The 144,179-nt window shown below is 39.8% G+C and overlaps 6 protein-coding genes across 6 annotated transcripts; 4 read left to right on the forward strand and 2 right to left on the reverse strand.

Moving 5' to 3' along the window:
- Positions 1–23,122: 23,122 nt before the first annotated feature.
- On the reverse strand, positions 23,123–50,865 carry ccdc85al (coiled-coil domain containing 85A, like). Its single transcript, XM_058082104.2, has 4 exons — positions 50,169–50,865; positions 48,281–49,355; positions 30,735–30,792; positions 23,123–26,053 (listed from the first exon to the last, which is right to left on the reverse strand). Exons 1-4 carry the CDS (start codon positions 50,412–50,414, stop codon positions 26,035–26,037), a joined length of 1,398 nt encoding a protein of 465 aa, XP_057938087.2. The 5' UTR covers positions 50,415–50,865; the 3' UTR covers positions 23,123–26,034.
- Positions 50,866–51,914: 1,049 nt separating this feature from the next.
- sec23b (SEC23 homolog B, coat complex II component) lies at positions 51,915–66,837 on the forward strand. The gene is made up of 19 exons (XM_058063892.2): positions 51,915–52,084; positions 53,447–53,674; positions 54,331–54,388; positions 54,852–54,938; positions 55,040–55,276; positions 55,397–55,479; positions 55,577–55,721; positions 56,853–57,011; positions 57,139–57,254; positions 57,727–57,850; positions 57,961–58,041; positions 58,115–58,204; positions 58,906–59,012; positions 60,842–60,995; positions 61,725–61,802; positions 62,343–62,504; positions 62,615–62,701; positions 62,885–63,106; positions 63,633–66,837. The coding sequence occupies exons 2-19, from the start codon at positions 53,454–53,456 to the stop codon at positions 63,720–63,722; spliced, it is 2,301 nt and encodes a 766-aa protein (XP_057919875.1). The 5' UTR covers positions 51,915–52,084; positions 53,447–53,453; the 3' UTR covers positions 63,723–66,837.
- A 1,441-nt stretch (positions 66,838–68,278) lies between these two features.
- Positions 68,279–75,889, forward strand: LOC131110787 (germ cell-specific gene 1-like protein). The gene is made up of 5 exons (XM_058064011.2): positions 68,279–68,834; positions 71,259–71,306; positions 72,772–72,924; positions 74,456–74,567; positions 75,153–75,889. Exons 1-5 carry the CDS (start codon positions 68,546–68,548, stop codon positions 75,445–75,447), a joined length of 897 nt encoding a protein of 298 aa, XP_057919994.1. The 5' UTR covers positions 68,279–68,545; the 3' UTR covers positions 75,448–75,889.
- Positions 75,890–78,240: 2,351 nt separating this feature from the next.
- On the reverse strand, positions 78,241–92,784 carry tmc5 (transmembrane channel like 5). Its single transcript, XM_058063687.2, has 21 exons — positions 92,695–92,784; positions 92,242–92,367; positions 90,865–91,094; positions 90,718–90,795; positions 89,941–90,054; positions 89,458–89,560; positions 89,039–89,120; positions 88,705–88,965; positions 87,375–87,517; positions 87,145–87,289; positions 86,180–86,332; positions 85,104–85,270; positions 84,905–84,980; positions 84,723–84,820; positions 84,013–84,108; positions 82,504–82,579; positions 81,735–81,868; positions 80,703–80,876; positions 79,261–79,339; positions 79,093–79,185; positions 78,241–79,017 (listed from the first exon to the last, which is right to left on the reverse strand). The coding sequence occupies exons 2-21, from the start codon at positions 92,316–92,318 to the stop codon at positions 78,469–78,471; spliced, it is 2,928 nt and encodes a 975-aa protein (XP_057919670.2). The 5' UTR covers positions 92,319–92,367; positions 92,695–92,784; the 3' UTR covers positions 78,241–78,468.
- A 1,367-nt stretch (positions 92,785–94,151) lies between these two features.
- On the forward strand, positions 94,152–101,275 carry tmc7 (transmembrane channel like 7). Its single transcript, XM_058064000.2, has 16 exons — positions 94,152–94,486; positions 95,658–95,919; positions 96,006–96,154; positions 96,582–96,737; positions 96,860–96,945; positions 97,525–97,670; positions 97,750–97,897; positions 97,986–98,168; positions 98,243–98,388; positions 98,879–98,993; positions 99,080–99,177; positions 99,293–99,476; positions 99,602–99,732; positions 99,878–100,033; positions 100,111–100,189; positions 100,439–101,275. Exons 1-16 carry the CDS (start codon positions 94,471–94,473, stop codon positions 100,631–100,633), a joined length of 2,250 nt encoding a protein of 749 aa, XP_057919983.2. The 5' UTR covers positions 94,152–94,470; the 3' UTR covers positions 100,634–101,275.
- A 74-nt stretch (positions 101,276–101,349) lies between these two features.
- Positions 101,350–115,636, forward strand: nomo (nodal modulator). Its single transcript, XM_058063561.2, has 31 exons — positions 101,350–101,586; positions 101,960–102,049; positions 102,125–102,170; positions 102,746–102,846; positions 103,055–103,161; positions 103,253–103,325; positions 104,173–104,325; positions 104,428–104,565; positions 104,634–104,723; positions 104,816–104,921; positions 105,015–105,165; positions 105,666–105,843; positions 105,995–106,136; positions 106,249–106,380; positions 106,611–106,747; positions 106,818–106,905; positions 107,076–107,139; positions 107,217–107,312; positions 107,678–107,899; positions 108,046–108,128; positions 108,249–108,408; positions 109,193–109,319; positions 110,101–110,214; positions 110,681–110,808; positions 110,882–111,023; positions 111,109–111,192; positions 112,210–112,320; positions 112,426–112,527; positions 113,967–114,086; positions 114,170–114,262; positions 114,339–115,636. Exons 1-31 carry the CDS (start codon positions 101,392–101,394, stop codon positions 114,468–114,470), a joined length of 3,705 nt encoding a protein of 1,234 aa, XP_057919544.2. The 5' UTR covers positions 101,350–101,391; the 3' UTR covers positions 114,471–115,636.
- Positions 115,637–144,179: the final 28,543 nt, after the last annotated feature.

Consider the following 144,179-nt stretch of genomic DNA (forward strand, 5'->3'; position numbering starts at 1 on the left):
GGCAGTTAGAGATGAGTCATGGTGAGTGGGACATTTGAAGCATCCTGTGTCACTTGTCATCTCCTCGCTCTCATCCAGGAAGACACAGCAGGTCGCTCACTGATGCTGTGTGTGAACTGAGCAGTAATAGAACACAGGATACATTGGTGTAATATACTGTAACTATACTAAGGAAATCTTCTCCTACCCAAGTGATTTTCAACCACTAGTGTACCTTGAGAAACCGTCAGGTGTGCCGTGAGGAATTATCCAATATCACTTTTTATAATTAACATTTATTAATCATCATTTGCAAATTTTATGTCAATAGCCATTATGTCAATAGTATACATGGACCCAAATATTCCAATTCACTTTGGTTTATTTGCTCAATCAGAAAGAATTGAACAGGGATGGAATATCTCTGTGCATTAGCGCCATCTGTGAAACAGAATCTAAACCACGGGTCTCAAACATGCAGCCCGCGGGCCAAATGTGGCCCGCAGGACACTAGTTTGAGGCCCCCGCCTTGATATGAAAGTTTAATGTTAGTGCGGCCCGCGCAAGTTTGATATGGATGCTGTATGGTATCATGTACCCAGAAAAAATTATTACGTTTGATTAATGTTCATGTTAAAGGTTAAATAACTGTTAATAGTTATCCTCCCTATGTGTGTGGAAGTGGTAAGTTTTTGGCTATTTAAGTTTAAAGGAAATAACTTGAAGGCTACCGTTTAGGTGGCTAGCTCTCTAGTTTGCGAGTTAGCATGTGTCTCAAGACCCTGCAGTTGCGCAATATTGTGTAAATAAAAAGAGTATAAATGTGACTATAGTCGTGTTTTGTCATGTCTACAGGGCTCTAATAATGCTTTGTTCATTTTAATCTGAAAAAAATCATTTGTCTACCCACCAACTATATGTGGTTTCTTAAGTTTTATTATTTGCCGTTTTATTATTATTATTATTATATTTATTTATTACTGATTGATTGATTTTCTTTATTCTTGATTTGTTTATTTATTTTTCATCTTATTTTGTGTAGAAAAATAAAAAGTAAGATATTTGAGAACAGTGGAATGTTTTATCAGAGCTTTTATTGTAGAAAATTGGAACCAAGCAAAGTTTATAAAATTTTTTTGTTTTTAATAAATGCGTTTTTTTGGGGTTTTTTTTGGAAAACCTGATGCTGCTTACTCTCACCCAGACCTGAGTTCCAGTGGCCCCCAAGTAAATTGAGTTTGAGACCCCTGATCTAAACCCTTCTATACTTTATTTACAAGTGCAGTTTTATTAAAAAAGAAAATATATATCTATATAAAACATGTCCTGAGTTTAAAAAGATTGAATTTGATCTTTTTTCTGTTTAAATTTATCCCGGGTGCGTTCTTTCAGCGCATGCTCAGTTATGACGTAACACGCAGATCCAGACGTTCTTCACTTTTAAAAATGGAGGCCAGCAATCGGCACTGGACTAAGCAAAGTTTGTTTTTGATTCAAACTAAATTTCAAGACTGGACAGACGAAAAACTGGCAATACGGAGTTATTCCAACAAGTGAAAGAATAACTCGGTGAAGCCGGTATCACGTGATGTTGATTTTTACGTTTTACTGGGCATGCCCTATTGACTATTCTGTTTGATTTTCACGGCGCATGTAGACAAGAGATTGGAATATTCCTTTCTATGGATACCATTGTTTCCCGAAAGGTCATTGGGAAAGAGAAAAAGTGGTGATGTAAAAACATGGCTACTGTGGAGTGTCTGTGGTGTAAAGACTGGCAGAGCAATGTAATATTGGTCCGTGTGGCAACACCTACCTTGTTCCTCCGATAGACTTATTGATGCACGTGTGAGGTCGTGGTGACATTTTGGAACATTTTTGGTTAGTTGTGTCCCCACAAGATTTTTACATTGTAAAAAAACGTGCCGTGGCTCAAAAAAGGTTGAAAAACACTATCCTACCCTAACGGCTATTGCTGGCTTATACTGGACATCAGGAACTGATCTCTGCCCCCGTGTCTTGGAGAAAGTTGCTTCCGCCCACTCACTAAACAACTTTCCTTCTGTAAGTTATTGCATACAACTCCCTCCAGTCATGACAATATTGACTCATCACCTGCATAAGCGTGTTTGTGTGGACGTGTTTTATAGCTCTCTAAATTGCCTGCGGTGAGGAAAATGGTTGTTTCCTTATTAAGTTGTGTGTGTCATCTAACCGGTCATATTATCAGTGGGTGTAATCAAATTTTGACAAGAGGAGAGAATAACAAAGAAAAGAAAGAGTCGAGTGGTTAGCACACAGGCCACACAGCAAGGAGACCCGGGTTTGATTCCCTGCACAGGCATCTCTCCGTGTGTGCGTGGGTTTTGATTGAGTGAACTACTCGATACTTCAGCAAAACGTGGCGAATAACGTTGCTTATGAGTTACCTTTTCCACTTCAGTATGTCTCTCAAGTGTGCCAAGGAAAAGGAAAGCCAGCTCAGAGAGAGTCGGCAAGCCCACCAATATTGGACGCTTTTTTGGTCTTAAAAGCTCAACTGTCGCAGCCGTCATTAAGGATAAAGATTATTAAAGGCTGGAGTGATCGTGGATTACAAGAAGGTCTGAGAAGGTCTGAGAGGAGAAGACGAGGTTATCCTTCCAGAGTAGTCTGCGACACTATTTTGAGAAGGTAGAAAGTCCTGCAAGACAACACCAGGGATGAAAATTCAGTTCCCTGTTTGTTATTTATGCTTCTCTTTACAGATACTCTGAAACTCCTGAAGATTTTGAGGCTGTTACTTGGCAACTTCATGTTTTAGCTCCTTCCACAGTATTTTTAATGGGGTTAAGGTCACTCCAGAATCTAAATGTGCTTCTTCTTGAGTCACTTCTTTCTTGCCTTTGCTGCTGTATATCATCCATTATGGCAGGGGTCTCAAACATGTGGCCCGTGGGCCAAATGTGGCCCGCAGGACACTAGTTTGAGGCCCCCGCCTTGATATGAAAGTTTAATGTTAGTGCGGCCCGCGCAAGTTTGATATGGATGCTGTATGGTATCATGTACCCAGAAAAAATTATTATGCTTGATTAATGTTCATGTTAAAGGTTAAATAACTGTTAATAGTTATCCTCCCTATCCGTGTGGAAGTGGTAGTTTTTGGCTATTTAAGTTGAAAAGAAATAACTTGAAGGCTACCGTTTAGGTCGCTAGCTCTCTAGTTTGCGAGTTAGCATGTGTCTCAAGACCCTGCAGTTGCGCAATATGTTGTAAATAAAAAGAGTATAAATGTGACTATAGTCGTGTTTTGTCATGTCTACAGGGCTCTAATAATGCTTTGTTCATTTTAATCTGAAAAAAATCATTTTTCTACCCACCAACTATATGTGGTTTCTTAAGTTTTTATTATTTGCCGTTTTATTATTATTATTATATTTATTTATTTTCTTTATTCTTGATTTGTTTATTTATTTTCATCTTATTTTGTGCAGAAAAATTAAAATGAAGATATTTGAGAACAGTGGAATGTTTTATCAGAGCTTTTATTGTAGAAAATCGGAACCAAAGCACTGAAAAAGTTTGTATATTTTTCTGTTTTTAATAAATTATTTATTTATTATTTATTTATTATTATTATTATTTATTTATTTCCACTATTGTTGGAAATAAACTGTATAGGCAAGTGCAGAATTACAGTATAGTGTAGGTCTGTCTGGTGACCTGTAACGCTTGTTACAGGTAAGTCTGTCTGCATGTGTGTGTGTGTGTGTGTGTGTGTGTGTGTGTGTGTTTGTGTGTGTTTGTGTGCGGAATGGCAGCTCTCTGAAAGGCAGCTGAATAACAGCACACAGGGGAAATCACCGTCAGAGTGCAGGAGATCTGCGTCTGCCCTGACCCCAGAGGGTCACCGGTTCAATTAGCAAGGCTGCCTGATCGTTAGGCGGATGGCTATACTGTTTGGTTTATATTTGTTTTTACTGGAGGGGATATGAATATCAACATGTGAGAATAGTCGCTGTGTGGTTTCAAATGCCGCATCAGTCTCAAGTGTGTACTCATGATGAAACAAACGCAACGTCAACACCACAGCTCAGAATAATGAGCATATACTGTTAAGAACCTACTTGTGAATTAAGGTACCATCGTTTCTGGTGTATAAGCCATTACTACAAACAAAAAAAAACATAGTGTTCATAGTGAGCAACAACAAGCACCCAGCACCCACCGCGACCCTTGTAAGGAAAAAGCGGTAGAAAATGAATGAATGAATTCACTAAACACCATGAATTCAATATAGATGATCCACAAAGAACCAGGGACCCTCATCATACCCTCGGTCATAGCACTACACAACCTTCACGGTCGAACCCAACCACCCGTCTCCAACTGTCTAATGCACACGTCCAACCCCCAACACCCCAGGACCATCCTCACAATGCAATGGACTTATCTTTTGGCAAAATAATGTGTGTCAATGAAGGGCATGCAGAACAGGAAGGAGAGGTTTGATGCAATCTTTTAAGTATTTGGTATTATATTCCGTAACATATGCTTAAGAAGCATTTGCTTACATTTAGTCATTTAAACTTACGTACCATTTTTTTAATATATTTTTTTATAAATGACACCATCCCAAGATGGACAGCAGGTTGTTTATCCTGTCCAGTTAAATATAATCCTTAACTGGACAGGTGTGTCTTTGGAATTCCATCATTCCTGCACATGTATCGACCCTAGCTGGAGACACACCTTTTCTCTTGAGTCTAATAAAGCGTCTCGGGTATTTTTCATGTGCTTACTGGGAAATATGTTTGATTTTATGGACTTCATTTTGACCTCCCTTTGAAAGCACCGATACGTCATCCGAGTATATCATCCTGACAGCTTATTGGCCATTATGGTGGTGGCGAAAGACACAATAGTCAAGCCACTTAGAATTCATCTAGAGGGAAATGCTCATAAGAGGTTAAGAAAAGTCATCTCTACGATTCCATTTTCTGCGTATTAATCATGTTAAGAAGATTACGTAAGTGGAATTATCCATCAAAGAACGTCACTAGAGTAATTTGGACTTCTTTTCCTGGATGAAGCAGCATCCTGTGTATTCTCTCAAACAAAGGCGACTGTACATACGTACAATTCCAGGCGGTAAAAAACATCTACAATGTAACATCTGACATAGTGAAGGGTGGTAGAGTCTATACCAGGGGTGGACAAACTTTTTGACTCGCGGGGGGGGGCAGACTATATATTTTACACATAACAGTCCACCTGGTATTATTGTATCTGTAAAATTGTCATGCAATCTGCTATTATTATTTATTATTTTATATTTATATTTAAATATTTAAAAAATAATAAAATATTATAATAATTACAATAAAATTAAAATAATAATTATGATATTATTATTATTATGTAAAATATGCAAATATAACAATAATATATAATTAATATAATAATTAGCATTAATATAATAATTGTAAAAACCATAATAGTTCTAATAATAATTATAATAATCTAATAATCTAATAATAATAATAATTATTATTATTATTATGTGCTTGTGTCCCTTTTTTCAGGAGCACTTTGTAAACAACAGACGGGCGGGCCGTATTCAAACACTTGGCGGGCCGGATGTGGTCCCCGGGCCGTAGTTTGCCCACCCCTGGTCTATACCTACTCATAGTACAGGTACCAAAACATTCATAAAGTAAGTATTAAGATAAGATAAGATATGCCTTTATTCGGCCCTCAGTGGGGAAATTTGCATCGCCCAGCAGCAAGAGTACACAATCAGTTAAGCAGTACAAAATACACAATATAGAAAAATAAACAATATAAACAACCCAAGTATTAACAAAATCAACAGTTTTACCCAGAGTTATATACAAATACAGTATGCAGATAAAATGAAACGAGATGAGATATATGACCGGTCTATACACTGAGATCTTGCTAGTGAGTTAATATGAGTTAATATGATTATAGAAATACTTCACATAGAACTTAATATATTGCATTTAGAGCCTTAATATTGCACGTGGATTTTGATCAGATATTGCACAGTGAATGGAGTCTGGAGTAACTATACTGAATGTAAAAAAACTAAATTAGCTGGAGCCTATCCCAGCTGTCTTTTGGGCGAGAGGCGGGGCACATAAAGACAAACAACCATTCACACTCACATTCATACCTATGGACAATTAACCTAGCATGTTTTTGGAATGTGGGAGGAAACCGGAGTTCCCGGAGAAAACCGGGTGAACACGCAAGCTCCACACAGAGATGGCCAAGGGTGGAATTGAACCCACAGACCAGAGGTCTGTGTGCTAACCACTCGACCGCCGTGCCGCTACTACTGGACATTAGTATTTTCTAATTCCTAGATAAATACAGTATATGATTAAGAAAGATTTTAGTTTAATGTATGCACAAAAGTGGTGTATTAGAAAGTATTAGTATTAGAAACATAATGCAATACAGAAAATGTAATTGCAGTATTTCAAATAATAGCGAATTGGTGACTCCAAATTGCCCATAGGTATGAATGTGAGTGTGAATGGTTGTTTGTCTATATGTGCCCTGTGATTGTTTGGCGACCAGTCCAGTGTGTACCCCGCCTTTCGCCCGAATATAGCTGGGATAGGCTCCAGCATGCCATGCATAGAAAATGGATGTATTATATATAAATTCTGATGTGGCCCATATTCCTCAATACTGCTGCTCTATCAAACGGAACAGAAGAGCAAAGTGGGGAGACAGTTGGAATCAACAGGCGGATCCTGCCGTTTCTCTGATGTCATCACTGATCCCCGACAGCGTGAAGCAGCATGCGTTGTCGACGGGGTGCTGATTGTTGTGGCATTTTTCCTCTAACTTCCTCCTCTACCTCCACCCCCTTTTGTGCCGTGCCCACACCAACTCTCCTCCTTGTTTGCGTCTCATGTGTCGGAGTTTGATAACCGAAAACAGAAGTAGGCTTTACTTTTCATAGACATGTCCACTTTTTGGGAACTACGTACAAAAGGCTCTTCAGAAAAAAAACTTATGAAATACAATTATTTATTGCTTCATTCAAATGTAATTGCTTTATAATGATTGGCATCTTAATGTGCTATTACAGACAAAATTAAAAACACATAAAGAAAGATGGCGTATCCGTAAACAACATTAGTTATTCTCGCTGATCTGCTTTCATTCTTGTTTTCCACTTGACTCTCAACCACCCCCCCCCGCCCCGCTTTTTCATATGAAATGCATTGCTTTTGAATCTTTAATTCTCATTAAAGTGTCCAAAGCCTGCATAATGAAAAGCAAATTTAAGAGTAGCATCAATTATCTCTCCAGACGTCTCATCAGAGATTCTGGCCACAGTTTCACTGCTGCTGTGTTCTTACCTCCAATGAGGCACTGCCAGGTTCCTTTCCACTAACACGGGAAAAAGTGCTTTGTCATACAGATAAAAATGGCACAGTTATACTCTCTCCCTTACATACTTTGTATACCTTTTGGTTTGTATTAATAACACAGACTAGACAGAAACTACTGTAATTTCCGGTGATTAAGACACATTAGTGTTTAAGTCGGATTCACTAAATTTAGAGAGAAAAAAATATTTACACAAATATAAACCGTGCCGGATTATAATGTCCACGACATAAAATCCGCGTCTACTCTGGCTCCCTCTGGTGGACAGACACAGCTGAATGAATTAGTTTTGAAATGTTTTGAATGTAATGATTTCGTAGGACGGAAGAAGCATTTTGGATAGAAGCTAAAAAAAAAATAGTTGCTGTTTTAAATTTTAAGCTCGTGTTGGTACGACTATTACTACTATATTTCTTAGCTACCTTTCCGGGTGTTAAGATGCTGTGTGATGAATTTAGTGTTGTTTGGTAAGATGACCTCCTACCATTTCCAATTGGTTGACAAACTACTATTTCCTCACTGACTCATGAGCGGCACAGTATGTAAACGGTTCGTAGTAGTACTGAAGTAAAGTACATGTCACGAGATTATAGATCATAGCCATAAATTTGGGTGTTAAGTTGCTGGGTATCCACGCTTCCACGTCTGTGAGTGATTAGGTAAGGTGTCATGTTAGTCCGCTACACAAATATAGTTTTTGGTGTTAGCTGCTACAATGACAATATTGCTGTAGCATGGCTAATATACAAGTCAGTTACGTAAATGAGTTTGGAGTTTTTTTTTGGTGAGGGCCTTAGCGTCAAAATAGGTATTTCCCATGATGTCCGTTGTTAGCTAGCTCACACTAACTCATTTTCTTGCAATTTGGTTGACAAACTACTATTTCCTCACTGACTCATGAGCGGCACAGTATGTAAACGGTTCGCAAGTACATGTCACAAGATTATAGATCATAGCCATAAATTTGGGTGTTAAGTTGCTGTGTGATGAGTTTAGTGTTGTTGGTAATATGACACCGTGAGTAAGACTGTTTTTGAGTATGGACCAAATGTCTTGTACAGCTGAACCCCACGGCATGGTCATTTTAGACAAGCCGATATAGCACTGAATTTATTTGTCTCCTTACTGGAGCTGATACCTGATAGTGCCAGGCGGCGGGGGGGGCCTGACACAACACAAACACATAAACCACACATAGTGTTTGTCATACCCAATCGCGAGGATCTCCAGGAGCAAATAGGGTACAACCTAATTCAATTAGGTTATTGAATTGAGGGGAAAACAAATGGAAAGTGCATATGTATCAGCACTTTCAACATCATGACAAGGCTCACTTTTTTGTCATAAAAATTTGACAAAGTGATGTCAGCAGCTCTCTCGCCTTCAGCCATTACTTTACATCTTTGAGCCAGTTCCTCCTGGATGGCTAGAGAGGCAAACAAGGCCACGCAGACACACCTCCAGACCAGTTTTGTTGAATATGCAAGACTTTGCGGCTGGGGCTCCATTTGCAAAAGGTTCACCCTTGTGGCCCAAAAACATTGAAAGCGACATATGGAACAGATTTGTTAGTGATATAGTGATACAGTAAAGTCTCGTTATATCGATATCAGTTAAAACGAATTACTACTTATTACGATACTATTTTCATTTCCCGGAAAATTTCTAGTCTTTTATGATATAATTAGCTCCGTTAGTACGATACACGGTTATTATGATAATCCGGTTACTAGGATGCCCTTTTCATCTCCCGCCAGCCAATTTGGTCTGCTTATATCGATACAAAGTTTGACGCAGGATCGGATATATGGATAGTCCGGTTATATCGGTATTTTTTCCGACTCCCGAGAATATCCATATAGCGAGACTTTACTGTATGTTATGTATTCGTTTCCTTGTATTTTACAAATTAGTCCTGTCCCTGTGGAACCTCAGTTAGCATCCGTCCTGTTTAGCATTTTTTTTTGGGTTAACATAAAAAATATCTAATAAATTCATAAACTGTTCAACTGTGTTCTTAATGTATTTATTATCACAAAAACATGAAAACACAAAACAATTGTAAAGACATATATAGTAACTGATAAATGAAAAGGATACCTGAACATTTACTGGCAAAGATACGACGTAGCAGCGTTATCAACACCTTCCTCTTCAACACCACCTTTATTTCTTGAATTCAATCGTGTTTCTCACCTTCTTTATGAACACGCTGGCGCTTACAACTTTCCTTGGCGCCATTGTGGGTTATTCAGGTGAGAAACACGATGGAAATTAAGAAATAACTGTCTTTGGGAGCAGTCGCGTTAAGAAACACATTTTTAGTGAAGGTAAAAGTAAGCTTTAAATGTTCATTTATTGTTTTCAGTCATCATTTATATTGATTTATATGCGTGTCTAATTGCTTTATGCAAACTATAATTGTAAAAATACAAAAATGAAATTTACACCCATTAAAGTTTGAGTTTCTGGAACAAAATGTTCCACTGTATACAAATATAAGATCTGGAACTCCATGTAATATCTCACCTCATAGTGTCATAGAGTGATTGTGAGGAAGGTGAGGAGGAGCTTGTTAATGATGTCAAGGGAGCTGTGACCATGAAAACTGTCGGTAACACACTTTGCCATAATGCAGTAGATTGAAATCATGCAGTTCCATGCCAGTCTGAAATGTGCAAATACAGTAAAGTCTCGTTATATTGATATTCTCGGGAGTCGGAAAAAATATCGATATAACCAGACTATCCATATATCCGATCCTGCGCCGAACTGCATTAAAAGTGGGCAATAATGCAGCTTAAATCAATCTTTGCTTAAGGATTTCAATACCAAAAAAGAACACGGCGAACGGCTGCTTCCAGTCAACTTTATTTTTCACACTTCCACCACCAGAGCGCAGCACACACACCGATTCCCGCACTTCCTGGTTCACAGGTCATGCTCAACCCGCCCCACATAGCTGGCCAAACACATGCCTGCAACAGAAAAACCAACGAACGCCAGCATGTACATATGAAAAACAGTGATTATTGCAAGCGATAAAAAGATATCTGAATACAACACAATTAAATACATGTATTTGTACGCTTGTGTCTTCGTTGGAATAGGTGTGTATGCTATGTCAGTTGGTTCTTCTGTTGCGTGAAAGTGTGAAAAATAAAGTTGACTGGAAGCAGCCGTTCGCCGTGTTCTTTTTTGGTATTGAAATCCTTAAGCAAAGATTGATTTAAGCTGCTTTTGTATCGATATAAGCAGACCAAATTGGCTGGCGGGAGATGAAAAGGGCATCGTAGTAACCGGATTATCATAATAACCGGGTATCGTACTAACGGAACTAATTATATCATAAAAGACTAGAAATTTGCCGGGAAATGAAAATAGTATCATAATAAGTAGTAATTCGTTATAACCGATATCGATATAATGAAGACTTTACTGTAAACGCCTGAACGATTCAGACAACATGAGGTGGCCTGATGCCACCAAAGTTGAGCTCTTTTTCTTATCAACTCCACTTGCAATGTGATGGAACGTTCTTCTTAACATCTATTTCTGCTAAGGGTGCAGGAAAATCATTTTCTTCTTCACCCATCCTCGAGTCAAGGTAATTGATGAGGTAAAAGGTAGTTTCGGCAAGTGACAAATCATATCTGAGGAACAATGCAACAAAGCCACTATACTGATTGTATTCTTTACTCTTATTTAAGCCATGAGAATATGATAGATGTTGGACAAATTATACATTTTCAAGCGAAATCAGGTGAGTAGGGATGTTCTTCTCTACCAAGACCTGTCAGATGTGCAGGGCTCTGTGAGCAGGCGTGTTGTCATGGTAAAACCACAACTTTCGCATCGTCTCGCTCACTGAACGGAACAAACAATCTCTTTGAAGACGTACTGGTTGATTGTCTGGCCCTACATGTGGCAAGACGATGCTCCACACATGAAAGAATATGATCCAACAACAGTCCAGTCCTTTATCTGACACATCACAAATAGGCTTGTTAGGGCGTACAATGGAACTAAGTAATCAAACTAAGAGCGTACATCCGTTTTTACAGACATTTCAGCGCACTAAACTGCTCTACTAAATGATATTGTTTCATGTATACATTGATTTATTTTCTTTATCTATGTCATTATGGATCTAGTGTGATTTCATGTAAAACTGTGTTGAAATATTTATCTATGACTCTAACAACTAATTCAATAAAGCCTTTGTGTTTTTTTCATTTTAATATGAAATGGAAGCACAAAAGCATGTGTTTTCCTTATCAGAAACGCCACTCCGATAAGCCGAGGAGGAAAACAGCCAAGCTCTTACATCACAATAAAAGTGACAGTGATATACTGCAACACGGCAGTGAATGAATGTGGAGCTTTTGAAAAATAATGAGCATATGAGAGCAGGGATGGTCAAAGATATTATCAAGGGTCAGTGAGTAAGCATTTGCTGTGAGCATGCAAGGGAAACACGAGGAACTTGGAATAACGTGGCATGCTATGGCATGCGGCAGTGGAATTCTCATGCGGTGTAATGAAGTGTTCATGTATTCAAGCTGCAGAAAGAAAAGCACGGCCCGCCTGTTGTTTGAATAGACAATAAACAGGACGGATATCACAAGATGATTGACAAGTAGAACAATTATAGGGACTTTTAGATGTATTGTTTTAAAGCAATAAGGAAAGACTACTGTAACTATAGGAACTGTGACTAGGTTATTCTGCTTGACTTTTGAAAAAAAAATCTCCTACATCCGACCCTTCATCTGTCTCTCTCACACCAACGACCCTCATGTCCTCCTTCACTACATCCATAAACCTCCTCTTTGGTTTTACTCTGCGCCTCCTACCTAACAGCATCCTTCTACCAAAATATTTACTATCTTTCCTCTGGCCTCTCTGACTTTATCTCCAAGGCCCCTAACATGTAATGTCCCTTCCTGATCATATCCATCCTGGTCACTCCCAATGAGAACCTCAGCATCCTCATCTCGGCTACCTCCAGTTCTGCTTCCTGTCTTTTGCTCAGTGGCACAGTCTCTAGACCAGGGGTCTCAAACTCAATTTACTTGGGGGCCACTGGAGCCAGGATCTGGGTGAGACTGGGCCACATCAGGTTTTCAAAAAATAAAATAAAATAAAATAAAACGCATTTATTAAAAACAGAAAAATATACAAACTTTTTCAGTGCTTTGGTTCTGATTTTCTACAATAAAAGCGCTGTAATTTTTATTTTTCTGCACAAAATAAGATGAAAAATTAATAAACAAATCAAGAATAAAGAAAATCAATCAATCAGTAATAAATAAATATAATAATAATAATAATAATAAAACAGCAAATAATAAAAACTTAAGAAACCACATATAGTTGGTGGGTAGACAAATTATTTTTTTCAGATTAAAATGAACAAAGCATTATTAGAGCCCTGTAGACATGACAAAACACGACTATAGTCACATTTATACTCTTTTTATTTACAACATATTGCGCAACTGCAGGGTCTTGAGACACATGCTAACTCGCAAACTAGAGAGCTAGCGACCTATACGATAGCCTCCAAGCTATTTCCTTTAAACTTAAATAGCCAAAAACTTACCACTTCCACACGGATAGGGAGGATAACTATTAACAGTTATTTAACCTTTAACATGAACATTAACCAAACGTAATAATTTTTTCTGGGTACATGATACCATACAGCATCCATATCAAACTAACATTAAACTTTCATATCAAGGCGGGGGCCTCAAACTAGTGTCCTGCAGGCCACATGTGTGTTTGAGACCCCTGCTGTAGACCAAACAACATGGCTGGTCTCACCATAATTTTGTATACCTTTCCTTTCATTTTGGCTGAAACTCTTCTATCACACATCACGTCTGACACTTTTCTCCTATAAGTAAACAGTTATGCGAGAAACTCAACGAATGTGCCGCTCTTTATTTGAAGTTTCAACGCAAACATCCGCTCAATGCAAGTACAAATGCTCTTACTGTAACCAGTTTGGTGAGATCTTGCAAAGGTTCTTCCTCACCTCATTGATGTGGTAGGCTAAGCTCGAGATGCTTAGGTAGTAAGTAAACTGTCAGGTGCTGGCAGAGTGTTTTGAAATGTAAATTTCGCATTGATTGAAGCGACAACTCTCCCATGCTCCGCCATGATCACGGCTCCTCTCGGCTCCTCGCGCCTTATTATATATAAGACGTATGAAGGACAATTAATAAAAGAAAAGGAGACAGTGTAAGCAAAAAAAAAAAAAAAAAAAACTAAAATCCATACACATGCAGAGAACACACTCCGCTGGGGGAATTTGAGTGTAAGGATGGAGCATCTGCTTGTGCCCACAGGGCCTCCCAGCTAGTGCAAGCAAACACACGCACACACAAAAGCACTCGGAACCGAACTACTGCTGATTCTAATGAGGCTGAGGCCAGCTGGGCAGGAGTACGCTTGTTCCAGTCTGTTTCCGGCTGTCAGGTTGTCGTCCCTAAGCGCTTCACATGTCAGCATCCTGGCTGTTTTACACATCACAATGTGTCCTCCTCGTGCTTGTTGGCTCCTCCAGTGTCACAGATGGACTCCAAAGGAAAATGAATATTAGGATTGCTTACGTGTTGTGTTGTGTTGTGTACTACGTACAAAGCTTCTTAAAGATGAAACGTATTAACAGTGTCGCAGAGTGTTAACAATGTTGGAATGACAGCTAATTACAGAAAATCTGAAAACATTTGACAGCTTATTACTGATTGGATTTAGGAAACCATGACAGGATATAGAAATAAAAATGATTGTCGAGCTGAGCTTAGAACTAACCGTGTTTCCATGCAAAGGTGTTAAAAATGGTAGGTATTCATTACATTTTAGAGCAGATTCAGCTATGGATTAAGTGGGACTTTTTCTCAGCTTTTTCATTCCCTCACAAAAAAATTTCAAGTTGGAGGACGTCATTTTGTAATCCCTATATTCTGACGCTAATGTCTGCCATTGATTATTTAGTAATAAGGTATTAAAGCAGGGGTCTCAAACTCAGTTTACCTGGGGGCCACCGGAGCTAGGTTCATCAGGTTTAAAAAAAAAAAAACCAAAACGCATTTATTAAAAACTGAAAAAAAAAATCAATAAAAAAAACTATCTTCAATGCTTTTGCTTCTGCTATACCCTACACTTTTTCAGTACTTTGGTTCCGGTTTTCCACACCAAAATATCTGATAAAACATTCCACTGTTCTCAAATATCTTCATTTTTATTTTTCTATACACAAAATAAGATTAAAAAAACAAAACAAATTAAGAATAAAGACAATAAGTCAATCAATCAGTAATAAATAAGCAAAATAATAATAAAACAGCAAATAAGAAAAACGTAAGAAACCACATACAGTTGGTGGAGAAATTATTTTTTTCATATTCAAATGTACAGTATTAACAGTTATTTAACCTTTAACATGAACATTAATGAAACTTAATAATTTGACCCAATTAGCAAGTTAGCATCGTACTCAGTTCCATCTAGGAGCAGCGTGGTAACTTTAACAACATGTTTTAATGAGATGCTTTATCTTGACGTGTATTTTCCCTTTTATTCCAAATCATTTCCTGCATTTATTTGTACCCAGCGTCATTAGCCTTTAGCTTCATTGCTAATCCAAAGCAAAACAGGGGGCGGGGTAACAGGGTAGGGTAGCAATATGGGCGGGGCAAAATCATGTTAATTGTGTCCGGTGTGCACATAGCTTTAAGCTGTCATTTCAACATTAAACGGGCCGCATTTGGCCCGCGAGACGCTAGTTTGAGACCCCTGTATTAAAGGTATTGAATTTATAAGCCATCACGTAATAATCTGTGTATCATATTGACTGTCCTGTTTTTTTTTTTTTTATCAAAATATGGACACCGTAAGAACGAGCTCAGTCAGGATTTGAGGAAGTGGTTAGCATGTAAGCCACACAGTCAGGAGATCAAGAAGAGTTCGATTCCCAGCTTGGGCATCTCTGTGTGATGTTTGCATGTTTTCTCTGGGTACTCCGGGTTTCCTCACACATTCCCAAAACATGCATGTTAGGTTAATTGGTTGTTTGTCGTTGCGATTGACTGGTGACCAGTACCCCACCTCTCGCTCGAAGTCAGCTGGGATAGACTCCAGCATATCCCTGCAACCCTAGTGAAGATAAGGTGAATAGAAAATGGATGGAAGGATCTTACTCTCAGCTATAAGCATAATTATAGTAATTTTTATTTACCTTGAACACACGTTATCGAGTGGTTAGCATGTAGGCCACATAGTTTGGAGATCGGGAAGACCTGGGTTCTCTGTGTGGAGTTTCCATGTTCTCCCGCAAAACATGCTAGGTTAATTGGCGACTCTAAATTGTCCATAGGTATGAATGTGAGTGAATGATTTTTTTTTGTCTATATGTGCCCTGTGATTGGCTGGCGAGCCAAATGAGTATAAGAGGCATAGAAGATGGCTGGATGTTTGATTTACCTTCTTTGTCACATAATAATAATAAAACCAGTGGAAACGGGGGATGTAGAATGTCAGAGCAGTAAAGAAAAGAATGGGATGAAGCCATTAAAAATATCCGCAAGGAATCATCTCATTCTTTATTTCAAGCCTGTAGCTAAACTAATATCTTGGAAGCATCCAAGGTGGCCCCTTCATTTCACCACCTCATTTTCCGGGCGCTCGCTTTGGTGTGCACCACCAGGGTGATTGAAGCAGAGGTGAAATGGCACTTTACCTGAAAATTCTATGGAGTCACATTGCAATGCACTGCCTTTTAGGTGACTCATTTCATACAAATCAGTAGTCAATTTTTGTTGAATATTTATTTTTATTTTTCCGTGTGTGTGTGTGTGTCAGTTGTCTGAGATGAATTCGCTTTTCGACAGAGATGGATTGAAAGTCATAATGGTGAATATGAGAAATTCTCATTTTTCTATGATGATGTGTTTGTCATCCTCCCTGGATTATGCAGGCAATTAAGCAAGTAATCAGAAGCACTCCTCCAAAGGGTTTGATCCTTAATCACAGAATCCAAATATGCACTCGCTGTCTTTGTGGCACCAGGTGCTGTGCGTGCAGCCATTACGAGCCATTACGAGCGCAGCGCATACCTTCCAGCAGTGCAGTCAGTGAAGAGATGTATTTTCTTGTAGCTCCACATCCAGCTGAGGCTCTCTGCATGCTTTGCATGCTTTGTCCTGATGAGGACAATTTTATTTTATTTTTATTCTTGCTCATCATCCGTAATCCTTATTTGAGACATGAACAAAATGCATTGACAGAGCCAGCTCATTACTGCACGTATGGGACGTGCTTTCATCAGAAAACGTCTCCAAAAATCTTCCAAATCTATTTACATATAATGTGACGTGTATATTAACCAAGCTACAGCGACAGTTATTATTATTAATATTATTAACATTGTTACACAGATCTAACTACTGGGGACCGGCTAGTAGCTAGCCGGCTAGTAGCTGGTGTGGTATAGCTAAATGTCAGTAAGCCAGTAATGTAGTTCGATCGGTGTAACAATGTTAATAATAATACTACAATAATACTATATCATATAATATAGTATAATAATATAATAATACTACATTGTTATTATTATTATTATTATTATTATTAACATTGTTACACCGATCAAACTACATTACTGGCGTACTGACATTTAGCCATACCCCACCAGCTACTAGCCGGCTAGCTACTAGCCGGTATCCAGTAATGTATTTAGATAGATGTAACGATACTACAATAATACTATATCATATAATATAGTATAATAATATAATAATACTAAATTTTTATTATTATTAACATTGTTACACTGATCTAAGTACATTTCTGGAGACCGGCTAGTAGCTAGCCGGCTAGTAGCTGGTGTGGTATAGCTAAATGTCAGTACGCCAGTAATGTAGTTCAATCGGTGTAACAACGTTAATAATAACAATAATACGATAAAACTACATCATATAATACAGCATAATCATATAATAATACTACATTGTTATTATTATTATTATTATGAACATTATTACACCGATCTAACTACATTACTGGAGTTAGTAGCTAGTAGCTAGCCGGCTAGTAGCTGGCGTGGTATGGCTAAATGTCAGTACGCCAGTAAGTTCGATCGATGTAACAATGTTAATAATAATAATACTACAATAATACTATATCATATAATATAGTATAATAATATAATAATACTACATTGTTATTGTTATTGTTATTGTTACACCGATCTAACTACTGATTGGCTAGTAGCTAGCCGGCTAGTAGCTACTAATAAAGTCTCAATACGTCTGTAATGTAGTTTGATCGGTGTAACAATGTTAATAATAATAATAATAACACTAGATTAATACTTTATAATATCATATAATAATACTATAATAGTCACTACCTTCACCACACAAGGTCGTCACTATTATGTTCTGTTTCTGCAACTTTGCTGTGTGAAATCAATGCTTTGAGCAATGAAGTTTGGGCCAAAATACTGCAAGTATTACACGTTATCATAAATATACCTTACTGCATGGTCACAGCATGTATATAAAACAATAAAACCTGCTTGGAGGTGTTTTTATAGCAGGCTTTGTAGGCGGCAAGGGTGTCTCCCATTACATACACTACTGAACTGTCACTTTGTATCTGTTTGTATATCTTTAAAACACACAGAAAAGAGAGAGACTTGTGTTAATGTCTCATATCAAGATTTTGAATTATAGCAAAATTCCAAAAAAGTACAAAAGGTAATGTAATCTTATTACCCCAAACACCGAAACTTGGGTAGAAATGATACAGAAAAACAAAACTAAGAAAAACAAATAGATCACAAAGTAGCACCAAGGGAAGTGTTCAGCATCTCATCCTCGGGCCTGCCTCAACGAATCAGTCCTTAGTCCGAGTTCACTTCCGACCGCAGCGATTGGCAGCCTGCTAACACCGCTGCCATTGCATATCAGCTCATACAGGACTTAACGTCTCACTTCAACATTCCTGCCTGTGAACACCCACACACGCAACTAAAAAAAAAATCTAATGAAAAAGATGTGGTAAAGAAAAAAAAAACAGTCAGGGTTGAAAGCACGCAGAACTGAAATACCACAAGCAGAAAGATATACACTGCAGATAAACATGTATAAACATAAAAGTCTTAAAATCTTTAAGAATGTTAGCTGGAATCTTGGGTCGGTAAGCTTTTTCGATCTGCAAGCATCAAATTATTTGATTTAAATTATTCCCAATTTTCTTGTTTATGTGTGGTCATTTGTGTAAGGTTGGGTTATCGGAATAAAGAATAATGTAAAGCTTTTTGCACATTTAATTTATCCCGCATATGATTGTTGGTTTTAAAAACTGTCCAAAAAAAACATAACCCTGCCCTTCCCTTGGGTTCTCCAACTTGGATGATTTTTTCCTGTTTTTTGCCCTTTGTTGTTTGTGTAGTCTACCATGTAGTATGTATTAAATCAGGTAGTATTTTTTATTTTTAATTTTTTTTACCTGATTATTAAAAATCCTTTTATTTATTTATTTATTTATTTATTTATTTATTTATTTATTTATTTATTTATTTATTTATTTATTTATTTAATATTATTTTATTATTAAAAATTATAAATCCTTTTTTATTATTATCAATCTACAAAGCAGACTGCGATCTAAATTTGAGCATTCATAAATTTGAACAGAATTGTCAGAATATATTCATAACGGGAAACTTGATGCACACACATCAAGTGTACAGTAAATAGCGTACACTGTAGCTAGCCATTTAAAAAATAGATATTGATAAACGGTGTGATGGCATTGACAAATTATTATAATTCTATAATGTTTAGAGGGCTGTAAAAGTGTTAAAAAAAACATATTTAGAAGGCCGTAAACAGGTTTTCTATGCTCTCATTACAAAAATATTCTATGTATAAATACGTAAGTGTAACCCACTAACCACTGTAATTATGTAAATAAATATGTCAATGTGATTTTTCCCATAGTGTCCTTGCAAGGAAGTGGGGATACTTGGCTTTAATAAGTCCTCCATTCCGACCAAGATATGCAAAGAATGGTAATGACGGATCGTTTATCTCTGTAGGCTATTAGCTTTAGTGTGTGAAGTCATTACCCAATGTAATTAACTCCTGTTTTACTAAGATGAGAAACTTGTAGCGTTGATGTGATTTTCCCGCTTGTGACTGTGACCTACATAGGATTTAAACTTGTTTGCCGATGCTGTGAAGGGGCCTCCGTTGGTAAAGGGAACATCAATAATCTGTTTTGTTCTGTTAGGTCAGAAAGGTACATGCAAAGGTACGTATACAGTCGTCCCTCGCTACAGGGCGGTCTGTACATTGCTCGTATTTTCTCAAAGCATTCATTCATTTTTCATGAATGATTATGTTGTGGTTTACTATGGCAAAAAAACATGAAAAGACAAGTAATACATAGTATTTTGGTCACTGGGCATCAGTAATGTTATATTGCTGAGACATGACATCACATTAGACATTATGGACATTATGTCCAACCATGATAGTTTTCCTCCCTTGCTGTGTGGAAGTGGTAAATTTTTGTCGGAGTGTCCCCCACTCCGTTTTAAACGCTATCTTGAGTTTAGAATAAATACATTGGAGAGGCTAACTAGTAGCTCGATAGCTTGTTATGCTAACGGAAACCCTCTTTTACGTCTCTGTAGTGATCCTGTGTGTAATCAAAGAATAATAGGAGTGTAAAGGTGACTATAGTGGTGATAGTTCATGTATTTGGAAAGTCATAAACAATTTCACATGCTCTAATAGTGAAAATATTCAGTTTTTTAAGATTGAATCCTACTTTGCAGAAATTCACCTATCGCGGTTGGGTCAGGAACCAATTTATCATGATAAACGAGGGAGGACCGTACCTTATATTGTGTTATATTTGGTTTACTTTAATTTTCTTTAACTTCTAGTTCTTCTAGTCTATTTTACTTTGCATGTCCTTATAGTGGCTGCACAGTGAACAAGTGGTTAGCGCACAGGCCTCACAGCTTGGAGACCCGAGTTCAATTCCACCCTGTGGAGTTTGCACGTTTTTCCGGGTACTCCAGTTTCCTCCCACATTCCAAAAACATGCTAGGTTAATTGGCGATGTCCATAGGTATGAATGTGAGTGTGAATGGTTGTTTGTCTATATGTGCCCTGTGATTGGCTGGCGACCAGTTTCGGGTGTACCCCGCTTCTCGCCTGAATTCTCGCCTGAAGACAGCTGGGATAGGCTCCAGCGTGCCCCCTCATTAGGATAAGCGGTAGAAAATGAATGAATGAATGTCCTTCTAGTTTTTATGTTGCACCACAACAAACCAAAGCGACCAAAATAGAAAACTTATGCAAACCTTATGGATTCATTTATCAAAATTAGTGTAACTAATTAGAAAGGTACCCAAAGACCATAAATTCAGAGGAGACAATAACATAAATCCAGAAGTCTACCGTGCTTTTCTGTCGTGAGTCCAGCAAGACTGTGATTACATTATAGACGTCTCCACAAGGAGATTATGCTAACTTTTTAATTTTAACTCAATTACTGAGTTTTAGGGCCATTTGCGCTGACACTAAAAGGAAGTCATACGGGGTGAAAAATGCTGGCACGGTTTCAAATGCTCAACTTTAGTGCGTAATAAAGGTAGGAAGTAAATGTCCACACACCCATGTTCCCCCACTTGAATGCATTTATCACATTGACAAAGTATTGGCTCTGGCTTGATGAAAAAATGGTCAGATTTTCCGTAATTAACCTTTAGCCACTCTATTTTCTACCATAGTAACGCAAGTAGTACAGCCATTCCGTGTCCTGGCTGCTCAGTCCAATACGTTTAATATAATTTAACTGAGCAATACGTTGTCAACGATAATAAACACTATATGCTAGGACTACGTTAAAAAGCAATAGCATTTCAGTATGTGGAATCAAACCAATTCAAGAAACAATACAAGCAGTTGATGTTTGCAATACAAGAATGAAGAGTCTTGAACCAGTCATGATGTGCTATATATATATCACTATATTGACACTTACTATGGTACCCATTATGGCATTGGATGCTCATATCACCTTGTACTTCGGTATGTGCGACTTGCGAATTATGCGTGATGATGGTCCCAACTAAAAAGTCAACATAAACTAGATGATGTCAGCGTGTGAATTCGGAAAAGCTGAAAAGCTTTGATCGAAATTGAGAATGAACACAGGAGCCATCGGAAAGCTGAAGCTGGACTAAAATGCTGTGGAAAAACGCTAAAGTAGTTTGAGCTCCAATCAGAAATCGAACCAACCAACCAAACATCTCTGGGTGTGGATGCAAGCACTATCCAGCTTTCACTAATTTCTAAGTCCAAGTTCACCGTCTTCACAGTTCCACCATTATTACCATTAAATATTGTAGCTGATAGGTGGCAGTGATTCATTTACAGTGACTACCATTTAAAGTGGTTTGGTACCACTGGACACAATCTTAATTAAAAAAAATATATATATATAGGAAAGCAGGAAGTGAACAAATGTAACAGTTACTGATTGTAAAAGTACCAGATGGAGGGGTAGGATTTAAACATTTTGGACATATGGAACTGGGAACTGATTATGGGATGCAATCAATTGTAATCTGATGCATGTTCAAGCGAAATTAAAGCATTACCATAATAAGCGAATCATCAAATCTACAATTTAATGATGAAGTTTGGTAAGGTTTTATGATGGTGATGGTTTGACCCCGGAAAGGATTTGTCATTGCATTTTCTATGGAAAAAATAGACATAAAAAGAACAAATGAGGGTTCAATATTACAAATTCTTCCATTACATTCATGTCATATCCATAGTGGTTGAATTCACAGGTACAAGGTATAGATAGTAGTCGTATAGTATTTGTTCAATGAGGTTTTCTTGCTTTAAAGATGAGTCGGGCCTGTCGATGACATGACATGCTTCCAAGTGCATACATTATTGCGACACGCCCGTTTGTTTATTATTTGCCTCACTCACGTCCTGTCGTTGTTGCAGCCGACAGATTTGGGTCGGTGTTAAGGATTTAACCTCACAGTGGCTGGGTATGCAGATGGGGAGGATTGACCTCCTGTGACCTTGGAGAAGTGCCCTCTTTGGAGGGCGACAGCCACCTCGGGATGTGGGATGTGCTGCAATGCACCAGAGTGGATCGGGGGGGCGATCCAGCGTGCTCACACCCAAACACACAGCCTGCTGCTCAGTTGCACACTTTTTTAACACACTTGCTTAAATCTCATCGAGAAAAATACACGATGTTAGTTATGCAGAGGGTGCATCTATATGCTATTACTGTATGGTGAATGATACATGCATATGCAAAATAGCTAACGCCAGTGATGTGCTGTCAGGGGATGCAGGTGAGGCAGAGCCTCTTCAAGTGAAATATTAATTGACCTGTATTCATTGGACAATTAAATCTATGAGTTCAATCATTGTTAATATTTTCCACAGTAAAATCGATGAATTAGCTGATTTTTTGATCCTGAGGTTGAGTTGGATGACAGCGCCTGCCAGTTTGAATAGTATACACTGTGACTTTCTACAGTTGACATCATTATTATTGCCAATTGGACAACAAAATACCTATAACTGTCATACAGGAGAAACTGAATCCTGAAGGGGTCATGTGTGCTTGAAAGTGCTTGTCACTGCCATCCTTCCATAGAGAAAAAAGTGTTGTTGTTGTTACAGCAGCAGTTTCGGCTAGTAGAAAGTCAACTGCATGAAAGATATTTTTATGCCGTGCTGAATTTGACTCGCAAGAAATATACCAGAAATACCCAAGCTCACCTTGAGGTGATCAGACTTTCACAGCCAAGTATGAGAACTTTTCCTGGAGAAGAAAAAGCTTCATAAACTGAAAAAAACACATATGTTTTCCAGTTAATAATAATAAAAAAAATAGACAAACAATAAAATACACACAAATGTCATACACAGAGGCGTCACCAGTCATGTAACTCGCTACCCATCACTGGTTTTCAGTCACGTTAATATGATATGACAGTGATCACATAGCAAACGTGCGAATGAAATTGACATTTAATAACACTCCAACGTACATTGTAGTCACCAATGCAAGTTATTTACTTCATTAAATTGTCAAAATTCTATTTTCTGGCTAGAGCCTCACATTCAGGTCGAGGTCCGCAAATAGTGCACCTCGCAGCTGGATGCGGACTTATCCAGGGCAACTGCAATTTACATGTTTAATAATCATTTCTTTTCTGTTGTTGACATCTATCTTCACAGCATTAAGATTACTGCTATCACTCCATTCCATCAGCCACTCCATTCCCAAGATACCCTGGCCTGGAATCCCATGGAGTCACAACGTCTAATTAAACAGCAGCTGAGCACAAAGAGATATTTTCTAAGCCAAATGAGTAAACTGGAATCACTTTAAGAAAACCCATCAAACCAATTCAGCTGTAGTTTGCTTTCACGGGACTGAAAATCACTTTGATTTGATTTTTTTAATGGCTTTATTTCTTGCTGCTACGTACTGTAGTCTGTAATCTGAAACTATAATCTTAAAAAAAAACCCCAAAAATTATTATTATCATTATTATTATTATTATGTTAGCATCATTGTGCGTATTGTGAGGTCTTTTAAACCTGCAATAAAAGCCTGTTGCTTGGCGCTTGTCTCAGCAAGCAATTACTGACCCCTAGTGACCAGTTTATAATACTACAGTCACAACTGAATCGTCCTCTTAACGGCTTATAATTGAATTTTTGTTTGTTTAGCCAATCCTTTATGATTGAAAATGCTTAATTTACACAAAAATATATACAATTTCCGTAAATTACCGTATTTTCTGGACTATTAGTTGCTCCGGAGTATAAATCGCAGGCTGCTAACGAGGACGTTTTGTGATTAAAAATACAATAAGAACACAGTTGGACTCACATGTTGTACAAATAAAGCGACAATATTGTATGCCAACGAGAAAATACACACAAAACCGAGGCAAAATGTTGTCGTAAATTTTCATATGCTAACCGAGGTTCCGCTGTACTGGAATAAACTGGCTTCTTCTCAAATGAACCAGATTTTAAAATAACTCCTAGTACTTCCCAACGGAGTAAATAAATGCATTATTTAGTATTACCATTTTGTATTGGATTGCATTTGAGTTTATTAGTATCTGAGCATCTGCGATCCCAGGACACAGATGTCGAGGTACAGTTGTTTGGACAGGATGTAATGGAAGGTGATCACCGCACAAGAAGGGGAACTTGCTGTTCCAGTTCAATGATTTAACAGGAAATCCTGTCCGATTGGACCCTATTGTTGCCCATCTGGCAGGATGAGACAGGCGCAGATGATGACATCATATTTACCATGTTTTGGAACACGTTTTGGTCAATCATTTTAACATGGAAACATACACACACCAACCACAATTGTAGAAATTCACCTTTTAAATAAAGACGTTTGTTTATTGTTTGATATATATCTTATACATCTTGATATATTACTTCTAATACCTGGAAAGTCAAAAATAATGATCATAATATAGTTATATATATATTGATATATATAGAAAACTAATCCAATAATCTACATTTTACTTGGACTTTGCTTTCTGGTAAAAAAAACAAACATGGCTCCCAGCTTCAATATAGGCGCTTTACAGGAGAAAAGAAATAGAAAAGAAAATGACACCTGAACATTGCATTTTTTTATCAAACTACAACATTTTTCAGCAGCTATAATGACCATCTCGGTTTAAGACACAGGAAAAGTTATTTTATACGTTTTGTTTTGAGGGTCAGTTGAAACGTGACTTCAGAGGAAAGGATGGACTTGAGATCGACGGACTGAACATTAAATTACAGAAGTCCTATTTCACACTTTCAAAAAAAGGGTGATGAAGAGAAGATAACCACTAAAATGAGAAATGAGAACAAGCAAACAAAGTGAAGAAGGCTGAAGTGATGCACCTCTCCGCCGATGAGCTATAGTTGTAAACATAAAGAATGTGACCCGATGCTGCCTGTTATCATGAGAATTTTGTCGGATTTTGCACAAAAAGTAACGCACTGCAAATTAGAGAATAAAACTTGAACCCCAAAGAAAATAAAGCAGAATATCCACTGTGCTGTGTATTTTGCGGAGTGTGTTCTAGCGTGTCAGGGAAATCGTCCGGTTAGAGCATACAAGTGCCGAACTTTTTGCACAATTTCCTTCGAAAATTCTCAATGCACAGCAAGAATCCACCAGCATGCAATCCCCCTCGCTGGGTTCTCTCCGAGAGGTAGCCATGTCACAATTGACAGGGAGAGACATCCACTCCAATCAATATTTCTGCAGCAGAGTTTTTTGCACACAATGCAACTCATCATATTCTCCAACATCCCCCTCTCCGAAGCGTTCAATATGTCCGGATGAAAACGTGAAGGCAGGTTGTTTTCAAGGGCTGCAGACATGAATGAGGCCATGGATGGACAGCAGACCATCTGGAGCCTGGGAGAGTGGCACCGCAGGCTCTTTGTGGCAATCGAGACCAGGGATACAAAAAGGCTCTTCCGCTGTGATGCTTATTCCTCCGAGGAGCTGACCACAGTGAGGTCAAGAGGAGGCATCGAAGCTAGACGGGAAAAGAATAGAGAGCGTCAGAAACATGCGTTACACAGGGGAACAAACAAAAAAAACAATATTTCGATGCCTCAGGTTTTAGACCTGACTCTAGGTATATTCAGTACACTGAGTAAGAATATGACCTCCGTTTCTTAAAAGTTCATGTTGTTGAGTTGAGGTATCAATGTACCTCTCATTAGCATGTCATGTGTAAAATCATCATAAATAAATTAATTCTATATGGCGGGACAATATATCAAAATGGCAATAATACTGATGTGTTCAGAACTAACTAACTAACTAACTGACTAACCAACCAACCAACCAACCAACAACCAACCAACCAACCAACCAACCAACCAACAAAGCAACCAACCAACCAACCAACCAATCAACCACCAACCAACCAACCAACCAACCAACCAACCAATCAACAAACCAACCAACCAACAACCAACCAACCAACCAATCAACCACCAACCAACCAACCAACCAATCAACCACCAACCAACCAACCAACCAACCAACAACCAACCAACCAACCAACCAACCAACCAACAACCAACCAACCAATCAACAAACCAACCAACCAACCAACCAACCAACCAACCAACCAACCAATCAATCAATCAACCAACCAGCCAACCAACTAACTAACCAACTAACTAACTAACAACTTACAATCATTTGGAAATCATATGAGGTCATTAGTCAATATAATAGTCTGACTCAGTCATCTTAGATGGAAGGCTAACATCATCACACAGCAACTTAACACCCAAAAGGCAGCAAAGAAATATACAATACAAATTTCTTTCCAGTAGAACAGCTCATTGGCCATCGCTGCCGGGGCGCTGCAATGATTCATTCATTCATTCATTCAGCTCGGTCCACCAGAGGGAGCCCATGAGCTCTGGCAGCCATGGACAAATATCTTTCAGTGAACCAATTCATTTTACAGCCCAATGAAAATCAGGCAACGTTTTTATTGAAGGAAAATTAACTTCCAGTCAATGTAATCACATTTGTGTTCTCCACTCGGGCGAAGGGAGTGGAAAATTAGGTTCTCTTGTTCTGTGTGGAAGTGGTATTTTTTTTTAGCTTATTACTTTGTCTTTCTTCTCCACCTTGTTTGAAACCATTTGTTAAGTTTAGAAGAAATAAATTTGAGGCTAACTGGTTAGCTCGCTGTCTATATATTAGTTTGCTAGCTAGCGGCCGTCTCCAGCGTCAAACAGGTTAATGTAACTATAAAAATATTACATTTTTTAACATTGAATCATATATGGAAGAAATTAATTTATTACAGTTGGGTCTAGAACCAATTAGCCGCCATAAACGAGGGACGACTGTATTGAAATTATAAGGCATCTTGAGTAAACTTGAGTAGCTCATTGCTGGGTCATGTCCTGGTTTTCAGTAATCAAAATATAAACCTATTCTCCACGCTGTATTATTCTTTAGCTGAGCAAACATTTCACACTTCCGTAAGCATGCGTTCAAGTGCATTGCTGAAATTCACGGATTAATATTCAATTATTTGCAGTAAAAATTCCGGTTCCTCTAACGGAATCATGGCTGAATCATAGTTCAGGCAATTTGAGCCACAGTTTGACATACATCACTTGTATGCTACATCATTAAACAAGCACTCCGAAATGTTATGGTGTCTTTAAACCCTCGCTCCACTGCCCCTACTGCTCTATAAAAGCGGCAGCACATGTTCCACCAGGGCCACCGCCTCTCTAGCTGCAATGTATTTGTCTTGATATATTTTATATGTTGTCCGCAGACAAATTAACGAGTGCTTCATCTTGTTCAAGAACATTAGTACGAGCATGCACTGGCAGTGCAACAGTAGAACAGAATGCTCAACACCAGGAGCCTGGGACAAAAGCAGCAGAATGGAATGGATCCAAGGTTTTTTATTTATCAATGCAAGTCATCCTCATGTCAGATTCTATCCTTAAAGATAAGAGAGGAGATTGTTTTATGCTAGACTTAAAATTGAAGGGACTGATAATAAACGTTAGACAACTCAACAGACTACCAAAACAAAACAAAAAAAAAACCAATTACATAAACAGCCGGACTTGCTAAAATGGTCTTTTGTGTTTGTTTTCCTTCCGTGGCTGATCCTCCTGTTCGTGCCTGCGTCACCCATGCACCATGTCGGAGAGCCGAGAGTGTGTGCTATCGTTGCTGCCTTTCTGAGTCTGAGTCTCTCGTTAAGAACACTTCCTTCTATTCCACACCCGAGTCAGTGTTGTTTTTTTTGGTAATGGTAATGGTAATGGTTTTATTTAATTTAAACATGTATCAGATTACAATTGAGTGCATCCCATAATCAGTTCCCAGTTCCACATGTCCAAAAGGAGTAGGAAGAAGCAAAGCTTATTAAATCCTACCCCTCCATCTGGTACTTTTAAAATCAGTAACTGTTACATTTGTTCACCTCCTGCTTTCCTAATATATTTTTTAAAAATTAAAAAAAAAAGTTTTTTAATTTGATTAATTTTTATAAATTTTATTTTTATTTTTTTAATTTTTTTATTTACAATGACATAATGGGTACCATAGTATGTGTCAATATAGTGATATATATAGCACATCTTCATCCTTGTATTTAGCAAACATCAACTGCTTGTATTGTTTCTTGAATTGGCTCATCGTTGTGCATTGTTTGATTTCCTTACTCAATCCATTCCATAGTTTGATTCCACATACTGAAAAGCTAAGTGTTTCAAATTTAGTTCTTCCCTTTTTTTGTGCAAGATACAAAATGTAATAGCGATGTTAAAAAAGCAAGGGTACATGAAACAAACAGAATTGTGTGCTTATTACATTACGGGGAGTCAGATAACAAAATGTGTGAAACATGTTTGTAATTATATATGGTTATGCGTGGGTGCTTTCCCTCTACAGGAGGAACCAGGGGGGCATTTAAGCCTATGGGAGGGTACGCCTTATTGTCTCACCTCTCATTAAATATTAACACAGTAATCTCACCCTGCCCCCGGCTGGGGTCTGATGGAAGATGTAGAATATTGCACACAGGGGCGGGAGAGGGTCACCTCTAAACAGTGTTGTCCTGCTGTGAATACACCTGGCCTATACAGTGCACTGCAAACACACCTGGAGTAATAAACTAAAAATACATGTATTTTTATATTATGTAACATTAAAATGCTTAAATGCCTCACCAATTTAGAGAACAAATGTACATGGTAGTAGCAGTGCCCCGATCCAATACTGAGTGGTGATAACTGGATTATGTACGACGTGCCAGCACATGCAAGGCTGGCTCACTCCCCCCCCCCCTGCAAACCATTTTGCATAGCGTGAAAAAATTCTAACCTTGTTCTGCAGCTATGCGGAGTCTGTGATTGGTTTGTTTCAGAGAGCATTTGCAATAAAAATGATTGATAAAACACATTGATTAGTTCCAGCTTTGCCTAGTTGTTACTATGTTGGCCGCACAGCCAGGAGGAATATCTGGGTTGGACTCTCCACTGTGGACTTTGCATGTTCTCCACAAACATGAGTGGGTTTTCTCTGAATTCTCAAAATGTATGCCTGGTCACTGGTTTATTTTCTATGCCGCTTATCCTCACAAGGGTCACAGGCATGCTGGATAGGCGGGGTACACCCTGGACTGGTCACCAGTCACCAGTCCAATCACAGGGCACATACAGACAAACAACCATTCACACTCACATTCATACCTATAGACAATTTTGGAGTCGCCAATTAACCTAGCATGTTTTTGGAGTGTGGGAGGAAACCGGAATCCTCTGAGCTACTTATATGCTAGGACTACGTTAAAAAGCCATAGCTTTTCAGTATGTGGAATCAAACTATGGAATGGATTGAGTAAGGAAATCAAACAATGCACAACGATGAGCCAATTCAAGAAACAATACATAACAATAAGCAGTTGATGTTTGCTAAATACAAGAATGAAGAGTCTTGAACCAGTCATGATGTGCTATATATATATCACTATATTGACACTTACTATGGTACCCATTATGTCATTGTAAATAAAAAAAAATAAATAAATAAAATAAAATTAATAAAAATTAATCAAATTAAAAAACATTTTTTTTCAATTTTTAAAAATTATATGAGCTATGAGAAAACTCATAATGTACTACTGTATCAATCCTTTGGAAATCACATGAGGTCATTACTCAAAACCCACGCATGAACGGGGAGAACATGCAAACTCCACACAGAGATGCCCGAGGGTGGAATTGAACCTGTGTCTCCTAGCTGTGTGGGCGTTGGCACTGATGTAATAAGCATTTTTGACTGAATGGACGGATTGGTGACCCCTGTTTAGAAGATTTATAAGTCACATGCCATTGATCAGAGAGTATAGCAGTCGGTACAAGTGTCTGGGGTCGCCGCACTCTGACAAAGGCTACAAAAAAAAAACAATATTTCATCCACTTCCAGTTGCATTTTGGCAAATGTCAAACTAATGCAAAGTACCTCTCAGCTTAGCAATTCAATCTGCATAGTTTTGAAGAAAGCCGCTGATGGAAGAACACTGCATAATGGCATCTACTTACAGGATTATAGACCCTTGTGGAAAGAACAGACAGTGACCTTCAATGGACACTCTTCTTCTCTGATGGACTTCAAACGACATTTTACAGAAAGGGAACAAGGTGGATAATTCTTACCTGTCCCATAGCTTGACATTTCTACAGTTGTTGGTGCAGCAGCCGGCTGATATCAAAGCTGTGACAAACAGATAGCAGAAGAAGAAAGAGAATGGGTTTAAGAGTATTGCTCCGACATGGGAGTTACACCTCATTAATGTAATGATTTAGAGATGACATATGTCTGCTTGGAGAGCCATAAAAAGCAAAAATGTCTCATATATAAAACAGAGTGGTGTGCAATCCTCAGCACGTAGACGGATAGACTGGGAATTTGTTAGAAAACATGTCAAAAATAATTAAAAGCGGAAACCCGATGGATGCAACTTGCGTGGCATTTTGGGGAATACCTTTCTTGGCTCTTTTGACAAGAAACAGATGAAAAGTTGCTCTTTCATGTTCCTGCATGGTATGTTTCCGACTGTGAGATGAGAAGTCATTTCAAAGGAACCAAACTCTGTCTACACACACCCACCCACCCACGGATATTATTTCTTTTGTGCCCAAACTGCCCAAGCAGAGGTTTCAAACGTGCGGCCCGCGGGCCAAATGTGGCCCGCAGGACACTAGTTTGAGGCCCCCGCCGTGATATGAAAGTTTAATGTTAGTGCGGCCCGCGCAAGTTTGATATGGATGCTGTATGGTATCATGTACCCAGAAAAAATTATTACGTTTGATTAATGTTCATGTTAAAGGTTAAATAACTGTTAATAGTTATCCTCCCTATCCGTGTGGAAGTGGTAAGTTTTTGGCTATTTAAGTTTAAAGGAAATAACTTGAAGGCTACCGTTTAGGTCGCTAGCTCTCTAGTTTGCGAGTTAGCATGTGTCTCAAGACCCTGCAGTTGCGCAATATGTTGTAAATAAAAAGAGTATAAATGTGACTATAGTCGTGTTTTGTCATGTCTACAGGGCTCTAATAATGCTTTGTTCATTTTAATCTGAAAAAAATCATTTGTCTACCCACCAACTATATGTGGTTTCTTAAGTTTTTATTATTTGCCGTTTTATTATTATTATTATATTTATTTATTACTGATTGATTGATTTTCTTTATTCTTGATTTGTTTATTTATTTTTCATCTTATTTTGTGCAGAAAAATAAAAAATAAGATATTTGAGAACAGTGGAATGTTTTATCAGAGCTTTTATTGTAGAAAATCTGAACCAAAGCACTAAAAAAGTTTGTATATTTTTCTGTTTTTAATAAATGCGTTTTTTTTTTTTTTTGGAAAACCTGATGCGGCCCAGCCTTGCCCAGACCCTAGCTCCAGTGGCCCCCCAGGTAAATTGAGTTTGAGACCCCTGCCTTAAAGGATTAAGGTTGCTGCATATGATTCCCAGTAAAACCATGCCAGCACTACAAGTTGAAAATACTCGAGTGCAGCTCAAAAATCGATCAAGACACACAAACACAAACCCTGTCTCAGATATCCTGTTAGTAATAGAAGCTAACAGGAAGTCCTGCATGTACTCAACTGCACTCTATGTAGGAAATGTGATAAAAGAATTCATGTACCGCTACACGACCAGTGCAGGATCTTGAAAAACATGTTCCAAATGTTAAATAAACAGTAAAAATATACCTCAACATCCATTCCTTATTAGGGCTGTCACATGATCGGCATATGCCAATCAATGCCTTTCAAAAAGATCACAAAAACCATGTGGCTGCAAACCAAAAACACTGAAGACTAGAAGCAAAAACTCGATGAATCATTTAATTCAGAGCTGCATAGCAGTCGAGTGGTTAGCGTGCAGACTTCACAGCTGGGAGACACAAGTTCAATTCCACCCTCGGCCATCTCTGTGTGGAGTTTGCATGTTCTCCCTGTGAGTGGGTTTTCCGGTTTCCTCCCACATTCCAAAAACATGCTAGGTTAATTGCTGACTCCAAATTGTATGAGTGTGAATGGTTGTTTGAATTTCAATTCACGTTTTGAGTGTATTTGCTGGGATTTCCCAGCCCACTTAAATGCCAAATTGTACATAGGTATGAATATGAGTGTGAATGGTTGTTTGAATTTCAATTCAAGTTTTGAGTGTATTCGCTAGGATTTCCCAGCCCACTTAAATGCCAAATTGTACATAGGTATGAAATGAGTGTGAATGGTTGTTTGAATTTCAATTCACGTTTTGAGTGTATACGCTAGGATTTCCCAGCCCACTTAAATGCTGCGAATTACATATTTTAATTAGGCTAAATAATATGATAATTTTGTAACCAATGTTAACGAGTCACTTTGGACAGCTTTATTCTTAATTATTTATGTATTAATATTATATATTAATTTAATAATTTGTGTATTATTTTTATATATTTTATATATATATATATAAATTAAACAGCAGATTTATGGGTCTGAACCTGGATGGGTAAGAAGTGGAAAAATCAATCTTAACTTTGATAAAACCCTTCTTTACTGTGGTTTGCCCTTCAGAAAAACACATTTTACACTTGCTCGTTCTCCCTGACCTACAATGGTTTCATCCCCGTGAGTCTATAATCATATTTCCAGCACACATCCTCTCCGAACATTGTGCGCTAACATCTCCCATTAAAGATTCATAGCACTCATGTGACCGCGTAGTCCTGCTAAAGATTCCACTAACCACCTTCACTAGGCTGCCTGCACCTTGCCGCCTGTCTGTTTATCTTCACAGGGGCGGAGAAATGAGACAGAGATATGAAAACTCCTTTAAAGGGTCAGAAGAGATGGAGGGTATTTGCAATTGGGGGTCAGAATGCGAGAAGAGGGTCTGCTTTATAACTTTTAACAAAAAAAGGCAGCTTTATTTGTATAGAATATGCTATCATTCGAAGGAATGATGAGGAATATTACACAATGATAAATCCAAACGGAGAAATGAGCACAGAGCTATTTGGTTCATCCCAGCACACAACCAAGTGCAGATGATCTCTACATCAAAATGGGTGTGGTCATTTAGCGTTATATGAACCCTTTAGAATATACACATTGTGGATACATTATAAAATTATGCAGTCGGATCTTTTCTTTTAATTAAAATAATATGTGATCATTCACAGAACTGGGAGAAAAAGTAAGTGAACCTTTCGGTTATGGACTGTCCAAGAGTGTGGGCCAACCTTGAGTCCAGTCAACGAGACGGGGGTTGGAGGTGTGGCGCAAAGCTGCTCAGGCCACACGTTTACAACCATATCTTGTCAAGAACCATTCTCTGATGGGAACCAAGGGTCAGTGGCAAATGTCAACATCTCTGTTGACAAATCATGAAAGAAGAATGGGATTGATGGGCGAACAAGAAGGAGGAAGCCAAAAACAACATTGCTGCACGTTTGCTAAGAAGCAATTGGCTTCCACAGAACTACTGGCAAAATGTTCTGTGGAACCAAAGTTTAATTGTTTGGGAGGAACACACAACGCCAAGTGTGGAGGAAAAATGGCACAGCAAATCCTAAACCCAACTGTGGAGCATGTTGGAGGGAGCATCCTTGTATGCGTGTGTATTGCCGTCTCAGGGCCTGGACAGTTTGCTCTCGTCAATGGAAAAAATATTTTGCAAGATATTTTGCAGAAGAACTTGAGGTTGACTCTGTTGAAGCTCAAAAGAGGGCGGGTGTTGCAACAGGACAATGATCCGAAACAAGGAAGGAAATCGCCAACAGAAAGGCAAAGTATGGTATGTCTTCTGTAGCGTGTTGGATGATATTGTTTTATTAATTTATATATTATTGTTTTATTAATTCGATAACTAGATCATTGTGGGAGAACCAACAGAGAACATACCCCCAACTCCACTCCATCTTAGCCAATTTACAAAAAGCTCTGGGATGCAAGAATCAATGCTGACTTTTCTTCTTCTCGTCGGGAAGCTCCAGGCGGACATTGGAAGATAAATTCAGCCCAGGATCCTGTGTTTGGGATTTTATTCCGTTTGATCAATTTTACAATACATGATATTAACCTTTACTAGTGCGTGAGTTTTATTCCTTCTCATAAATGGAGATAAACGAATACGCTAGGGGAGTTGAAATTGACTTAAATAAGTAGTTCTGGAGGCCCTAATTAGGTTGCGGAGAATTTCATATCCACCTAGAGGCCCAAAGTCCTGACTTTCACCCAATTGAGATGTTGTGGCATGACCTCAAGAAAGCTATTCACACCAGACATCCCGGGGCTATTGCCTGAACTGCATCAGTTTCCCAAAGAGGACAATTGATCCTGATCATTGTGCACGTCGGATCTCTCAAATACAGGAAACAAGGTTGAGTTCATTGTAGAAAAAGAGGCTAAACCAGTTCAGTATTAGTTGTGCTTAAAATAAAGATGAGACTACATTTTATGACCAACGTATGCAGGATTCACATACTTTTTCCTCCCATTGAATATTGCAAGGCAGAACGTGGTCTCTGCTGTTTGGTCTGTGGTTTACAAGCTCAGCAAAGAGCTAACAGATTCTCAATAAAGACTCCAGTGGAGTTATATTTCTTAGCATACTCTGAAGCACTATAAAACTGAACATACAGACAATAAAGCACGTCAAGTATAACTTATATAAGCTATAAATAATAATACAAGTTATAAATAAAAGCGCAATTGCATTTATAAAAATGCGTTAACTCGATGCAAATTGAATTGGTGACTGTGTGAACACTCATTAGACACTTAAAGGTATATGGTGCATAAGGTGATGCATATTAAGCATCAACAAATATTTTCTACAGCTTAGCAGGAATATAGGACCGGCTCATAGTTGGTACTTCCTGTAGGACAAACTAGAAAAAAATGCATACTTACAAATGAGACTCATATAATATAAACAATATTGTTATTAAATTTTGCACTCATTCGCTATTGACAGTTTTTTTCATATCAAACCGCTAGCTCCCAAAGAAGTCTTTTTTTTTTGCACGAGAGGCACAAAGAGGTGATGATGCAACCCCACATTAGAAGAGCGCATGTTTGGTGCCGTATTAAGTCGAAAAGTTGGCAGAAGTGCACTTTATGAGAGCATCTTTCCCATTGAAATCCATGCTGCGCAGCAACCAGGAAGTCAAATTTTGACGCATCATTTTGCATGCGAATGTGAAAAATGTAAATAGTTCATGGTGTTCATGGCAAAATTTGTGTCAAGTTTGAAATCCATAACTGAATGGCTTGACAACAGCCGTTTTAACCATTACTTTCTCGTTCCCAATCAAGTCCAGTTTGGCAGCGACGAGTCAATCTCACTCCCAATCCCGTGAGATTGGCTTGAGGGTGTTGCAATTACTGAATCTTATTGTGGAGCTAAGACCTCAGACCTGACTGAGGCGTAATTATCTTAAATGGATTTGCTGGTTCAAGGTCACACCAGTCACACAGCTGACAAGATTACAATGTGCTGTCTTGTGATAGAGTCCAACTACGCATTGGAATCCCTTTCAACCAAACTTGACACCTGCCCTTTGTGTTCCCAATGTGCTGTACGTGGCCTTCAAGGAGAGTTAGGAAATGATAGAAGCATTGTGCTTGGCTAGTTTTACTAGATTTAGTTATGGGCAGGGTGTCAACTGCAAAATTGGATTTAATGGGATGTGAGAGGTGTGTCACGGGACCAGGTTTCAGTGTGGGTCAGAGCCCGAGTATACAGATAATGTGATTACTCCAGAATAATGTGGACCTTAAGCCCTCGCCCAGCGAGGCCTCTAAATTCCTCTATAAAGAGATACACAGGATTAGCTTTGAGGTGCTGGCCCCCCCTCACTGAATAAATGGCTGTTTACCTCTGAAGTCAAGGATCATTCATCAGCAATGTCTCCGCAATAATCAAACAGTTCGTTGAAAACATTCAATCATATTTTTAGAGGAGATTTCAATGCAATGGTTTGATTGAAAAATAAATGGAATGAGTTGACTCAAAGGGCAGTGAATGACCGATGACTGATGCATAAGAATCATTTGTCAAACTGGCTAATCAAGTTCTTATTGATGTCCACTTCAAGCCATCGAACACATGGAGCTTTTTATCTGTCACCCGTCGCCGCTCCTTCTCTCAACTTACAGGATCAATGCAAGGTAATTTCACGTGGCCATTCCCTCAGATCTCGGAAAAAGTGACACATAAATTATTTACAGTAGGCTGGCCGGACAGGAAAGCCTGTGGAGATCCGGGATAGATGAGTGAACTTCCGTTTAGTTAAGAATCAGAATTTAGACTCTGGTGGATGTTAGGCCAAGTAACCAGTCAGTCTTGTGTTCTGCCTGGAGACTTGGACTAACATCCCTCAGGCAATGGAATGGAACCAAAGGGAATGGAACCAGGAAATGGAACAAGCAGGCTATTTATAAAATTCCCATATGCTAAGTGGCTAAGAATTGAATCGATAGTCCTACAACTTTGAGTGAAACATCCTGTCACACGTCATAATCACAAGAAGCGTATTTTAAAAATTGGCATAATGTGAATGAAATGTTTGTGAATGTTTGTGTGGGGAAATATTTCCCCAGTGGTATTTCCTTACAAACAGGAAGTTGCCCCTCAATGAAGCATCCACCTGAAATCCAAGTCGGCGAAATAACTTAAAAAGTCATGTGGGTTAGCAGAGCATGTTTGTGTGACTAAGGCAATTTTTTTTTAGAAAACCATGAGGAAAAAGCGGTAGAAAATGAATGAATGAATGAATTATGTTGTACCAATACAGAGTTGAGTTAGTTAATAAAATGTCAATTAATTACATGCAAAAATCATTTATTGATTCAATACATCATTGGCCGATTTTGCCCACTAATTCAGAAATGGATGTATAACTTATGTAATGTAAGCCTCTGCACACATTGCTACAAAATCTTTTCGAAACTGTAATGCCCATCATGCTTTAGGACAATTAAAAAAAATGGAATTTGGAAAATCTAAAATGGACTTCATAAGGCCCGGTAATTCCTAACTGATGAATGACATATTTTGTCAAAGCTGAATGTCTACACTTCAATCACATCCTCAAATCCTTTGTGTATTGTACTGAACTGTATTCAGGGAAGGATTGTGTGTCATTGTATTGTATTGTATTGTATTTAAAAGGTGATAATATCACAAAACGGAAGCTCGTTTCCCATTGCTGAAATAAGCTTGGATTGAGCGTCATATCCTTTCAACTAGCACAGCAGACATAAATATGCTTTCTATTCAATTATTGCCCAAATTGTTGAAATGAGAACTGAGTACTAGAAGTGACTTAGACTATTCGATGATTTGATTCGGAGGAGCCTGATTCAACCTCGTCAACCTTGCATGGTCGAATCGTATAAAAATGCCATGTGCTCAAGATTCTCACTATATAAATTTTTTTACATGGAATGTCTTTGTTTTTGTTATAGCCAATTTTGATACAAAAATTATCATTATTTGTGTTAATAATGATTTGAAAATGACTAATTTGACACTTGAATAAAATCACCCGCTTCAGTTGCACAATCCAAGAAAGTTGAAACAATCTTCTGCATTCGCTCGTAATGGCTACTAAAATCATACAAAGTGTGGAAGTATTAATGGTAATGGTAATGGTTTTATTTCATTTCAACATGCATCAGATTACAATTGAATGCATCCCATAATCAGTTCCCAGTTCCACATGTCCAAACGGAGTAAGAAGAAGCAAAGCTTATTAAATCCTACCCCTCCATCTGGTACTTTTACAATCAGTAACTGTTACATTTGTTCACTTCCTGCTTTCTATAATACAGTTTTACAGTTGTTTTTTTTGTTTTTTTTTTTTAATAATGCACCTCGTACCGAAGTAGGAAGGAGAGTTGTTTTTAAGCTTGCTGCTCCATTAATACGTGTACTTTTGTGATGTGTGATAAATCGACCTGCTGAAAGTGACTGTTTTTCGATTTGCAGGCATTGTGTCACCGAATAAATAGACGTACTGTTGTTGCACACCTACCATGTTTATCTGAGTGTTTTTAGCCTTTGAGATGGAAAAAAATTGCAAATGAGATGTTTATTCATAAGTATCTCCATTTGGACTCAAAAACAAACAAAAAAAAATAAACAGCATTCGACAATCTAACAAATCAGATTTGATTAATCCTCTGTCAAAGACAGTACTGCAACTTTACTTTTTATTTCACAAAAATCTTGCCTACTGTTCATTTAAATAGAGTTTACAGAATTGGCGCATATGGGTGAATAACAGCACAACCAAGGTTATCAGTTATACAGTAATAGTGTTGTGCTGCAATAACGAAGAGTGATGGCAGCAGGTAAGAAGTGCAAATAACCTCAAGTTGAGATGTTGTCTCGCTGTGAAGATGAAGTAGATGAGAGACAGAGATATGAGCATGAAGTGCTCTGAAGTAGAGCTGAATAATTGGAGCCCCGTAGGCTCAAGCTAGACAACACTGTGTATGTTTTACACATACACTTTGTTTGCTTTTGTGTTTTTTAGGGAAGCGTGCAAACACGCACACACACATCGAAAAAAGAAAACACATACACACGCAGCTGTGAGCATTCTCACGCGTGCATTTTTATCTTGTGTACTTTTTGCAGGTTTGGTCATTTACTGTACCTGGATGAGTCCTTCAATATGTTGTGATGGCTGTGATTCCAATATTGCTAAGATTTATTATTGAACTTATTGAAATACTGTCAGATTTATTGAAGCAAATGCATCACAAGCTCGACATCGGTATAGATTAAATATTTAAGAAGACATTTGCTAAATAAACTACTGTTGTCCTATTTTAATATGAGACCAACCCACACTCTTCACTGCTAATGAATAAAACATCCGACTGGGCATGCCATGGGGAAGGTGGTGAGTGTGCATTTCTCTCAGTGTGTGTGAGTATTAGGATTACATATAACAGTATTTTTAATAATTTCAAATTAAATAGCTGTACAAGACTGTTTTAGAATGTGACTAATTACAAAAAAACATATTTTAAGGCATCTGGCAATATAGAACCATGCATTTAAACATCACAAAAATGGTGTTCTGGCACAAATATACAGTATGTAATAATGTAATCATGTGTTATTAAAAAAAAGAATAAACCCACTGCAAGTATAGTAAAAAATTATGTCTATTTACTGCCATATTCTGTCTTAGGCGGGGCTAGTTTTGCAGTGGTTCACTATGAAGGCTTGTGTGTGTACCAAAAAACATTGCACTACAGCACAAATTTTGCTGAAAAAATTGTCCACTTTTCAATTAAAATGCATTGTAACCTGAAATTTGTTATCCTATATTGAAGAATTTTGGACAACAATGTACATTAACAAGAAACGGCTATATTATTATTGCTTCAATTAAATGTTTACCAGCATGCAGAACATCCATCCATCCATTTTCTATACTGCTTATACTCACAAGGGTCACAGGCATGCTGGAAACTATCCCAGCTGTCTTTGGGCGAGAGGCGGGGTACACACTGGACTGGTCGCCAGCCAATCACAGGGCTCATATAGACAAACAACCATTCACACTCACATTCATAACTATGGACAATTTGGAGTGGCCAATTAATTTAATTTTTGGAATGTGGGAGGAAACCAGAGTTCCCGGAGAAAACCCACGCATGCACGGGGAGAACATGCAAACTCCAAACCGAGATGCCCGAGGGGGGGCATTTAGAACATACTGTATGTAATTGTACCTGAGTATAAAGTTTGCTGTTCATGAAATAAGACTATTAAAATTATTTTTAGAACTGAACTGATTATATGATGCACTCAATTTTCAAATGAAATAAAACCATTTTATTTGCACCCCAAGCAGCTACGCTTTCTGAAGGCCGGGATCCTGTGCATAATACAATCAGCCAACACTTCCCCCGTGCACTCATCACCTGATCATCTGATATCATCAGAGTGACAGCTCTAAAGATGGCATTCAACTTCAACTAACTGTGACAGCGACACAAATACAGTTACTGCTGGTGACTTTGGGACAGACGGACGTTTCCCTCCGGTCCGGCCGTGCCCCCGCGACATGACAGCTATGTCTAAACTTCCAGTTAATTACCTGGCCTTGCAAGCTCATTTCCTCTCAGTTCACTGAGCCGTACCCCAATGGCACTGTCTAAAAAGGACAAAGACCCCTGTCCATTCCGCTGGGTTTGCGTGTCTGCCGAATGACTGGGGTTTGCTGTGGAACATTTGTCACATACCTCAGGGGTTTGTGCTGGAGCCATGCTAGTACACACCAAGCTGTCTCCGCACTCATTCTCACAGTTACTATGGGGCTGCTCTTTAGAGGAAAATATTGGGAAGCGACCTTTAATTCCTCATCAGTCAATATGTTAATTATTTGTGCAGAACTTGTTTTCAACGTTATTCTAGACAGCCATCATATCTTCACATTAGAGGGAATGTATGGAAGGTGTGTTTCATTTAGATGTATCTATATCTGTGGAATTCTGAAAATCTGTTGAATTTCTCCTCAACAAGTGGCACCAATTACAGTAACATTTATAGTAGTGAAGGGAAATATGACTTAGAAAAAACTATAAAAATTAAATCCCGATATAATATATAGAATATTGAAATATGATATATATCTGAATATTTTTTTCCATAAACTGAATTTAGACAAAAGTCAAATATGTGTGCAAAGTTTTATTAAATTGTAAACAAACTAGCCACTGGAATAAAAGAGTAGATTTTCTGTTTAAAAAAAAATATATAAAAATATATATAATATATAAATATATAATATAAAATATATAATAAAAAGTTAAATATAAATAATCATGCTGCAGTTGTGGTAGACTCTGCAGTGGGTTTAGCTCCGTTAGCGCTTCCATCTCACGTTCCCCATGACGCTGCTTTATACAGCAACCTTTATACCGTCTTTTTTGCTGTTCACTCCCACTATGCAGCCTCTCCACCTCCATATCTCCTTCATTATCATTCGGAGTAGCAAAGGGATGCTCAAAGCTAATAGCTGCGGAGTGTCAACAATGGCGCAGGCGGCAAGCTACAAACGTAATAAGATGAACATCCATAGCTGCACGCTTGCTTAAGGAATTAGCTTGCACTCGGGCGGCGCCATCTTGAAACATGAGACCTCCGCATCAAATCCAGTCTATATATCGATATGAACGATATGCTTGTTTTTGATATTGTGCTCATAAGAAATGTCAATATTTATTTAAAAAAAATATTTAAAAATATGTATTAAATATTTAAAAATATTTAAAAAATATTTATTATTTAAAAAAAAAGAAATGTCAATATTTAAAAATATATTGATATATCAGCCAGCCCTAATATGACTCGTCTATATCGATATGAAAGATATGCTTGTTTTTGATATTATGCTTATAAGAAATGTCAATATTTATATTTTTAAAATATTTAAAAATATAAAATATTTAAAAATATTTATTATTTAAAAAAAAAAGAAATATTTTAAAATATATCGATATACCCTGAGTCTTCGTTGGGTACCGGTGAATCTATGAGTTAGTGAGTTAGTAACACTCGCAGCTCGGGTAGTAAGGGTTGTTTATTCATTAGCAATTTATTCATTTTCAGTACACAGCGCGTCTCTTTTAGCAAGTCATTAGACCTTCTCAACCTACACAACACACAAAATAAGAGCGATGTGCATTACATCCTTTTTACTGGTGGTAGCAAAATAAGGTTGTCATAAAAAATATCTTCCACCAACATTGAGGGAGCAAAGTACACGAGTGCTAATATGGTAGCTTATGACTCATAGTTCATAGACAAACCTTTTATAAGTCGTATGATATTCTACACCCGGGTAAGTCACTGTTTAAGCGCCTGCAGCATCTCACACTCACTAACACGGTTCTTTAATAAGCTTTTTAAAATAGAATTGTGAGAAATTAATTGTAACGTTGATCAAAAGTTCATATCATTAAGAAATTCACAGAGAAGCTCAGACATGCATGCATTTTCTTCTGCTTATCCAAGTCGCAGGGGTACTAGTCTCAGTAGGGAAGTCTAGACTTCCTTGTCTCCAGACACCAGGAGGACACCAAGGCCAGGCCAGCTGTGAGACATAATCCTTCCAGCGTATCCTAGGTCTGATTCTGAGCCTTCTCCCGGCTGAAACACCTCACCAGGGAGGTGTCAGGAAGGCATCCGGACTAGATACCCGAATCACCTCAACTGACTCCTCTCAATGTGAAGGAGCAGCGGCTCAGCTTTGAGCTCCTCCCGGATGACCGAGCTCCTCATTTCAGCCGCTAGCATCCGACATCGAGTTTGTTCGGGCACGACATATTTTTTTATTACTATGTTTCATCCGGTATGTGAACAATTTGAGTGTCTTGAGAGTTATTTAAGAATGAGATCTGACTTACACCAAAAATCGACTTATGTCACAGTCTAAAAACTGAACTTGTACGAGACCTGAGGACTACCTGTATCAATTATTTTGGTGTCTATTTGATAAAATGCAGTTTTCAAGTTATTCTATCTTCATATTCATTCATTCATTTTCTACCGCTTTTTCTTCATGAGGGTCGCGGGGGTGCTGGAGCCTATCCCAGCTGTCTTCGGGCGAGAGGCATAAAGAGATATAGACAAACAACCATTCACACTCACATTCATACCTATGGACAATTTGAAGTGGCTAATTAACCTAGCATGTTTTTTGGAATGTGGGAGGAAACCGGAGTACCCGGAGAAAACCCACGCATGCACGGGGAGAACATGCAAACTCCACACAGAGATGGCCCAGAGTGGAATTGAACCCTGGTCTCCTAGCTGTGAGGTCTGTGCCGCCCCTCTATCTTAAAAATTAATAATATTTTTGCTTCTCACAGCAAAAAGACAATATCTAGCTGCTTGTGTGATCCAGGTGGACTTGATTAAAAATGACAATGGTCTGCATCCGAAGTAGTTAACAAAACGCCTAATCATGCACTCCTTGGCTAATAGCTGCCTTAATAGCTTACGAGCAAGGTTGTTGGGGATAATTAATCTCAGGTGTGATTACAAATTCAAACGGCAAGCTAGCTGTTAAAAGTAACATTTAGACAGACATCCACCTTGAGAATCTTTACTGCACACACAAAAGGGAGTACGCACTGAATTTTAAAGTGAAACGACCTGAAACTAACTGTGTTAGAGATGCGTTTTAAATGAAGGCTAAGGCAATAAAAATGCAACAATATGCGTCTGAAAAGCCAATCTACACATACGTATACTATCGTTGCAAATTGACCGTGCTTCGTGAAAGGCGGCGCTGACAAAACAGTGGACCAGATGAGGCTGTCTGGTAATAATACTAATCCATTGGAGTTACAGCAGCCAAATGCTTCACCAAATCCTTTCATGCGAGCAGCTGTGACAAACATTTCATTTTTTTTAAATAAAATACTCCACAATTTATCAAGAGGGAAGCTTTCCATCCAACAAGTCGGGACGAATAGGCCAGAGTGGATTCAGGAAAAGAAATGAATAAGTGAGGAAGATGGAAAGATGGGTGGAAAGGGGGGTGGGGGGTAGCCAGTAATCCACTCAAATACATATTCAATCCTCTTTCCTCGGCTCAGCCTGCCAATCAGTACATCCTCCAGCATCCTCCAGAAAGAATGCTTTGTAATCAGACTTTTCTCTCGCAATCCGACAGCTGGTTTTTAAACTGGAAACCAATTAGGATGGGAAGAAGACATGGAGAGAATGACTGATGAACTTATCTCAGGCTTGAGCACTTCTGAACAAACTACTAGAATGACATAAGACTAGATAGCAGTAACTACGATTAGGTATTTGTGCATGTGTATGTTCGCTGTTTTAGTAAAGTTGCATACATACAGTATGTCAATATTTATAGCCGAGTCACACTACAGGCAGAATGAGCCAGAATGCCGTCAGACTGAAAATTCCGGCATTATTCTTGGAATTTCCAAGTGCAATGTAAAAATTCTGACAGCATTCGTTCGAGGTGGATTTGAATTGAAAAACATCAAAAATATCAAACATAACTCAAAGTTCAAAATTGCACGGTGTTGGAGTGGTTAGCGTGCAGCGTGTTTTTTATTGTTATTGTTATTGTTTGTCTATATCTGCCCTGTGATTGGCTGGCGACCAGTCCAGAGTGTACCCCGCCTCTTACCCGAAGACAGCTGGGATAGGTTCCAGCGTGCAAACGACCCTCTTGTAGGTCCCTTGGAAAAACAGGAATTAATGAGGCTATAGCGTGATGCCTGCTGTTGAGTGGAATTGTGTGGCTTACCATTGGGATACATTTTTCCATACATTTACCATAAGTCAGTAATAATTTAGAAATGCGTCCTGAAAGGGATACAGTGAAGGCTGCCATCACATGGAGAAGCATCACAGACGACAGTGATTTAAAGCTACAACCAAATAGAAATGTATTGCAGACACATTGAATAAACGGGAAGCAGTGTTGAATATATATAATAATAAGCCGGTTAGCTCATTTCCATTTTGTGACATGTAAAAGTCCAACAAATACAAAACGGTGCTGCTTCAGCTGCTGTGATTTCCAAAGTATAACATATACTTTGATGAAACCCGCCACCACAAATAGATTGCAGTACTGAAGTAAGAAACACTGTCGTCATTTACATAATTGTACAACATTTGCTTTGACATTTGTTTTCGGAATATTATATGGATTTCTTTAGTCATTCCTGAATCCCCCCCGAAGCCTTCTTAGTAATCTGTTTCATGTGTTGAGATGAGAGTATAGGATTACTTTTCATACAAAGCAAAAGTATCATGGTTGTAGTGCTTTGAGGGAATTCCATTCTCTTGGCTGCCAAAAAAAAAAACAAACTACTGAATATGTGTGATAAGCTTCACAAAAGGTGCAACAAGAGAGCAGAGGTCAGAGTGCTGTTTTTGCAGGACTTTAAAGGCTTAAGTCAAATACACTGCTTAGTGCCACGGGAACACCAGACTTTCAATCGTCGACAAAACAACACAGCTACAGAGACTCCGGATGGGACACAAAAACAGGCACGCACACACAAGTTAATAAAAATTGAAATAATATAGTGCAAAGAGCTTACAGGATAATCCCAGAAAGTGGAGTGTACTACAACGTCATAGGAATTTAATTCCTTCTTCGTCCAAAAAAAGGACATGGCAGCAAAGATAGGTCAGGGGATAATACACACAAAGCGAACACTGCAGCAGTCGATAAACGGGCCTCAATAAATTTCACTTTAACATGGTGGATTTTGATCGCCTTTTCGTGTTACAGTGCACATTTAATGAACATTTACATTAAGAACACTGAAAAAATATTGTATATAATATTTTAGTTTCAGCTGCATATCTTGTTCGAAGTCAAACTATTATGTTCTGCCGCTGTGTCTTTGTCAGGTCAGTGGTGACAGAGTAGTCCCAGTAGGGAAATGCACTTGGTAGATAAGCCACCATAGTGAACCACAAGTACCCAAAATACAATATGACTCTATCACAACTCATGCACTGTAATGACTTAGTCATGCTCGGCGGCTTAATGAAGTCCATATGGACATGGATAAACGCTATTTGCTGCACATGTTTCTCTCTGAGCTGGATTCACAAGCGCGATGCCAGTTGGCACATCACCCGATTTGAGAGCCAGCGAGTGCCCCCGTGCACTTATATTTTACAATTAAGCACGGCCCTTTTCGACCAAGAGTGATACTTCAAAATGCATTAGGGCGTGCACTACTGTTATGGCCAGAACCGAAACAAAAATGAAATATTTGTGTGCGTCTTTGCAATAATCCGCTGCAATGCAGAGATTGTAAAATGACAGGAGGAGGAATGTTTATGACCAGACAATCATCTCTCGAAAACTATTTTCAAAAATTGATACACAATTTGTGGTTTCAATGTTAATAGGGATATTGAAATAACTGATGCTCCTAAAGCAGGGGTCTCAAACTCAATTTACTTGGGGGCCACTGGAGCTAGGGTCTGGGTGAGACTGGGCCACATCAGGTTTTCCAAAAAAAAAAACAAAAAAAAAACGCATTTATTAAAAACAGAAAAATATACAAACTTTTTCAGTGCTTTGGATCTTAATTTTTAATTTTCTGCACAAAATAAGATGAAAAATAAACAAATCTAGAATAAAAAAAATCAATCAATCAGTAATAAATAAATAAAATAATAATAATAAAACAGCAAATAATAAAAACTTAAGAAACCACATATAGTTGGTGGGTAGACAAATTATTTTTTTCAGATTAAAATGAACAAAGCATTATTAGAGCCCTGTAGACATGACAAAACACGACTATAGTCACATTTATACTTTTTTATTTACAACATATTACGCAACTGCAGGGTCTTGAGACACATGCTAACTCGCAAACTAGAGATCTAGCGACCTAAACAGTAGCCTCCAAGTTATTTCCTTTAAAATTAAATAAGCCAAAAATTTACCACTTCCACACGGATAGGGAGGATAACTATTAACAGTTATTTAACCTTTAACATGAACATTAATCAAACGTAATAATTTTTTCTGGGTACATGATACCATACAGCATCCATATCAAACTTGCGCGGGCCGCACTAACATTAAACCTCAGGGGGCCTCAGACTAGTGTCCTGCGGGCCACATTTGGCCCGCGGGCCGCATGTTTGAGACCCCTGCCCTAAAGGAACTTTTTTAGCACATGGCGAAAGAAGACGGGGCCCCAATGCAGTTTGAAAACAATCTCAACATACATCACTACGTTCTCACTGCCTATCTCTTCCTCTGTGGCCTATCATTGAAACACCAATGAAGGAGGGTGGGCACCTGACAAAGCCTAGGAAGTTTCAAACCCACACCCCCCACCCACAACGTGACCATACATCACCACAGTTCCGAGATGTCTGCTGCATACATCATTCATGCCACCTAGTCCTAAAACAGAACAGAATCATTCCGCAGTCACACCACTGATTCAGTAACAACCATAGAGCAGGGTTTTTGAAAGTATGGCATGATAAACCTTCCATAAGAGATCATAATACAGTTGGGGGCCTTCCCTCGACCCACCAAAACTGATTGTCTAGATCACATTGTGTGGCGTTTTCGCTCACTATAGAAAAAAACATGTCAATCATTTTTGAATCCACATAACCGAAGTTAGCTTAACAGGTTTGAAAACCACCCAGGGGAGCACCGCCTCACATTTTGAAGCCCCTTGCCGTAGATGACGTATGACAAGGGGTGAGGGGCTTTGCATCCATTCTGTTTTAGGTGGCCCGTTCATCATTTCCATGCAGCAGCTTCATATTGCAATGTCAAGCACATATTTCACCTTGAGACAACCTTTCGCATCTGCCAGCTCAGTGCCACTCAGCACCTTTTTCCCCCCAGTCACCAGAAATGATTATGAGGCCACTGTGGGGTATTCTAAAAGCTGCCAATCTGGGAGGTTATTTTTCATATTCTTTCTCAATCTGAGCTTTGCACATTTTTATGAATTCATTTTGAAATACATTATTGTTTTTCCAATTGAAACTGCTCAATGTTGAGGAAAACTATATAGTATATACAATACTGGTTTCATACATTTCCTGTATTTTCTAGGCAAAACAAGAAATGATGCTGTATATTTTCCTTGAATTCAAAAGACATGCAGCATATAAACCTACCATTCATGCCGTTATAGATGCTCCGATGATGTGGCGACAGCTCTTCCCCAGCTGACCTCCTCTGCGTGTCTCTCACTGGGCTGCCGAACTTCACGTGGTCTGGGCTCATACTGTATTGGTGCCTATGAGTTTCAGGACTTCCCCCTTGGGCCATACAGCTCTTTTCGGTATGTTCACTGGTCCCTAGATGTACATGGCGTGATTCAGGGCTCTCACAACCGGTGCTGCTAACGCTACCCCTGTGGTGCCTCTGGTAGAGGTCACCGCTGCCCCCCTGACCCAGGTAGTGCTGCCTCTGGCCTAAGTGGAGGTCAGAGCTGTAGTGCTTGGGGTGCTGGTCTGGACTGTTTCGTCCCACGTTCCTCCCGTATTTCTCTGGGCTCAGACCCCGAATGACTCGACTGTGGTCAGGCACTGATATGGAGCCACAGCGGGGTCGACAGAGTTGGGGTAAAGTGTACGGGTACTCCAGACTTGTACTCCGGTGGCGCCCAGCAGGGTGCTCGGGGCTTGACGCCTCCCTGTCAGCCATTCCGCCTATGGCACTAATGCTGCTACACCTCGGTTTATGCACCAGCTCAGGACTTCCTTTTTCCGCAGCACTACCAAGGCTGCTCCCTCCAACTGCTAGGTGCTTATGTTGATGGTGATCTGAACTGTCGGCACTCCCTGCACTTGAGGTACTGCTTCCATCCCCAACATCCCTCATGAGGAGACCTTGCCCAGGCACCAGCAGTAAACTGTTTTGGCTGTCTATGGAGTTTCGTGACCCCACTCCCATACCAACATTCCCGCCACTTCCTCCACTGCCACTTACTATTCCTTTCTCCTCATCCAGTAGGAGACAGAGTTCCTTAAGCTCCATGTTCTCACGGATAACCTCCTCCTGTCGTAGCTCTAGTTCCTTGAGCTTTTGGAGGTAGAGGGTCACCTCTTTGCGCATAATGCTCGAGCTGTAACGTCCCAGACGCTGCCACTCCCTGGACACACGCTTTCCTTTCTGGCGGTCGTCATCCAGGAAGCAACACAAGTCCCGCAGTTCACGGTTGTCTTCCTGCAGCTTCTGATTGATGTCCTGACAAGTAGAAATAGAAACATGAGGAGAAGAGAGATTCATTGACGTGACCTTTAGGCCCAAGGACCGACAACATTGTTAATGCTGATGAGGACCACAAGACATTGCAAATGTGCTTGTGTTTTGATATATCGCTACATTGTTTGCCGGTGTTAATTGGATTCCAAAGCACAGCAGTGGTTTCCAATTTAATTCCATTGCATTGCTCTTTCATATAGCCACTCTGTGCATTCGTACTGAAATGAAACCCCGGTTCCTCTCTGCTTTCCACGACAAAGCACTGAGTCACTGTGTGAGTTTCATTACATACAGTTCATCAGAAATCTCTGCAGCAGTCAAACCCTAAAGTAAAACTATAGGGTACTGAAATTGCAACCGCAGTGTTATTGCCTTAAACTTAACCTTCTATAGCCTTCCTCTGTGCAACAATTTAACTCCTGCTCTCCCTTTTTCCTACGTCCTTGAGTCATTTCCATTGTAATTAGGCGACTTGGATGGCGAGGGAGGTGGCAAAAGGCAAATGATTCCCATGTGATTAAAATAATATTTATAGGATTTTTAAAGAAAACCATACCAACTTGAGACAACTTGTGTTGCAGTACAAATAATTATATTTGACTATACTGTACATCGGCTGACAGTGCATTTAAATCATTGTACAGTTGCAGTTGAATATAAAATAATAGTATCATAATAAGCCCATGCAGGCCTACACAATAGCACCGTGAACTTCAGTGATAACCTCCAGTCTGACACCATGTTTGCAGAGGCTCTCAGGTGTTCTCCATAGCTTCACCGTGATCTCATCCTCACCTTCAGCCCTCTGATCTCGTTCAAGTGCAACTGTAGGCTGCGGTTGACCTCACGGATGAGATTCCCGTGGTCCAGAATCACGCTCATTTTGTCAGCCTCTGAGCGCCTCAGACGCCTCACCAGGTCCTCCTTAGTCCACTTGAACAGGTCCTCATCGGACAAGCCGGAGATGTCCTCTGCCGGACTGTCGGTCTTAGCTATAGACAGCTGCACCTGAGGCTGGGGCGGAGGAGTAGCTTTCTCCATTGGCACAGCTCCTCCTGTACCGACAAAGGGCGAAAAATACTCAGAGGCGTGTTGGTACTCTCTGCTCGCATCCGCTCCCCGGCTTCTTTCGTACTTAAATGTTACCGTCTAAAGATCCGTAGCATAGTTTTTGGCCTTTAGTGTTTCTCCCGACGTTTCTGCTTGCACTATCCATGAGCAACAGCTGACGATGCCGGCTGAGTGAGGGGAGGATGCTCCGTTGTCAATGCAACATCATCACGGCGGCGATGGGCTTGCTGCAGCCTTGCGAACTATCTTCCTTTTTTTTTTGCTTTGGTATCCAAAATGGAGTTCCGGCCTTTGTATATAGTGCAAAGCAGTCGGCGAACAAACCTTCAGTGTAAGGCTTGTTCACACAAAGAGGATAGCAGACCAAGAGCCAGTGTTGAACGCAAGTAAAGCATTGAGTGTGGAGCTCTCTCTCTCTCTCTCTCTCTCGCTCTCTCTCTCTCGCTCTCTCTCTCCCTTTTGCTCTCTCCCGCCCGGTCTTTGCAGATCTCTTCCTCCAGGGATTTTGACTGATTATCAACAAATATAAACCCTAGCCGCAGCGCCATCTAGTGTCTTGTCAAAAAAGCTGGCCAGCATGAAAACGAGTCAATTCGCTGTTGCCTGATAGGGTACAAGTATACTGCACCTGTAAGCTCATTCGTATTACTACCGTATTTACAGTTTTATTTCCGTTTTAATAATTTCCCATATTTTAGTTTTCGTGACAAAAATCCTCTCTGGTTTGCCGGAACAGCACAGCTTCCGGTCGGTCAGCTTTGGCGTAATTGTTTCTGTATAGTAGCCGCTAAAGTCAGGCCGTTTTCACACAAGGAAACTACCGTATTTACAGTTTTATTTCCGTATTTGCATTTAAAAAAATTCCCATATTTTAGTTTTCATGACAAAAATCCTCTCTGGTTTGCCGGAACAGCACAGCTTCCGGTCGGCCAGCTTTGGCGTAATTGTTTCTGTATAGTAGCCGCTAAAGTCAGGCCTTCAAAATAAAAGAAGCGCACCTGTAAAGTTAGAGAATTGCGCCATCGTTAGCACTGCAGTCGTGTCTACACCTGCATGACTCTCTCCACCCTCTGCTTTGATTTTAACTCTTACATTTTTCATTTTACAGCACCATAGACATTACTCGGTCTCTTTTAAACCTAAAACGTTTCTAAGAACACCTAAAAAATAAGCAATAAAAGTCACATGAATCAGAAATATTTTATTGGTTTATAAGGTTGGCATTTTGATCGTCTGGTATTTTCTACAACCTATGGAAAAACGGGAATAACAATAACAGTGAATAGTGTAGAATTGCTTTTTGACAAATTATAGGAATTCCGACTGTAAAAACGCACCACCAAGCAACGTTGCTCGGCGGAAGCTCTTCCAACTCCAGACGTCATTTCCCATTGCACCCCACAAACTGCGGAAGATAACGCCCCCTTTTTGCGTCATCAACATGAGAACCAATTGCAGCCCTCAACGCTTGGAGTACACGTCACTTTTGGAGCACAAGCCGGCTGATAGGGGTTGAACACCCGCAGTCAGCACTCTGTCCGTTTCTGTCTGTCGTGTTTTTTTAACGATACATGTTAATTTTTTTTAAATAGAACAACCAATTCATCAATTGACACGACTCGGACACTCTGATATTAAAGGTAAGCGTCTGTATTTAATCTACAAGACCTGGCTCGCTGAAAGTGGGTTGGTGCTACATTCTGATAGCTAACGATTCGACGTCGCGTTAGCATACAGGTTGTCTTGGCACAGAATGTTGTATTTTATACTAATTTCAACACACATCATTCTCAGTAAGGCTTTTTAATCCGGCAACGCCGTGTGTATTTGCTTGAAATATGTCAGGAAAAGATTTTTGGAAGGTGGTCACCTTATCCTTATCCAAAATGTAAGGGGCCCACAATCTAAACGTCTACAGTTTTATGACAACAATTTGCATATGATACTACTACTTCTAGTGGTAAGATGTATGGCAATTAATTACAAAAAAAAACAATTCTATTGCATTTTAGCCCTGATACAAAAATACAAATACAAAAGGGCTATCAGACATCCTGTTCGTGGTTCACTGGTTGACATACTAGGTGTTGACAAGGGCAAAGGCTGGAGATGACTGTCATCCTGATGAGAAAGAATTACAACCTGTGAGCTTTAAAAAAAAGGGGCTGTGCTTGAAATCTGTTTTTCCTCTGTTAACCATGGTTACCTGCAAGAAAACACAGTCATTATTGCAAGATTGTGCCAAAGCCAACCATTCAGCAGATCATTAAAAATATCAAGGAGAGAGAGTTTCAATTGTTGTGAAGAATGCTTCAGAGCGCATAAGAAAGTTTGTTTGTTTTTAACTGCGGGATAGGGGTACAGACAGTGTGGCGCTTGTTCAGGAATGGTAGCAGGCAGGTGTGAATGCATATGCTCACAGAGTGAGTTGAAGATGAATTGGTGTCAAAAAGAGTGCAAAAAGAAGCCACATCAGGGATCGACTCGTATTCTGCAAAAGATACAGGTATTGGACTCCAGAAGCCTGGTGTAAAACCATTATCTCTTACGAATTCCCTTTCTGATTGTTTGGTGCATCCAGAAAAAAGCTTCCATGGCAACATGCTTCACCGCCAATGGGGTGGGCTCACACAATGGCCCTTAGCCTGCATCATATTGTATATGATGAAGGGCCACAGTCCTGTCCTGGTTTGACTTATGTGATCTGCTAGCAAAAAAGGTTTCCAGCAACAACAAGCTTGTTTGCTGAACATTTCACATCACTGAGATGTATCAGTAAACGTGCCGCCAAAATATTAGTAAAATGTCTGATTCACTAATCATAACAGGCTGGTCAGGTTTCCCGGGGACACAGTCATGCTATCAAAATATTGTTCAAATATTTCCTTAGCACACAGTTGGGAGCACTTGTGTATTGAGAAAGGGCAGATCAAACAAGAAGCAAGTGTGATGTGACCGGGTCTTGACGGGCATTTTCATCTGTTGGTTTCTCTCTGCTTTAGCTTGCTGATGGCTACCTACCAGGAGTTCATCCAACAGAATGAGGACAGGGATGGGGTGAGATTCAGCTGGAACCTCTGGCCCTCCAGCCGACTGGAAGCAACGAGGCTTGTGGTGCCGGTTTCTTGTCTCTTCACACCCCTCAAGGAGAGACCTGACCTGCCTCCAGTCCAGTATGAGCCCGTCATGTGCAGCCGGGCCAATTGCAAGGCGGTGCTCAATCCACTGTGGTGAGTTGCAGAGAAAAAAAAAACATGCATGTCAGAAATATGCCTGTGAATATTCATTCTTCCAGGTCATTGTATTCTCAGGACAGCTGTCCTATCTAGACTGACTGGTGCGTGCCCCACCTAGTCTTTGAGCAGGAATTAATGATCTATGCTCAGTTTCAGACTGGTAGGATAGGGTTTGTCTTTGTAAACTGCATTTAGAGACGAAAACAACAAGAGAAAATGGAAAATAACTCACAAATACCGGTCATAGCCTTTTGGAATGTCCTAAAGAGATTAAAGATATGGTTTGCGTGAAAAATGGGTGTGTTTAAACAAAATATGCAATCTGCATATATATGCAATATGCAAAGTTGTGCCACTGGCTCAGATGTAAATACCTGAAAATAAAAGTGAATTGTTGCTCTGCAGTCTCATATTCATCTTTTCATGTCAAACCCAAACCATTTTTTTCAGTCTACAGCAATAATGTAGTATGTGGTATAGCATATATAATAAGTAAAGTGTAAATGTGACCCAATAACGATGAAGGACGATAGCTGGATCGGCCATAAAAAGTTAGCACCCCTGACTGCAAGTCATTTGTTTTAAAGGTGTATTTTTTAAAAATACTATTCCTCTTGACTTTGCAAATAATTTTGTTCCATCTTTTACAGCCAAGTAGACTTCCGAGCAAAGATTTGGGCATGCAACTTCTGCTTCCAGAGAAACCCAGTAAGTACTAATGTTCACTCAGTGTTTGCCAAAAGTGTAGGAAGCGCCAACATCACAAGGGCTTTCTACAGTCATGGAAAAAATATGAGACCAACCTTGTTTTCTCACTTTATTGATCCATTTTAATGCCTGGCACAACTAAATGTACATTTGTTTGGACAGATTAATGATAACAAGAATAGGTGGTAAGAGTTTAATTTAAGAGCTGATATCTAGCAACTTTCATGGTTTTCTTGATAACAAAAATCACTTAAGTTCTTACATTGATAGCTATAGCATTGTACTGCCCAAAAAAACAGAGCTATTTGGTTGTCATTATATTTGTACAAATAAAGGTACCGTTTAGTTGTACCAGGCTTTAAAAAGAACAAGAAACTGACGAAACAAGGGTGGTGTCATTTTTCCATGACTGTACACTGTTCTTATTAAAATTTTGTAAAAATGCATTTTTTGTTTTTTGCAGTTCCCCCCTTCTTATGCAGGAATATCAGAAGTGAACCAGCCAGCTGAACTCATGCCCCAGTTTTCCACCATTGAGTACATAGTACAGGTTCGAACTACACATGTTTGAAAATGTGGCTATTTGGACATCATAATACCACACACATTGAAACAACCCTGAATCGTATGCAACTATCTTGCCTTTGATAGCGAGGACCTCCAGCTCCCCTGATCTTCCTCTATGTGGTGGACACCTGTTTGGAAGAAGAGGACCTCCAAGCTTTGAAGGAGTCCCTTCAGATGTCCCTGAGTCTTCTGCCTCCCAATGCCTTAGTGGGCCTCATCACATTTGGACGGATGGTGCAGGTTCACGAGCTCAGCTGTGAGCTGATATCCAAGAGCTACGTCTTCAGGGGCACCAAGGATCTCACCTCTAAACAGATTCAGGTGTGTGGAGCAAGATTGTTGTTTGGCTGTTTTATGTGGCAGTTATTCCATATGCTTTTTATATGGCCATAAAATTAACTTCAGCAACGCAAGTTTGTCAGACAATGACTGTGATTTTAGGAGATGTTGGGTTTAACCAAGCCGGCAGCATCAGGACAGCCAGGACGCCCTCCTGCACCTCAAGATGCTGCAACCTCTTGCAGGTATATCATCAGCACTTCCTGTCTTAATGTTGTTAATTTATAGCAGACATTTGAAAATTAGAAAAATTAAAGTTGATGATGTATGTTTGATATGCAGGTTCCTTCAGCCTGTGCACAAAGTTGATATGAACTTGACTGATTTACTGGGGGAGCTTCAGCGAGACCCCTGGCCAGTTCCTCAGGGTAAACGGCCACTCCGTTCTACTGGTGTTGCTCTGACTGTTGCTGTTGGGCTGCTAGAGGTAAACTAGCCACAAACACACTCATAAAGCAGGAATTTTAGTACCATTACTTCATCAAGAAAGTGACATATTTTGAAGAGAAAAACTATTGCCATGTCATCTATATTTGTATAATTCTTCACTTCTTCATTGGAGCCAAAATAATACAAAGTGACTATTATACTATTATCCTGTTGTACCTTAATGAATGCGTCTCATAGTAATGGCTATTTTGTATTTGATGTCTTCAAATAGCTCATGATGTATAAAGTCTCGCCTCTTTTTTTCTTCACAACAAAATACCAAAAAGACGTTACATTGGTGTTGAATTGATCTGTTATGTCAATAAAGGATAAGTCAACAATACCCGGCAAAATTAATCACAGCTCTAGGTGAAAAAATGGAGACTTGTGTTGCCATGTCTTGATTGTTTCCATTTCATTATGGCCAAATAAGCAAGTGCACAACATTAGATTGCACTTTAATATTCATTAGTGTGTGAAGTATGTAATTTTTACATTTATATATTGCCATATTAGCTGTTATTACAGTGTAGCCTGAACTTTATTCTCTTCATGATGATTCTTCCACGTTACTGTCCATAGTGATGCATACCGCAACACTGTTATCTTGTGCAAAACCGTGTGATTTGCCAGTTCAAAGGCCAGTTCCTTTTTGCCTTGTCTTTTCCCCCTCTACTGTCATCATCCCCTAATCTGTATGATTATGTAATGCTAGTGCTGCCAATAATTCAACTGATGCACTCTCCTTCTGCAGTGAGATTACATTTGTTCTGTCAGTGACTTCAGACTTAATGGTTTGTCAAGCGACATTGTTACTTAATGGATGCCTTAGATGTGTGATACAGCATTGCGAAAAAAGCTGGAGTTTACTGACTTAACCTTAGACAAACATGAAAATTAGTCAGCTGGTCCTCTTTGCACCAGAAATGATCCTGTTCTTTAATGGAAAATGTTTCAATATGGCCTTATTTGTGAATTACTAAGTACTAATTGATTTGGCACTTAGCTTCAAATGGCAAACGTCAACATAAATTTAGCTATATCATAAAAACCGTAAGAAGTGTATACAAACGAATGGTGTCCTTGTGTTTAATGAATCCTTTTGCTTACTTATCTCACCCCAAATTAGGGCACATTCCCCAACACAGGTGCTCGCGTGATGATGTTCATCGGGGGGCCTCCCACCCAGGGTCCTGGCATGGTGGTGGGAGATGAGCTGAAAACCCCCATCCGCTCCTGGCATGACATCCAGAAGGATAACGCTCGCCACTTGAAAAAGGCTACTAAGGTGAACAAATGGATAATAGCCAGTGGTATTCAGGAAAAACATGATTGGACTAAATGTTTTCTTTCTATAAACAACGTACAGAATCTGCCCTAACTGCCTTTTTGTGTATGTTCTTTCTGACATGCAGTACTATGAAGCCCTGGCCAATCGCTCAGCAGTAAATGGCCACAGTATTGATATATATGCCTGTGCTTTGGACCAGACTGGACTGCTGGAGATGAAGTGTTTATCTAATCTCACTGGGTACGTCACCACCTGACAGCTCAACAACACTTGCATGCATGTGTGTGTGTGTGTGTCTGTGTGTGTATGTGTGTGTGTGTGTGTGATTGTTTAGGCCATCCATGGACGGTGTTCTGCACACACCAAACAATCAGTCTTGATCAGCAAGATATCCAAGGTAGTCAGTTCCAGTTCTACACGTTTGGCCCAATACTTGGAATTTTTTGGTCCAGACTTTAGAGTTATCCCTCGCACCGCTTCCATTTTGGAATAAGATGGTGTGGAAACTTTGTGTGTGTTTATAAAACACTGAAACTAACAGGCAGAGTTCATAAGTAGCTCTTCTGTATTAATGGTAGTGAAGAAAGAGGTATTGCACCTATTTTTGGGGGTGTAAAATGCTGATGGATTTCTAAGTGAAATTATACAACCATTAATTAGTTTCAATTCCAACCAATTCAAAATCAGAACTGTGTGTCTGCTCTATTCTCAGGGGCCACATAGTGATGGGGGACTCTTTCAACACCTCGTTGTTCAAGCAAACTTTTCAGAGAGTTTTCAACAAAGACTACAATGGAGACTTCCGCATGGCCTTTGGAGGCGTCCTGGAGGTTAAGGTAAACGATTGATTTGGAGCCACAATTGAATTGTTCAGTTATCTAATTAAATTAGCAAAATTCCGTGATCACATTTGAAATGTCAAGAGTACTTTTTTTTTTCTGTGTAGACTTCAAGGGAGCTGAAGGTTTGTGGGACCATTGGACCTTGTGTTTCACTTAACTCCAAGGGCTCCTGTGTGTCAGAGAATGTAAGTCATAGCCCCACATTGACGTTATTGGAGGAGTCACTGAATTGAATTCACTCAAATCTGTTTTGTGTAGGAGATGGGCGTTGGTGGCACAAGCCAGTGGAAAGTATGCAGTCTCAACCCTTCCACCACGTTGGGCATTTACTTTGAAGTCGTGAATCAGGTAGAAAAATATTTGCATGAGCCTTAAGCTAATGGGCGTTACTAACTTACAACTGAGTACAAATTGCATCTCATTAGAGCTGCAACAACAACTATGCTAATTTTTGGGGCTTAGTATTGAGTGATGGACTGTGGCATAGTTTAACGCGACAATACAACATTTATACTATATGTCAGAAGTTTAATTGCTGATTAATTTGACTTTTTTTGTATTGTAGTAATTTTGTTTTAAAAATGTACATATCTGTAGCTTCTCAAATGTGATTTTTTTTTTCCCTTCATCATTGATGAAACCACACCCTTTGTGCGATATTCACACACGTCAGCTTTGACTTTGGAAAACCGTGATCGACATGTTTGCCTCTTGTGTGTGTGGTTCATATTGATCTTGTCCATCTATAGTCTAGGCCCTAACCCAGGGGTCAGCAACCCCCATGCGGCTCTTTAAACTACTTGTTGCGCCTCACTTTGCTGAGTGCTGTGTTTTTTGTATTTTGTTTTTTTTTAACACCGAGGTGGAGGAAATGTACATTTTCAAAAAAAGTCATGATCGTAGCATATTTTCAAGAAGTCAGTGAACACTTCAAACTCAACTTGAGTTGCTAGTGTCGTGGCCACTCAATATGATAAGGAGGGAGAAGCCGTTCACAGATGGAACATACATGAAATATGTCTCACATGTGTCATGTTTTGTGTGTGCAGCACAATGCACCAGTCCCACAGGGTGGCCGAGGTGCAATCCAGTTTGTAACCCAGTACCAGCACTCCAACACCCAGAGAAGGATACGGGTGACCACCATTGCCAGGAAGTAAGACTGCTTGTATTATTAAGTGGATCTAGTGTATTGGGTGCTTACGCAAACGTACGTCATTTTATGTTTGTCCTCACGTACAGTGAAGAAAATAAGTATTTGAACACCCTGCTATTTTGCTATTTCTCCCACTTAGAAATCATGGAGGGGTCTGAAATTTTCATCGTAGGTGCATGTCCACTGTGAGAGAGATAAACTAAAAAGAAAAATCCAGAAATCACAATGCATGATTTTTTAACAATTTATTTGTGTGATACAGCTGCAAATAAGTATTTGAACACCTGTGTATCATCTAGAATTCTGACCCTGAAAGACCTGTTAGTCTGCCCATTAGAAGTCCACCTGCACTCCATGTATCATCCTGAATCAGATGCACCTGTTTGAGGTCGTTAGCTGCATAAAGACACCTGTCCACCCCATACAATCAGTAAGACTTTAACTTGTAACATGGCGAAGACCAAAGAGCTGTCCAAAGACACCAGAGACAAAATTGTACACCTCCACAAGGCTGGAAAGGGCTACGGAGCAATTACCAAGCAGCTTGGTGAAAAAAGGTCCACTGTTGGAGCTATCATTAGAAAATGGAAGAAGCTAAACATGACGGTCAATCTCAATCGGAGTGGAGCCCCATGCAAGATATCACCTCGTGGGGTCTCAATGATTCTAAGAAAGGTGAGGAATCAGCCCAGAACTACACGACAGGACTTGGTCAATGACCTGAAAAGAGCTGGGACCACCGTTTCCAAGGTTACTGTAGGTAATACACTAAGACGTCATGATGTGAAATCATGCATGGCACGAAAGGTTCCCCTGCTTAAACCAGCACATGTCAAGGCCCGTCTTAAGTTTGCATATGACCATTTGGATGATACAGAGGAGTCATGGGAGAAAGTTTTATGGTCAGATGAGACCAAAATAGAACTTTTTGGTCATAATTCCAATAAGCGTGTTTGGAGGAAGAAGAATGAAGAGTACAATCCGAAGAACACCATCCCTACTGTGAAGCATGGGGGTGGTAGCATCATGCTTTGGGGGTGTTTTTCTGCACATGGGACAGGACGAGTGCACTGCATTAAAGAGAGGATGACTGGGGCCGTGTATTGTGAGATTTTGGGGAACAACCTCCTTCCCTCTGTCAGAGCATTGAAGATGGGTCGTGGCTGGGTCTTCCAACACGACAACGACCCGAAGCACACAGCCAGGAAAACCAAGGAGTGGCTCTGTAAGAAGCATATCAAGGTTCTAGCATGGCCCAGCCAGTCTCCAGACCTGAACCCAATCGAAAATCTTTGGAGGGAGCTCAAACTCCGTGTTTCTCAGCGACAGCCCAGAAACCTGACTGATCTAGAGAAGATCTGTGTGGAGGAGTGGGCCAAGATCCCTCCTGCAGTGTGTGCAAACCTGGTGAAAAACTACAGGAAACGTTTGACCTCTGTAATAGCAAACAAAGGCTACTGTACCAAATATTAACATTCATTTTCTCAGGTGTTCAAATACTTATTAGCAGCTGTATCACACAAATAAATTGTTAAAAAATCATGCATTGTGATTTCTGGATTTTTCTTTTTAGTTTATCTCTCTCACAGTGGACATGCACCTACGATGAAAATTTCAGACCCCTCCATGATTTCTAAGTGGGAGAAATAGCAAAATAGCAGGGTGTTCAAATACTTATTTTCTTCACTGTACTTGCTATGCTGATGAGACTGAACTTGACTTAGTCAAAAGGTGACAGCTCAAAGTCGTGTCCTCGTGCGTCACCTGCACCACACCCATGTACGACTGCACCTACAATGTTCTTCCTATGCTTTGTGTCCCCACCCAAGCTGGGCAGATGCACAGTCGCAAATTCAGCACATAGAGTCTTCCTTTGATCAGGAAGCAGCCGCTGTGCTCATGGCTCGTCTGGGAGTGTTCCGAGCCGAGTCGGAGGAGGGGCCCGATGTCCTGCGTTGGCTTGACAGGCAGCTTATTCGCCTGGTGAGTGGAATGTGAAGAACACATGATCTCTTGTTTTTGTGTGTACAGTAGTAGATTGCAGTCAATTGGTTCCAGACCCGACTGAAAAGTGAATTTACGCCAAGTATTTTCCCTTATTTATGAATGAAATATTTTCGTAGTTCAAACATTGAATCCCTTTTCACAATTCTTTAAATATGTTTTTTAACATTATTAGAGCGCTGTAGACATGAAATAGCACCCCTAAAGTCACCTTTTAAACGTTGTATTACAGAGTATAGAACCCAAAATAAAAAATAAGCCATCGAAGATATAAATAAAAATTGTGTGTACTATAAATGTGTTTCCCTCACTCGGGGACCTGAATGAGGAACAGTTTCAGCTTTGGGTAATTGCTGCAACAGTAGCCTGTTTTTTTTTTATAAGGGATTATTGTGCCTGTTGAAATAATTCAAACCTTCAATAAAGGCTCATTGCGCATCACCAAACATTTCAGAAACTTTACTAACACCTAATGACCGGTGTCAAATACTACAGAGTATCATTTTGAATGTCTTTTATATTTGCATTTTAGTTCATTCAGCCATTTCTATGCTTGAAAAGTGTTAATTTGGGCAAAAAAAACATTTGCATGAATATGCATATTTATCAACAAGTTACACTCTGTATTCAACCACGAAAAACAAATGGTGAGGGATGACTACGTGCTTTATTTTTTTTTTTTTTTAATATGCTTTCATGTCTTTGCAGTGCCAGAAGTTTGGTCAATTCAATAAAGATGATCCTACATCCTTCAAACTGTCAGAGTCCCTGTCACTTTACCCCCAGGTAAACCATTATTTACTGTACTACATGTTGAACGTGACTCTTGTCTTTTTTTTTTATTTGTAAACACTTCAATATATTTGCCGCTGCCTGTTCACCCTTGTTCAAAACTAATGGGACTGTCTTGTTATAATAAGTGAATAACTTTGTGTCCTGTTGGTAAATAAGGTTTAAAAACATAAGCTAATGTCACCCATCTCTTATGGCACAAACCAAAAAGCTCAGTTTTACCAGTTCAGACACAAACACTCAGTCCGAGTGCACTAAAAATCTGCACTCTGGCAAGAGTTTTGCATCATGGCCGATTATTAAAGTCTTAATCAGGGACCCCTTCAGTCAAATGAGTTCCACTACTCTCCCAAATGATAAAACCCATATTCAATTGTCGCTGTCAGAGATGTTAATGTTGCAATGTTTGAATGTTTTATCCATCTTGTGAAGGTAAATGAGCTCATCAAATAGATACTTTGTTTACACTGCAGTGGAACATTTAGTCTGTTTTTGTTTTTTAACATTGTGTTCTCTTTCACACCTCACCTACAGTTTATGTTCCACCTGCGGCGGTCGCCCTTCCTGCAAGTGTTTAACAACAGCCCGGATGAGTCGTCCTATTACAGGCACCACTTTGTCAGGCAGGACCTGACACAATCGCTCATCATGATCCAGCCCATCCTCTACTCGTACTCCTTTTATGGGCCACCAGAGGTCAGCCATGTACCTTTCAGACCTCTGATGTTTGCACTGAGGTGCATCGTCTGTTCCTCTCAAAGTGTCACCCGATTGTTTTCATTGATATCTTTTTCTTCCCCTATCAGCCTGTGCTCCTGGACAGTAGCAGCATCCTGCCAGATCGAATCTTGTTGATGGACACATTCTTCCAACTTGTTATCTACCACGGAGAGGTATTCAGATTAATCTAGTCCTCATATTTCTGCTTAGATTTCTCAAGGCAGGACACTGCAATTATAAAAAGAATGCATGAGGCTGCTTCTGCATCTGCAAGCTTCAGAATGAAATTCTTGAAAGTACCTGTAACAAATTTTTAAGGTTTCATTGAAAAATTATCCTCGTCTTTTTGTCCCCAGACCATAGCTCAGTGGCGAAAGGCCGGCTACCAAGAAATGGCTGAATATGAGAACTTTAAACAGCTTCTGCAGGCTCCACTAGATGACGCGCAGGAGATTCTGCAAACACGCTTCCCCATGCCACGCTACGTTGATACGGAGCACGGAGGCTCGCAGGCTCGCTTCCTGCTCTCAAAGGTCAACCCTTCCCAGACCCACAACAACCTCTACGCATGGGGACAGGTACGCCGTGGACTTCTTCTGGAAATGAATGATTTAATCAGGCATTGTGGAGACAACCTGTAATTTCTCAGTACAGATAGCGGCAGGCATAAAAGCCAGTTTCTGATAAGTTCATTGGCTGTACTTTAAAATAATGGTACAAATCTTCCTCTGTTTATGTACCCAGAAGTAACTAGTAAACAGTTACCTAAGCCCCTACTCAAATTAAATTTAAGGCGTACTTGTAACACCTGATGGTGGATTAACTGACAAAGCTATTTTTAAACAAGCTCCAAATAATTAATCTCTTATTTCCCCAAGTGAAAGAAGATGTGCAGAATAAAGAGCTTCACACAGAGGCCATAAATGGGTCTATGGCAGTCTCGGAATGAGAATACCAAGAAAACTTGCATAAACTAATCTCAGTGACAAATGCATTTAGTTCATTAGAGTGGTCAGGGGATTAGAGGCAGAATGAGATTGGATGGTCTGAAAAAGAGAGGGTGCAAAATAACCAATCCAGTATTTGGTGTGCAACCAACCACAGGAAACGGGAGCGCCGATCCTCACTGATGACGTCAGCCTGCAGGTCTTCATGGACCACTTGAAGAAGCTGGCTGTGTCCAGCTCCGCATAGACATCTCTACATCCCATCTCACCGTGAGAAAACACAAGGAATTAAGATAAGACATTCCAGTTCGGCTTTTAACATCCAGAAACGTTTGTGTTCCCATCCCCCTAACGCCCCCTTAAAAGTAACCAGTGTCTACTCTAATAGTGTTATTATTGCCCACTGTGTCTGACCTTTATCATGTGCAACAGGACTATGGTTTCATCCAGGTTCTCTGCTAATCTACATCAAAATTCCTATTTTATATTTGATATGACCTTTTGACATGACATTTGTTTGTTTTTTTTGTTTGTCCGAAAAGTGTATCTACTACAGCACACTACGTTGAAATTGCCGTTTAATAAAATGCATATAAATGTGTGCTTTGGAAGCGTAGAAATGATCCCTTAATAAATTAAAATGGACCCCAACCATGCTCCATTTTTTTTTGTAATATGTTTTAGTGTGGGTTGTCAGTCATCCAGGTCTATGAGGTGCACCTTTTAATCCACAAGGCTTCTTATACCTGTGTGTCCACCTGCTGGTGGCAAACCTTGTTTTGTAGCCTTGTTAGTGTTCCCGTACAACAATACAATTCATTTTGGTATCAAAAGGCTGAAAGGTCGGCAGTGGTTTACCAACAAATATTACAAGAATATGACATTGAAGTAGAAGTAGAGCGCTCCATGTGTCTTTAATGATAATAAACATTACAATTTATTAGGAATTTTGTAGACGGACGTCCACTTATCCAGTCTCGGTCACCATCTGGTATTTTCACCCAGTGTCTTTCTAAGTATCTTTGTAATCAAACTCTGACAGTTTGATTTAGGATGTGTCTGGATTTCTAATGTGGTCCATGTAAAGATCTGTCGTCCGAGTTGGCTGTCCTCAAATCAACCCTTACTTCAGTTTAACATTTCATATGTAGCCCATCATCCATTTGAGTACGGTGAATGGCTAACTTGGACAAAAATAATTTCACTTATCAGTCACAACGCTACTACAATGCATAGTGATTAAATAAAAGAAGTCCAAGTATTAAAGAATTTTGTTCATTATTGTGGTTCTGCTATGCGGTGCTGTAGAAATGTGTCACAGTTCTGTATCTCCCACAGGGCTATAATCTATCTGTGGTGGTTGGTCGTTGATGATGACATCAGATTTACATAATTGGCCCTGACACGTGAGCATATCATTTTTATGGCTGCCATCTGTTGTGCAGAGTTGAAATTATTGAATGTATACATGCAGTTTGACACAATATGTGGGTCTTGTGGGGGGAAAAAAACATAATTGTGACCCTTCTCAGTTGTGTGAGGTTTATCGTGGTAATCTCTGTCATGGCACCATCCAACACCTGACAAGTAGGGCTTCCCTCAACTTTCCACCAGGGATATCTTCATCCAGGTTGCTGCAAGGAGACATATGCTATGTGCACATTGCAGAACGACACTCCCCCTAAACAACTGCCATGTTTCTCATTTGTGCTACTGTACGTAAAACCCGCATCTGCATGCAGTCGCAATCATAAAACCACTCACACTCCATCTACTGTCACTGTAAGCTGATTTCAGAGCACCCAGACAGTATGATTTCGAGGATCAGTGAACGGCAGATTATGAAGACTAATCTCTCATGGGCTATCTGTTTAGCAGGAAATTCTACTCTTAGCAGCTTTGAGGGTGAGTTGCCACTGAAATACAAATGAAGTCAGTGTCTAGCAAGAGCTTAGGTCGAGAAGGTTTCCACATAGGAGTCCACATATGCTCCAGAGGTATTCAAGGCGTGGCATTTTTAAGCTCCTTTGACACATATGTACACTTGTGCAAAATACCAAATAGCATTTATTTTCCTAACTGTAGTGGTGCAGCGAGGGGCATTTGGGACCAATTCCGTATGTTGACAAAAAAAATGATCCTCTCAAGAGACAACAATCACACCAGCCTCGCCTTTTTTTAATCTGTTTGTTCCTGCTGGGATAAGTTGAACAAAAGAGCATTAAAATTGCTTTCTGACCTTTTAGTGATCATTCAGGATGCTCATGTCCATGTGACGCACAACTGTATTTCTTATCAAATCCCAACCAGATCACTTCACCTCACATCAGCCCATTCTGGCTTCTATCCCTGATAAATTATGTAAGAATTCTTTATCGAATATGTCTTAGAGTCTTTATGGATTAACTATGACACAATGCTGGCGTCAGCGGATGCAAAGATAAAGTAAGACATTGAATGAGTCAGCGGCTACAACATTCACAGTTGCAGACACTTCATTAGGTACAACTTTGAATGCACCACACTTGTGTGCTTTGAGACCCAAAAGTAACAATGTGTTTTTTTCTTTTATATGTCTTTTCACAACATTGTAAGAATGTATCTGAAATTGTTTCTTTTTTAGAAAACAGTCTAGTGCACGATATAGAATGTATATAGCAAGTTTTACGCTGGTGCACGGAGGTCGAGTGGTTAGCGCACAGACCTCACAGCGAAGAGACCCGAGAGCCCATCTCTGTGTGGAGATTGCATGTTCTCCTCGGGTTTTCTCCGGTTTCCTCCCACATTCCAAAAACATGCTAGGTTAATTAGCGACTCCAAATTGTCTATAGATATGAATGTGAGTGTGAATGGTTGTTTGTCTATATGTGCCCTGTGATTGGCTCGCGACCAGTCCAGGGTGTAACCCGCCTCTCGCCCGAAGACAGCTGGGATAGGCTCCAGCACTCCAGATAAGCGGTAGAAAATGAATGAATGAGTCCAGTGCACTATATCGAATGTATATAGCAAGTTTTATGCTGCTGCACGGAGGTCTAGTGGTTAGCGCACAGACCTCACAGCTAGGAAACCCGAGTTCAATCCCACCCTCGGCCATCTCTGTGTGGAGATTGCATGTTGTCCCCGTGCATGCGTGGGTTTTCTCCGGGTACTCCGGTTTCCTCCCACATTCCAAAAACATGCTAGGTTAATTAGCGACTCCAAATTGTCCATAGGTATGAATGTGAGTGTGAATGGTTGTTTGTCTATATGTGCCCTGTGATTGGCTAGCGACCAGTCCAGGGTGTACCCCGCCTCTCGCCCGAAGACAGCTGGGATAGGCTCCAGCACCCCCCGCGACCCTCGTGAGGATAAGCGGTAGAAAATGAATGAATGAATGAATGAGTCTAGTGCACTATATCGATCGTATATAGCAAGTTTTATGCGTTTGCAGCTACAGTGTAGACAACCAAGACCTCCTCAGTACAAACTACAATATTTACACAATTCAAAATTCTTTTCCCAATCAATACGCATTGTGTTATGATCTGTGTTGTCGCTCTGCTGCCGCCTTCTGCATTTTCGTTGCGTCACACTTCTGACTGGCAGGAGGCGGTCCTCTCGTGCACACACCTGCTGCCAATTTACCTGTCAGGCTTCTTAAGCGTGACTCATACCTTCCTCATGCTAACGTGTAGGTTTTTTTGTGTACCTTAGCGTGTCTTGTAAGTAACGGCCTTTTAGAACTTTTTCTGTTGTTACTTGTTTTTTTGTTGTACTTTGTCTCCACGACAGCACGTGGAAGAACGTGCTAAAAATACAACTGGTTTTAGCCCGTGTACACAAAGTGTTTACAGCGTGACAATAAATGAGGCCACAGAGGCCTGACATCTTTCTTACCTCAGCAGCATGCCTTCATCTTCATCTTCCACCCCACAGGCTAAGCTCTCCAACACGAAGCTGAGGACGGACAAATCAGGCCGAGGCGCGCCACCAAATGTCCCAAATACTGTTAAATAAGCTGCTGCTGATACGGCACCTATAACTGCCACCTTGGCTCGCCTTCCCCTGGGGCCCACATGAAGGTGACCAAAACCCAAAACCTGTTACCGTAATGCATTCCCGCATAGTATCAGCATTTGGAACCAAATATGAGATGAAAGAAAAATACAGGATCTGTGCAGCTCAGGGCGAAAATTAGATGGTGCATTCAAGGACCAGGCAGCATAAACATGCAAAAACTAGGATTTATGTGAACTGTGGGAACTATGTTTTTTATAAAATTTCCAGAATTGATATGAATTTACATACAATTTGATGTAGTTATTTACAAATGAATTTTAAAAATGAAAGGGGACCTATTATGTTTGTTTTACACTTTTCCTTATATGGGCATGCCCCGGCAAAGCAGAGGGGGAGGGAGTGTGACCAATCACAGCGGAGTGGGCTCTGCAGGATGCATGCCCGGAGGAGGGTAAATTACACAGCGAAAAGCAGGAAACATTGCAGGAATAGGTACAGAGTCTGGAAGATCTAGAAAGCTTTATGTGTGTGTTATTGTGTGTAGCTGCTCTATGGGAGTCCACGGCTCAATACAAAGGCGAATGGAAAGGAAAATATAATAGGTCCCCTTAGAGTGTGTGGGTCCCCCCTCCCTTGTCAATTCAAATGTTTATTGGGTCTTTAACTAGAAAAAAAAGACATTTATGAGCTTTCCTTTTCTAGATAGAGGCAAAGACCCGGAAATGAACAGTCTACATTTGAATGAACTGGAATTCTTCTGAATGCTGGCTTGGGAGGGGGATGGAGAGAAAGAAGGGGGCGGGTGCACGATGAGAAAATCCAACACTTGATACAAGGAGGAGCCAAATCCTTTAACAACGTGACTTCCTATAGGCTAAACCCTCAAATAGAGAAGGGGGGTGGGTGTTGTAATGATGCAAAAGTGACCCCAGCGTGGTAAGACTGTGTTTCCTCTCCTCAATGGAGCTTCTATGGAAATGGTGGAACATGTGCTAACTTCCTCCTTGAAGCACCGGGGATATAACCTCTATTCTTCCACTTTGCACCCATGAACTCCCCGCGTCCCAGACCATGAAGACAACTCGCAAATGCAGGACTCTTCTGTCGGTGGGCCTGAACTTCTTCGCCTTGTTCTTCTCCATCACGGCTTTCATCACCACCTACTGGTGTGTCGGGACGCAGAGGGTACCCAAGCCCAAGTGCAGCAAGCTGCGAACCCATCAGTGCATCGACTACGGCGTGAACGAGACGGACCCCAACAAGGTGGTTTACAGCTGGGAGACCGGGGACGACCGCTTCCTGTTCCGCCAGTTCCACACCGGCATCTGGTTTTCTTGTGAGGAGAATATCCACGATGAAAGTAAGAACACCAGGTGTGTGTGACTGTGCTTAGAAAAGTTAGTAAACAATATGTGAAGGTGTGGCATGTATTGCTTCGTACTAAGAAGGTGCCCTACTATTTTGGCCCTCAGCACATCTCATTCACCCTAAGTCAGTAACATTTTATAAATATGGGCCAATACGGGTAAAATGTACAGCATACATGTTTATGTCATCATGATTCGCTGGTCATGGTTTTTTTCCAACAAGCTGTGATGTCCCACTTTGTTTGGTGGTCCTTGAACCCAAGATGTGAAACAAAGCAAAAGGAAGGGCAAACTTTGTGTCAAAAATTGTTATGGTCATTTCAATGACTTGTGGATTTTCATTATTCGCTGTTGGGTCTGGAATGGAATCTACTGTACTGAAAAATGTAATTTATTCCAGAAGGTCCGACTCCATTTTTCCTATAAGAAATAAGGTAAACCCAAAGAATCCATTCCAGAAAGTCAAAAATGTTAACACAAAACATGTTTTTATAGTTTTTCAGTTATTGTTTGACATGTACAAAACAATTCAAAATTCATAATAGGGATTTTCACCTCAATAATCCAATATGGAGTCAAAGAAAGTTGCAAATGCCGGCATTTTCATAAAGAACTACTGAATTCAAGAAATAGGTGCTCTGTATTAATGAAACTACAAGGTCGTAGTATAAGATATATACAAACTTGGGAAAAAATTATGTCAGAAATTTTCTACGAAATTCAGTAGGGATTTTCACCTCAATAATCCAATATGGAGTCAAAGAAAGAAGAACTACTGAATTCAAGCAATAAGTGTACTGTGTTAATACAAGGACAAGGTCATAGTGTAAGATTTACACAAACTTGGGAAAAATTATGTCAGAAATTTTCTACATTAACCAAAAAACATGCTAAGCGAGGGTCCATTGTACAGTCATCCCTCGCAATATCGTGGTTCGAATATTGTTCCCTCGCTATATTGCATTTTTTTCAAATTGATTAATAAATGTGTGGTAGACTGGTCTTTTTATTAGTAGTATTGAGCAGCAGTAATGACACAAAACACTGAGACATTATCTTACATTAAAAAAAGAAAAAAAAAGTTCTCCTCCCAATCTGTGTGGAAGTGGTATGTTTTTAGCTTTTTAAATTTAGAGGAAATTCCAGGCTAACAGGTTAGCTTGATAGCTATCTGCCATCTGAAATCCCTGCAGCACAAGAGTTGCTCAATGTGGTCTATATAATGATTATTTTTAATAATGTTAAACACCATATTCAGTTTTTCTATGCTCCAAGTATGAAAATGTTCCATTTATTAACATTGAATCCTATATTGCGGAAATGTATTTTTCAAGGTCGGGCCTGGAACCAATTAACTTTGATAAACAAGGTTTCCATTTTTTTTTTATTTGATTTCTACAATGTGCCAAGGGCCAACAAAAAAAAGAGTCATGGTAACTGAACTTCCGTTCCCACTCAATGACGCTGTGAATGGTTACGTGTTTCCACATGTGCCCTATGAGCAGTCCATGGTCACCGAAAGCTGTCTGGGATAGGCTCCAGCCAGGATATGTCTGAATATAATATACAGTATCTTATATATATTATATAACATCCATTACAAATGTGGTCTAATGAGGATAACAGTATTGATCGTTACAAACTTACATTCTTGCGTCTATTTCTTGCTCGGAAGAATGCAAAAGTTTCTAAATTAATTAAAGAACAGTTTCTAATTAAAGAACAAGAGTCTTGTGGGAAGAGATGATTGTAAAAGCGAAGTGTGCGTAAGGTCATGTCAAGTCAAGGTCAAAGCTGTTATCTGACCAGATTACTCTCCTGTGGCGAAATCTGGACTTACTACGGCGACAGTTTCCCAAATGTGTTCCAACATACTGTAACTGCCGCACACGACTACATACTTTATGTGTAGCGGCAACATAAAAACAATGCACAAATGAGGATTATTCGTGAGGAAATTGCTTGCACGTGTCTATCTCATCAAGTGCCCCGTACGATGGAGGGGGGAGCTGAGACAGCTTGAGTTAATAAGGATTATGTAACAGCGGACTTGATGAGTTTTTCCTCAAAACAGCTGTTGCCAACCTCCGTCTACCTGATTAAAGAGTTCCTTTTAAAACAAATCCAGCAACGTTCTCCATCTGACACAATGTTTATTAGGCTTCATGTTTAGACCTTCTGTTTTTTTTTTTTTTTAAATATATATTGTTGTATTTCTATGCAAAGTGACTATAAAGATAAAGAGTTAAGAACCAGATATTAAGAGGGCTTGGCCAATGACTGACCATCTGTTGGAGGTCAATTACAGGCGCTAAAATATATCAGTCAGTTTGAAATGTGTTGTTTTTATGCAGTAGATGTACTGGAATATACGCTATATCATAATAATAATAATAACATTTTTGCTGTGATACTAGGTGAGAGATGCAGAAGCTTTATCGATTTGGCGCCTGCATCAGAGAAAGGTGAGCGTCCACTGAACTAAAATGTGTACTGTCATGTGATGGATGTTCTGTTTTATTTTTTCCCAAATTCCATTTAAATGTTTAAAAAAAAATTTTTTTTTTACCTTTAACGCTTATTTTACTTGTACTTTTGTGTCAGTTAACAAAATGTCCATTCAATAAATACAAAAACTCTAACTGTAAATTCTAGTGTATAAGCCACCCCTACTAAATTAATGTTCTCATATGTATCTATGTCATAAAGTGGAATATTGTGGCACATAAGAGTCCAAACAGCTCTTGTGTACTCTGAAAAAATTCACAACAATCTTGTCAACCCATTGGAAATTGCAGGATATCATATTACTCAACGTAACAGTTTGATTCACGTTTCATCTTACAAGCAACATCATCACACAGCAAACTAACACTCAAACATTATAACTCAGAAATGTAGAAATAAGCATCAATGCGCATTTTATACGAAAAAAGAACATTTATTTGGAGAAAATTGCGCTGCATTGCTGTTTCTGTCCACCAGAGGGAACCAGAGGACCCGGAGCCCAAAGCAAAATGAAAGAAGCTGACGTCATTGCAGCGCCCCAATGAATGCGCTGATTAGACACAATGCCTTATGGGACCTATTATGCTCCTTCTTCGTCCCTTTGTATTGAGATGTTGACTCTTATAGAGCAGCTTCACACAATAAGCTTCACACAGAAAGCCTTCTAGATCTTCCAGAATCTGCAGCTATTCCAGCCTTATTTCCTTGGATATGTAATTTTATTTTTTTTTGTGTCCCATCCAGCCATTGGTGCTGTTTGTAATTTTTTTTTAAATTCATTCCACCCACGCCCTGCCTCCAGTCACGCCCACTCCACTGTGATTGATCCCACTCAGCTTGTACCCAGGCACGCCTATATATGGTAGTCTGGCTCACTGTGACATCACAGTGAGCTGGTGTTAAAAAACTCTCTGAAATCAAGCGTTCAGAGCCATCCAACTTCTTCGGGGGGGTCACTTCCAAAAGTGCAGAGCTCATTATCTGAAACTTTGGCATCGTTTAACTCGATAACACGACATTCTAACAACATTTATAGGTCAGAAAAGTGTAAAAAAGTATAATAGGGGTCCTTTAAATTGATATTGGGACATGTTTGTATATTTGTATACACATCTTTTGAGTATTATGTTGTATTGTATACAATACCCAGTTTTTTAAAAAAACGAAAACTTGTGTAATGGGATGTACAACTGTAATGTCCATGCTTGTGGTTAAGGAAGACGTAATTGTAATCACTTTTTTTAATATAAGCAATTTTTAATGACGCTCTTATTTTGTAAACACAATTGACGTAGCTAGAGTGTGCATCAATCTATTTTGTGGCAGGCCTTCACAAATCATAAATTCGTGTAATTGTTGTGATGGAAATATGTAATATTATATTCATTGTATTTAACTAGTGATTCCAATGTTTCTCATCAGGGATGCTGTGGCTGTCGCTGGTCTCTGAGATGCTCTACATCATTTTACTGGTGGTGGGCTTCAGCCTCATGTGCTTGGAACTCGTCCACTCCAGCAACGTCATCGACGGACTCAAGCTCAATGCCTTCGCTGCGGTCTTCACGGTGCTCTCAGGTTGTCACCGTGTTTTTGTTTGTATTTTTTGATAGTACCCTGAAACTAATGTGGAGCTATGTCAATAATTCTGATGATTAAAAATGTCGACAGTAGAGTAGTCATACTTTAAGGTGTACCATAAATTCTGGTGATTTTAGCAGGGCATTTAACAGAGCAGAGTATTTAATTGAAGGAAAAGCGGCATAGAAAATTGATTGGCAAATAGCAATACGGCCACACTATCCACCATGGGAGCCCACAGCCCAGAGGGAGACTGACGTCATCGCAGTGCCCCAGCAGGCCCCAATGAATGCATTATGGGAAAACCTTCAGAAGTATTTTTTTTTTCATTTTTGTATTGGTTCATATTTGCATATTTCTCAGGTATACTTTTTGAGTGTTAAGTTGCTGTGTGATGAATTTATTGTTCTTTCTCAGGTGACACTGATTCAGACTGATATATTGAGTACTGGCCTTCTGTAATTTCCAATGGTTGACAAGCTTATTATTTTTTCATATTTCATGAGTGGCTCCTGCTAAATAATATAATAATAAGCTACCATTTCCTCAGTGACTCACAAGCGGCACAGTATTCAAATGATTAGTAGTGGTTCTGAAGTAAAGATGACACAAGGTTAGAATTTAGTCATAAATTAGCTGCACTTTTGTGTAAGGGTTGCAAATTTAAGAAAAGAGTAGTAGCTTATTCACTGGAATTTATGGTAGTCAATTGCAATATATTGTCATATTTTCTTCATTGTACTTTTTCTTTAAAGTTAAAATCTCATCTAGTGAGGAAGATTTTTTTCAGCTTTTTAGAATTTTGTAAAATCCACAAATAGTAATTACGCACTAAATTTATTTTGAGGTTCGGACTTTTACAACAAAGTCCCAGAGCTTCTCCTGGAGAAGGACAGGCTGCATGTACTTCATAAACAGCTGAACCTCAGTTAGCGTCCGCCACAGTTAATGTGTTTTTTGGTTAACATTGAACATTTTGTTTTGATTTGTGTATGTTTTTTTCTTTTTTGGTTGACATACATAATTTTGCTCATCTTGTCAAGTTATGTAACTGTGTTCTTAATGTTTTTATATGTATTTTATCACAAACTTCCTTGTTAGCATATCTTCCTAACAAAAGTTGAAAATGTTTACATAAAATGTTTCACTTCTAACTCATTTTTATTGCAAAACTAATGTAAATGCATATATAAATGATGAATGAAAGTGATAAATGCACATTTAAGGTTACTTTTACCTTCATTGTAGGCGTGACTGTTCTCAAAGACACAACAAGACCCCACACAGACACCGGTTTCCTGTTTTGTTATGAGTTATTCCTTGAATTTAGTATTTAGTATTTATCACCTTTTTTTTAATCAAAATTCTGCACTTGCAACTTTTTTTGGCAGCATTTTGAGTCACAGAATTGAGGCGAAAAACCGCTGAATTCAAGAAATAACTCATAGCAAAACAAGAAGGTGGTGTCCGGGTGGTGTTTTGCTGCCATGCGTTGGTACATTTTCTAACCTATTCCTTTCCAATCCAGGTCTCCTGGGCATGGTGGCTCATGTGATGTACACACAAGTCTTCCAGGTCACCGTCAGTCTGGGTCCCCCCGACTGGAGGCCCTATAACTGGGACTATGGCTGGTCCTTCTGGTACGATCCAAGTCTGTTATTGACATTGACTCAGTGATATGAAAGACAACATTTCAAATCCAAACAGCGATTTAAAAGGGTATTATTACCGGATACTTTTAAGAAACTCCCAACTCAGAGAAGATGTAGTAGCCTGAAGTAGTCGTGTAGCTGGACTCTCACCTTCTCCCCAGCATCACTGTCACTAATGAAAAAAAAACCCAAAGCTCTCATGTTAGGCAGGATTAGGCTTTGGCGCCAAAGCCCCGATACAGGCTGGATTGGGATTGCATAAGGGGATGATATTTCACCCCTTTACAATATGTGCAGTGTGTGGAAAATTCATCTGTGAGGCTAAACAATTCTTGACCTTTTAGGAGCATTGACCAACCTGAGCGCTGAGTACACGAGATGATGATTTGATTGTCTGACCTTACACGCGACCTGCTTTACTTGAGGAGAGCAGGGGGGACTTAAAGGGATTGACGCTAATCTAGGCAAACATGCGGTGACGATATTGAGGGGGGGGGGGTATCGAAATGCGCCACTTTTTCCTCTCAAAGTGAATCCCGAGTAACTAAATCTGCGTGTGTTATGTCATTCCAGCATGGCCTGGGCGTCCTTCACCTGCTGCATGGGCGCGTCGGTCACCACGCTCAACTCCTACACAAAGACCGTCATTGAGTTCAGGCACAAACGAAAGACCTTCGAGCAAAGCATTCGGGAGGAACACGCCAGGGAGGCTTTTGAATATTTCCGAGAACCCTCTGTACACTCCATTTCCAAATCTGTGGAGATTTATTCCAGCCAGACTCTGAAGAGTGGCAGGATAACTCCCATACCGGCGGACTCCTTAGACCTGAGTGACATTCGGGGCTCTTTGGGGGAAGAACAGTGCTGAGAGAGGCCAGACAGTGGTCTATAAGATCCACGGGAAACATTTAAACCTTGCCTTAATTCAATCTTGTCCCAGGGGGGGTTACGGAGTTCTCTTTATAAACAATATAGATGTTCAAGAAAATTCCCGAAATTGCAGTGAAGGTCTCTTGGATGCTTCTTGCCTTATTGAACAACATTCATTCATTTTCTACCGAGGGTCACGGGGGTGCTGGAGCCTATCCCAGCCGACTTCGGGCGTGAGGCGGGGTACACCCTGGACTGGTCGCCGGTCAGCCAATCACAGGGCACATATAGACAAACAACCATTCACACTCACATTCATACCTATGGACAATTTGGAGTGGCTAATTAACCTAGCATGTTTTTGGAATGTGGGAGGAAACCGGAGTACCCGGAAAAAACCCACGCATGCACGGGGAGAACATGCAAACTCCACACAGAGATAGCCGAGGGTGGAATTGAACTCAGGTCTTTTAGCTGTGAGGCCTGCGCGCTAACCACTTGTCCACCATGCAGCCGATCATGTCATTTATTGCAATACCAATTCATGAGCGGGTACTGCGGTTTCCTCCCACATTCCAAAAACATGGGTACACCCTGGACTGGTGGCCAGCCAATCACAGGGCACATATAGACAAACAACCATTCACACTCACATTCATACCTATGGACAATTTGGAGTCGCTAATTAACCTAGCATGTTTTTGGAAATGTGGGAGGAAACCGGAGTACCCGCTCATAAATTGGTATTGCAATAAACAACATTATCGGCTGCACGGTGCTCGAGTGGTTAGCGCACAGGCCTCACAGCTAGGAGACCCAAGTTCAATTCCACCCTGTGTGGAGTTTGCATGTTCTCCCCCGTGCATGCGTGGGTTTTTTCCGGGTACTGCGGTTTCCTCCCACATTCCAAAAACATGCTAGGTTAATTAGCGACTCCAAATTGTCCATAGGTATGAATGTGAGTGGGTTTTTTTTTGGAATGTGGGAGGAAACCGGAGTACCCGGAGAAAACCCATGCATGCACGGGGAGAACATGCAAACTCCTAGCTGTGAGGTCTGCACGCTAACCACTAGACCACCGTGCCGCAGGTTTCATGCAAATGAAAGACAAATGCAATCATTTTCAACTCGCAAACTAAAGCCACAAACGCTAATCTTGTGCCTACAGACGTGCAATCGTGATGTTGATGTATGTAAGTAAGCAAGTCCATACTGTGAGTATGTGGTATTTTTGTACAAGGTTATAGTTATACTTGATCATCGTGAAGGATGAAGAAGGAAGAATGTGTCGTCTTGGATTTCAATTTCTGTCATTTTTATGTTTGATGTTTTCTGCTTCAGTTTGAAGACAATAAATTGTAAGTTGAGAAAATGTGTCATTCTTAAATTTAGTTTGGCCAAACGCCCTTGAAGTGATTGGACGTTGTACCTTAGAGGGCAGTGTTGTGTCATGAAGGAGTAAGTGTTCAGCCAGCTTTATTAGTCGAGTGTCCAAAATGTGCATCAAAACCAATCCAATGTATGCTAACCTAGTCTCAATAGGCGGCTCGTGGGCCAAATTTGACCCACCAAACAATGTACTAAACCGATCTACCAGAGGTTTGGATCTTGAGAGTTTTGTGCAGGATTTTTGCTCTTCACCTTGTACTTCTAAAATTGTGCAGTTTATTGTGCAAATTGTGTTTTCTTGTCAAATGTTCAACAGATCTCACTTTAATCTGTTAATCACCCTTAGATGCACGAGTGACTGGACCTTACACTTTTCCATAAGTGGGTCAAAAATGACCCATACTAGAATCAATGCGTTTTTATGCCAATTTTGCCATTTTGGTTAGGAATAATCACTTGTATGATATTTAGTATTATATTTAGGAAACATCTTCATTTTTCACTTTTTTCCATCTTTGAAAAAGGAAATGACCCCGTACAACAATAGAAAATGTGATGATCTGTTATGTGTTGCATAAACGTAAGTTAAAAATGTGAATGTCATGATATCAAAAATATGATTTTCTATGAAATGAATTTTTCATTACAAAGATATTTCAAGAAAACAACCAGACCGAGTCATTTTTGACCCACTTATGGAAGGTTGGGGTAGTAACACAAAAACAAAAATTTCTTAAAATGTATAAAAGGTAACTTGAAAACGTGAACGGCATGATATCAAAAACATGTTTTTTGAGGAATACCTGGAATATGAAATGATAAAAAAATTTTTATTATGAAGATATTTCAAGAAAACAACCTGATCGCATTTTTGACCCACTTATGCATCAAAGAGTTAAAATTATTATTTTTAATAATAATAAAAATTCTAATTAAAATAATAATTAAATTAGTTTCCCTTTCTGCGATATAATAACCATATAATGACACAAGATCTGAATTATTTAGGTATTTTCATATTATCATTCCATATCATATTGTTTTCATATTATCTACATACTGTATTGTATATAAGGGCTCTAATAATGCTTTGTTAATTTTAATCTGAAAAAAAATAATTTGTCTACCCACCAACTATATGTGGTCTCTTAAATTTTTATTATTTGCAGTTTTATTATTATTATTATATTTATTTATTTATTCTTGATTTTCTTTATTCTTGATTTGTTTATTTATTTTTCATCTTATTTTGTGTAGAAAAATAAAAAGTAAGATATTTAAGAACAGTGGAATGTTTTATCAGAGCTTTTACTGTAGAAAATCGGAACCAAAGCGAAGTTTTTACAATTTTTTTATTTTTAATAAATGTGTTTTTTTTTGTTTGTTTTTTTTTTGAAAACCTGATGCGGCCCAGTCTCACCCAGACCCGAGCTCCAGTGGCCCCCAAGTAAATTGAGTTTGAGACCCCTTATGTACAGTATATATATTTGTCATTTTTTTCTGAACTGCACGCTGACATAAATAGATGTGTATGCAAATTAGTTTTGTTACCTTGAAAAAAGTAGAAAAAGTAGAAATGACGACTCTAATTCTTGTTGTTTTCTGCATTGATTACTTGCAAGCTTTGAGTTCAGTAACCGTCATCAAACTCATTCTGGGCCTGCTGCCGGGCTAACATTGCCCGGATGAGAGCGCTAGAGCTGGCAGGAGGTGGATTTTCTGGAGGATTAGTGGCGTCCCAATAAAGACTTTCACCTCTCTCTGCTTTCTGTCTTGCTTGCATGACTTGCATCATAGCGTTCGAGTATGAAGACGGCACGTCCTCGCTTTCTCGTTCTGCATCCTCCTGTCTTTGTCTTGCCTGCATCGCCTGCATCAATGCCGTGGATGTGTTGAGAGGATTTTCAGGAAACTCATCTACATCCCTTTCATTGTCGTCATCCACGCCCCTGGCTCGAATCCCTGGAGTGAAGGACGACTGTTGCATTGGGTAAAATTCTCCCCTGTTTTGACCCTCAGCTCTCCGATCGGAACTGAAGATACCAGCGATAACAGGAGCTCCAACGTGACTGCGTCGCTCTTCTTCTTCCTCGAGTCGTTGGTGAAGAATTAAAGCCTGAACCATGGCGTTGGACTTGGACTGGGTGCCTGAAGAACCGCCATCAGGGCGTTTGGGGTGCTGATACCAAAAAAAAAATTAATTCATTTGTATTTATTCAAATGATATGAATATTCTACTTTTAAAAAAACATACCTTCTTTTGATTTTTCAGTTTGTGTTTCTTATTAGGTTGAGATTTCTGGAGGTTCTGCAGTTTTTCCAGCAAGAAAGTCTTGTCTTTCCCCTCCTGGTGAGGAAAATGAGTACACAGGGTAAAGTTTTACAACTCAAACCCACACAAAGACTTAGGAGTCACACTCACGTTAACAATCTGCTGTCTCAGTCGACGAATAAGTTGCTTGCGGCCCTGAGTGACTTGCCAGAAGAGATAAATGATAATTCTGACAAGAATCATATACAAAGAACATCAGTCAAGTGGAACAATTTCTTTCTTTCTATGCCGCTTATCCTCACTTGGGTCACGGGTATGCTGGAGCCTATCCCAGCTGGACTGGTCGCAAGTCAAACGCAGGACACATATAGACAAACAACCATTCACACTCACATTCATACCTATGGACAATTTGGAGTCGCTAATTAACCTAGCATGTTTTTGGAATGTGGGAGGAAACCGGAGTACCCGGAAAAAACCCACGCATGCACGGGGAGAACATGCAAACTCCACACAGAGATAGCCGAGGGTGGAATTGAACTCAGGTCTTTTAGCTGTGAGGCCTGCGCGCTAACCACTTGTCCACCATGCAGCCGATCATGTCATTTATTGCAATACCAATTCATGAGCGGGTACTCCGGTTTCCTCCCACATTCCAAAAACATGGGTACACCCTGGACTGGTGGCCAGCCAATCACAGGGCACATATAGACAAACAACCATTCACACTCACATTCATACCTATGGACAATTTGGAGTCGCTAATTAACCTAGCATGTTTTTGGAATGTGGAAGGAAACCGGAGTACCCGCTCATAAATTGGTATTACAATAAATGACATTATGGGCTGCACGGTGGACAAGTGGTTAGCGCACAGGCCTCACAGCTAGGAGACCCGAGTTCAATTCCCCCCTCGGCTATCTCTATTTGTGGAGTTTGCATGTTCTCCCCGTGCATGCATGGGTTTTTTCCGGGTACTGCGGTTTCCTCCCACATTCCAAAAACATGGGTACACCCTGGACTGGTGGCCAGCCAATCACAGGGCACATATAGACAAACAACCATTCACACTCACATTCATACCTATGGACGATTTGGAGTCGCTAATTAACCTAGCATGTTTTTAGAATGTGGAAGGAAACCGGAGTACCCGCTCATGAATTGGTATTGCAATAAATGACATTATGGGCTGCACGGTGGTCAAGTGGTTAGCGCACAGGCCTCACAGCTAGGAGACTCAAGTTCAATTCCACCCTCGGCTATCTCTATTTGTGGAGTTTGCATGTTCTCCCCGTGCATGCATGGGTTTTTTCCGGGTACTCCGGTTTCCTCCCACATTCCAAAAACATGCTAGTTTAATTAGCCACTCCAAATTGTCCATAGGTATGAATGTGAGTGTGAATGGTTGTTTGTCTATGTCCTGCAATTGACCTGCGACCAGGTCGCCTTTGGGCTCCTCTCACCCAAAGACAGCTGGGGTAGGCTCCAGCACCCCCGCGACCCTCGTGAGGATAAGCAATAGAAAATGAATGAATGAATGAATGAATGATAAACAACAACAGTTGTATTGAACAACTTAACACACCACTTACAAGATGATGAGCGTGCCGAGAAAGTAAATAATTTCACTTTTTATGACATTTTCATAAATCCAGATGGCCCCCTGAGAACCAGGGATGTGCTCTAAACCATCAATCCAGATTCCAACCACACTGAAGGTGTTGTTCAGGCCCCGAAAAGGCCCACACTGCTGCGAGGGAGTCAGTCTACAAAGAAAGTGGACATGATTTGATTTGAATAAAATTGTTACAATAAGAATTCTCACTGGTTCGGAATGTGATTTTTTTTTTGTATTTTAATTGAGTTTTACCACTAAATCTACTTTCCATATTGTAATACAGTAAAGTCTCGTTATATTGATATCGGTTATAACGAATTACTGCTTATTACAATACTATTTTCATTTCCCGGCAAATTCCTAGTCTTTTATGATATAATTAGTTCCGTTAGTACGATACCCGGTTATTATGATAATCCGGTTACTAGGATGCCCTTTGCCAGCCAATTTGGTCTGCTTATATCGATACAAAAGCAGCTTAAATCAATCTTTGCTTAAGGATTTCAATACCAAAAAAGAACACGACAAACGGTTGCTATGCTATGTCAGTTGGTTCTTCTGTTGCAGGCATGTGTTTGGCCAGCTATGTGGGGCGGGTTGAGCATGACCTGTGAACCAGGAAGTGCGGGAATCGGTGTGTGTGCTGCGCTCTGGTGGTGGAAGTGTGAAAAATAAAGTTGACTGGAAGCAGCCGTTCGCCGTGTTCTTTTTTGGTATTGAAATCCTTAAGCAAAGATTGATTTAAGCTGCTCGACATTGTTCTATACTATAGAACAATCTATACTATACTATAATTCTATACTATAGAGCAATCTATACTATACTATAATTCTATACTATAGAACAATGTCGAGTGCATTATTGCCCACTTTTAATGCAGTTCGGCGCAGGATCGGATATATGGATAGTCCAGTTATATCGATATTTTTTCCAACTCCCGACAATATCGATATAACGAGACTTTACTGTATATAATAATTTTGTCCTGGTGATGATGTCCTCATACCTCCATGCAGTGTATGCAACCATGCAGAGGGCTCCCACAAAGAACGGGAAGAAGAGGAGGGCGATGAAGATGGTTTGCATCTGAGCTGCCCTGCCTGTTCGTCTTGGAGGCTGACAGTTGTGGGTCAAGCTGACCTGGAGAAAAGCAGACTGATTCATTTCTAGCATTTCTACCTCGTGGAAAAGTATCTCCAAATCAGAAATTATGTGAAAAGTAAATCGCTTCAGATTAATATGCAAATAAAGTATATTCTGTTAAATTTGTTGAAATCTTGTGCATTTTGAAGGTCAAGATTATCTTAAAGCTGTGTTGTGAAAAGTCATTTTAGGCTGCAAAAATCCCCCCCAAAAAGCCGCCGAAGCCCCCCTCTGGAGCTCCTGTATAATGTCACAAAAGCTGTAAAAAGCAAAGTAATTAAATTTTCATCCTGTAATGGAAAACATGAGGGGTTCCTTCTATGAAGAGCTTTGAATGGCATTACTTGAAAGGTCATTCACAACCTTCATGAAAGATTCAGCAATGCCGCATCAAGCCAGGGTCCAATTACCAATTATCCTGAATTCATTTATTTTGTGCCATTTGGTTGACCTCTCATTAAAACGGCTTTTCATCCATAAAGTCTAAACCGTACTGGATATTTCGTTACTCGATTTCGATTTCGATTACTCTTCCTTCACTGGGATTGAATTAACATTATTAGACATTGACTAAGCTACCCAAATATTGTAAGAGCTAATAGATGTAACGGTGGTACACAGTATATATTTACCTTTTTTATGTAAAACAAGATGAATAACTTGACAATCTGGATGGCAGGCAGCAGTGGAGAGAAATAAATTCCAATCCTATAGTGAAGAGAAGCAGAGAGCAAAACTGCAAAAAATGCCTTAGAATAGTCCACCATTTGTGGGATTCTTCCTCGGACGCCTCCCTGGTGAGGTGTTCTGGGCATGCCCAGCCAGGAAAAGGCAGACCTAGGATACGCTGGAGGGATTATGTCTCACAGCTGGCCTGGGAACGCCTTAGTGTCCTCCCGGTGGAGCTGGAGGAGAGGTGGCCAGGGACCGGGAAGTCTGGGCTTCCCTAACTGAGACTGCTGCCCCCCCGGACCCGGACCCGGATAAGCGGAAAAAATGGATGGATGGATGGATGGGTCGAACCATATGAAAATGTCATTTTCCTTGCTGATGCGCCGTCTTTAGTGAATAAAATGACTAAAAAGTTACGACACCAATGCAGCAATGTTGAGCTCCAACAACAAACCGATTAATCGACGGTTAATCGATTACCCAATTAATTGAATAAATCATTTTTTGTATTTAAATATACAAATATTATCTATTTTCAGCTTCTCAAATGTGAATATTTTTTACATTTCCTTAGTTATCTGTGTATTCAGACCTATTATTTTGGTGTTTTAGCCAAAACAAGATACTAACACATATCAGCTTTGACTTCGGAAACCAATGATGGGCATTTTTACCTCTTTTCTGATATGTTACAGACCCAAACACTAACTGTAGGTGTTTGCTTCATATTCATTTGGTCCAGCTACGGCCTGAAGCTTCGACTAAAACAATGATCACGATTGAAGCAATTTGACAATCATTTCGATTTTTGTATTATCTAACATTATTTTAATAGAATATTCAAGCGGCAACCTGATGTTTGTGCACTTATTTGAAGTGTCAGTTAAAATTGTCTGCATAAAGAAACAATACAAGCAGTTGATGTTTGCTAAATACAAGGATGAAGAGTCTTGAACCAGTCATGATGTGCTATATATATCGCTATATTGACACTTACTATGGTACCCATTATGTCATTGGATGCTCATATCACCGAGTACTTCGGTACGAGGTGCATTATTAAAAAAAAAAAAACGAAAAAAAAACTGTATTATGGAAAGCAGGAAGTGAACAAATGTAACAGTTACTGATTGTAAAAGTACCAGATGGAGGGGTAGGATTTAATAAGCTTAGCTTCTTCCTACTCCTTTCGGACATGTGGAACTGGGAACTGATTATGGGATGCATTCAATTGTAATCTGATGCATGTTCAAATGAAATAAAACCATTACCATTACCATAAAGAGACGAAAATTTAAAATCGGATTCATTGATTAATCTAAAAAATAATCAACCAATTAATCGGTTACTTCACTGTGAACTGCTTTCGGTGAAATTGGCATTTAACTTTGGAAATTCTTATTCAAAAGGAACTAAAAAATGTTCACCTCCATGATAATTGCAGTTATTGAGTCAATCATTGCGTTTACCAGAGCAGAGTCTGTGCGTAGATCAGCTCAAGGACATTCCTGGCAACGTCAAACTCAGGGACCCCAAGACGTGGTAGGAATTTAGTTCCGATCAAACTGCAAGAGATTAGTGATAAAGAAAAGTCATATCTGGCTAGAATGGCACATTTTTAAATCATCAAAATAGGGCAAGATACTGCAACTATTACATGTTAGCATCAGTGTACATGTTAATGCACGATCACAGCTTGTATATCAAAGCATGCAACGTTGTTAAAGGCTGTGTCCCAATGATGTGCATTGTCAGCTAGCTCATATTAACTTGTTTTCTTGTGTTATAATGCACAGAAAAGGGAAAGAAATATGTGTTCATGTTTCATATAAGAATTGTGAATGATGGGCAAAATTGTTAAAGGATGTGTCCCAATGACGTGCATTGTTAGCTAGCTCATATTAACTTGTTTTCTTGTGTTATAATGCACAGAAAAGGGAAAGAAATATGTGTACATGTTTCATATAAGAATTGTGAATGATGGGCAAAATTGTTAAAGGATGTGTCCCAATGACGTGCATTGTTACCTAGCTCATATTAACTCGTTTTCTCGTGTTATAATGCACAGAAAAAGGAAAGAAATATGTGTTCATGTTTCATATAAGAATTGTGAATTTTTGTGGGGGGGACAAAATTCCCCAAAAACAGTGCACTTCCCCTTTAAAGTCACATAACTCACTTGCTAAGAAACTCTCCAAACAGGGAGCCCAACATCAGAAAGAAAAAGTCAAAGATGACCAAGCGGTACAACGCCTGTCCGACCATGGATTCCCAACACTGTGGAAAAGAAATTCAAAATGTGACTTAATATGATGTAACTGATGCTCAGAAAGTTTTCTTTTTTTAAGAAATTCAACATACCAAAAACTTGTGGGCCACCTCATTCATCCAGTAGTAACATAAGACACCGAGAATTAACATCTTGAGAAAAACATTCCTGTAAATTAGAAAATATCTATTTTAATAGAACGAATAAATCCCAAATAAATAACATGTCTTGATCCGTTACTATAATATTCAATTCATAGATTGATGTTGGTCAAATAGCCCTTTTTCAGACCTGAGCACCAGAACGTAGATCTGCCTGCGTTGACTAGAGTAACGCTCAAACTTATTGAAGAGAGAATAGAAGAGTGGGACCACCAGGTTCATCAAGGACACCACGAAGGGAACGAGGAGAGTCTCTGCCTCCTGAAGCAGCGACCACTTTGGAACATCCGTTGTCCTCTGCCAATAAGGAAGTCACATTCAAATCGATTTATAAATCCGAAGTCACGCTATGTTATCTGTGGTGCATGCTGATAAGGATGTTAATATTAAATGGCAGGGGTGTCCAAACTTTTTCCACCAAGGCTCATATACTGAAAAATGAAAGGAAGCAAGGGCCATTTTGATATTTTGTAAAGCAACACATGTCGATATTGTAAGTTGTACATACATAAAAAGTGCATTATTTGTATGAACTATATTTTTTGGTCTTTTTTTTCCCAACCTAATTTTATTTTGTTTTGTTTGTTTCTCGTAATATGACAACTTTTAAACAAAAAACTCAATACTGCTAAATTGACATTATTTTTCATCAGTATTATGAGCTTAATGTCATGAAAATGAAGCTTTTTCTCTTAATATTTTCACTTTATTCTTCTAAAATTATTATTAAGTATTTTTTCCATTTCCGCTGTTGTTTTGTTTTCTTAAATTTCCCAGCTATTTCATCTATCTTTGTGCAAGTTTTCTTCCCTATATTATATAGTTATTATATTATATTATTATTATATATTATCCCTACATTACAACTTTTACCACAACCAAATTTTCAAAAAATTACAACTTTATTCCTTATTTTGTTTTTTTCTAAAAATACAAAAACTTATGAAATGTTTTTTTATATTCCAATTTATGCCATTAAAATTACAATTACATTACATACATGTATGTATAGTATGTATAATATAATAAATTCTATTTTCAGAATATGTTTCCCGCTCCACTCCAAAATGGTTATTACATCTGTTCATGTAATTCTACACGACCCATCATTTGTTCTTTTTTCTTACATGAATTATCGGTCCAACTTCGACAGCGCTGTACTGAGTGCCATACAGTGAAATTCATGCGATCACCAGACCTGAGTACCTGCTGTTCGTATTGGCAGAGAAAATAGATGCTGGCGCCACAGCCAACAGCCAAGCCGGTGGAGAGGAGCCACAAGCCCAGATGAATCCCGATGTGCTTTAGCTTTTCGATGAGGGTTAGCTGTTCTCTCTGGGCCCTCTCTGACATGGACTCCTGTAAGATACAAGAGGTTACAAATGGGCCTGAAAGACAGTCAAACATGGAATCTGAACATTGGAAGTGCATGGTAGTATCCCAGTGTAATCCCAAGAGAGGCATGTATTCTCATTTGTATTATTGTTTAGCAAAAATACTGAGTTGGAAAGGAGTCACAATGAGAATGATGAATACTGAGACCAGCCATGTTGTTTGGTCTAGAGACAGTGCCACTGAAGACAGCAAGCAGAAATGGAGGTTTCAGAGATGAGGATGCTGAGGTTCTCATTGGGAGTGACCAGGATGGATAGGATCAGGAAGGAGTACATCAGAGGGACATTAAATGTTAGAGGCCTTGGAGATAAAGTCAGTTATCGGCCAGACTGAGATGGTTGGGACATGTCCAGAGGAGACATAGTGAATATATTGGTAGAAGGATGCTGCGTTTAGAGCATCCCTCAGCTTGGTACCATTGCTGAAATCAGTGTGCACAACGCGCGGGACCGGGGCTTTAGCCGTTGCCCGATGGATGATCATATTATACAAGGGTGTAAAGGTGACTATAGGGATGTTATATCATGTCTAGAGGGCTCTAATTATAAAAAAACATAAAAAAAACTTAAAATAAACCATATTTGAATGTCATACACAGGTTGCTCTAACTATAAAATATTATTTATAAATAAGGACTCCTACTTTGCGGAAATTCACTTATCACAGTCAGGATAAACGAGGGATTACTGTAAAAACGGCATTATAAATGGTCATCATCCCAACAGAAAAAACAATAAGTTGTCATATTTAGTCAAAGTGTGTGTTACATTATTCACCTTAAGTTGTACACTGAGGTTATTCTTGCGTTGTCTAACTGCTCTCTGGTTGACGATGCTGAAATCCCAGCTGCACAAAAGCTGCCACGCGCTGTTTGACACTTGATCTGCAAGCACGTAGTTCGTCTTGAATGACTTTGCCATGCTGATGAGGACAGAAACAGCATCACATCGACTTCTTATAAGCAGTCAAGGGTTCGCAATATTTGAGGCGTGTAACCTAGACTGACCTAAAAATGAGTGCAATGCCACACAACACCATGTAAACGGCAATAGTGAAAAAGTAGGCCAGCTGCATGTTGTACTCCACGGGGTCCACCAGGGTTTCATTGCTGTAGCCGCCGTAGTACATGACCGTGTAGGTGAAGTAACCCTGAAGGAGTTGAAACAAGTTCACTGTAAATGTCCTCTTCAAATCGATGCAAAATGCTATTTCAATATTGATTAATTTCTGTGAATGTCAGATGATGATAACTATACAGTAATATGCTACAGTCTTGGGCCACCTACATTCATTTTATTGTTTCAGTGAATTTTTCTGGCATCCATATTTACATTGTGGAACGGTTAGTAGGATGCTGCTTAATCCTCACTAGAATCGCATAGGTATGCTGGAGCCTATCCCAGCTGTCTTTGGGTACACCCTGGACTGGTGGCCAGCCAATCACAGGGCACATATAGACAAACAACCATTCACACTCACATTCATAACTATGGACAATTTGGAGTCGCCAATTAACCTAGCATGAACTAGCAAAACCCACGCATGCACGGGGAAAACATGCAAACTCCACACAGAGATGGCCGAGGGTGGAATTGAACTCGGGTCTCCAAGTCAAATCCAAGTCGTTCCGTCGACATGAGAATTATTATATATATAATATAATATAATATTTTATATATTTATGTAACAGCTGCTTGGGTCATTTCTGTGCAAGCCTTGTGTACAACAGCAATAAATCTAAAAATGCATAGTATACAGGTAAAAAAAAACATGCTTCTATTTTGAAGCTTATTTTGCACTGAACAGGAAGTGACTTTTTAAGGCTCTCCTTGACTTAAGCCGGTCTTTTAGTAATAAGAACATGGTGGACTGGGACTGGGACAGTTCCATCTTCCCGCTGTCTTCGGGCGAGAGGCGGGGTACACCCTGGACTGGTCGCCAGCCAATCACAGGGCACATATAGACAAACAACCATTCACACTCACATTCATACCTATGGACAATTTGGAGTTAGCCAATTAACCTAGCATGTTTTTGGAATGTGGGAGGAAACCGGAGTACCCGGAGAAAACCCACGCCCGAGGAGAACATGCAAACTCCACACAGAGATGCTCAAGCAGAGTTCGAAACCAGCTCTTCCCAATCTCCTGACTAATCACTCGGCCACATGAGGCCTGGGCTGTCGTAGCTGTATATTATTATATTTTTTTATTATTATATTTTTTAAAATATCCTCACAGTGTTGTGTGATAAAGGGTAGATCCGTATAGTCTTAGTAACCTGTACAAACTACATAGTATCATTTTATGAAGATGCTCATATGAGCCTAGACTCACAGCTCCTGTTAGTATCTCTAGTCCTCTGAAGCTCACACTTGGGGGTACGTCAGGGCAGTGATCATACACAAGCAGCGGGATGGTGATGAATCCAAAGTTGACCAGGAAGGAGAATATGTTGAACATGAGCAACCACTTGAGAAAGAGGAAATAGGAGAGCACACTGGTGCCGAACTTTCCTCCTATCTCTTTCATAATGCCTTGCCACAGTTCCAAGGTCTGTTTAGCTGACCGCATACTGTAGCCGACCCTGCGAAGAGACTGCAAGTGGAGAAGCTTAACACGACATGCAATAGCACAAAACAGATCATATTGTGATTTCTGAAAGACTCACCACTGAGGCACTCTCGGAGCAGTCTGCAAAACATGTGAACCGCCGAGATTGCCTGGAAGACTTATATGCAAGCACTTGACTCCTGTGAACGTCACTCAAAATATTATTTGCTGTGACATAGACAACAGTAGTCAATTTGCTTGTATTTTAATTATTTTTGAATATTTATTTTTTTATTGCACCATCTGGGGTAATTACATGACACTGCAATCTGAAAAAAAAAAACATGGGACTTCCTGGTAATTATAATTCTGTATGGACCTTGAACAGTGACTCAGTACAAATGCGGTCAGAAAGCAGAATATCAATCCTCCAGGAAATAGAGCCAGTCTGTGGCTAGTATCATACTTGTAGTCCAAAGTACTGACAGAGTGATATAACGGAACCCCAAATAAAGCAGCAATCATGAGTACTCTTACCTGATGTGTTTTTTTTCTTTAAAGCTCATGGGAAGGTCCCGTATAGCATTGACTCTGTCCCCTGTTGATAAGGCGACAAGTTCTTTGACCAGGCTCTGTTCCTCTGTTACACATATAGACGAGAAAGAGTATAAAATAACATAGTTTTTACTTTGGATACTCACACATTCATAATGTTTTGTTTTGCCAAGTACTTTGCTTTGCATTTTCATTTTAAACTTGTATTGGTATCTGTACTGTTTCATAGGTACCTATTGTTAAGTTGCTGTGTGATGAGTTTAGCCCTTTTGGTTAGATTATACTGAGTTAGAATGAGTAATGACTTCCTGCAATTTCCAGTGTGTTGACAAGTTCATGCCTGGTCCTGAAGGACTCAAGTGTGCCAAAATATGCTATTTTTTCACACGGATGTGTGTGGTTCATAGTCCAGTATGACTTATATATGTACTGTGTGACACATAGTATAAATCCAACATACTCTACCTTTCTCCATCTCACTCATGATGGCTTCTTCTGCAAATGCGATATGATCAGGATCCGCACTCGGAAATATGTTCATCCTCAGTCCAACTCCCCTCAATCTCATTGTCATGGTGCCTGAAAGACAGGTCAATTCAGATCAATTCATTAATTCATTTTCTACCGCTTGTCTTCACAAGGGTTGCGGTGTATGCTGGAGCCTATCCCAGCTGTCTTCGCGCGAGAGGCGCGGTACACCCTGGACTGGTCGCCAGCCAATCACAGGGCACATATAGACAAACAACCATTCACACTCACATTCATACCTATGGACAATTTGGAGTCGCCAATTAACGTGGGAGGAAACCGGAGTACCTGGAGAAAACCCACGCATGCACGGGGAGAACATGCAAACTCCACACAGAGATGGCCGAGGGTGGAATTGAACCCTGGTCTCCTAGCTGTGTGGTCTGCACGCTAACCACTCGACCGCCGTGCAGCTGGCCAATATCAATATTTGAAAAAATATTTATCAGTTCTTGTTCAAATACAACTTCATTATTTGACTGGAAGGACTGTCCACATGTCCAGAAGACTTTAATTGAAAGACACGATGTTTTGAATTTTCTCTAATTTTATATTCTACATGGGGTAATTTGGTAAGTTATTTTTTTTAATTAAAAATCGTGGTCAAGAAGCTATCACAGCTTTATTAAATCTATTTGCCATTGTAACATTAAATGATACTGTAGAAGCAGTTAAAGAGCTAGCAATAGTAGTAAGAAATGGTTTCGTAATTACCTGATGATGCAGAAGGAAGTTGGACGGGTGGCAATCGATCGTACTGAGAGTCATGGTTGATTGGGAATGAACTCCGGTCTGAATAGAAAGATTGAGGTAATATACTGTTTACATCAGGATTTTTGGCCCTAGATATTGCCCACTCACTGAAGACGTTCTGGAAGACAGGACTCTCTGGGCGTCTGGACTGTAGTCCCATGGGGATACTTTCTCTCCCCCTTCGTCCTTCTTCCTGCCGGCCCTCATAGGGTTCTCTCACAACAGCATCATAGCTGGCACTCTGAACAATCGCGGAGTCATATGTTTCTGTCCTGTCGTTCCACCAGACTTGGTCTTCTTGATCATAGGGGTTAGCATGCTGTGGTTTTCTGGAAGACCTAAATACCACAGAGAACAAATCATGTGAACTGTCAAATATTTGCATTGGGGAAATCATTATTTGATCTGAATTGATCACTTGCTTATTTTGTCATTTTTACCACTTTCAAATACCAAAAATGTTATTGGAATGTGAAGGTGGGCTGAAACCGGAGTTTTCCCAAGCTTCGGCCAGTTTGGCCAACATACTAACCACTCATCCACCGTGCATGTAATGTGGTCAAAGTTGAGCTCTTTGGCATCAACTTGACTCACTGTGTTTTGAGTTATGATAAATAATATGACATGAAAAACACAATTCCCACTAACAAACAGAATTAGAAACATTCTGTGGCTTTGTTTATCCACCACACTAAGGGTCTGATTGAGGTCATGTCATGTTGAATCTGAGATGAGAACCTCCATGGATGGGTTTTAAATTATGACAATGACCCAAAACAAATGACCAAGACAAGAAACAAGGAAGTCAAGAACTGGCCTAGCAAGGCGACAGACTTCCATGTTCCATGTAATTCCATGGAAAATCAATGGAGGGAGCTGAAACTTTGAGTGGCCAAGCAGTAGCATCAAAACCTTCAAGATTAGGAGAGTATCTGTAAAGAGGAGTGGACCTCACAGCTAGGAGACCAGGGTTCAATTCCACCCTCAGCCATCTCTGTGTGGAGATTGCATGTTCTCTCCGTGCATGCGTGAGTTTTTTCCGGGTACTCCGGTTTCCTCCCACATTCCAAAAACATGCTAGGTTAATTAGCCACTCCAAATTGTCCATAGGTATGAATGTGAGTGTGAATGGTTGTTTGTCTATATGTGATTGGCTGGCCACAAGTCCAGGGTGTACCCCGCCTCTCGCCCAAAGACAGCTGGGATAGGCTCCAGCATAAGCGGTAGAAAATGAATGAATGAATGAATAACTTAGATTAGATGGCCTAATAATCTACATACACTATATTTCACATTTTATAATTTTCCATTGTCCCGAGGTTAGCATTCTTAATAATACTTTCAGCTGAGGGTGTATAGCCTCCTTTAGTACACACAGTTCCATTAAGCGCAAATATTACATCACAGATAAATGGCAATGCAAATGAAGTTAGTAAACATTGAAATACCTAATAAAGTGTTTTACATTTTTACTACCAAACACACCTTCTATCAACTTCCAGAGTTTCGCTGTCATGGTAGGCAGGGTTGAGAAATCCTCCGTTGTTGCTGTAACTTGACATGAGCGTCGTCAAACTGATGTTGATCCTTTTTCAATATCCTGCTTCAGTGCTGTTGAAAACAATCAAGTGAAGACAACATTAGGCGATAATATTGGGTCGAAGGTTTTAATGAGAAAACGTTTCTTATGAGGATGAGTCTCAAATGCATCCGCCAAGTCACACTTTGAGTGAAGAGCATGTGTCATTTAATCTGCCTGTACCTTCCCTATCTGCTTATCAATAATTCACAAAAGGGGTTTGGCTTCCAGTATGTGTAGTAATTCCACGGTCGCCCAACAGGGTGTATGCACCCCCCAACCCCAAAACAACTGATTAATACTTTATATCAATAATTAAACAAATATTTTAAAGATAGATCATTATAATATCCGCTTACCTGGTAATTTTGTACATAAAGAATCTTCTAGATGTAAAACTTGATTAAAAAAAAAAAGCAAATGTTGCTTCAACTAAAACACAAAAGAAACCTGTGTGTCTAATAAGAACCATCAGGAAAAAGAGACCAGGAAGTGTGTGCCGAAGCCACAAAGGTAAAAGTCCACTGCCTATGAATAGAGCAGCGGGGAGTGGGGGGTGGGGGGGGGGGGGTCTTATGTATTGTTGACACTGTCTATTGTGAAAAAAGAATGCATTGCCAAGGCATCACTTATTTAAGATCCATATTAGAAGGTACATGGATGTCAGTGTAGGTTTAGAATGACAAGACATGTATTGTGTTGTAATGTCACCATTTTCAATGGTCTTTCTTGTAAACAGGTGAATTGTTGAGATGGAATTCATATTGACCGCTCATGTTTTGTTGGAATTATGGACGACGCAATATCTGTGAGATATGACTTCATTTGGAATAAGCAATGAAAACAAACTAATTGGAATCATAATTGGATGCATTGGTCGTGTGATTTTTTTTCACTTAGAATGCATTCCGTTTGTGATATTGTTTCATCTGATATTGCGAACAAATACATATATTTCCATTCATCCATCCATCCATCCTGTTGGTGACCAATCCAGGGTGTACCCCGCCTCTCGTCCAAAGACAGCTGGGATAGGCTCCAGCACGCCCGCGACCCTCATGAGGATAAGCTCTAGAAAATGACTGAATTAATGAATTTTTCTTTGTCAGTTGCGGCGCCCCCTCAGAATGTCGCCATGAGCAATCGCCCATGTGGCCCCTAACTAGAACTGCCACTATTTGCTACAGTATTTTATAACGGTGAGTCATTTGAACAAAAGATTCAGACGATCAAGTTTCTTTCAATGATTTGATACACAAGGCAAGGTTTTGAACACATGATTGTGCTGTGTTATGACCGTTATGAGGTTTGAAAGTTGAGTGAGAAACTGTAAATTAGGCTGTAAAACGTTAATAGGCAAATGTGATATTCACAATAGACTAATGTCCTGGAATTAAAATATTCACTTTGAATATTCACACTGAATTGAAAATTTTAATATCTAATATTAAGATGGTAAAAAACAAAGCCGCATGATGAAAATTGTAAAAGACAATCACCTTTTAAGAAACTATTAATAAGTGTGCCATATGTATGGCATTTCCTTTTGTCTTCTTCCAGGAAGTAGTGCTGGCACATGCTCTCATCTCATATTGCAATATCTTGCACGACTAATTCACACCTTGGTTAATAGTTATTACAGTTATTGCAGTTGTTTACTCTGCATTTTGTTTTTCGTGTGTAATTATATTTGCCTTCATTGTATTGTATGTTTGTAATATAGTGCTGTTAAAATAAAACAAACCGGTGCGCGTGCTGTTGTGTCACGTGACACACACAAACACACACTGAATTGTGGGAAATGTAGTTTGGCGACTTTACGCTGCAGTTTTTTTTGGGTTATGTTGTTGTTGTTTTTTAAATCAATAATACGGTTATAATTTCTAAGAAATTAAAGATCGAATGCTAAAATCTGAATCGAATGGCATGTTAAAAGTTCATGAAGTAATTTGGTTGCCACCCGCCAATGAAAAACAAGAAGAAGAGTTCAGGAAGTTGTCGCTTGAAAGAATGTTTTCTCCCTGAGAAACACGACTGATCGTCAACACTTATAAACACACGCTACTTTTATATTTATCCAAAGTAGCCGAAGACTGTTCTGTTACGTATATATACATTTTACATCAAAGTCGCCAATGGAGGTTGATTCAGGTAAATGTCATTTTCCATGGTTTGTGTCTTCCTGTACCTGTCGTTTCTGTCGCTTAGCTTCGTTTAACTTCAGCTAACTGGCTAATGCTAGTTTACGTCGAAATCAGATGCCGTGTTATTAATGAGCCCGCTCTTGCTGCAAAGTGAATCGGTGATAACAGATATGTTAGCTAATGTTGGCTTTTTTCAGTTGGTGTTACACTAACGGATTAGCAAACTGTCCCCAGTCTGTAAAGTTAGTGGACAACTGCCATAAACATCACTGCCTTCATTTGCTTTGACTCTAGGGAAAATATTTATTTTTCTATGCCGGCCAGTGCACAAATTTCAAAACGAGTTGCAATTGTTGCTGGGTGTTCTTTGTATTATGTTCATTGCATAATAATTACAGTATAAATCATTACGTCATATCCGTAAATGCAACGTAATGACCGTGTCAAATCAAATTGTGCATTACAAAGCGCCATTATTTATTTATTAATGTCCATTATTTATTGGTAAATACACCTTAAAGGCCTTTTTGGTTGATGTGTGTAGCATTGGAATCTCAGAAACGCCCTATATACCATACATTATGTACATAGAACAGTGTGCTACAGTGGGAGGGGACTAGTTTACCTTAAATTCCGGCCTACTGAGCACACCCACCATATTTAAGGTGCCCATGTAATAAAAGGGAGCATTTATTCATAAAGACAAACTTTAAACCTTGCGATCTTACCAACACTTTTCCCAATCTTACCAGCGTCACTTGTTAGTTCTGTGAGATTTGGGATGCTGCCGCGGTCCAACCATCGGCTGTAGTAATTCTACACTTGATCAAACTTATTTAAGACTTGGCAGATCAAAACAGACTTCAAAATCTGTGATATTAGCTTCTTTTGCGGAAAAGCACTACCGCATTATTCAATAATAATAGAGTTTCGATTATATTATCATATTACAGGAGAAAATGGACAAGAAGGTTTTATATTTTGAACATTATTTTTAACACTGTGAACGTTTTACTTTAAAATGTCAGCGGAAAATAAAATTTCAATAAGAAATCAATAAGAAATGTGAGGCAGAGGCCGTCATCAAAAGAACCATATGTTCCCTACCCCTGCCTTAGATTAGCATGTTATGAGATCGTCAGGTACCATTCATTCCCCCCACCTCTCACCTTTTCCAGTGTTCTACACCGATCGAAGCGGAAGAGTCACCAGTAACCCCTTGCTCGACCAGCTCCCCAGCTACCAGTCCTTGCTGTATCGCAGGAAGTCATCTGGTGGCACCAAGCGAAGGAACAGCTCTCGATCCAGGATTGGCTCTTCCAACAGTGGCAAATGGGCTGTGGGTACTCTAAATAGACATGGAGAGAAACAGAAGAACCAGATGGAGCACAGACCAATTCGAGAACTTACCAAGACCATTGCTGAGAAACGCAGAGACAAGTAAGACCATCTCTACACTGACATGCTTTCCCATTGTTAATTTTCAAAATTGTATACAGTGACCTAACGTACTTGTTTGCTGTTAGAGAACTCCGCCGACAAGAGGATGGAGCGCTCAATAGCTGGAGGCAGTGGAGGCAAAGCACCTTCAGGTATCTGCGCAGGCTGCAAGATAACATCCATGATTGGATGACCTCCTTGCAGCTCTGGAGGAGCGACATCCACCTGATAGAAGGTGAGGGAGTGGTTACAATATAGTCTTACAAGAAATATGCACAAATCTGTCATTTGAAAGTAAGAACTTTCATTGAAATTCCTACTCATTTTGCATTCCTCAAAACTGCGAAACTTTCACTTGGCATTTAAAAAATGCTGCAATGTAATCCAATGAGGAATGTGACGCCATCTTTGTGACATTGTTACCTTACCTTGCCATTGCTGGTGCTGAGCGATACTCTTGTGGAACTCGAGCAATTTCCTTTGCTGGAACATGTTGAATTTCTAGTTCTATCTGCAACAGTCAGGAGTCAGAGTACTGTATTTGGAACACTTTCTCATGGAGTGCATGAGAAAATGTATAGGATGGTACAGTACTTATTCCTAATGTCCAACTACAACTGTAGTCTTTCTAATTATTTTTTCTCTTCTCTTTTCTTGTCTAGGGATGTTTGGCACGGGCATCCTGTCCTACTTTTCTTTCCTGCGCTTCCTTGTCATGCTCAACCTGATCATCTTCACCCTCATGTTCAGCTTTGTCTTGTTGCCCATCATCATTTCCCCTCACGCTTCAGGAAACATCACCTACAACCTGGACGATGGTTTGTTTACACCAAGAGTACAGCCATTATTTTTTCTGTCTTGAGTTGTTGTTTTTGTTGCTGTTGTTACAAACGTATGCATGCTAGAAGGTGTTAATCCAGGCCACCATTTTTGACAACAGGCGGTGTTTGCAGTGTTTATCCAAGCAGTGCTCGTCGAGGACTTGTCATCTTTCACCAGCACATCACTGATCTGTTGTCGGGGGGAGTAAGTAATTTTGTCTTCTGCACACCGACCACAGAATTTGTTGTCAAGGTTTCTAAATCCACACAAATGCAGATATATTTGTAAAGCTAATTTTTGTGTTTTGGCCTCCGGTCCACACATTGACCAGCTGCCATGTGCATTTTAGCTGATCAAAAACCTAAAAAAGCAACCACAGTTAAGTTGCTTCTGTTATTAAATGAATTTAACACATGTGATCATGTTGCATATTTTAAAAAAAAAAGCTCTCTTACTTTACCTATCCACATTCACGCTGAAGCCGGAGTGTTTCTAAATCTCCAGTCTGACTACGGTCATTTTGTGCAGCCGTAGACCCGTGCGTGTTATAAGGCGCATGTATGTTTTACAAAAAAAACACTAATTTTAGATAATATACATGTCACTGTACACTGAATGTATGACTATTTTGATGAACATATGCAGCTGTGGTTGCTTTTTCATGTTTCTGATTGGCCAAAATGCACATGACAGCCCGTGAATGTGTTTTTGTGTATGGTGCAGGATGAAGAGTGAGGAAATGTACGTTTTTGAAAAAAATCGTCCCATGTGCTTTCTTCGCAGGGCTTTCTTGAACAAACCTATCTCTTTTATGGATACTACATGGCGGACAAAATCCACTTCTCCAAGATCATCTATAATTTGCCCCTAGCCTACCTGCTGGTCACTGTAGCATATCTCTTTCTCAGTCTCATCTGGATTGTCAAGAGGTGATTAAAAAGTCTTCAAAGGTTGGTGTTTAAAATGTTTAATAAAGTGTTGCTGACCTCGGAGGGCTTATTTTACCAGGTCTGCTACCGGTTTCAAACGTAGTCTGGTTCAGGATGAGGATCGCTTCCAGAGTTTTTGCAACAAGATCTTTGCTGGTTGGGACTTCTGTATTACCAATGGGAATGCTGCAAAGTTGAAGAGGAGCAGTCTGCTTTATGAACTTAAGGTTAGTTGGCAATATATTTGATTTACCTGATTTCCTAGACATTTTCCAGAGAGATAAATCTTCATTTGTTGCCTTCCTTTGACTTTAGACTGATTTGGAGGAAGAGAGGATCAAACAGAAAATAGCAGATCGCACCCGCAAAGAGAAATGTCGCATCTATCTCATACGCTTCATTCTCAACCTGTTTGTCATTGCTGTACTGGCTGGTTGCTTTTACAGTATTTACATTGCCACCATCTTCTCCCAGGAAGCACAGATGAAGGAGGTCAAGGTAACGACACGCTCCTTCGCATGAAAACTGTTGCGGTGTGTCACTTTTCATGTGTCAATTTTTCTGGTTTGCAGGAGAATTTCATCGTGGATCTCATCTATGAGTATCTGCCGTCAATTGTTATCACCGTGGCTAATTTCATCACACCCCTCCTTTTCTCTGTCATCATCAACTATGAGGACTACTCGCCCGCCTTTGAGATCCGCTTCACACTCATCAGGTGTGTGGACAAAGTTGATTGAAATGCGATGATAAATAAATTTTCACCTAGTAGTATTCAATATTTTCATAGTTGGGGCATAGAAAACCTATTTATGACTTTCTAAATATTTGTTTTTACCATTAATGTAGACATGGAATATAGTATCACCCCTACAGTTACCTTTACTCTCCTATTATTCTCTTATTACTCTCCTATTATATGAGTGTGCCCAAAACCGACCACTTCCACACTGAATGGGAGGAGAACTTTTTTTTTTTATGTTGGACATGCACTATACACTGCGGGAGCCAGGATTTGTATGAAATGTAGAACTGAAATATCAATAATCTTGAGAAGGCACCCTCCAAACCAAAGTTAGTTACAGTTGGGTACATGTCATTTATTATATTTGCAGCATTGATGTGTCAAGATGTGAAATATTGACCTTGAATGTGTGTGACACAAAGTGGCTTCATTTCTTAACTGTTCCTGTGTGTACACCAACTAGGTGTGTATTCATGCGACTGACCAGCATTGGAGTCTTGCTCTTCTCACTGTGGTCTCAGATCACCACATGTAAAGAGGAGCCTTGCGTCTGCGGCTACAACCATTTGCTCTACTCTGTAAGTCACATCATTCCAAAACGTTGATATTTAGCAAATTTGACGGTGTCGGCGGTATTGTCACAGTGCATTAACTTTCATTACAGTGTTGGGAGACACGTGTTGGCCAGGAAATGTACAAACTCACCATCTTTGACTTCATCATCATTGTATCAGTCACCATCTTTGTGGAGTTTCCCAGAAAGTGCGTTTCAAGATTATAACATTTGTATCAAGTTTCCCCAGATTAGCTCAATATGCTACACAGTGTTTATTTTACGAATGTGCCGTTCATGATATCCTGTACTTCTTCTGCTCAGGCTGATAGTGAAGTACTGCAACTGTGGCCTGGCTAAGTGGTGGGGTCAGCAGGAGTTTGGTATCCCTCAGAATGTTCTTGAGATTGTCTATGGCCAGACTATCTGTTGGATTGGTACATTCTACTCCCCTATGCTGCCTGCCATCTGCACTATCAAGTACTTCTTTATCTTTTACATCAAGAAGGTAATTAAGTCCTACATGTTGTATTTTTAGAAGTCAGATCAGAAGTTTTGTATTTGTCTCATGTATTACAATGTATGTTTTTAGTAGTCTGTACTTGATACTGTTTTGGTCCCCCACTGCACCAGGTGTCACTGATGAAAAATTGCCGTCCAGCGACACGTCCATTCAGAGCATCGAGTTCCAACTTTTTCTTCCTGGGTGTTCTTCTGATCGGCCTGAGTTTGGCTTGTGTGCCGGTCATTGTTAGTGTCGCACAGTAAGTAATTAAATATCTGTATTAGTGCCCTGATTAAAATCAAGGTCACCATGAGCCGTATGAACAAGTATGATATTAATAAGAACAACAAGCATATAGTTCATCTTTACTAAACTTTTTTTCCTATTCATCCATGTTTGCCCAGGATAAACTGTTCCCAGGCATGTGGACCATTTGTCAACTACACCACCTCTTGGGAGGTGCTGCCGAGTGCCATTTCCCAGCTACCCAGTTGGCTCCAAACTCTCCTCTCCATTCTTTCATCCGAGGCCTTTGCTGTAACCTTTTTTGTTTGTACATGGTATGTGCCAGAATGTGTCTAAATGTATAATAATCGCAGCGCGGATAACGTAAGTGCAATATTTTCATCTTTTGCAGTCTGGCAATGTTTTATGTGATTGCTCTAGCTGGAGCTCACAAGAGGGTTATTAAGCAACTAAGGGACCAACTTGCTATGGTGAGTATATGGAATTTTTTCGGCGCATTATTTATCGCGATAGTGATTTAATCAGTGTATTCATTGCATGAGAAAGAGAAATTTGTAGACAATAATTAATGGTATGATTCAGTGCAGTTTTATGCAAATCAACCAAAGGTTTTCAAGTGCAAATATGCAATTAATACCTTTCACGCCAAATATTTTTTTTATTCAAATTAGTATCAAAGTACATGTAAACTGGAATGCACTCTGTATTTAACTGTTCAGGAGGGTCGAGACAAGCATTTCCTGATCCAGAAGCTATGCCAGGCCCAAAAGCTCTCAGCTGTCACATCTCCTGGGTCAAGAAGTCAGCGCTGCTCCAGCAGAAGCAGCCCCAGTTACCACACCAGCTTCTCGAACAATTTTCCAGAAGGTGTGTTCTTGGCACATCCACCTCCAGACACTTCTACTCACGTGTGAAGCAGGGACTAACTAACCAATATTACACTGGACTGAAATGCACTGGGGTCAGATGGAACCATTTGTTTGTATGATGTATTTTCTCTTTTTTACTGTTTCTTACCTTGATGGTGTTTCAATGGTGTGAAAATCAAATGTTCAAACTATTTAATGCAATGTTTATGTATTTTCTGTCCAAAATAACCATTATTTGTAAAGAGAAAATACTACCATTGTATGTTCCTTCTAAGAAGGACTTAAACACTATATTGATATTGTGTAATACTATATTAAACACTATACTGTACTATACACTACTACACTATACTATAAACACTATATTTTACATCAACTACTGATACTATTGTGCACTTGACATGCATTAAGACTCACTATACGGTTTACGGCATTTGTATTTTTACTTTAATAACAATTATTATTATTATACAGTAATATAAAGTAGACTAATGTCATTTGGATCATAATAATAGCACTGGTTTTGCAAATAACTGACGGTACAGCAGTACACAATTGAAAACAGTCATTACTACAACACATCATGCACTTATTTAATGTTACACGGGTTTTTTCCATTATTACTATTTTGTCTTTTGTATTATTGGGTGCTGTGAATGTGCAAAGGGACAATGAAACTCTAAATCCTGAACTTTGTTCTCTTTCGAGATTAAAGCTGTTGCGCCTCCACGTCAACAGGAGGCGCTGCTGCTGAATTTTAAGTACATTTGCAGCAAGTCAGCTGATCCGGAACCGGATGCAGCATGCTGTTCAACGGTTTGACAGGCGACCATTCATCCAAAATGCTGAGAATCACCATACGGGCCGATATAAGTACCATTTGGGTCTTGTTCTGGATCACGTATTCTCAGTTTTTGGTCGTATCGTCCGATGACATCGTGGTGGCATGTGGAGGATTCGTCAAATCCGATGTTGAAATCAATTACTCGCTGATCGAGGTGAGTGTACTAATGCCCCTGGTTTTAGCCATTGAGCTCTTTGCTAACTAGCGTTATTTTACTTATCGCAGTGATATACCTGTTGGAAAAAATGACCGCATTTCACTCGGTATAACTCATTTTGTTCCTTATATATGTGTCAGTTGAGGAGAATGTGTTGCACGAGGCACTAGTGTTAATCCCGGCTCATTCACAGACTGCAAAAGATTAGCTGTTGGGCCAATTAGTTACATTAAGTGTTCCTCTTCTGTTAGTCGATAAGACGTCACTGCATCGTAAAACTAAATTTCAAGAGCTCAATTGTGCCGAAATTAGAAGACAGGTTCTGTGATTAACGTTGTTTCATGAACATTTTCTCCTGTTTTACTTTCAGATTAAACTCTACACCAAGCAAGGCTCACTAAAATACCAGACTGACTGTGCTCCGATCAATGGATACTTTATGATCCCTCTCTACGACAAGGTTTGACAAATGGACATATTATTTATTTGCTATTTGATGATAATGATACACACTTCTTTTTTATTCTTTGTACAGGGAGACTTTGTTTTAAAGATTGAACCTCCCCTTGGCTGGAGCTTTGGTATGTTGGTCTGTTTCATTTGTAACTGGCAACATTTAAATTCTACACAACTTTATTTACATGCTATTTGATGCTCATAAGCTATTATATAAAGTCTGAAATGAACAGTCATAATGCAAAACTACTCAAGAGTTCAAGCAGTGACAGCTAGGCAATGCTTGTAAACAAAAGATGCAAGATAAGTCAAATGGTATTACGTTTTGAGAAGGGAGTGATCAAACATGGCATCAATAGGCGTATTCTGTCAAACTTTGAATGAAGAAATATGCACATTAGCTCTCAATAAGGTCAACAAATCTTACCTTTGTGCATGCCCACATATATCAACATTTGGGAGCAAATATGAGGTGAAAGAAAAAGCGTAAAAATACACTATACTAGTCTATCTGTACAAATATTATATAAAAATATTAAATATTTTAATGAATTGACAGCCCTAATACATATAACATTGTATTGTAATGTATATAAAACACAGTAAAAACCTGGCATATTCCAGATACATTTGCTGATAATTAATCATGATTAATTAATTTGAAAACCGTGATTAACATTGTTTCTGTAACATTTGTCAGAGCCTACCAGCGTTGAGCTCCATGTGGATGGAGTCACAGACATATGTACAAAAGAACAGGACATCAATTTTGTTTTCACTGGCTTTTCCGTATCAGGCAAGGTGAGATTTCTTTAACTTTTCTTTCTTCAAACTGCAACAGTATTTGCATTTTTGGAAGTATTTGCTTTATATTTACAGATTTATTTTGTGATGTTTTGAAACCCTAAATGTGTGTACTGCAGGTGTCAATCAACACCAACATTGTTGGTTTACTACTTTTGAAATGTCATCCTAAACCTAATTTATTTCTGATGTTATCATTTCACAGGTCCTCAGTAAAGGCCATCTTCTTGGCCCAGCTGGAGTAGAAGTTAAATTGAGCCGAGCAGGAACAGACGAGAAACTCCAGAGTGTCATCACACAACCTGGGGGAACGTAAGTACCTTCAGCGTTTTTGATCAAGACATGCTTTTCCACTGATGGGATCCATGTTGTCTTATGTTTTGCCACTCTTCCTACAACACAGATACACCTTTCACAAAGTCCTCCCTGGAATTTATGACATTATTGCTTCCCATCCTTCCTGGATCCTGGAGCAGGTTGGTACCTTTCAGTCACGTTTAACTGATGCATTCTGATCTCTCACCACATCTTAACCTTATGTGTATATGATTTAAAGGTGTCTTATTAAATTTTGTGTGACTATAAATTAAAATTTCCCACTGCCGAGTACACCCAGAAACAAACTTCACTTCACAAATAGCTAATTTAAAGGCTTTATTTTGCATCAGTTGAGTGTAAAATATTTATATGCACCTCAGCCAATATGGTTCCCTCGGCTTCTTTTTATAAACCAAAAGTTGCGTCATCAGGGGTGAAATGTGTGTATGCATCTTTCATCCATGCATGGAGCTCATGCAAAGATTTTCAGAAACGGGAATTAGCAACACCACAAAGTAAAGCTCATAGTCGCATCAACACAAATGAAACAAATTAACTCTAAAATACGTAGCACCATGTGGACTGCCTTCTGTCCCATTTTAAAACACTATATTAGACAATATGCAGATGTGGCCTTCTTCTTTGGAGTTGGTGGCTCCCATCTTTCCTTCTTTTACAGTCTATCGTGATCCTTACAAGCATCAGCATATTCATGAGCTATTTAGCACTGACCATTTCTAGATGATTGTAGGAGGAGTAGTGGGATGACATGGGCTTGAGTTGTGCGCACAGTTCATTGTAGGTGGTTTTTATAATGAGAAGAAGGCATACAAGCATGCACCGCATGCTTTTGAAGGTCTTTTTTTTTTTTTTTACTTTCATATGTAAATTATTTGGTTTTGTGAGTACGCAATCCAAGCAAATGAGGCCCCTAGTCAGCCATAGCGTACATAATCAGTCTGACCTTCTTGCAGCTGCTTGTGACCTTTTGCCATCTTCCCACAGAGTGCAACCTCAGTGCACATTTCCACTGCCAATGCGCCGGCCGCTGACCATCTGGTGGTCGGAGGCTATGACGTCTCGGGGGAGGTGCGCAGTGATGGAGAGCCCATGAAAGAGGTCACCTTCCTTCTTTACTCGGCCAAAGTGAAAAGAGAGGTAAACGGACATTTTGTCCAGAAAGAGGAGAGATGTCAACATGGTCAAGCTCAAAGTGTAGATTATAATACTTCATTGTAACTTGTTTCCTTTGGTCCCCAGGATGTAAAGGACTGCAATTTTTCTCCAGTGGAGGGTGCCGATTCTGGGGACAGCTCTCTTTTCTACCTGTGCAGTGCCCTCTCTAGGGAGGATGGCACCTTCAACTTCCCCTCACTGGCTAGTGGAGAGTACACTGTGGTAAGCTCTCCATGAGAAGCATTTTTAATTTGCAATTCTATTTATAGCTCATAAGGTATCTCCTTTAGGTGCCCTTCTACAGAGGAGAAAGGATCACTTTCGATGTCGCTCCTTCTAGAATGAATTTCAAGGTTGAGCACAGCAGTTTGACACTAGAGGTATAAAGTCTAATCATGTGTTTTAAACTTTCGAATATGTTCAATCCACTAATAATACACTCAATGTTAACTTCTGTGTGTCTTTTGTATAGCCTATCTTTCGAGTTATGGGTTTCTCTGTGACCGGACGGGTTCTGAACAGTGTAGCTGGGGAGGGCGTAGCCGATGCCACAGTCTCCCTCAACAATCAGATAAAAGGTAACATTATCAGATGACCACATACTTTGTTTTCAACACTGTAATTACGCATACAGGGTATCGCATTCTGGCTTCTGCTGCCTTCCTCCACAGTTGTCAGCAAAGAGGATGGTTCTTACAGGCTGGAGAACATGACAGCTGGTACTTACACCATCCGCGTCCAAAAGGAGCTGATGTTCTTCGAGCCAATAACAGTCAAAATTGCCCCCAACACACCACAACTCCCTGACATCATTACAGCAGGGTGCGTCCATCTGATATCGTTTGTGTTCATGTTTTTTCATCGTCTGCTCCCATTTGCAGGTGATTGCAGTGGACCATGAACCACCTCATTGTGTACACCTGCACAATCTCATGAGATCCAATGATAGAACTAGTCATTGAGCGTGCATCTCCACAAAGCCTGCTAAATTATTCATGGTCCAAAAGTAGTTTGTGTTTAAATATTCAGCTACTTTCTTGCTCCCAGACGACTGCTTAAAATGTAAACAACGGATTTTACCATTTGGTCTCGGAGTGGACTGTACCATTCATGCCATAATGGAGCTAACACATTAGCTAACCTATGTAATGTATATATTTGATTTATTTTTTTAAAACAAACATGCGTCATTGACAGTGAGTCAAACCCTAAGCATTTGTTTCTTTGCAAGGCATTGTTTTTATGCATGCTTACCTAATTTTATGGTTTGTGAATATATATTCAAGTTATTCAGGAATTTGTACTCCCTGTTTTTAATGCAGGTTCAGTGTTTGTGGACAGATCTCCATCAGCCGCTTGCCTGAGGGCATGAAGCAGCAGGGTCGCTACAAGGTCACCTTGACACACCAGGGCCAAGACAAGACATCAGGCCGGGTCATTGACTCTGACACCCACGGGGCGTTCTGTTTTCAGGCGAAACCCGGAGATTACAGTGTCCACGTACGACTACCATTCAAATGAATACTTGTGTCTGAAAAAGATATTTCATGTGACTTGGCATTTATTTGATCACACCAAACTTGTGCAGTGCCGTATGTATACAATGAACAAATGTTGTACGCATAATAGTAGAAGCCCGCTGTGTGCGCAGGTATCTCTCCCAGAAGCAGATGTGAAAGCAGGCTTGGCATTGCAGCCTCATTCTCTGGAGTTTTCAGTTGTGGACCAGCCTCTCACAGACCTACTCTTTACCCAGTTCATGGCCTCTGTCTCTGGAAAGGTTTACTGTTTAGGTAATGTGTAATTAACACTTTGCATGCCGTAATACATTATTTACATGAAGCAATGATTTATATACTGTTGTGATGACGGCACTTGACCACATGCTGTCTTGCTGACCTCCAGCGTCCTGTGATGACCTGTCGGTAACACTGCAACCAGTTAGCCGACAAGGAGAGAGAAGGATTGTGCCCTTGTCTGGTAGCAGTGACATCCTCAGCTTCTCCTTTGACAACGTTCTACCTGGGAAATACAAAGGTCAGAAATCAATGTCCTTGTGTATATATAATGTTGTCCATAAATGTGACATCCTTGCTTTGTGTGCATGGAAGCTTTATACATGAGACCCCGAAACTGAAAGTGATTATGGGTAAAAAAAAAAAAAAAGGGCCTGAACTGCACTCACTCAACTGGAATTCCTTCCTTCCAAGTTGTGTGGCAGCTGTGTTTTAACAACTTCTGTATGTCTTAATTTTTATTTGCTCCAGTGAGCATCTCTCATGAGGAGTGGTGTTGGAAGCATAAATCCATGGAAGTTGAGGTCCTGGACTCTGACGTACTGGGGGTGGAGTTCCGACAGATCGGCTACATCCTACGCTGCTCCCTCTCCCATGCCATTACCCTGGTCAGTAATGAACTCATACCGGGTGGATGACACGTTCTTACGTTTACATTAAATGTGTGTTTCTTTGCAGGAGTTCTTCCAAGATGGCAGCAAACCCGAGAATGTGGGCATCTACAATCTCTCCAAGGGAGTCAACCGTTTCTGCCTCTCCAAACCTGGTGAGATTAATTTTCCTTTGTTCATTGTATCATTCAAATTGTATGAATTAGCAAGTTATGAAAGCAATATTCAACTCTTCCACTGAGCTTATTAAGAGCGAGGCACCAGTGTTATCTCAACATCTAAAACCGGAGGAAAGTAATTAATCCTCTAAAAATGTCTCATCCAGGCGTTTACAAAGTCACTCCTCGCTCCTGCCACCAGTTTGAACAGGATTTTTACACTTATGATACGTAAGTAAAACAACCATCATGTGGTCACCCTGTATACAGTTCTGTCACATGACATGTTTTAACATTGGTCTTAACAGCTCAGCACCCAGTATCCTGACTCTTACCGCTGTGCGCCATCACATGACAGGGCTCATCACCACTGACAAGATCCTCGACGTCACAATCACTATCAAGTAAGGCACATTTGGGGGAGGGTTTTGTTAGATGGTGCTCGTAGATGGTGCTAGTATACATCTATTACATTTGCTGTCAGGTACATTGCATTTATGGATTTATGAAGCTAACTAATAATAATCACAATAGTAAACATGTATATTATTTTTCATAGGGCACTAATGGCAGGAATCTAATTAATTTACATGTCAATACACTTTATCAAAAAGTAAATGTATACGTAGCTACAATTCTAGAATATAAAGATAAATCCATATCAAAATAATACACTGTAAAAAGTGATGAATGAATGTTGCAATGTAACCTGCTATGTATAGTACAGCATGTGTCTGTTTCCATCTATACATTTCTTTTTGCCTGTCAGATCGTCCATTGAAAGTGAGCCGGCACTGGTTCTTGGCCCCCTGCGGAGTCTGGAGGAGCAGAGGCAGGAGCAGCAACTGCAGGAGATTCAGCTACGGCGCCAGGAACGAGAGCGGCGAGCAGCTGAAGAGGATGGGACCTCCAAGGATGATAGCCCTCCCGTTCAAGAGAGGGCTGATGATCTGACAGGCCCTTTTCACTATGAGTTCTCCTACTGGGCAAGGTCAATTGCAGTCAACAGAACAGTCAGAACAATCAATATTTATTCTATTAAAAGAATTGCATATTCCCCACAAACCATACTTTAAATACAATTAATTCACACAAAGATAAGTCTAATGGGAAAACCACCTTTGGTTTACTTTGCAGGGCTGGTGAGAAGGTAACAGTTACTCCCTCCTCCAAGGAGCTGCTCTTCTACCCTCCTGAAGTCGAGGCCACCATCACAGGAGGTACTGCATGTTCCCCTTACAAATTGCTGTCCAATAATCCACACTGATTGAAGTCACTTTTTGACGTAAATTTCAGCCTATGCCTGCTATAGCAACAGGAAATTTATATTCATTTTGCAGAGTCCTGTCCGGGTCGCGTGGTGGACATTATAGGCCGTGCAGGGCTCTTCTTGGAAGGCAAGGTGTCACCGGAACTGCAAGGTGTAGAGATCTCCATCAGTGAGAAAGGTGCCACTCTACCACTCATCACTGTGGCTACTGATGAGATGGGAACATACAGGTATGGAAAACCAAGAAGTGTTTGAAAACCAGTAAATAGAAGTTTGAGGTTTGAGTTAAAAAAATTATTTGGAAGCAAGAATGTAAGTAAAAACTGAACTGAATCTATGTGATGAATTGGCTTAACATTCTGCACAAGACGTGTTCTCTATTCAAAGATCTTTCCAAATTGCATTAGTGAAGCTGACATTTGTTTGAAAGGATCCTCATTAGATTTGTTGCCCACATTCATGCCTCCCTCCAGGATGAGTTGTGGTGACTTCGGTGATCGTTGGTCACTTATTGGCAGAACACTTTTAATGTTAGCCTGATGACTGATGAAATGTATGACTTCACTGTGAGACACTACTTCAGTTATAGCCGACAGTCAACAGACATACAGCCAACAGGATAGGTTTTGATGGTACACCTGAAGAGTTTACATCCTAACAAATGGACTTCAAAATATGAGGTAAAAAATAATAATCCTGTTAAAGTTTTGGTCATGACGAGGCCTTACTTGAAATGGTATTCTGAACTGTGGGCGTCTGTTTATAGATAGACACGATTTCTCATCTGTAGAAATGGTGCTCTTCCAGTCACAGTTCTTAACTGACATGTAATTAAGTTGACCAATATCCGTCCAATATAACAAGAGCACTGGTGAGTGATCTGATTCAGGATGTCACCCCATTTACAATTTCATATTTCATTTTTTCCAACTTTCGACCTCTATTCCTTTCTTCTGCGACATGTTTGAAACTTTGAGCGTCATAACCACTTTCTTTCTCCTCTTGTCCGTGCAGTGTGGGTCCACTCCACAGCGACAGGCAGTATGACATCAGTGCCAGTAAAGAAGGTTTTGTCCTGAGTCAAGTGGAGGGAAGTCAGGGAGATTTCAAGGCCTTCGCTCTGGCTGGAATCACCTTCAAGGTATATATTTTTTTCCACCTGCAGTACTGATTCTTTTATCCTGAACACTCGTCAAATCGCTCTGCTTTATATTTATCTTCTGCCTTATGATGCAAATTCACCGTTGATGTACTAAACTGCTGATAGGGTTGTCATACAACTTCATGTTAAACAATCCAAACTATCCCTTTATCACTTAAGCTCATAATTTGAGATGATATATTGGTGGCTGCTACCGGCTCCCCCAGTAACCAGTTTAGTTCCAAACATGGTGATGTCTTTTTTTATTGGAATGATGAATAAACACATGAAATACTTGACATACTGTCCACAGCCAAATCTGCATTCTGCTGCTATCGAGTTACCTGGTGGGATCTGCAATTATCGACCATGAATTATTCAGTGTTCTCTGTCAAACTGAGATAAATAGTTCGAAACTGTCTTGTGTATCATTTATATATACACACATTTTAGTGGTGTTATGACAGCATCGCTGACAAACGACTCACCTTGCCCAAAGCCATCATTTTATTTGAGTAGGAGGCTCTGCCCATGACAATAAGGTATTGTGACAATAATAATTTAGTTGACAGCTTCTTTTTTTGTAGTTTAATATCTTCTCTGTTGATGTCAGCTATGCTTCATGTTAATCATTGACATTAGAACCACTATTACTGCTATTATAACTGTGGTACTAGAACTACAATTGCAATATACTGTGCTGTGCTGAAATAAGTGAATAAGTATGACCATGAAACCTATTAACGTGGGCACCTTGTCGTTGTGTGTGTCTTTGTTGTAGATGAAGTCAGAAGACGGTCATCCGCTGTCAGGAGTTCTTTTGTCTCTAAGTGGAGGACAGTTTCGCTCAAACCTCTTGACTCAGGACTCTGGCATCCTCAACTTCAATAACCTGGTAGGGAACTCTTTTTTTTCACATTTGAAAATATTTTTTCAATATTACTTTTAGGGGTGCATAATTTATATTGGACTGATAATTATTGGCCTGATATGAGAAATTATGACATTGTACCAATTTATCTGATAACGTAAAAAAAAGCCACCGCTGCCTTTTTGTGTTTTTAATAAAAAACAATAATAGATGCCAAAAATGTACATTGATACCAGCGTTGAGAAGCACAAAGTATCTTGCCGGCTTGAAAAAAAATAAAATCCTAGTCATGTAGTTAATTAAATTGACACGTCAACATGGCTGTTATTAAAAGTCACCAATTTTCCCGGTCACTTGTAAACATTCAATTTTGTTTTTTCAACATCAGAACTAGAGCCCTACATTTTGACCTAATGTTTTCAGGTAACCTAAGTCAGAATGTGATTTTATGCATCATTTGTGACATGAACACTTTCTTCATTCTCTCCAGAGTCCAGGTCAGTATTACTTCAAGCCGATGATGAAGGAATTCCGTTTTGAGCCGGCATCCCAGATGATTACAGTAGAGGAGGGTCAAATCCTTAGTATTGATATCACTGGCATTAAGACTGCCTACAGGTACTTTTAGCTTCTGTATCATCTCAGCTGTCCCAATGATAGCATAGTCTAATAACTGTACGTTTGTCTGCAGCTGCTACGGAGCAGTGCTGTCTCTGAGTGGTGATGCTGAGAGGGATGTTGCCGTGGAAGCGGTTGGCCAAGGAGACTGTAGCCTCTACAGCGAGGACACTGTCACTGATGAGGAAGGTCGCTTCCGACTCAGGGGTCTACTGGTGAAGATGATAATTACCTGGTTTTAAAATGACATTTTTTTTTATATCCTCTGATATGCACTAAAATGATTCTGCTTGTCTATAGCCTGATTGCAAATACCTGATTCAACTGCGAGCTGAAGGAAACGACCACATAGAGAGAGCTTTACCTCAGCAAAGAGCCATAGAGGTAAGCTGCATATTTATTATGTCTCTTTTCCCAGGGACAACATGGCTGAACTTTTTGACACATTCCTTGTCTTATACTCGGGTTTGTGCTCACAGATGAGCATGCTAATCTAACCACCAGATTAGATTAGGCTGCTTAATAAATCATCCTAATCTTATGTTTTGATTAACACGTGTAATAGTGAAACTGCAATTACCTCAGTTAATAAACTGTCATTGACTTATGGACATGAAAGAGACCAAAAAAGCAGCACGTACCCAGTCATGTAAATCTTAATTTATGTTGGAAATGAGTTCCCTGCATAATATTAAAGATAATCTTGGTGCATGATTTCACGCATTCACCACTCTACTTTCACTTCACATATACTTATTTTGACCAAGAGTCATTATTTATTGGGGAAAGGAAATTTCACATAAAAATTTGGACCACTCTGCAAATTTGTTACAATAAATAAAAGCATACACTAATAAAAGGCTTTCCTCCTGTGCACTTCAGAAAATAAATGGGCTGAGTCACCAAATCAGGATATATGGTAAATGAAAAAGAAAAGGCGGCCCTGGAGAAAGACTCAAAGTGTTGCTCTGGCGACAATCCCAATCAGTTAAATTCCAGTCCTTATACTGTAAATAAGATGTTGATGCTTTTGATTAATATTGTCATATTAAAGTTTTCTGGATGCTTTACAGCACAACATCCCTGCCAGGAAAACTATTATTTTCCTCATTAAATCGTCAGTGTGGGAACATAGAGTGCGACCTATCACATGGGTCCATTCTGAACACGAAACAAAAGCACAGATAATCCCATTGCAAGCTGAAAACCTTTCACTTTGTAATTTGTCCTCTTTTGAGAAGTGCAGGCCCCTTAATCTCTCTTGCAAGGCTGAAAAGGCCTTAATTCCCATTAATTCTCTGTTATTCTCTCACACCGTGTGATTGGCTCACAAATTTATCTGCATTTGGAGTCCAAGCCTGCATCTGCACATGCTGCACCACATTCTCTTCTTCTATTCAGGTCGGCAGCAGTGACATTGACGGAATCAACATCATCGCCTTCAGACAAATCAATCAGTTTGACCTGAGTGGTAATGTCATCACATCCCCTGAACATCTAGCAACTCTTTCGGTATGCTAATAATTGAATTAATATTATGTAAGCCTCCTGGGCTTTGTTCATATGACATGAAAGTATGAGATAAGCCGGGTTAAACAACTTTTCTTCTCTGCTCAGGTGAAGCTGTATAAGAGTGACAACTTGGACAACCCCATCAATAGTGTTTCGCTTGGACAGTCCCTCTTCTTCCATTTCCCGCCGCTGGACAGAGATGGAGAGGTAACACCCTTCACTTGTGCATTGTATTATATTAGAGGAACATTTTCAATGTTTAACGCATCTCATCTGTTTTGCAGAGGGTTGGATTTGAGTAGGTATGGTCCAATGCGCGGTTTTGACAGTATGATTTTGAAAAGAACAGGAAAAAAAACTGATGTTTGGTTAATTGACCAAAGGGATGAATGTGCGTATGTCCGGTGATCGGCTGCCGACCAGTCCAGAATGTACCCGCCTCTTGCCCAAAGTCAGCTGGGATAGGCTCCAGCATACCCCCACAAGCCCAATCAGGATAAGTGGTATAGAATGATGGATGGATGATGCCCATTAGTGGATAGCACAGTAACAAGTGGTCTTGGGGTCTATCACACAAAGTGAATATAAAATACACATACAAAACCAACAATATTGTAAAACGTCATATCATGTCTACATCATGAAAAACAAGAAAAAAAAGATGAAAAAAATATTATTTTTTTTAAAACATCTTGTATTGTTTAATTTTCTTAAATGGGACCTATTATTTTCATTTTTTCCACCCTTTGTATTGTTGAGTTGTGGTCTCCTATAGAGCAGCTACACACAATAACCCGCAAACTTTTTAGATTTTCTAGAATCTGCACCTATTCCAGCTGTATTTCCTTTGATTTGTGCTTCCTGCCAAAACATTTTGTTTTAATTTATTCCACCCACGGTCACGCTTTGCTGTGATTGGTCACACGTCCAAAGTGCTTCCTACCTTTGAACCATATACCACAATGTCACCCCCTGTGACATCATGAAGGGGCAGTCTTACCGAGCATTTTGAGCCATTTTAAACTTCTTTTAGTGCTCATTTCCAAATTTGCAAACCTCATTATCTGAAACTTTTGCATGGTTTAACACAGGAATACAACATTCTAACGACATTTATAGGTCAGAAAAGTAGAAAAAGCATATTAGGTCCCCTTTAAGGAACAAGGCAACCTATTCCAATGAGTAGCAGCTCTTATGTCTGTGCAGAATATGTTCTTGCCACAGGCTCAACTGTCACCATTTGTTTGCTGTCTGGTAGAGTGGCTGTGTCTTTGATAAGAATAAATACTTTTAGAATGCCGCATGGTGGATAAGTGGTGATAGCATGTCAGGAGATCTTGACAATTTGCGTTCAAATCTCAGTTCGGCTTCTCTGTGTGGAGTTTGCATGTTCTCCCCGTGCATCCGGTTTCCTCCCACATTCCAAAAACATGCTAGGTTAATTGGCCACTCCAAATTGTCCATAGGTGTGAATTGTTGGCTGGTGACCCGTCCAGGGTGTACCCCATTTCTCGCCCATAGTCATCTGGGATAGGCTCCAGCGGCATTGAAAGTAGCTTTTACATTTTTTTGACTGCTTTTATTGACTCCTCGTGAGGATGTGTTTTCATGATATGATGTCCTGTTGTTGCCCTCTCCTCCTTCAGAGCTACGTCCTGATGCTGTACTCCACACTGTCCCGCACGCAATATGACTTCACGCTGCCTCAGGTCTCCTTCACTTCCACAGGCTACCATAAGCATGTCACCCTTACTTTCAATCCCACCGTAAGCAAGCTATTTATTTTTTCACTCCAGTGTGTTTTTTTGAATATAAATAACACTGTTGTCACATCTGTCTTCTCCCCAAGCGCAAAGTGCCTGACCAAGATGTCGCCCAGGGCTCCTATATTGCACTACCCCTTACGTTACTACTCCTGTTAGCAGCATACAACCACGAAAAGGTATGTGAACTCCACTTTCCTACACTCTTCAAAGTGGCTTTTCGTCCATGTACTTACTGGTCTGCTGGTCTTCCAGGTCATCCCCTTCCTGCTGCAGATGGTGAATCGTATCCAGGGTGTACGGAGCATGGCCCAGGCTAGCGGTGACAGCGTCGCTTTGGACGAGGCCAAACGTCAGGCCAAGAGGCAGAAGGCCCGGCGCACATGACCACCTCCGACCACATCGTCCTACATTGAATAGTCCACAAGCAGTCATGGTTACAACTTCTAAGCAAGTGTTTGTCAACCATGTTTTCAGGTTTCTGAATTTTCCTGGATATGCAGTCGTCCCTCGTCATATCACGTTTCCAATTTCCCGGCTCCGCTCTATCACGGTTCTTCATTTTTGTGGTTGACTACAGGCTATTAGTCAAAATAGAATGTTAAAGCAAAGGTTGTGTATTTTTGGCCCAAATTAAGCATAGAAATAACTAAATAAACTAAAATGCAAATATGACTTTTAGAACCTGCAATTGAAAGACGCATTCAACACTAGTCATCAGTTGTCAGTAATGTTGCAGTATGGTACATTGAGGAGACAATAGCCACCGCAGGAAGTACCGCAAGTTTAAAAAAAAAAATGAACAAAGGAACTCTCCAAATGCTAATGTGTGAGTCGAAATTATGTCTTATTTTCTATTATGTCTACTATATTGAATAATCTGATTGTAGAGGTGATTATTTAGGCGTTATATCATATATAGATGGCTCTAATAAGTCTTAAAACCTACATTTTAAACGTCGTAAACTACAAATTTACCAATTTATAAAACAAAAAAAATCCTAAAAAATAAAAATCCTAATTTGTGGATTATCACGGTCGGTCAGGTCTGAAGTCAATTATGTAGCATTTTTTCCACATTTCAATTCTCTTTAAAAAAAAATAAATTTAAAGACTACATTTTGCATCACTATTGATTGTGTGGTGGAAAACTGCGCTCAGGTTATAAATATAATGATTCAATATATTGTATGGAATTTACCCTCAACCAAAATGTTTCCCTTATTTATCCTACCACACGACTGCTCGTCATTCCACTTAACTGACATAATGTGATACACTCCACTTAACCTATAAGTTTAAACGGTGACTGCTTTTCATTAGGATTTTTTTTTTTTTTCGTTTTGTGTTTAGGGAGGGGGTCATGGAGAGAAAATGGGCTTGATATAATTTATTAACATGACTGATTAAAAATGACTGTGTTGTGATAGTAGGTGTTTTAATAATTATGTTGACTTTGATAACCATCAGCAGTAAATGATCCATATTCTGTCACATGGCTTCATAATTAAATCTGTGTTTCAGAATCCCCCCCCACCCCACCCCCACCCAAACCCATCCATCTGCTCACTGTTGTGACGGAGATTGAAAACCACTTGAGTTTGTATCTAATTGTAGAAATGTGTTCTAAAAGTACACATTATTGATGACATGATTGCTTTGAGGGGAAGATGTGTGGTGTGTAATTGTTGAACTTTGTGTTTTTATAAAGTTGAAGTGGAAGAAAAGTGACTTGGCTCGTGTATAATGTCACCTCTGGGGGGCAATATGATCCAACTCATTTTCAGACTCCCATATTGTTAATTTTTTTTTCTTCTCCATATTAAATACAATAGACGCAGGCAGTCTGCTTTCTAACAACACTGTCTTTGAAACGATAATGAGCAGTTTGGTTCAGCTAAAACGAGCTTGCAAATGTAAAAATGCTGTAATGAGGCTGCTTTCTTTTTTTGAGTCGTTGTACGTGAAGGGGAAATGTAAATATGAGACAAAATAATCTCTCTACTATGTCTCAAGGGCTGTTCTGCATGTCCGCTGCATAGTTTAAATGTCAGCCAGCCAGGAGTGGAATGAATAAGTATGAAAATGGGGGGCTGCGAGTCTAGAGGGCACTGGCACTGAGGATGCCCTCCAAAATATATATCTTCTTACAATGTACTTGTACTATCGGTGAATCAACAATACATTCACTGGCCACTCTAATGAAATCCAATATAAGAACTTAATGAAAATTTTCACCTAGTGTTAAACTGAGCGGCATGAGAAGGTCACAACATCCTAATGAGAACCACTGGGGCATAGGAGTGAACGAGGGGGAAATACCCAGCAATGGATAGAAATATTTGAGTCCATATTTAGTAGGTCTGCACTAATACTGCACTAAGTCCTCCCTGCATGCAGTTCACATATAATCAGTCACGGGTCACCTTTTGCGGATTGCGAAAAAAAAAAAAAATTGTATGAACTCTGTCAAGAGCCGAGCCTGGCCTTTTAAGAGGAATTGCATTGTGGGAACTTTAGTGTCTCTTGTCTGTCTATAGTTTTCTGCGTCCTGATTGGCTTGTAGATCAATTCCAATCAATCTCATTCAAGTAGCCTTGCAATGTCTCCTGAATGTGTCATAGCTAGTTTGCTAGCTTGTAAATTAATCTTTGGTTCAGGAGGACGACAACAAGGCAACAAGGATACAAAAACAATACAGCACAGCGGAACTGTACCAGCACCAAAAGGTACGGTAAGTGAAAAATATGTGACTTGATTTCCTGTGAGGTTTTATTGAGTGTTTAAACAAGATAAATGTGAGAAAATTATATTGATGAACAATTTTAAGTCATGTGTTATGTTTAACGCTTAGTTGTTGTTTATCAAGTACTTGATTTATGTGATGTGTTATGTGATGTGTCAAAAAGTTTGCCCACCTCTGCTCTAAACTGATGTTTTCAGTTATGAAAACTGATGTTTTCTGCTTATCGCTTGTCTATAAATTTTGCTGTTGTCGTGTATCATGTACCTGTGTGCGACATGAGCGTATGTGTGTATGTTTTTGCTAATGTGCACCATTTTGTATTGTTTTGTATGTATTTGCCAACCAAACGACAAATTAATTAATCAGTACTTTTCTTTCTTTTTTCGTCGATGTTAATGCTCTGAGCGTGTTAATTCTATTTAAAACCAAAATATTCCCACACTGTGGCTTTCATTTCATGTTAGCATATGCTGGCTAACTGCAGCTAGGGTAGTAGCTACCTTGGCTAGTAGCTAGTAGCTAGTAGCTACCTTGGCTAGTAGCTAGTAGCTACCTTGGCTAGTAGCTAGTAGCTAGTAGCTACCTTGGCTAGTAGCTAGTAGCTAGTAGCTACCTTGGCTAGTAGCCAGTAGCTAGTAGCTACCTTGGCTAGTAGCTAGTAGCTAGTAGCTACCTTGGCTAGTAGCTAGTAGCTACCTTGGCTAGTAGCTAGTAGCTAGTAGCTACCTTGGCTAGTAGCTAGTAGCTACCTTGGCTAGTGGCTAGTAGCTAGTAGCTAGTAGCTAGTAGCCACACCTCCACTCCCTCCATTCATTCCACTTATAAAACCAGTGCGCAAAAACAGATCAGAGTGAACCCTCTTGTCATCCAGTCTGCGTTTGGATAAGTCGATTTTCCTACCTGTCTATATTTAAGACAATCAGTTCCATTGTCTGAGAGCTTGCCATTTAATGCGCAGCCTTTTGACAGTAACGGGGTCTCTTTGAATTGATGAGATGCAGCCAATTAGAGCGAGCCACTTAGCTCAGCATCTGAAGCCACTGCAGGGAATTGACGCTACAGCAGCACATTAGGGACATCACTTCCATCAGATCAGTCACTCGGCTGCATTGCAATAATGTTTGAGGTATGAGTCATCTTTAATGTGTCTGGAATGATGCTTGTTATTTCTTTTTCCTCATGCGGAGGACAATCATATCACTTGCCGGCATTTTTTTAAAAATTGTTTTACAGGAGCAGCTGCTTTCACGACGTGATTCACTCCTTCATTAGGTCGAAATCCAGTGTGTGTGTGTGTGTGTGTGTGTGTATCTCGTCTCTAAGTAGTTCCCAAATTGTTTTCCACAGGCCCTCTGGGGGTCCTTATGCGTTTTAAAAGAATTCCCCTGCAAAATGTGGATTAGTGTAAACCTTCAAAACCAGATAATGTGCTCAATTAGTTGCGTCATCGGAGGATTCTATGGCTGAAAAAAAACACTATCTTAATGGCATCAGTGTTTTTTAACCTCTTGAGTCCTACGCCAAAAAAAAAAATGTTTTTCTGCTGCATCTGAAGGTCTATGCAGATGTTCCTGTTATCAAAAATAACCGGGACATTTGTGATGATTAAAGCATGTAACATAGTACAAATTCTTCAGATTGTTGCTTAGCCGCACCTTATTGTTAGAATGAATTCCAGAAAGTTTTTAATCTAAACAATTGGCCAGGACGCTCTTGCAAAAGAGAAAGTAATCAATTTAAGACGTAAACAAAACTTTAGCTTGTGTGTGTTGCAGTTGTGTTCTATGTTCTACGTCAGGGTTATTAAGAACTCGATGTAATTATCATTGTAGTTGCAATAGATAGATACATACATAAAAACTTATTTCTATCTGAGATTAAATGTGAGTTAACTATCAACAAATGTGATTAATCACAATCAAATATTTTAATTGATTGACAGCCCTAGTTATTATTATTGTGCTTGTTTTGAAATAATTTAAATCGTCAATAAAAAACCTGTTACTGACACCTGATAATGTCCGATGCTACTTTCACAATTTGAATGAATTTTTTTTTAATTTTCTTGTATTTGTATTTTAGTTAATTTAGCCATAAATATGCATTTTTTAAATTAATTTATGAGTGGGGTGGCACGGTGGAAAAACCCACGCATGCACGGGGAGAACATGCAAACTCCACACAGAGATGGCCGAGGGTGGAATCGAACCCTCGTCTCCTAGCTGTGAGGTCTGCGCGCTAACCACTCGACCGCCATTGTTTTTTCAAGTAAATTTGAATCCTTTTCAATATAGCTGTTTTTTTTTGTACATTTTCCACCATTTGATGCAGTGACATCATTACAACACAAATGCAACCTTGCACATCCACATCTTCCCACTCGCGTGCTGCTTGTTGCTCAGTGTGAGTCATTGGCCTTGAACACTGGCCGGGACCCAAGTCATGGTCGAGGAGAAGGAGGCGGCAACGTCGCCTGGTCTGCAGCAAATTATGAGCAGTCATTTGACGAGGAATCCAGAAAGGGAGAAGAGGAATGAAATATTTATAAGGATAGATGACAAGATGGCGCGGCGTAAAGGATGATGTGTAACAGTATCTACTGGCAGCTTTTTGTGGGCATGTCTGCAGAGACATAACCCAGACAGCCTCTCAGTGCCAGTTTATATCAGTACAAGAAGTGTGTCATGTCACCCCTTTATGAAACCTAATGCCTACTTACTGCCTGATGTGATTATAGCTGAGGTGGCGGCGCCCTGACAAATGGAATGGAGGTGTGCCACAGCAAATCAAAGTCTCAGATGTTTTAGCGTTTGGTTAAAACTAAATATCATAAAGCTTATTAAATATTAAATCCTACCCCTCCATCTGGTACTTTTACAATCACTAACTGTTACATTTGTTCACTTCCTGCTTTCCATAATACAGTTTAAGGCTTTTTTATTTTTTATTTTTTTTAATAATGATATGAGCATCCAATGCCATAATGGGTACCATAGTAAGTGTCAATATAGTGATATATATAGCACATCGTGACTGGTTGTATTTAGCAAACATTTGTTCACTTCCTGCTTTCCATAATACAGTTTAAGGCTTTTTTATTTTATTTTTTTTTAATAATGATATGAGCATCCAATGCCATAATGGGTACCATAGTAAGTGTCAATATAGTGATATATATATAGCACATCGTGACTGGTTGTATTTAGCAAACATTTGTTCACTTCCTGCTTTCCTAATATAGTTTAAGTATTTTTTTCTTTTTCTTTTATTTTTATTTTGCAAAACTGGGTGGCACAATGCAAACTGGGTGGCACTGCGGTCGAGTGGTTAGCGCACAGACCTTACAGCTAGGAGACCAGGGTTCAATTCCACCCTCGGCCATCTCTGTGTGGAGTATGCATGTTCTCCCTGTGAATGTGTGGGTTTTCTCCGGGTACTCCGGTTTCCTCCCACATTCCAAAAACATGCTAGGTTAATTGGTGATTCCAAATTGTCCATAGGTATGAATACTATAATAATAATAAGTGAATACAGTTTTTTTTTTTTTTTACACAGGGTATAAACGTCCTACACAGGAACACTGGCTTCCCCTCTCTCCAGGTGTATGTTGTTGACCTTCACTACCACATTGTCCGCCCCGCTGTCTGTGCATGCCGCAGTGGATCAGCAAGGATATATCACCTCTGTCCATCAATCTCAGCCCTTAAGAGGTCTCACTTTGCTCCACTGGGCACACTCCAAAAGCTCTTAAAACTGACCCGATGGATCACGGAAGCCGACGCAAGCCACAAGCACCGTGCAACGGCTCTGCAACCGGTGATTGTTGGCTTTAAGGCTTCTGTTTTGACACCATGGTGATAAAAATACTGACAGGCTCTGGGACTCACATTCTCTATATCCATCTCATTTGATCTCATAGCTCCTCTCTCTGTATAGCCTCACCTCTTAGTTCCGATACACTGGTGCCAAAGTCTCCCCTATCATCTGTATGGTCAACGGAGCTTGACAAAAAGTGGGGGGAGGAGAGAGACGTGGTGAGCAGAGCGAGACAGAACCGTGTCTGGGGCGGAAAAAGCTGGAAGTTGATCATTTGGAGTTGTAGAAGTCTTTGAGCAAAGTCATTGCAGAGGGAAAGCACAGAGGTGGGATGTCAGAAAACTCAAGACTCGTATCCTGAGGTCTATCATAGTACTTTGATAGAGCTGTAGCACTATGATCATTTTTGACAAGTTTTACGATGTATCTATATGTGGCAGTGGGTTGTGGGCGGGGTCTGAGGTGACATCATCATCTACCATCAAAAATCGAAATTATTAAAAAAAAGAAATGTACTAATTTCACCGAAATAAATAGTGAAGAGTCAAAATATTAATTAAAAATAATTGTTAATTAATTAAAATATTAATATTTATTTTTTTAAATGACAGTGCTAAAATTGTAATATTGTGAATTCACAGTCTTAAAGTTAAGATAAAATCATTTTAGCAGTTATCAGATGAATACCAGAGGAAGAAAAAAGTAGTAATTTCATAGTAAAATTTGGAGGAAAAGTTTTTTTGAAGAAAAAAGTCAGAATGTTATGAGAAAAAAATGTAATAAATACAGAAAATACTATGTAAAATCATGTTTTAGAACAAAACTGAACTATTAATTAATAAAGCTGCAACACGAATAAAAAAAAAAATCTAAATTCAGCTTAAGGTCCCAATTTGGCCAGGGGTGGCCCTGCATACACGTGTCCGCCGCACAAACTTTGTTCTTCCAACCACATGAGTACCTCTCACTTTTCATATTTATTTTGCCTCCTCCAATTCATAATCTCATCACCCATGTCCACAAATCTACTACTGGCGAGGTTTACGATGTATCTATATGTGGCAGTGGGTTGTGGGCGGGGTCCGAGGTGACATCATCATCTATCATCAAAAATCAAAATTCTTTAAAAAAAAAAAAAAAAGAAATGTGCTAATTTTATCAGAATGAATAGTGAAGAGTCAAAATATTAATTAAAAATAATTGTTAATAAATTAAAATTTAATTAATAAAAATTTCTTTTTTTAAATGACAGTGCTAAAATTGTAATATTGTGAATTCAGTCTTAATGTTAGGGAGAAAAAAGTAGTAATTCCATAGTAAGATTTGGAGGAAAATTTTTTTTGAAGAAAAAAGTCAGAATGTTACGAGAAAAAAAATGTAATAAATACAGGAAATACTATGTGAAATCATGTTTGAGAACAAAACTGAAATATTACATTAATAAAGCTGCAAGACAAAAAAATCAAAATTCAGCTTAAGGTCCCAATTTGGCACAAACTTTGTTCTTCCAACCATATGAGTACCTCTCACTTTTCATATTTATTTTGCTTCCTCAAATTCATAATCTCATCACCCATGTCCACAAATTTACTAACAGTTGCTTTCTCACTAGTGTCCAGCAGATAGTCAAATTTCATTCCAGCTAAGGCCAATCTGCTTGATTTGTGAATCATGAAGCGTGTTGTGATATTATTCCATTCCAGTCCAATCAGTGCAATAATGCAGACTACAGTCTGTTTTTTACAGATCTTCACCAGAATGCAAAAGGTACTGTGAAGAGGCAGCCAGAAGGTAGAAGGTGCACCCACTGGACGATGGCTTCAGTATCAGGCGGCAGTAAAATTGCTGATTTTTAACGAACAAAATGAGACAAAAATATGCACATGGAGCCTCGATGGTGACTATTTGCAAATAAGATCAACAGTATGCTCAGCAAGTGCTTCCCGATGGATGCCCACAGGGAGGCAGACTTGAATGGCAGCTTGGCAAGCCAGTGTTGGAGAGATCCATCACGGCACGACAGGAGGGAGAGGCCTCTGACGTCTTGGCCTGCCCTGAGAGGCCAACGCCTGTCAGCTTAATGAGCCTTTCAGTGACAGGTGATGCGGTTGTTATGTTGTGCGTGTGCACACGTGTGAATGGATGTGTTTTGCAAATGTCTCTTAACTGTCTTCTTCTCTTCTCCGTGTCAGTGCAAACATCGCCGTACTTTTGTCGCAGACTTGAAAAACTTTTTCCTTTTGTCTTGAGAATGGCTAAAGTCCAACCAACCTATGTGTGAATGCACACGAAACTTCATAACTCTTTGACCTCACTATCGTGAAACTTACTTTCCCCCTGCAGCAGGCTGCCCTGCTTCTGAACTCGTCTCACCTCTTCCCCTCAAACCACCCACTCATCTTCCTTCCCCCCCCCCCCCGTGAGGGGATTCTGTTCACAGAATATAGATGAATCCAGCATGGACACTTTCTATTGATTTCTCCCACACCGCAGACTCCTCAGATAATAAATGGGTGCTTCCTTCCATGCGGCTTTGCCTCATATTCCTCTAGAAGATGCTCAAGAAGCGGAACGCTAATTGATAGGACCCGATCCTGATCCTCATGTGTCATGTGGTCTGAGTTTAAGTCAGTTTATATTGTCTATCAAATATGACAACAATAAATACAACTAGAGTACATACAATAGTCGTGAGTTACCAATATAGATATAGTATCAGTAAGTCATGTGGGGATATACTGTACATGTGTACTGTGTGTGTTTATATGTATGCGTGTACAGGTATGCATATTGTTTTGAGAAGTCCAACTCATCACTTGAGTGGCGCCACCAGCTAACTGGAAATAGGTTCCTCATCACTGATATCCGACCAGAACTCTGCTTACGGAACGAAGACGGGGAGTATGTCACCGCGGATGAACTACGCTGCTGATAGGGATGTCATACAACTTCATGTAAAAAAGAAATACAGTTTTTTTTTATGGTGGAGCGGCCTGCAGTTATTTGGATGTTGTTGTGGGGTCTTTTGTGACCTATTGGATGAGTCATTGTCTTCAGTTGTTGGCCACACAGCTAGAAGATCGGGGTTCGATTCCCGGCTCAGGAATCTCTGTGTGGAGTTTGCATGTTCTGTGCTGTTGTGTGTTCTTCTTTCCTCCCACATTCCGAAAAACCAAAAACATGCTAGGTTAATTAGCGACTCCAAATTGTCCATAGGTATGAATGAGTGTGAATGGTTGTTTGTCTGTGCCCTGTGATTGGCTGGAAACCAGTCCAGGGTGTACCCCGCCTCTCGCCCGAAGACAGCTGGGATAGGCTCCAGCATGTCCGCGACCCTTGTGAGGATATAGAAAATGAATGAATGAGTGAATGTGTTGCCATTGACTAATATTTACATTTGTTTGATGATCTGAAACATTTAAGTGCGACAAATTGGGATAGGCTCCAGCATGTCCGCAACAAGTGTGAGGATATAGAAAATGAATGAATGAATGTGTTGTCATTGACTAATATTTACATTTGTTTGATGATCTGAAACATTTAAGTGCGACAAATTGGGATAGGCTCCAGCATGTCCGCAACAAGTGTGAGGATATAGAAAATGAATGAATGAATGTGTTGTCATTGACTAATATTTACATTTGTTTGATGATCTGAAACATTTAAGCGCGACCAACTGGGATAGGCTCCAGCATGCCTGCAACCCTTGAGGATATAGAAAATGAATGAATGAATGTGTTGTCATTGACTAATATTTACATTTGTTTGATGATCTGAAACATTTAAGCGCGACAAACTGGGATAGGCTCCAGCATACCTGCGACCCTTGTGAGGATATAGAAAATGAATGAATGAATGAATGTGTTGTCATTGACTAATATTTACATTTGTTTGATGATCTGAAACATTTAAGTGCGACAAACTGGGATAGGCTCCAGCATGCCTGCGGCCCTTGTGAGGATATAGAAAATGAATGAATGAATGTGTTGTCATTGACTAATATTTACATTTGTTTGATGATCTGAAACATTTAAGTGCGACAAACATGCAAAAATAAGAAACCAGGAAGAGGTCAAACATTTTGCTCTGAAAAAATAGACCAAAAAAAATTGGTTGTTGATAAATTGTCAAATTCCACACCTTAAATAACACAAAATCAGATTGTGTCATCATTGATACCCATTTGATTCAATCGTATCTACGGCCAATTGAGTGTGTGGTTTTCACTGCAGCCAAGAAAAGTCTCTTATCAAGGGAACATGAGAATGTGAGTGATTGTTTGTACCTGTGGGCTTCCACTCGTGACCTTTTCCCCCATGACTGTAAGAAAAATGTGCAAATCATAAATCTTATGATGAGCTGAAAATAAATTTGCAGGTAACCGTTAAAGCATTAAACCACATTGTTAGCAGTTTTAGGGACAAGCAGGGGAATGATGCAAGTGTAAAGATGATTGACCATCATGCATTTTCCCTGGAAGTCGTCTTACAGGTTTAAAAGTACAAATCTATGCCCTCATTTTGGCCACTTCTCTGGGGCTTTTGAAATGATTTATCAGACTTGACACATCAATTTTCTTTGCTCTCACACATTTGCTTCCATATGCTTGCTTCGTATTTGTCAACATTGGTTTCCTTTTATCACATTTTTAAGATGTGTTTTTTGAAATATCACATTTCAGTAATGCTTTGAACATTTGTCATTGCGGACTCTTCGTGTAAAGCAGTTTCCAAATACGCATGATTGATTTAATATATTCAATGTCATCCAGTTTCAGTGTGATAACGCACAGAATTAAGTCCAATGAATTTAATGACTGCTTCATGATACAGTAATTAAATAGAACTGTATTTTACATATGACCTTCACATAAAACATTTCTAATAGCAGAAAGTCCTATTGTGCATACTTTTTCTACACTTAGTTGTCTGGTAATTGGATGCAAAAGTGTGCAATTTTCAGGAGAGGCTTAATCAGAACTTCCCCAAAAGTCATTTATTGTTAAGTTATCTGTCTTCCAGATAATGGTTTTAATAGTTTATGTTCAATAGTATTGACAGGGAACTGGTTTAGCGCGTGACATTTTGTAGCAGCTGAGGTTGACCTGCACACGCTTCTTAATGGAGGCATGTTGATTGGAGAGTAAGGGAAATTACTTTTGCAGCAATATCTCTTTATACGTCAAGGCCAGAGCAATGACTTGTTGCAATGTCTTGTTTTCTTTGTCCTCTCCCAAGCCAAGCCTCGCCTCCCACGTCTACACAGCTTTTCATGTCCTACTGAATACTAATGCTGAAACTTCAGCAAGAAATCCAAGTGAAATTACCTAGTTTTCTTATAGCACACGTTGCATCAAAGACGTACTTTAGATATTTTAAAATTAGCCAACAAATATGCAAACATGTTCCAATAGGATTTCAAAATGAATATATTTCCTTGGTGCTGCAATGCTGCCTCTGACCACCAGAGGAAGCCAGAGGAGTCCACAGGGAGGCTGACGTCATCCCATTGAATCCCATTGCAGCATCCCATTGCAATGCATTGTGGGAAAACTTCAAATGAGTTGGGTTTTTTTTTGCTCCAAACTTGTATCGGTACATGTTTGTATATTTGTCAGGTATACTTTTAGAAAATGAATGAATAAACAGGTTTTCTACTTTCAAGCTACAAAAATAATGACTGTGCACGCAATAAAGCAATAACAAAAAAATGCCCAGATAAAGGTGGTTCTTCTTATGTGAGCAGAATTGTGAATGGACACACACCAATGATTTGCGTGCACACAAGCAGATGCACTCAGAAGTAATTGGTTTTGACTGAGGACTCACCGGTGGAACAACAGGAGGACGAGAAGGGAAAAGAGAGAAGCAAGCGAGGGGATGCTTTGCTTCAGCTCATTAACCAGCGCCTGTTAGCTGGGAAATAAATTGGGGGAGATTCTACCACTGGAGAGGCTGATTAGTTCATTTTTCTCCTCCTCCTGACTGATGCGTCGTATGTCGTATTGGCGAGCTGTGGAAGCGCCTGTCTCTCACTCCTAGAAGTCAACGGCGTGCGTGTCTTACAGCAGATGTTAATGAGACAGGAGTCGCGCTTATGTCGCCTGGAGCGGGTCAAAGGTCAACTACACCTACAGCCCTGTTCTGTGATTATTAAGTTGCCTTTGCCGTACATGTTCATTGTGAGAGGCGATTTGGATGTGTCTCACACTTTATGGCAGAAGTGCATAAAAGCCACAGTTGAGATAATTTGCTATCGCTTTAAATATACAGTATTGCCATGGCAAGCAAGCCGGAACACTAAGTGAACACTTGACGAGCCGCATATCATATCACCAATATCACAGTGTGCCTCGACTTTACAAATGCAACATTTTTTTTAGTAGTAAGTGGTAATAATTTTGTAAGATTACAGTACATCAATGGAATTTCAACCAACCACTCTGTGGGGCTACCAGTCAGGGACAGCAACATTTACTACCAAAAGCGCTGGTTCTTTATTTTGTTATTATTATTTGTTTGTTATTATTATTTGTTATTATTATGCACAATAATTGAAAACACTTCCATATAAAAAAAACATACATGTTAGATTAGAGGTAGACCCTGGACCCTGGACTGGTGGCCAGCCAATCACAGGGCACATATAGACAAACAACCATTCACACTCACATTCATACCTATAGACAATTTGGAGTCGCTAATTAACCTAGCATGTTTTTGGAATGTGGGAGATGGCCGAGGGTGGAATTGAACCCTGCAACCCATTTATTATATATATTCTATTTATATTGTTTATTTTTATATTGTTTATTTTTTACAGTTTAACTGGTTCTGTCCCCTTTTCTGCTGTGCAATATAAATTTCCCCACTGAGTGACGACTAAAGGTATATATAATCTAATCTAATCTAATCTAATCTAAAATTAACGTTAAAAGTCATTGTCGTGGGCAAAATCTTGTGCATCGTCTCATCTTGTGACTTGTGTGATTGACAGCCCTAATTAATACTATTCTTAAGGATCTTTAAGGAGAACTAAGATGCGGAAATGTTAAAAACACACCACTTCAAATGCGTATGTTCACTCCATATTCTCCACTTATAAAATTCATCAAATAGACAGTTAGAATTCTAATTTTCAATTCCAAGTTGCACCAAAGACTTCTTTAAAGTCATTCACGAATGCGTGTAAACGGTGACCGGCCTTTTTAAAGCGCCAAAATGGGCTGTCATCTTCCGCCCTTCCACTACTCCTCCCACCCAAATAACGTCATTAATCAGGGAACGTCAGAGCTGAGATATGGGTCGATAAACAATTTGGTGCAACATGCCTAATGGAAACAGGAGTAGTTTAATATATTCACCTGCTTATAAATCCTGCAGGAAAGATCTGGATCAAATAAAGGCCTTCATAATAAATAATATATATGTATTATAATAAGTGATGAAAAAATTAATAGTTGACAAACAGAGTTCCATGATGAGTGAGGACAGACAATGTAGTACTTCAAGTAGTCCTAAGAAATGAAGAGTATAAGTTCTTCTTCCGTGTTCACACTCACATTCATACCTATGGACAATTTGGAGTGGCTAATTAACCTAGCATGTTTTTGGAATGTGGGAGGAAACCGGAGTACCCGGAGAAAACCCACGCATGCACGGGGAGAACATGCAAACTCCACACAGGGAGTAGGATAGAACCCTGGTCTCCTAGCTGTGAGGTCTGCGCGCTAACCACTTGATCACCGTGCAGCCAAGATAAGATTTCATTTTGTAATATTATGGAAAAGCAATCCCGGTTCGTCACATGATCGGTATTAATTAGCTTCTGGGTTTCAACTATGATGTCATTCAACTGGCTCTTGGGTTAGTCTTTTCCTGGCTCTCATCTCCGGATCCCCCTGATAGTGTCTCGGCACCCCCCCCCTGTTCTGAGGCATGCTGGGACGTCAGACTTCCCACTCACAGGCTGCTCATCAAATCCTTGCACACACACAAACACACATGTTCACGCTCCTCTGCATATTTATGCCGGTCCAACAGCACCTTGCGGCACAGCGGGCCGCCGTTTCCTTTCTGTCAGCGCCTTCTCCAAAACAAGCCCAGAGTAGCAGTTATCTGAATCCATCAGTAGCCTGACTGACTGGAACTGGCAAGACCACCTGCTGGAACTCTGGACTAAGTTCACCATTTTGGAATTATATCTGAAAGTATACACTCCCGCAGGAAGTCTCTGAAAGTTCATCTTAAAGGGGAACTGCACTTTTTTGGGAATTTTCATTCACAATCCAATTCCTGTGAAACATGAACACATATTTTTTTTCCCTTTTCTGTGCATTATAACACGAGAATATAAGCTAGCTAACAATGAACGTCATTGGGACACACCTATGAAGACCACTAAAAAAAACCGTCTGGGTTTTTTGTATTAACACGAACACTAAGCCCCTTGTGTACATCGATACAGTTCTACATCAGGGGTCTCAAACTCAATTTACTTGGGGGCCACTGGAGCTAGGGTCTGGGTGAGACTGGGCCGCATCAGGTTTTCCAAAAAAAACCCCCAAAAAAACGCTTTTATTAAAAACAAAAAAATGTAAAAAACTTTGCTTTGGTTCCAATTTTCTTTAAGAAAAGCTCTGATAAAACATTCCACTGTTCTCAAATATCTTACTTTTTATTTTTCTACACAAAATAAGATGAAAAATAAATAAACAAATCAAGAATAAAGAAAATCAATCAATCAGTAATACATAAATAAATATAATAATACAACGGCAAATAATAAAAACGTAAGAAACCACATATAGTTGGTGGGTAGACAAATTATTTTTTTCAGATTAAAATGAACAAAGCATTATTAGAGCCCTGTAGACATACAAAACACGACTATAGTCACATTTATACTTTTTTTATTTACAACATATTGCGCAACTGCAGGGTCTTGAGACACATGCTAACTCGCAAACTAGAGAGCTAGCGACCTAAACGGTAGCCTTCAAGTTATTTCCTTTAAACTTAAATAGCCAAAAACTTACCACTTCCACACGGATAGGGAGGATAACTATTAACAGTTATTTAACCTTTAACATGAACATTAATCAAATGTAATAATTTTTTCCGGGTACATGATACCATACAGCATCCATATCAAACTTAACATTAAACTTTCATATCAAGGCAGGGGGCTTCAAACTCGTGTCCTGCGGGCCACATTTGGCCCGCGGGCCGCGTGTTTGAGACCCCTGTTCTGCATCTTTGAGTTCATCTCGTGAAAGATGGGAGCAAAAAGAGAAAGTTGTTGATCTCAGCTAAGTTTAGAACAGAAAGCCTCGGTGATGTGTTGACAATCGAGAGGACCCCGTGGTGAGTTGTCTTCATCTCTGATCGTATCTCTGGGTTTTCCCAGTTGGTCGTTTAGGTCACCTCCACGTCCAGTACTACTTGTCTGGATGATTAGCTGCCCAGGCTTGGCTGCCAGTTTTTGCACCCTGTGGATTTATGATGGTGATGACTGGCCCGGTCTCTGGGGACAGGCGTACGTTGCTCCGCGGTGTGTCAATGAGGCCAAGGGAGACACAGCTGTCCTACTAATGAGGGAACACAAGGTTATCTATGGTGGGCTGATGCAGTGTCATGGGGTATAGAGATGAGGCGAGACCTCGGTATTAAATCATGTGTACGCCTGTGAATATTCTCATTCATTCGGGTCTTTGTATTCTCAAGGCGTTGAATCAATCACAACTGTTCTGTCCTATCTGGTCTGACTGCTGTGTGTCCCACCTAGTCTTTGAGCATGAATTGAACAGTGACTTGAACAGTGCAGTTGCCATTGATTCAAAGGCCTGAGATTATCAGGTCTTGATTGACATCTTGACTGGCAATTTGGCAATTTGTAAATTACGTTAAACTCCGGAACCTTCCCTTTTGTCTCTTTAATACACTTATTAAAGTATAAAATACAACGGTTCTCACCAGTTTCAATTTTGCATTTGAAGGTCGCCAAACAAAGTGCAAAATCTCAGTGAAGGAAAAAAAAAGATATATACATATATGTCAAAATTGTGGGCTTTTTTTAACAATTGTACTATTACGACCCAGAGGAACATAACACAAAACAATTGAAAAAAAAAACCCTCCCTTGCCCAAAGATGCCGCTACCCCTAAACAAGAACAAAATCCTCAAACAAAACCAAAACCGAAAACAGGACAGTTGGTCAAACCAGGACAAACAAGAACTCAAAACTACTAGAAAAAACACAGTGTATTGTACGTAGTACAGTACAGCACCTGTACTGTATATGGCATTGAACGCGTCCCTCACCACATTGCGGTTCAAATTTTGCTGCAGGTTTTCAAACATTAATTCATAAATCATTCTTTTTCTTGACATATTATTAGTGCAAATAAAACGTAAATAAAATAAAAAATACAAAGTTTTACATATGTACATTTTTGCTTAAATTATTAATAAGAATTATTAAGCAAGTAGAAAAATAGCGAAATGATTAAAAATACAAAGCCATTAAGAATAAAATTGTGAATGTAGTGTTTTTCATTGGTCATTTGTCATTACATACATTCTACATTACATTTATCATTACATATATTCTACACTTGATTGCCACAACAACAGGCTTTTATTGCAGGTTTAAATGATCTCACAACAAGCATGATAATAATAACGTAATACAAAAATAATGATCACCAAATACTGTATAAAGGTGCCTACTTTTCTAGAGGGCTCTAATAATGTATAACATTTTATTTAGAAGATCGTTTTCTGCGTCACGGTTGGATCTACAACTAATGAGGGTTTACTGCATGTGCATATCACTTCAGCAATATTATTTTCCTAAATGAAACTTAAAGAACGGATGCTAAATACTGACATTTTTATAAGACGGATTGTATTCTTCAATACTAAAAAGCCAAACGCCGTGCAGACCATCTGCTCAATATCGACATGACCACGGAGCTTCATTTCTGGTGCACTTGATGGTCCCCTCTGGCACCTCTTAACCTCAGATTAAAATGAGGGAATTGAGCAAGTCCCCGTGTGAAGAAGTCAATGAATGAGGCCACATATTAGTTGACTTTTTCAGTTTAACATTATAACATATGGCTGAATCACACACAATAGATGACTACAATGAATGAGATACTAGATATCAGTGATAGTATACCATTATTGTGTGAATGAGGCAATACGGTTACATATGTTACATTATGATCATTACAGGAGGATGCAGAAGTTTTGCTGGGTCTCATCATTGAAGAGGAAAGAAACCACTCATAATCCCGTTACTGTTGAATAATTCAACAATTAATTTGCCATCACCTACAGTGCTTTTAATTGACAGGAGAATTAATAAGGATTGAGATGGTTGCTCTTTCTTGGACGTGTTGATAAGCAAAATGGAACATTGGAACAACCAGTTATTTTTCATTTCAAAAATGAGAATGAGAAATAGTAATTAAGGCAGTGATGATTATTGGAGGCTTCACGGCGACCCAGTGGTTAGCACGCAGGTCTCACAGCTTGGAGACCCGAGTTCAATTCCACCCTCGGACATCTCTGTGTGGAGTTTGCATGTGGAGCGCGGACTTCGGTTTTCTCCCACATTGAATGTGAGTGTGAATGGTTGTTTGTCTATATGTGCCCTGTGATTGGGTGGCGACCAGTCCAGGGTGTACCCCGCATCTCGCCCAAAGACAGCTGGAATAGGCTCCAGCACCCTCTGCGACCCTTGTGTAGAAAATAAACGAATTAATGCATGATTATTGGATTATTGTGAAACTCTAGTTTTCTCTTTAAGCGGTTGCAAGTGAGTAACTACCGTGTGTCCATATTTAATATCAAATCATCTTGTGTGTATTATCTTTAAAAGGTCACCTTTGTGCATAGTCATAGTCCTGTCAGGGACAAAGCATGCAAACTGATACGCCATCTGTTCCAAAGATTGATAGCTCACCGCTGTTATCAATGATACGCCGGCATGCCTTTTAGCATTCTTTGGATGTCCGTTGTTTTTCTTCAAGGTCATATCATCATCATCATCATGAGTGAAAAACACATAATGCATAAAATGATATTTGTGAATATGCGGAGAGGAGCACAAAGGATGGCATTGTCAGTCATCACTTTGAATTACAGTGATGTAATATTGCAAAGATGCGGTCATGTTGGGCTGCAAATGGAAAAAAACACTCCAAGGAATTGTGGAGGTGCGGCTTTAGAGATCCATCATGTTCCGAGGTGACTTTAATGGCAGAGCAGGAGAGTGGAGCAACGGTGACATTCGTAAAATCCCATCGATAAAAAGCCACTGATCACCAAATGTCTCAATGTAGAGGTGAAGAGGTGAATTACCTTCAGCTTTATTATCATATACTCTTTTATGCAACACACATGCCACATTGGGTTAAAAACATTTGGCGAAGGGGCCTTCTATACGTAGTATATAGGTGGCATCAAGCAGAAGGACATACTTGCAATGAAACAAAAACAACACATCCAAGTTGTTGTAAGTTAACGCATCACATAAATCAACAACTAAGCGCTAAATAAAACACGTAACTTAAAACTGTTAAAACTGTTAAAACTGAAATGCCCGCAAGGCATGCTGGGTAGTTCAGCTGCAACAACAATACGAACTACGACTTACTTAAAAACCACAATTTGATTTGCAATCAGGCATACGTATATGCGACAAAAAAGGAAAAATGTCAGGAGTTCCACAAGCTTCCCAGCATGCCTTGCGGCGAGAATATATGTGTTTTTTTTTTGGCATGGGTAATTCATTCATTCATTCATTTTCTACCGCTTTTCCTCACGAGGGTCGCAGGGGGTGCTGGAGCCTATCCCAGCTGTCTTCGGGCGAGATACACCCTGGACTGATCGCCAGCCAATCACAGGGCACATATAGACAAACAACCATTCACACTCACATTCATACCTATGGACAATTTGGAGTCGCTAATTAACCTAGCATGTTTTTGGAATGTGGGAGGAAACCGGAGTACCCGGAGAAAACCCACGCGTGCACGGGGAGAACATGCAAACTCCACACAGAGATGCCCGAGGGTGGAATTGAACCCGGGTCTCGTAGCTGTGAGGTCTGCGCACTAACCACTAGACCTTTTGGCATAGGTATTATATGTAAATATTTGTTTGCATGCCCATATGGTCCAGTAGGTCGGTTACATCGTGTTGCTTGTGTTTGACTATTTTGGGCGACTTAAGCGTGCCACATTAAAAAAAAAAAAAAAGGATTTGGAACACTTGAAGGACCTTTTAAAATAACCACTTTACGCCCGTCAGTGGCATTTGAGCTATTTTTGTTGCAGAATTTTGTCACATTTTTCGAGGTAAGTCACACTCATAGTGAAAAGCATAACATTTGAGATATGAAGTCAACATCACTGATGCCGCTTATGATGGCAATTCATTTGAAATGCCAGCCAAGAGACAGGCAATCCAAGAATAAGAATTTGTTGTGTGCCCCCCCCCCCCCCCCCCCCCCCCCCCCACACACACACACAAACTCACTTGGAGTTACAGCTTCATCTTCCCACTCCAGCCAAGGACGTGTACGAGTGTGCAGGTGACACACACTCATTGCCGCAGTCATTTGACCTTTCACCCCAACAATGGAGTCTGACCCTGAGCTGCTCCTTCATTTAATCACCTGACCTTCGCATCACGCCACCAGCCTCCTTTGCAACCGTTCTCCTTTCAGGCTTTTTACCGAGCTTTTGCCGCCTCCCCTGCCGATGAAGGGCTCAAGACAGTCATCCGCCATTCTGCATGACTGCCAGTATAAATCTGACGGAGGTAATTACCCATCACTGTCTGGAGGCCACGAATGGGCTTCCCTGTCTTCTGTACTTCCACCTTTGTCTGCTCAGCTGTGAGGAGCATAGTGGGTGCAGGCATTTAGATTCTATAGCTCAGGCAGGTGAGGACATTAGTTCTACCGTGTGACCAGGATGATGGCTCCAGAAGGCACATTCAATCAATTAATTATGTGGTTGGGATAGGACTTTGGGGATGTATTGACCCAGAGCTGGGGGTGACTGACAAGACATGCAAAAGCTATGGTATTTTATTTTTTGGAATATTTTTTTCTAAATTAACAATTTATGCAGACACTTCTGCACTCATACGGGCCCCGAACCAAACTGTGCAGAATATTATTGGAATTCAGTCAAGACATAGCCAACAAAAACGCAAGCTTGAGCCTGTGTCCTTGCACGGAGCCTTTATTGTTGAGGGAACTCGGGGGTGATGTCAATAAAGTTGTCAGTCATACTTTGCTGGTAAACACAAAAAAACAATAACATGATGCCAGAAGAAGGAACAACTGAATTGTCACACAATTTGAGTCACGATGCATTTTTAAAGAAAGCTTAGGGCTTCATTTTCATGTGCAGGTTGTTCCGATGCTAAGTGATCCTTATTATTCAAATGACTTAACTCTAATGTGACAATTATTCACTGACAAAATTCCCACAGGCATACCTGACCTGCCATTATTCCTGCTGCTCTCATGTACGCCCCATCCATCTAACCCACACCTCACTCCCTCGTGTCCTACCAGTCCATCTCCATGCATTGGTTTGGACTGTGCATTTAAAAACAGCAGGTGATACATAGCACTTATTTCACACAATATAAGACGCACACACATTATATATATATATGTGTGTGTGTATATGTGTGTTTATGTGTATATATGAATATATATGTACATATATATGTATATATACAGTAAAGTCTCGTTATATCGGTTATAACGAATTACTACTTATTACGATACTATTTTCATTTCCCGGCAAATTTCCAGTCTTTTATGATATAATTAGTTCCGTTAGTAAGATACCCGGTTATTATGATAATCCGGTTACTACGATGCCCTTTTCATCTCCCGCCAGCCAATTTGGTCTGCTTATATCGATACAAAAGCAGCTTAAATCAATCTTTGCTTAAGGATTTCAATACAAAAAAGAACACGGCAAGTGAACAGTAATTCGTTATAACCGATATCGATATAACGAGACTTTACTGTATATATATATATGTGTGTGTGTGTGTCTACAATTGCAACAGCAGCTTTACTTTTCCTTTACTGTATTTGTAACTTTTACATATGCTATTATCCACCTTCGACTAAGCTAATGAGAAGTGTCTTCCTCATGGTTGGCCTGATTCTAATTACCATGTTCCCCTCCCATTACACTCATTTTTATTTATCATTAACAATCAGCTCCTCGGATGATGGGGATTTGTTTATAAATTATGAGCATATTTTGAATTAGAAACGGGTTGAGAAAACGGAGAGGTTATTTGAAACAAGCTGACCAGAAACATAATGCGGGAAAAGGTCAAAACCTCAGTAATCAACTGAGCCAGGTTTAGTTTCAAGCACGTTCACCGTGCAGATGGACCATAATGTTGCATCCGTAAGAGCATGAAGGCATGCAACGAGCGGATGAGGTCACTGTAGCTTGTTGTAGGTCGATAAACAAACAACAAATCTCAAATCGATAAGCATCTTGGTAAGAAAAAGGTTATGTTCACTGCTCCGACCGCCTCGCGACTGGGTGGGTCTATTAAAAAAAAAAAAAAAAAAATGACACCGGGGGAATGAATGCGTCCCGTACGCTGCTGATTGGTTTTGACAAAACAAAAGAATTGGGTCCCTCTGTCTAACAAGAAAATCTGTTGTGAACAAAATATCGGGTGTGAATTAATGGAGCAAAACAAAATGTCACTTTCGTCTGATTATCAGGCCGCTCTGACTACTATGACGTTTGAATTACTTACAGTATTAGCAGGTACAAATATCACAAAATCAATACGGCATTCATTTTCTATCATGTTTCATTACTTCCGACAACATTACTCGGACTAGTTGCTCTGTCATGCAATTACTAATCCCTGCACCACACCAGAAAATGAGAAAAGGGAAATATGAAAGCAAGAGTTTAGTGGTTGGTTTTCCCCGTAAAAAAAAACAAAAAACAATAATATGTAGCCTTGCTTTAGATTAGGGGCCTCAAACATGCGGCCCGTGGGCCAAATGTGGCCCGCAGGACACTAGTTTGAGGCCCCCCGCCTTGATATGCCTTGATGCTGTATGGTATCATGTACCCAGAAAAAATTATTACGTTTGATTAATGTTCATGTTAAAGGTTAAATAACTGTTAATAGTTATCCTCCCTATCCGTGTGGAAGTGGTAAGTTTTTGGCTATTTAAGTTTAAAGGATATAACTTGAAGGCTACCGTTTAGGTTGCTAGATCTCTAGTTTGCGAGTTAGCATGTGTCTCAAGACCCTGCAGTTGCGCAATATGTTGTAAATAAAAAGAGTATAAATGTGACTATAGTCGTGTTTTGTCATGTCTACAGGGCTCTAATAATGCTTTGTTCATTTTAATCTGAAAAAAATCATTTGTCTACCCACCAACTATATGTGGTTTCTTAAGTTTTTATTATTTGCCGTTTTATTGTTATTATTATATTTATTTATTACTGATTGATTTTTTTTATTCGTGATTTGTTTATTTATTTTTCATCTTATTTTGTGTAGAAAAATAAAAAGTAAGATATTTGAGAACAGTGGAATGTTTTATCAGAGCTTTTCTTGTAGAAAATCGAAACCAAGGCAAAGTTTATTCATTTTTCTGTTTTTAATAAATGCATTTTTTTTTTTTTTTTGGAAAACCTGATGCGGCCCAGTCTCGCCCAGACCCTAGCTCCAGTGGCCCCCAAGTAAATTGAGTTTGAGACCCCTGCTTTAGATAAAAGCTTGCAACTTGGCTTCCTGAAATATTGCTGCTGCTCTTTCCTTCACTGATGCGAGGATGCACTTTTGCTGAACTCAACAGTTTTTCGGGCTTCTTTCAAATGTATTGAAAGATATTCTGTATAAGAAAAATAGTAAGCCGGGTACACGGGGCTGGAGAAACTTTGCCGCAGGGTATTCCTTTTTTTTTTTTTGCTTTGGTGATCAGGCATCAGTTTAGATGGAGTATTTAATAGCTCTCAGCAGCTGGCAGCTTTACCATCTCCTCTGACAGCGTATCAGTCAGACAACACCTCGCTCTCCCATCCTTCACCGGGAGTTAGCTCACCCCATCTCTCTCTCGCCTTTGCAGATTACACATTCGATCCACTTTAGATCGCTCTATTTGTCATGTGTGATTTGTCGAACGGCGGTTGGTATGTTGTGACGTATTTGATAAACACCAGCCGCTGCTCTGCCTAATCTCACCTTGGTGGGAAGATAAAGAGCGAGACATGACTGGAACCTCACCTTGACTTTGATAGGTCACTGTGCGGGCAAAGGGTGCAATGCAAGTGTTATATCTCCGCCGAGGTAAGGGAAACTGTACAAGTGAGCGTTTGAAGGATTAGTTGAGGCGGTATTGTACTCGGTGACAGCTTGGTGCAATTTGTCTGCCCCCCCTCACAGTTGGACCACAACTGAACTATAGTAGACCGAGTTAGCATGTACAGTAAACCTCGGATATATCGGAAATTCGCTCACAACGGACCAATTTTTCTGTAATGCATTTCCAGTAAAAATTCATTGCATATATCGGATTTTTTATAACGGATTTCGCCTATTTCGGACAAAATCTCCAGTCCCGTTCCAATTTCCCTCGCATATATCGGATGGCCGCATCGTGGCCTTTGATCCATGTTCGCAGCCAAAGCTGAAGATTATAACATCTTTGTATGAATTACAGACATGTACATGAGCATGTACAATGAAATAAAAAAAAAAAAATTCTCAAATCTGTAGAAATGCCTTCTTGTTGCTATTAGCGAGGTTTAGAAACGATAATGATAAACGTAAGTGCAAACGATAAACCTCGGATATATCGGAAATTCGCTCACAACGGACAGATAAAAAAAGAAACAATTTTTCTGTAATGCATTTCCAATAAAAATTCATTGCATATATCGGATTTTTTATAACGGATTTCGCCTATTTTGGACAAAATCTCCAGTTCCGGTTCCAATTTCCCTCGCATATATCGGATGGCCGCATCGTGGCCTTTGATCCATCTTTGATCCATGTTCGCAGCCAAAGCTGAAGATTATAACATCTTTGTATGAATTACAGACATGTACATGAGCATGTACAACGAAATAAAAATAAAAAAAATCTCAAATCTGTAGAAATGCCTTCTTGTTGCTATTAGCGAGGTTTAGAAACCAACGATAAACGTTGTCAATAGCCTGATATAAATCCGAAAACGGACATTTTTCAGTATACGCATATAACGGATTTCGCTTATATCGGACAAAACCAGTTGGGAACAATTGAATCCGATATATCCGAGGTTTACTGTAATGTTTCAGGCACTTCTTGAATTGTTGTGCAAATGAAAGCGGCTCATATTTGAATGCAGTGATTTTAGCTGTACTGTCACTGTGTGAAATCAAGTGTGTTACCCAAGCTCCCCAGCTGTGAGAGCATTGTGCCGGGCTTTCCTTGCATGTGTGTGTGTGTGTGTGTGTGTGTATCTGGTAGGAAATCTTTGTGTGTTTTCCATAGATGTACAATATGTGTACGCTTCCCCACTCATGCTGCAGGGATTAGAGTGCTTTCACATAGGTAAGAGTATTGAAATTTTGGGTTTCCACAGCAACCCCTGATGGTGACTATGAATCACATTAATGGCACCGCTCATTGTGACTCTATCTTGATCAAATTGTGGTGGTAAGAATTACCGGGGCCGTGGCCGGAGAGCAGGTGGGGCTAAAAAAAAAAGAATAAGTGCAAGTTGCAGCTACAAGTTCATAGCTCCGTGTGGGTTTGTCAGTATTGTTATTACCACAACTTGGGTAGTACTGCCCGTCACTGCAGTGATGTGGTCATTAAGATGTAGCGTGGGTGGGCACATTTTCACATATGATGTCATTTTTACATTCATTCATTCATTTTCTGGAGCCTAAGAAGCAAAGCTTATTAAATCCTACCCCTCCATCTGGTACTTTTACAATCAATTTGTTCACTTCCTGCTTTCCTAATATAGTTAAATTTTTTTTTCTGAATTTTTTTAAATTTTTTATTTTTTATTTATTGATTTTTTTGTACGTACCGAAGTACAAGGTGATATGAGCATCCAATGACATAACGGGTACCATAGTAAGTGTCAATATAGTGATATATATAGCACATCATGACTGGTTCAAGACTCTTCATCCTTGTATTTAGCAAACATCCTTGTATGAAAAGAGAGCTGAGTTGGAAAGCAAAGTTCTCAATTTACCAGTGGATCTATGTTCCCAACCTCAGCTGTGATCGTGACCGAAAGAACAAGATCGTGGATACAAGCGGCTGAAATGACTTTTCCACCATCGGGGGGCTGGACTCACTGTAAGAAATAGGTCATCAAATAGGACATTGAGATGAGCCATCTAGTCCAGATGCTTCCCAGACGCCTCCCTGGTGAGGTGTTCTGGGCATGCCCAGCCGGGAGAAGACCCTGGGACAGACCTTGGATGCGCTGGAGGGATTATGTCTCACAGCTGGCCTGGAAACTCCTTGGCGTCCTCCTGGTGGAGCAGGAAAAAAGTGTTTGGGGAACGGGAAATCCGGTCTTCCAGACTGCTGCCCCCGAGACCTACACCCGCATAAGCCAAGGAATATTCTATGTATGTATGGATGGGTGGTAACTTCTATTTATGCTAAAAGATGCTCCCACAATGGTACCAATTTCAACTTGACACACATCCAGACCTTCACTTCAGCATGGAGAGCCATTGGCGCTGAAGCGTGAACGGGGTTGTAGGGTGTGAATCAAGATCACAATAAACAGAATTAAAACGAATAAATACTTAGCCATCATAGACGCAGAGTGATTTATTTTGCACTTTCGCAGAGCTTGCTGAATACCGCCAGCCCCCGAGAAATCAATATGTAATTATAGACATCCTACCTTGGGCCGTTCATCTCTCAGCATCCACTCCTCTGACCTGCACCAGCAACACTGCTCTCAAAACAAATGTCACAACAGTGTTGGGTTCAAGCACAGAAACAAGAAATACTCTGATGAGTACAACCTTGTGTGTACATGTACTATAGTGTATCCCTGGAAGTCTTCCCTGAGTCCGCCTATTTTATATCACTTTTCATTTTCTAATGGATCAGATAGAAATCATATTTGTTTCCTTCCGAAACAAACATAAAGTCGAAAATGCTTAACATATAAGTTATACAGTTATAAAATACAATGTAGTTGGATGACAGCATGCCTTGCGGACGCTTGTAAATAACAGAATTTAATGTAATTTTCACATTCATCCATCCATCTATTTTTCTACCGCTTATCCTCACGAGGGTAGCCTATCCCAGCTGTCTTTGGGCGAGAGGCGGGGTACACCCTGGACTGGTGGCCAGCCAATCACAGGGCACATATAGACAAACAACCATTCACACTCACATTCATACCTATGGACAATTAGCCTAGCATGTTTTTGGAATGTGGGAGGAAACCGGAGTACCCGGAGAAAACCCATGCATGCAAACCCCACACAGAGATGGCCGAGGGTGGAATTGAACTTGGGTCTCCAAGCTGTGAGGTCTCCGCGCTAAACCACTTGACACAGACTATTTTGACGAATTAGACTAATTTGTTAGAAATCTGTTTTTCAGGAAGCTGACGAAAAGTGACGCTATGTTTTTATTGATTGTTGTTGTTTTTGAGTGTACGCTAACCTCAGTTAGCATCCATTTTGTGTGTTTTGAAAATGTAATTTATACTTTGCTGGTATTTTTTATATATTATTTATACAGTAGTACCTTAGCTTAACTAACAAGTTTTTTTTTTTAATGTGAGCTGATTTTAGTGTTAGCTACAATTTGGGTATGAGCTGCTAGTTAACGTCAGGCATAGCCAAGGGCAGCTAGTATTTTGGGGCTTATGTCAATATTACCCTAACTGAAAAGCTAACAGTGCTAGCATTAGCTAAAAAAAACTCACAATGTTGACCGTGTAGAAAAAAAAAACATGGATAAATAAATTTACAGTCTTTATAGGAGTTCCCTTATTTTTTTTTTTTAGGTGATTGGCGTCCATTTTTTTCATTCCTATCTCAAATGATGCGGACGCTGAGCTGCATGTGTCTGGTCAGTGAGCGGCTTAGGTTAGTGGCGATATGCTCATAGCGGTGAGCTTTGCTGAGCATTATGGGTCATGGCGTGTTGATGTAGCTTTGCAGGCCTGAACTCTGCTCTCTCTGCTCGCTTCTCGCCGCACAAACGTGCTAACGCTTACCGCACTCGAGCTATAGCTGCGCTCTTATCTCGCCCCAGCGGTTTAAGACTGACCCCCACACAGGCAGCACCAGGCGCACTAATCCATCTTTCTGCCCAGACGGACTCATCTCCCGGTTATCACCCCGCCCACTATGGGCGGCTACTTAAGCATAGGCAAACACCTTTTTCCCTTTCTCTAATCTGGCTTTAACAGTTTCATTTCCTAATATCTATCCTGCAATTTTTCCTGCTTCTCTCTGGTAGTCCCAAGCCCCCTAGTGGTATTTGGTGGTACCAAGCGGGTGCCTCTTGGTCTGGCTACGACACCCCAAGCTCACACACAACGAGTTTTTATCGGAAAGGGTCAGAGAAGCTAAGTTCTCTATTGCAAAGTTCTGCAGAAACATTTTATTTTTTAGTTTTCTAACTTAGTTTTTGTGTTTTATTGTGTTTAAAGACAAATACACAACAAACTAATATTTAATGAAGTGTACTGTTGCAAATATATGTGTTAAATAGTCAGCCCCCCCTGCAAACTGTTTTACCCTCATGTGGTCTGCAAGATGTCCAGTGAATATCAAGCTAATTATGTCTAATTATTTGAATACTATATTGGTGCAAATGGAACCTTCTGATACAATATTGTGTTTCATACTTCATACACGCAGTACTGTATGATTTTGAATGAGACTGCCCTTTTTTTTTCCGCACATACAAGACACGCTTGACGGGGCAGCGCCCTTGCACCCTGCCCTCTTTGTAATGGCTCTGCATCCCCCGGGGTGGGAACACTGTGGTCAGCAGTGGGTTAAATAATTGCTGTAGTGACATCAACAGTGGAATGTGGAATGGCTCGACGCTACAGTGTAAATGCTTTACCCCCCCCCCCCCCCCCCAAACCGCAGTGGAAAAGTAGAGCTTTTCATGCTATTTTTACCATAATATCAAGATGGCAGCCCCACTGAGTGCGAATGTTCTTGTCAGGCTTCCCGACAGCCATGCATGTTGCCGTACTGACGTTTTGTAATCTTTTCTTGTACTTTGGACGTCTGCCATGCTTGCAGGGGCTTGGCACATTTTCATCGGGGCCAGTGTTTTGTTTTTGTGATAATCTTAGCCTGAATAAAAGTTACTATTGTGCTCATATCTCCGTGCATGCAAACGTTACCTCAATTTGTGCACATCAGTGTTAGCTATTTTTGGTCATGTCTGTTGCACGCCGTCACCTACCAAAACACGGTCCCGGTGAAGCAAACAATTTTCATATCAGTTGAGAAATCTCAGTTATGACATTTCGACAACATAAAAGTAAAACCCGTGGCAAAGCGTAGCAAATCTCGGGCTGGTTGCCTGGCATTTTCTCATCATCCCGTGTCACCTGGGGAACTGGATACAGCTCGGAACCCGATGTGACCAGAGGTAAAGAGAGAAAGAGTGAAAGGACAAAGAAAGAGAGAGCGGGATGGGGGGGATTAAACTTTCATGAGTTGGGTGTTGGCAACCACAATCAAAATGCAAAAATTGAACTTTTCTCCAGGATCGAGGATGGAGTGATGAGAGTAGGGAACGCCTGGAGCTGTGTGAGAATTGTAGGAAGTTTCAGGATGGGGGGGATCATAGATTTGGCCTGGATATATAAGAGAAGAAGAGCAGACATTTCCCAGCACCACACGGTTGTATTGTGCTCCATCTTCAATCTCTCCTGTCTTTATTCTCCAGAAAGGTCATGTGTCTGCCATTGTTTTCCAAGGATTGTGACTCCATGATTTGACAAATGCTTGGGCGGCATCCTCAAGATGTCTTCTATAGATTTGAATCTATGAACACACACACACAGTGGGAAATACGAACATACACAAGTATACATATCCTGGCTCCACTCATCTCCCTCTCTGTGTTATCTTGGCTCCCTCTTCCAGGAAATGTGCAGTGCAATATTATGATCGATGTGTTGTGTTCAAAGACAAAGCAGTCCCAACTGTTTCATGGTTTTTGTTAAACGTGGCTGCTGATAAACAGTTGCAACCTGTGCTTGGTTTTGAGTCCGACTGTGAAGGCAGCACGGAGCTGATATGGATACAATTTGGTTAACTATATTCATGTATTTGAGGAATGTTGAACATTGCGTTCTCCTGGTAGATGCGTATGATATTTCATTCCCTCCGCGAGGCATGAATAATCAGCAAACCATACATACTAATAAGTTGACATCTGTTATTCATATGGAAATCAGGTTCAGATCATTTTCTTATGATAAC

This window comes from Doryrhamphus excisus, linkage group LG9 (genome assembly GCF_037039965.1).
Source record: "Doryrhamphus excisus strain RoL-2023G ecotype Guam linkage group LG9, RoL_Dexc_Guam_v1.1, whole genome shotgun sequence".
Classification (NCBI taxonomy): Eukaryota; Metazoa; Chordata; class Actinopteri; order Syngnathiformes; family Syngnathidae; genus Doryrhamphus; species Doryrhamphus excisus.

Bases quoted from the DNA above. Each gene is read 5' to 3' on its own strand.
- sec23b (XM_058063892.2), top strand. From the start codon at position 53,454: ATGGCTACCTACCAGGAGTTCATCCAACAGAATGAGGACAGGGATGGG. The intron at 57,012-57,138 runs GTGAACAAATGG...TCTGACATGCAG, and splicing joins ACTTGAAAAAGGCTACTAAG to TACTATGAAGCCCTGGCCAA. The intron at 60,996-61,724 runs GTGAGTGGAATG...ATGTCTTTGCAG, and splicing joins ACAGGCAGCTTATTCGCCTG to TGCCAGAAGTTTGGTCAATT.
- LOC131110787 (XM_058064011.2), top strand. From the start codon at position 68,546: ATGAAGACAACTCGCAAATGCAGGACTCTTCTGTCGGTGGGCCTGAAC. The intron at 71,307-72,771 runs GTGAGCGTCCAC...GTTTCTCATCAG, and splicing joins GGCGCCTGCATCAGAGAAAG to GGATGCTGTGGCTGTCGCTG. The intron at 72,925-74,455 runs GTTGTCACCGTG...TTTCCAATCCAG, and splicing joins GGTCTTCACGGTGCTCTCAG to GTCTCCTGGGCATGGTGGCT.
- nomo (XM_058063561.2), top strand. From the start codon at position 101,392: ATGCTGTTCAACGGTTTGACAGGCGACCATTCATCCAAAATGCTGAGA. The intron at 102,171-102,745 runs GTATGTTGGTCT...AACATTTGTCAG, and splicing joins TCCCCTTGGCTGGAGCTTTG to AGCCTACCAGCGTTGAGCTC. The intron at 111,024-111,108 runs GTGAAGATGATA...GCTTGTCTATAG, and splicing joins TCCGACTCAGGGGTCTACTG to CCTGATTGCAAATACCTGAT.
- ccdc85al (XM_058082104.2), bottom strand. From the start codon at position 50,414: ATGGAGAAAGCTACTCCTCCGCCCCAGCCTCAGGTGCAGCTGTCTATA. The intron at 49,356-50,168 runs GTGAGGATGAGA...TCTACTTGTCAG, and splicing joins ACGAGATCAGAGGGCTGAAG to GACATCAATCAGAAGCTGCA. The intron at 30,793-48,280 runs GTAGGTTTATAT...TGTTTGTCACAG, and splicing joins CATCTATAACGGCATGAATG to CTTTGATATCAGCCGGCTGC.
- tmc5 (XM_058063687.2), bottom strand. From the start codon at position 92,318: ATGTCAAGTTACAGCAACAACGGAGGATTTCTCAACCCTGCCTACCAT. The intron at 87,518-88,704 runs GTGAGTCTAGGC...CAACTCCTTCAG, and splicing joins TAGAGATACTAACAGGAGCT to GGTTACTTCACCTACACGGT. The intron at 80,877-81,734 runs GTATGAGGACAT...CTTTCTTTGTAG, and splicing joins GTTGCATACACTGCATGGAG to ACTGACTCCCTCGCAGCAGT.
- tmc7 (XM_058064000.2), top strand. The intron at 96,155-96,581 runs GTGAGGGAGTGG...TTTCTTGTCTAG, and splicing joins CGACATCCACCTGATAGAAG to GGATGTTTGGCACGGGCATC. The intron at 96,738-96,859 runs GTTTGTTTACAC...TTTTGACAACAG, and splicing joins CACCTACAACCTGGACGATG to GCGGTGTTTGCAGTGTTTAT.